Raw genomic sequence first — 142,031 nt, forward strand, 5'->3', positions numbered from 1 at the left:
CTCGGCCTATTTGAACTTTTTTACATCTAATTATTTATTTGTTAGGGAGCATCCACTATAGAGGCATATGGAGGTCAAAGTGTAACCCGAGGAAGTCAGTTCTCTTATTTCTCCATGTCTATTCTGGGGACAGAACTGTCACTGGGGGATTCTGGGCAAGCACTCTACTGATGGGCCAAGCCCCAGTCCCTTACTGGGGGATTCTCAGCAAGTGTTCTACCACTAACCTCAATCCCCATCCTCTTTCAAATTTTAAAGTTTGAGACAGAGTCTTGCTAAGTTACCCAGGCTAGCCTTGAATTATTTCATTTATAATCCAAGCAGGCCTAGAACCTGGGATCCTCCTGCCTCAGGCCCCAAGTAGTCGGGATGGAAGACCTTAACTCAAAACGGCTTAAAATGACAATGACTTAGTGCTCAAGGTTTGGGTGATGTGGGCCATGCTGATCTGAGCCAGGCTCCGTGGACACCCTCACACCTCTGCAGTTGGTGTGAGTTAAGTAAGTGGCCTTGCCAGTCAAGCAGGGCTCTCTCCCATACCTGAAGCTTTGACAGCCCCAAGGAGTGGCTCATCCTCTGCCCCAAAGCTGGAATCACTTTCATAAGTGAGGCAAGAGCCCAAGAGAACAAATAAGCAAAAGCACAGAAATTCAGGGCTGGGACTATAGCTCAGTTGGTAGAGTGCTTGCCTAGCATGCTTCAAGCCCTGGGTTCAATTCCTGGCACTGCATAAATGGGGTGTAGTGGTGCATGCCTGTAATCCCAGCACTGAGGAGGTGGAGGCAGGAGGATCAGGAGTTCAAGGTCATTCGGGCCAGCCTGAGCGACATGAGACCTTGTCTCAATAAATTAGTGCACACAAGTCTCAGGTTGCCTCAGCTGGCACACCAGCTCTTCTAACACGTTCATTGTCAATGCCAGTGCCAAGAGCAATTCAGATTGGAGATGGAGAAAAACTACTGTTTATCTTAAGTTACATTTTGAGACAGGGTAGCCCAGGCTGGCCTTCAGCTCAGGCAGGAAGGTGTTGCAATAGCCACACTGCATGAGGTATGAACTCAGGGATATGGGGAGAATCAGTACATTTTTGAAATCTACTACGTGGCCCCTTAGCCAAGCAGATTCCAGTCTCCTTAAAGTCTCAGGTGACAGCTAGGTGTGGTAATCCACACCCGTGATCCTAACCCTCAGAGGTGGAGGCAGGAGTTTCAAAGTTATTCTTGGCTACATAATGAATTTCAGGACAGCCTAGGCTACACATGAAACCCTATCTCAAAACAACAAGGCCAGGAAAGTGGCTCACTGGGTAAAGGCACTTGCCGCCAAGCCTGAGACTTGAGTGTGATCTCTGGGACCCCCATGGTGGAAGGGAGAGAAGTGACTACCAAAACTTGTCCTCTGACTCTATGTGCACACACAGCCCATTAGTGCATGTGCACGCACACATGTGCGCACGCATGTGCGTGTACACACACACACATGCACACGCCCCCTGTAGTCTTCTGGAATATTATCACTCCCTTACTCCTGCGCCAGGGAGCTGAGCAGGTACAGAGTAACTGGCTGGGTGGCTCGGAGTCAGTTCAAGACTCAAGTCCAGATAGCTCGAAAGGGGAGGACTGGGTGTGTGTACAAAGGGCGGGAACCTGGGGTGGGGCAGGGTGCCTCCATATCAGCCCAAAAGACAAGAGAAGGTTGCTATGTGTATGTTTTCGCCCCTGGATCCAGCCGTGCCTGAAGTACACATTTGGGTTTAACGGTTCCAAAGCCACCACATCCCCTCCTACTGTAAAGTGTTGATTTCTTGACCGAGGCTGACTACGGACAGTCCTTCAGTGTTTCTAACATGCTCTCTTTATTCATAGACATATCTGCCAATACTTTTGACAGGTGCCACGTACAATGCTGGGTGTAGACAACCTCTGGGTCAGTATCTCACAGTTTAATTTCCGATATCTTATGGAGGTTCTGCCCCAGAACCAGTACCCAGTCCCTTGTGTGAACCAGTGTGTCCCTCCCCAGTTCCTCCCCCAGGTGATAAAGTGTGGGTGCAGGCACTTATGCTCCTGGAATTAACTTGCTCCTCAACAATAGCAGTGACATAGCCTAGCCCTATGTGGCTTTTCCCAATAGTGACACCAGGTGATGTTTACTAAGTAGTGTGCTTCGTGTGTTTACAGATTTCATTTCAGTTTCCAACCCTCTGAGGTGGATTTTGTGATTGTTCTCCTTTTTACAAATAAAAGTCTGAAACTCACAGAAACTGCTGGAACTTTCTGGATCCAAAACTCTTGTCTGTGGACATCCAAATCTCTTGAATGGAGATTTCTTATCTTTTTTGTTTGTTTATTTTGTTTTGTTTTTGTTTTTTTTTTTCGAGACAGGGTTTCTCTGTGTAGCTTTGGAGCCTATCTTGGAACTCACTCTGTAGACCAGGCTGACCTTGAATTCACAGAGATCTGCCTGGCTCTGCCTCCTGAGTGCTGGGATTAAAGGCATGTGCCGCCCGGCCTTTATCTTTAAAATGTTTTATTTTATTTTATCTATTTACTGGGGTGAGTGTCCCACTTCATTTTCTATCACTATGATAGAGATCAGGGCCACAAAACAACTCCTAAAGTAAAGGATTTAATTAGACTTACACAATTTGATTACAGTCCATCACTGAGGGAAGTCAAGGCAGGACAGAATTCAAGTAGGCCGGGAACATGGAAGGAGGACCTGAAGCAAAAACCATGGAGGAAGACTAATTACTGGCTTGCTCTCTCTGGCTTGCTCAGCTACCTTTCTTATGCAACCCAGGACCACCTGTCCAGGGATGTACTGCCCCCAGTGTCCTGGGCCCTCCCACACTACTCATTAATCAAGAAAATGCCCTCAGAGGCTTGCTGAGGATATGTCTCAGGAGTTGGTTCTCTCCTTCCACTATGTGGATTCCAGGGATTGAACACGACTATTCCATATGTCTGTTTTGGAGGCTAGAAGTCCAAACTCAAGGTGTCGGGAGGCCCAGTTTCTTTTGGGCTTGTTAAGCGGTCACCGTCTCTCAATGTCTTGCATGGTTTCTCTTGGTACACATGTATCCATGGTGTCTCTCTCGGGGCTTTTTGTTTGGTTTAGGTTTTTTTGCATGCTGGGGCTGGAACCCAGAACCTGTGCACCTTGGACCAGTGCTCTATCACTGAGCTGGACTGGATCATCTTTGCAAGCAGGCCCAGCTGAACTCCCAAACAATAAAAGTTGTTTGGCTGGGGAGGGGGTGGTTACCAAGGAGTTGATAAATAATCCTAGCCCCAAGGAAGCCTCAGAAATCTCTAGGTAAATGGATGTTTCACAGCAACCAGATTCTATCAGGCAGGGGCAAGGCCCCTACACACACACACACACACACACACACACACACACACACACACACACTTCTACAAATTTCTATGCATCTTCTCCATCTCATCTCCAGCTCATGCCTTCTGATCCTGCCCTCCCCTCCTCTTCAGAGCTATTTTTTTTAAAAGTAAGTTGTACTACATTTATTTGTGTGTGTGTGTGTGTGTGTGTGTGACAGAGAGAGAGAGAGAGAGAGAGAGAGAGAGAGCACCCACATGTCACATGTGTGGCTGTCAAAAGACAACTTGTGGGAACAGGTTCTCTCCTTTGATCCCATGGGTTCAGAGAGTTAAACTCAGGTCATCGGGCTTGGTAGCCAGCATCTCTACCCAGCATCTCTACCCCCTCTCTGCACCATCTTGCTGTCCCCTTCTCCCTTTAAAAATCTTTTTGTATGTATGCATATACTTATGTACATGCACATGGGCATGTGTGTTTGTATGTGTGTGTGTGTGTGTGTGTGAATGTATGTATGAAGAACAACTTGCAGGAGCCAGTTTTCTCCCTTCATGATGTAGCTCTTGGGGATCAGACTCAAGTTGTCAGGCTTGGTGGCAAGCATCTTTACCTGCTGAGCCAGCTTGCAGGGCCCTGAAAGCTAATTCTTCATGTGCAACCATGCACCTGCCTTCCTAGGCTCCCAAGCCTCCCAGTCCATTAGTGACAAGATCATGTCCCCTGGCTCTTTCTGCCCCTTCTCTCTGTTGCCCCTAAGATCCTAGTGGCTGATTCCCCTCCCTCAGAGCCAGACCTTCCTGAGCTGCTGTCTCTGCCGGTCACCAGTGTCCTCCACTAACCTGGGCACAACGCAGACTGTTTTTTTTTCTCTGCTGTCACTGGTTTCCCTTAGCCTACTACTTGCCCACATAGGAAGCCTCGAGAACCTGCTCTCCTTATCTACCACAACCTTTGAACCTGGCTGCTGCTTGCCCTCCCTTGGCAAATCTGCACACGCCCAGGGGTTAGCTATCAGGTGTCTTCCCTGATGCAGAGCTTCCTCCCGTTGGTACAGCGGTTTCCAGCTTCTCCATACAGCAGGTGCTCAATAATTGCCTGGCCAACCAAACCAAAATAACATGAAAGCAAGGGCTACCAAGTTGCTCAAGAACAACCAGGAGTCAGTAATGCAGCTCAGTTGCTAGAGTGCTTACCTAGCATTCATGAAGCCCTGGGTTCTATCCTCAGACCACAGAAGCCGGGGTGGGGGGGGTGGGGGGGGGGTGGGGGGGGTGGGGGGGGTGGGGGGGGTGGGGGGGGGGTGTGCATGCCTGTTATCCCAACATTCAAGATCACCTTTGGCTTCATATTAAGTTTGGTGCCTAGGTGACAGGACACCCTGTCTCAAAAATTTTTTTTGTGAAAAGAAGAGGAAGAAGAAGAAGAAGAAGAAGAAGAAGAAGAAGAAGAAGAAGAAGAAACACAGTGTGCCTAAGAAGCAGAGGCAAGTAGATCTCTGTGAGTTCAAGGCCATCTAAGAGTACACAGTGAGACCTTGTCTCAAAAACAAAACAAAAGAAAGGAGAAAGAGAGGGAATGAATGACCAGTTCCTTTCTATACTCCAGGTTTGATACTATGAATCTGAGAGGGCTGGAAAGCCAGACCAGAAATAAATGCTCTTGTTAAACTGCACACATGACTGTTAGCTTTCTCAGAACCTAAGAGAATGCAAAGCAAAACTTTGATAAATCATGTCCAACTTGCAGGTTGCATTTGCTGAAGAACGCCCTCTTCTGGCCCCTGAGGGCACTGTACACAGAGACAAACATTCATTCATGTAAGATAAAAATAAATAAATCGTTTTTAAAAAAAGACAGAAAATGAAAAGATCATCGGTGAAATGATGTCATTGAGCTGAACTGTGGGCTTGAATCTCCAGAGAAGGGAAATTTCCACTAATCAGAGCAAACGTGACATGCAAATGAGGGTTCATATTTGCACCAATCACAGCATTGCCTCTTTAGCTTCACCAGCAGTTATCTTGGTAGGCTGTTAGGAAAGCACCTCAGGCTTCAGTGGAAACAGTTGCAGGGTCAAATAAACTACTGATAGCAAAAGGTCCAGTTCCTTTCGAAGCAGTTCTTGCTGTGGCTGCTCCTTTAGGCATAGGAACAATCAACAGCTACCACTGGGCTGGCGAGATGGCTTGGTGAAGTAAGAGGGCTTGCTGCAAGCGTAGTTACCTGAGCTGAATCCCCAGGACCCACGTAATGAAAGGAGAGAATAAATTGCAAATTGTTCTCAGCCCTTCACACGTGTGCCATGGCACATGTTGCCCCCACCTCAACACACACACACACACACACACACACACACCATCATTATGTCACTTTCTTAAGCTGTCTGGATTTCTGCTGCTGTCTTAAGTGCTGTCCTAAGTTATGTCTTAACTGTCTGACTGACAGTTCTTTAATTCAAGGCAGCCAGGGCTGCACATGAAAGTCCAGGAGCTGCCTAGTCTGGACTCAATTTGCCCCATCCCCAACATCTTTGCTTAAATGCAGGCGAATAACCAGGAATACTAACAATAATTTACAAGAACTAATTGTAAACATTAATAATAAAGTCTGGGGGGTGGCCAATCCAAGGCTAGGGACTAACTCCAGACCTCGTGTGTGTGTGTGTGTGTGTGTGTGTGTGTGTGTGTGTGTGTGTGTGTGTGTGTGTGTAGTAAGCATTTCACTGACTGGGTTATCTCCAAGCACTTCACTGGGCTATCTATCCAGCCTGATATCCCCAACTCCATAATTGAATTCTTCAGATTTCTTCTTAATGGCAAAGAAGAAGCACTGTAAATCCAGAAAGATTGCCAAAGACAAAAGTCTGTGAGAAACTGAGTCCTGCTCTCCAGCACCCACATAAATGCCAGGCAGATGTGGGGGAGCTTGGGAGGTGGAGGTAGGGGATCCCCTAAGCAAGCTGGTGGGCTTGACTAGCCAAATCAGCAAGCCCTGGGTTCAAGTGAGATGCACTACAATGTATAACTTGTAAAGTAATCTAGGAGGCCCTAGACGTCAATATCTGGCCTCACAGCACACACGTGTACATGCACATACAAACACACATAAAAAAGCAAAAAAAAAAAAAAAAGACAAGGAAGAGGAAAGAAAAGAAGTGGTAGGATTGCTCAGTAGTTAAAGGAGCTTGTCGCCAATCCAGACAACTTGATCCAATCCTAGGGACCCTCATGTTGGAAGGAGAAAACTGCATCTGATTGGATGTCCCCACACACATCCACAAAGAAATGTACTTTTTTTTTTTTTTTTTTTTTGAGCTGAGGACCGAACCAGGGCCTTGTGCTTGCTAGGCAAGAGCTCTACCACTGAGCTAAATCCCCAACCCAAGAAATGTACTTTTAAAGATTTGTTTTTGTTATTTCAGGTGTGTGTGTGTGTGTGTGTGTGTGTGTGTGTGTGTGTGTGTGAGTGAAGGTGCCCTCAGAGGTCAGAGGTGTCAGATCTAGAGCTGGAGTTACAGGCTGTTGTGAGCCTTGGGTTGTGGGTGCTGGGAATTGAAACCGGTTCTTCTGAAGAGCAGCAAGTGCTCTTAACAACTGAGCCATTTCTTCAGCCCTAATGTAATTTTTTTTCGGGGGGGGGTGCGGGGAGGGTGTTTCAAGACAGGGTTTCTCTTCGCTGGTGGCCCTGGCTGTCCTGGAACTCACTCTGTAGACCAGGCTGGCCCTCATACTCACAGAGATCCACCTGCCTCTGCCTCCAGAGTGCTGGGATTACCGGCATACGCCACTACCGCCCGGCTCCTAGGGTAATTTTTAATAAAAATTAATAGATTTTAACAGATTTTTTAATGATTTATTTTTATTTAAAATGTATGTGTTAGTTTGTGTGTATGTGCACACGAGTGCAAGTGCCCTCAAAGGCCAGAGGCATCGAATTCCTCTGGAGCTAGTGTTACAGGCATTGGAAGCTGCCTGATGTAGTGCTGGGAAATGAACTTGGGTCCTCTATAAGAGAAGCACGCGTGCATAACCGCAGAGATTTTAACAATGCTTACCACCCTCACAATGCCCCAAGACGGATACCCTTGTTGTCTTAGTAGGGTAGGGGAAAGAAGAAAAAAAAAGACAATCCTCACAATGGAGTGTCATTTCAAAACTTAAAAAAGGAAATCGCTGGCACCCGGGCGGAAACCCTGGAGACGGAAATTGCGGAGCACTCTGGGTCCTCAGCTGGCAACCCATGCGGGATGGAGGGTCCGGTTGCTCCTGGCTGCGGGGCCTTTAAGGGGCGTGGCAGGGGGCGTGGCCGCAGCGGTCGCCCGCTCTCCCAGGCTGCCCCGCGCGCGCGACGGCAGTTCGGCCACGTCCCTGGCCACGTCGCGCCCGCTCCCGCCATCTTTCACCGCTTCCTCTCCCTGGGGCTGTCGCCGCGTCCTGAGTCGCTGCTGAGCTCCGGGGCCGCCGCGCTGCGCCGACCGCCGCCGCTATGAACATCTTCCGGCTGACTGGGGACCTGTCCCACCTGGCGGCCATCGTCATCCTACTGCTGAAGATCTGGAAGACGCGCTCCTGTGCGGGTGAGCGGTCGCCGGGGCGAGGCGCGAGGGGCAGGACCGCACGGAAGGACCCATTCGGCCCTCGGTCGCTCAGAGGCTTGCCCGGGGCTCGCGATGGCTAGACACACCCACCTCGGCCGGCCCGGCGGGCATTGAAACCCCTCCGGGTGTGCACACGGGTCGGGGTGCCCGTCGCAGCCCTGGGCCCCCGATCTGCGCTTGGTCCGCCCGCGAACTTGATCCGTCCGGGTGCAGGGTGCTAGCGCAACTGCCCCCCCCCTCCCCCCAGGTTTTGCTGGATCTGAAAAGTTTAGGACGGGGTGTGTGGGGTTCTAGTAGGCGTGTCCCTCTCTTTGGGCTTCTGGGGGCTCCTCTGAGTCCCCAGGAATCAATGGGAAACTTGCTCGAGGAGGATGGGTAGGACTGCGGGCGAGCAGGGCCTGACGTGGCAGCCAGGCCACCCGCGAAGGTGGGGCCGGCTGGAGGAAGAGGGCATCCTGCTGTTCATCCTGTTCTCTTTAAGGACTGGAGCAGGGCATGGGGTATGGGAGGCAGAATGGTGTCAGGTCAGGTCTGTGCCTCCTGTGAAGTGGGCTGCACTCAAGTCTTAGGGTCCAGGATCTCACCCATCATAAAGAGATGTGAGTCTTTTAAGTGAGTTACTTGGCAGTTTCATGCTGCCTTGAGAAGCGAGCTGGTTTTTTCATTGTTGAATGTGGCCATCTAATAACTGGTCCCTTAAGCTGCAAGCGCTGGGTACCACTGAGGTCTCCTGTGTGTTCTCATTTTCTTTCCTGGCTCCACGTCACCAGTGAGTTGGCCTTGTCCCTCCCTCCAAGTACATGCATATTTCATTCGAGTATTGCAGAGAGGCAGTAGAGTGAACTTTCCCCTCCGCACAGTAGCTGTGAATTTCTGCATTTCATTAAATCTTAAGACTCTTCTAAGTTTTAGATAATTTCTTGGTGAATGTGATGGTGCTTGCCTGTAATCCCAGCACTGGAGAGGTGGAAGCCTGAGGATCAGGAATTCAAAATTAGCATGGACTATATGAGACCCCCGTCTCCAAAACCAACCTCTCCCTGAAAACCCAAAATATATTCTTATAATACATTCTTAAAACACTGTCCTTAAACCTAATGCTATGGCCCCAATGAAATAACTGTGTAAACTCAAATTTAATTTTTTTCAGAGACAGCAGAAGATAGGAGTCCTAGAGGGCCTGGGTGACAGAGACGCCACCTATCTGGTTTATGAATAAACACCTCCTCATCTAAGTTAACACCACCCCTTTGACTCAGCTGTCTGAAGGTCTCTTCTCTCTCCCTGAACATAGTTGAGATCCAGGAAGTAAGCACAACCAAAAAAGACCTTTGATCAATCCAAGTGAATGTTACAAAGTCCTGTACTGAAACATCTCGTCTGACTCGGGGGTGACCCGAGAGGCTTGATTGCATGATTTGTGATGACAGCAGAGTAATGGTTGCCATTGTGATAGGTGTGCGTTCAGTAGTCAGTGTCGTGTTTTCTATGGCTCCTCTCAGGCAGTCCCCATGTGGGCAGCGGGGAACCGAGTCTTAGGGAGGGAAGCACAGTTAGGATGGAGCCAGGATTGAAACGTGAGCAGTAATTCCTAATTTGGAGTAATTAGCATTTGCTTTATCCTACACAGTTTTAATTATAAATTTTTTATGTGCATATGTGTGTGCCTGTGTGTTTACCACAAGTGTTCAGAAGCCCTTGGAGACAGAAGAGGGTGTCAGGTCCTCTGGAACTGAAGTTCCAGGCAGTTATAAGCCATCGTGTTGTTGCTGGAAACCAAAGCTAGGTTCTCTGCGAGAGCAGCACGTGCTCTTAACCATTGAGCTGTCTCTCCCACCCCCTATAAGTAGAATTCTTAAGGGAACCTTGAGTAACAAGGAAAAGGAACGGGATGCTATTTAATATCCATTGTTTTCCTGGGAGATGAGAGCATTAAGGAGAACAAAGTGTTCCAGCTGCAGTGCCAAGATAAGGTAAGTGGGCAAGCTTGGTTCAGGAGTGTTTCCCAAGGAGCCCGTGGATATCATTGAACCGTCCTTACTCCTGGACTCAGGGTCCTCTTGATTCTGCTATATAAAATTTTCTGGCCTCTCAAAAATGAAAATCACCAAGATCATTTATTGTGCATTAAACACTGACTTATCCTAGCTGCTCTGTTATTCAGTTGTTGAGCAACTTTTGAGAGAGGAAGAACTTGATCAGAGTTTCTCAAATATCTGGAACCTGAGCCATGTCCATCCAGGCAATGGTTCTCAGCTTGAAAATCAGAGCTCATTTTAGGATTTCAATACCAGTGCTGAACAGCAACTCCTAAGTCACAGGACATTTTTCCCTAAGGGGAGGATGAGGCAGGCTAGTAAGTGGGACATTCTGGTTTTCAAGTATTCAGAAAACTTTGAATCCTCCTGCTTCTGCCTCCCAAGAGCTAGGATTGCAGGTGTGTATCACCACTCGGGCTCTAAGGACCTGTTTCATAGAGGGAGCAGTGAGCTGATCTTGCTTGAATGTAAATTCTGTGGCTGATTCTGTTGTCATTACATGGGGAAATGGAGTGTAGAGAGTGTCTTGTGTTCCTGAACTGCCAGGCATCTTGATGGATGGTCAAGTTGTCACTCAGATTGTCACTTTTCCCCCTAAGCCCTCACCTAGAGTACCTTGGGAGAAGAAGCTGTAATATTTGCTTATCTGTGGTGCTGGAATTTGAACCCAGGGCCTCGCTGAAGTCAAGCAAGTGCTCTACCAACTGAGCCAAATCCATGTCCCAAAGCTGTGTTTTTAGGTGAAGTGCTTTCTAGCTAAGTTTCCCTAAGCTGACACTCACTACCAGTGTTGAGCACTGAGTTTAAATGACTGGTGGAGTCCTGAAATGAGTGACCTCCAGCCTGCCTCCTTTGTTTACTCCTTCCTCCTAGCCATTGTGTAGGTTATAAACTTTTCAACCTATCAAATTTGACAGACGCAACTGTCCTTGTATGTCACATAACCAAATAGTTTATTTATTTGAAGCAAATAGAAAGCTCTTTTTCCTTTTTGCTGGTATTGGGGATTGAACCTAGGACCTCATGACCTTGTGCATGCTGGTCAAGCTCTTTACTACTGGGCCCTATCCCCCAGTGGTAATGCTTATTTTTGTTGTTGTTGTTGTTGTTGTTGACACTGAATATTTGAAGATTTTGCATCACATTCCTAGCTTCCTCTTAGAGCTGTTTCCTCTGTTCCTTTGAGGGCTCGTTTCTCAGTAGTCATGTCAAACATTGATTGACCTCTCTCTGTGCACAGCACCTAGACAACTCAGCAGCAGATGGCAGCAAAGTTTCCACTCCCCAGCTGCAATGGCAGAACCCTTGGTTCCATCTCTGCATCTTATGAACTGTGTGTGGCAGGGCATGCTGTAATCCCGGCATTCTGGAAGTAGACATAGGAGGACTAGGAGTTCAAAGCCATGTTTGGCTATGAAGAATCTCAAGAGAGTAAAAAAGATGCTGCAGTGGGAGAATGCTTGTCTAGCATGTCTGAGGCCTGGGTTTGAGCCTTAACATTACACAAAGAAAGGTGCAGGTCAGGTGAGATGGTAAATCATGTGTAAAGAGGTATAGACATGGATGTCAAGCCATCAGGGCAATAACTTTTGTGAGTGTGAAGTGGAAGGAGAGACCCCCAAGGACACTTCCTGGGACTTCCAACAAGGAGTATAGAGACTGCTGAGGGAAGAGTGCTTATGTAGACAAAGATAGCCTTGGACTTCTCACTTTCTGCCTCCACCTCAGAGTGCTAGAGTCACAGGTAGATGCTGTCATGCCCAGTTTATGCATTTGTGGGCTTTGTGCTTGCCAGCCAAACACTCTATCACTGAGCCACATCTCCAGCCACAAAACACTGTAAATAGAGATGTTTGTGTAGAATTTACAACAAAAACTATGAACAGGCTGGAGAGGTGGCTTGTCGCTCACTTGCTGCTGTTCAGTTCTCAGCAGCCATATTGGATGGCTCCAGGGGATCTGATGCCCTCTTCTGTCCTCCCTGTGTATCCACACACATAAGTAGAATCTAGAAAATAAAAATAAGTAGAAAATATAAATATCTATTTAAAAAATCCATGCAAAAATTTTTAAATAATTCAAATGTGGTCTCATAAATTAATGCCTACACTGAACATTGTGAAGCCATTAAACAGGATGGAACCAGACATGTATATTCTTAGAAGGAAAAGATGATTCCAAGATATGCCTTCAAACAGCAGGTTGTAAAACACAAGATTACTTTAAAGGGTAAAAATGCGTGTGGTACACATACAAACACAAATGGAAAGAGAACTTTAAGGGCTGGAGACCTGGCTCAGCAGGTAAGAGCACCTGCTGCTCTTGCAGAGGATTTGGGTTCGCTCCTTGGCATCTACCTGGGGGCTACAATGATCTGTAACTCCAGTTCCAGAACCTCTGACTACTTTTGCTCTCCACAGGCACCAGGCACACAAATGGTACACATACATTCATGCAGCCAGACATTCATACACATAAAACTCAATATTTTTTTTAAAGGGAGGGACCTTAAAACAACTCACACAGTTACACTTTAAATGGAGATGGGAGGGCTCTTTAAAAGAGTGAGACTGGAGGGGCTGGAGAGATGGCTCAGAGGTTAAGAGCACTGGCTGCTCTTCCAGAGGTCCTGAGTTCAATTCCCAGGAACTACATGGTGGCTCATAACCATCTATAATGAGATCCGATGCCATCTTCTGGTGGATAAGGATACATGCAGACAAAACACTATATACATAATAAATAAATAAATCTTTTTTTAAAAGAGTGGAACTGGAGAGGTGGCTGTCATTGAGAGCACTTCCTGCTTTTCTAGAGGACTCTGGTTTGGGTCTGATAGCCTCTAATGGCCTCTGCAGGCACCTGCACCCACAAAGACATGCATAATTAAAAGTAATGAAGATAAATCTTTTCAAAGAGAGAAGACCTTATACTCATTCTATATATTTTAGCCCATTGAAAAATTTTAAGAATTGGCATGTATTTTTTTTTTAATTTTATGAAACCTTTTATTTTTCTTTTTGAACCTGAAAAATAATCTACATCCTACATTTATACTCTCTGGAAAATTTTCCCTCTAAAATCTGTAAAGTTTCATTTCTTCCATGATACAGCTTAAATCCTTTAAGCATGTATTTTTTTAATGTTAACTATTTCTCAGGTGTTCACCACAGCATATATACTATAAAGCACTTTTCTCCATCTTTTCAGCATTCCCAACAAGTTGGTGTGATCTGTGTTTGACAAGCGCAGAGAATGGAATTAGGATAGCATATAATAGATCTGGCCAGGGCTAGAGAGATGGCTCAGAGGTTAAGAGCACTGCTTGTTCTTCCAGAGGTCCTGAGTTCAATTCCCAGCAACCACATGGTGGCTCACAACCATCCGTAATGAGATCTGGCGCCCTCTTCTGGCCTACAGGCATACATGCAGATAGAACACTGCATACACAATAAATAAATAAACAAATAAAAAATAAGTCTGGCCTTACACAGCACCTCAACTGAGATGATCCTAGACCCTCTGGTTCTAAAACTACCTCCCTTCCTGTTGAGACTCTAACCTAGAGCCATACTAGACAGTGTACTAGTGAGCTACACTCCCTGCCCTTGGGTTTTTTGAGACAAGAAGATCCTGCCATGTAGCCCAAGCTGGCTTTAAACTCTGACTCCTGTCTCAGCTTCCTGATTATAGATAGGCTGGGATTACAGGCTTCTGCCATGCCTGGCTGTGAGGCTGTTCTTAAGTATTGAGTTGTGGAGTCCAGGGAAAGGTCGTGAATTTTAAAAGAATGTCCAAGCTGGGTGTGATGGTGCACATTTGTAATTCCAGCACTTGGAGAGCTGGAGGCAAGAGGATGAGGCGTTCAAGGCCAGCTTTGACTCCACAGCAGATTCAAGGTCAGCTTGGGCTATTTGTCCCCACCGAAAGAAAAGCTTTTGTTTTAATTTAGAGTATCCAGATCCTTTCTGAGACTCTTAGGAGTGCAGTCTTTCCAGGTGGCCTGACCCACAGTGCTTGGCAGCATCCCTGCTGTTACTAGAATCTCCTTTATTTGGATAAGGCTTCTGTTCTGTAAACCAGTAGAAATGTCAGAAACCCAACTTTGAACCTTCACTGTAATTTAAAGTCCTGTGGGCTCAAGTGTGGAGATGTGGGCTTTCGTAAACCTTTTTGAGCTCTGTGGAGAAAGACAAGAACGAGCAATACTCATTTGAAGAGTTGCTCTTAAATGTAGCTGTCGGATGCATTAGCTACCAGGGTGTCAGTCTGAAGTGCTGACAGTGAGTGCTCTGTGAGTGCTTGGTACGTGATCACCTTGCAACTTTTTGATCCAAGATCAGGTTGGTATTGCCTGAGACTGTAGCTCAGTAGCAAGGTGCTTGCTTAACATGAGACCCTCAGGACTGCAGGAAGGCAGGTAGACAGACAGACATGATGACTGACACCTAGCACTGCAGATCCATCCATAGACAGATTCCATCCCACCCCTACCCTCAGGTGATTCTTGCCCACCCCTCCTGCCTTTAGCTTGAGATTGCTTCCTTCTGTGAGATGAGACACCTTTCAGTGGTAAAGAGAAAAGCTGTAACTTGCTAGTCAAGCTTCAGGCCCGGGAGAATGGTTGCCACATCCTGTAAGCATCCAAGGTTGCCAGATGGTAGTTCCTGTGTGGATTCTGTAACTCCAGTTCCAGGACTCTGACTGCTTCTGGCCTCCACCGGCACCAGGCACACATGTGCACATACATACATCGCACATACCACCTGGCTTCGCCTTTGCCCAGTACTCACTCAGGGAGAATCTCATCCTCCGGCTTGTAGTAAATTAGGGCAGAGCATAGAGCACATTATCTTTTTACTGTCCTAGAGACACGGTAGGACTCCATTTCTGAAAATTTCATCCAGAATAGCACACAATGAGACTGCCTCATGACATGAAGAGAAAATGAGTTCCATTTTCTTTTGAGCATGTGTTTTTCTGGTCTAGTGCACAGCACAGGAAATACTAAATGGAATGAGGCACAACTTCCACAAGAGAGTTCTGTGTCTGTTGGAGGTTTTGGAGGGTACTGGAACCAGATCATCGGAGTTGTGTGAGTGTGAGGCCAGAGGGCAATCTCAGGTGCCGTTGCCTTCCACCTTGTTTGAGCTTCTTTCTCCTTCTCCATAAGTCAGGCTAGCTCGTCTATGAGCCTCCAGGGATTCTCGTGTCTCTCCTTCCCATCTTTGAGTAGAAGTGCTGTGATCACAAATGCCTGCTACTGTCCCTGCCTTTATGTGGGTTCTGGGGGTCCTGTCACTTGCATGGTTCATCTGTTGAGCCAGCTCCACACTGTGTCTTATAGTGTCTGTGGGGAAGCCAGGGTAGCAGCTGGCATGAGGTGCCTGATGAATGAGTCCTCAGCACGGAGGCAGGTGTCTCCAAGTGGAGGTGGTCAGATTCTGATGGCAGACACCTTCCAGTCAGAAATTGCTCAGCCTGCCACATCCCGAAATTCACACAGCCATGTGGGCAGATGTAGGTCTCCCCCGTGTGAGCTGTGGCTGTCCTGCTCTACAGGGGGATCAGTTTTAATTTTGTCTCCCTGTGTAGCCCAGGCAGGCCTGGATCTCAGTCTTCCTGCTTCAGCTTCCCAAGTGTTGGGAATTCAGGCATGTGCCAGCACAGCCAGCCTTGGGTGTTAGGCAGATGCTAGGCATGTGAAGATAAAGAAGGTGTGATGCTGAGTAGCAAGCAGTGGGCTGTTGGAGCTCCGTCCTTGGAGGGTACACATTTTGGTGTATTGGTGGTAGTGTGACAAAGTCACTTTCCTAGATTCATCCACCAGAGCAGGACCGGTTAGGAGAGCCGAAAAGGGATGTTAGAAGAAAGAAGACCTTTATTTTCTCTGATTTAATGAGCTGTCCCCAGGCCTGGCCCTTTAACCCCAAGTACTCTCTCCCTGTCTGCACACTTGCTGCCCAGGGTGATCTCAGGAGCCAAATTCTTCCCCAGGGCTGTTCTAACTCTCACCTTTTGTTTCTTCAGGCATTTCTGGGAAAAGCCAGCTTCTATTTGCACTGGTCTTCACAACTCGTTACCTGGATCTTTTTACTTCATTCATTTCACTATATAATACATCTATGAAGGTATGGTATGACACCAGCTCCAGTGCATTTATCCACCATGTGCATACCCGTGGGAACTATTAGCCTTGTTTCGTTGTTGTTGTTTTTAATTTAAAATCTCCAAGAATAATAGATACCCTATTCTTTTAAAAATGTTTCATTTTCAATGTGTGTATATATAAATGCAGGCAAGCACATGCTGTGGTGCCCGTGTGGTGGCCAGAGGACATTTTTGGGAATAAGTTCTCTCCTTCCATCCAACTCAGGTTGTCAGGCTCAATTGGCAAAGGCTTTTTACCTGCTGAGCCATCTCACTGGTGTGTGTGTCTGTCTGTCTGTCTGTCTGTATCTGTGTGACTGTCTCTGTAGAGGTTTGAACTTTCAGTTAGAGTCACCCCATTGCACTCTCTCGTCCCCCTTCTGCTAGTCCCCTTCCTCTTCTCAACCAGCCCCCCTTCTGCTTTCATGTCTTTTTGCTTTATTTATTGATCTTGTAGTGCTGGGAATTGACTCATGCTCTTCAAGTACTTTACAGCATTGTTCTAAGAATGTGGTTTAGGGCATCCCCACCCAACACTTTGTGTTTGAAAGCATCTTGATAAATATAGGTTAAAGTGGGCGTGCAGTATTTGGGTTTATGATCTTTGCTTAAAAAAAAAAAAAAAAAAACAATTTTGAGAACCAGTGAGGTGGCTCAGTGGATAAGGAGACTTGCCACCAACCTGACAACTTGAGTTCAATCCTGGGGACTCACATGGTGGAAGAAGAGAACCAACTCCCACAAGTTGTCCCTAACTGCCACACACACATACATAAATGCATATATCATATAAATAAATGGTTAAAAAATTAAAGGAAAAAAAGCAAGTTTGAGTCACCTATAATCATTTTGTTCTGAACTCTGGTAATCAGGAAATATTTTGGCTGCCTTAAAAATGGCTAGGTTGGGCTGGTAGATGGCTCAGTCTGTACAATGCTTCCATGTCATCCTGAGGACCTTAGTTTGATCCTCGGCACCCATGTAAGTTGGGTGTGGTGGCACTCACTTATAATCCCTGCTCTAGGAAGATAGAGACAGGGCCATCCCCAGGGCTCAGAGTCCTGCCAGCCCAGCCTGATTGCTGAGCCCTTTGTCTCAGAGACACCTTAGTTGGAGCGATGTCTCAGCAGTTAGGTACACAGACTGCTCCTGCAGAGAAACTGAGTTTGGTTCCCAGCACCCACATCAAGAGGCTCACAACTGTCTATAGCTTCAGGGGATCTGGCTTTTTTGTGGCTTCTGTCAGGTGTCCCTATGCATGTCATATTCTTTCACAGACATACACATAAATTAAAATAACTCAAACACCCAAGGTTGACTTCTATCCTGCACATACACAGGAACACAAACCTGGATGAATGCATATATACAGAATGACCAGGATTCTGCTTATCATCTCAGTGAGATAAAACTGCAGGTACTGGGGATAGAAGAGTCAGAATCCACTCTTCTGCTGAGTCCCATCTCTCAGCACAGTCCTGCTTGCTTGCTTATAGAGCCAGAGCCCAGCTGTAGGTCACAGGCAGGACCCTGAGAACCCCCCAGCTACAGTAAGCCTGGACTAGGGATGGTCCAGAGGGGGTGCAGTGTGGGTGCACCTACCTGTGTGCTTTCCTTATTAACACATGTGTAGGGTTTAAAACAACAATTTGAATACATGCTGACTATTTACAAACATAAATACATAATGAGGGGCTGGGAACTGTTTAGTATCATTGTGGGTTTTTAAACTATGTAAGGGCTTGGTGATTACCCTCATCATAAGTCATTTGCTCCAATGGTTTCCTAATTAAGTTTCTTAAGTTGTATTTCCTCAGGAGAAGGAGTAACAAGGCAGTGTGGTCCTATCCCAGCCATCTCTATTCAGGATTGAAATCTGCGTTTTATTCTTAGGCCTGAGTATCTGCAGTTTACAAATTGATATAATTTCAGAATACTAGGCTTTTCCTTGGGGCTGGGTGACCTTTTAAAGATGAAAGAACACAGGACTCAATTGTGAGCCCTTGAACAGCTCTGTTGCAGTGTACCCAAAATTGCTGTCTTAGAGGCAGAAGTGTTTTACAAATTAGCTTTCAGGGGCTGGGGAGACGGCTCAGCAGTTAAGAGCATTTGCTGCTCTTGCATAAGACCGGAGTTCAGTACTCAGCACGCACAGCAGCCTGTGATTCTAGCTCCAGAGGCTCTGACTCCTTTTCTGGCCTTTGTAGACATACAAACATGTACACATACATATACACATAAATCAGAAATAAAATAAATTTTGGACCTGGAGAGATGGCTCCTCAATAAAGATGTTAAGTTCATACTGCTTTAAAAAAATTTAGATTTGCTGGGCGGCGGTGGTGCACACCTTTGATCCCAGCACTTGGGAGACAGAGGCAGGTGGATCTCTGAGTTCAAGGCCAGCCTGGTCTACAAAGTGAGTTCCAAGACTACCAGGACTATTACACAGAGAAACCTGATCTAAAAAAACCAAAAGAAAAAAGTTTATTTTATTATTTTATATCTATGTTGTTTTGTCTGCATTTATGTATGTACACCACATGTGTGCCTAGTACCCATGAGATCAGAAGAAGGCATTGGACCCCCTGGCTCTGAAGTTATAGACAGTGGTGAGCTGCCATGTGGATGCTGGGAATTGAACCTGGGTCCTCTGCAAGAGCAGCCAGTGCTCTTAACAGCTTCTCAACTCGTGCAGTTCCCAGCACCCACATCATGTTGCCTGGAACTCTAGTTCCAGGAAATCCAGTACCTTCCAGTCTGCAGGCACCACACTTAAGTGCACAAACCCACAGCCAAACACATAACAATTAAAATAAAATCTGCTTAAAAATAATAGTAAGGGCTGGAGAGATGGCTCAGTGGATTAGATCCCTTGTTGTTCTTGCAGAGGACCTGACGCCTATAACTCCAGTTCCAGGAACTTGAATCCATTCTGCTCTTGGAGGGCACTAGACAAGCATGTGGTGTACATACATACATGCAAGCAAAACATTCACAAAATAATTTTAAAATCTTAAAATAGTAATCTTAAACAAACAAAACTAACTTTTGACTTAACACTACCAGACTGAATTTCATAGCATCAATCTGAATAATTATTGTTAAAGTAAACCAATGTTTTGCATTTTTTTAAATATTTATTTTGTGTATATCTGTGAGTGTACATGTGTGGGTGCACACATGGTACTGCCCAAGTGTGGGGGTCAGGATCCTTTAAGGAGTTGGTTCTCTCCTTTCAGCATGTATGTCCCAGAGATTGACCCCAAGTGCCTTTTCCCACTGAGCCATCTTTCTGGCCCCAAACAGGAAGTGCAGTTTAAGTAAAAGTCACTAAGGCAAAAGTTGAACCTGGATTACAGTGCTTATCTTATCTTTACAAAAAAGCTAGCCAAAGAAATGTTGGACAGAAGTCCTTGGTCCAGAGCTGCAGTGAACTTCAAATTCTTTCCTCTCTAAAACTGCTGTGTTGTATTTAAGATGAGATTAAAAGCCTATTTCTCTGGAGTTTCTTACAGTTTTAAAACGTATGCTTAACATTGATCCAGCAACCTACTCCTAAGTATAAATGCAAGAAAAATGAAACTTACATTCACACAAAGGTAACCCATGTTCATAGCAGCTACTCACCATCTTCCAACTGGAAACAGGACACTTCTCCTTTAACTGTGAGTGAGTGAGTAAGCAGATTGTGATGCACCTGTACATTAGACCTCTGCTCAGCACAAAGGAGGAAATGGGCCAGAGATATGGCTCAGTGGATAAGAGTGCTTGCTGCTCAGTTGTGAGGCCTGGAGTTCAAGCCCCAGCACTCACATTTGGCAGCTTACAATAGGTTTACAAGAAGCTTTACAACAGGCTGTAACTCCAGCTTCAAGAGATCTGATACCCTCTTCTGGTCTCCATGGGTACATGTGCATACAGACACAGACATAAATAAAAATTGTTTTGATCTCTAAAAATGGGGGGAAATTATTAACATGTGTAGCAACTTTGGCTGGCTCTCAGACATACTGTGCCATCTGAAGATGCCAGATGCAAAATGCAATGTGTTGTTTGACTTCTCACGTGGCATTCTAGAAAAGGCAAAACTGGAAACCGAACAAGAGGGGCAAAATGAGCCTGGAGGGGGCTTAACTACAAAGAGGCAGGGGGGTGAGATTTGAGTGATAGAACGGTCCTGTGTCCTACTTGTGGTGGCTGTGTGACTCAGGAGTATACACAACCAGAAGTGGTCTGAGTGAGTGTCGAGAGGGAGAGGTTTAAGGCTGACTGTATGGCAGTGCCACAGTGTTTAGGAACAGTTGCAATGTGCTCCTAACGTGGTGTCTCTCCTTTGCCTAGCTTATCTACATTGCCTGCTCCTATGCCACAGTGTACCTGATCTACATGAAGTTTAAGGCCACCTATGATGGAAATCATGATACCTTCCGAGTGGAGTTTCTGGTGGTTCCTGTGGGAGGCCTCTCATTTCTAGTCAATCATGACTTCTCTCCTCTTGAGGTTGGTTAAGGGTATTTAGTGGTCACATCTGGTTCTCTGTTAACAGAAAAAGGATTCTTATTGGTTTGTTTTCTTCCTTTGTTTTGCTGTTTGACAGACTTCTGGTACAAAATACACTGTTGTAACTAGATTGGTATATCGGAATTAAACCACCCGGTACTTGGGTGTCTGCTGACAGTTTATTGCTGGAGGTTTCCCCAAATTAAACATGGTGTTGTGCCGGGCGGCAGTGGCACACACCTTTAATCCCAGCAGAGGCAGAAGGATTTGTGTGAGTTCGAGGCCAGCCTGGGCTACAGAGTGAGTTCCAGGAAAGGCACAGAGCTACACAGAGAAACCCTGTCTGGAAAAACAAAATAACAACAACAACAACAACAAAAACCATGGTGTTGTGGTACATGCCTGTCAGCCCAACATCTGGGAGGTGGAGGCAGGAGGATCAGGAGTCAAGGTCATCCTCAGCTACATAGTGAGTTTGAGACCAGTGTGAGCTACATAAGACCTTATCTCAATAAAAGAAAGCGGGAGATGAGAAGGACCGGGAGATATGTGTTAGAAAGTGTTGAGCACCTGAGTTTGAGCTCCAGAACCCACATGAAAAATGGAGGTGCAGTGGTGCATATAATCCCAAGTGTTAGGGAGGGGAGATAGTAGATTGCTGGGGCTCACTGGTAAGCCAGCCCAGTTTATGTACAAGACTAGTGAGAGACCCTGCCTCAAAAAAGAGGTGGATGGCACCTAAGGAATGACACTTGAAGCTGTTCTCCAGCACTACAGACATCACACACACACACACACACACACACACACACACACACACACACACACAGAGAGAGAGAGAGTGAGAGAGAGAGAGAGAGAGAGAGAGAGAGAATATGCAGGAGCTTCTTGACTTCTGACAGGGGTATGACCATTTATTGACCAACTCATTGCTAGTTTAAAAAAAAAATGCTGGGCTGTGGTGGTGCATGCCTTCAGTTCCAGCACTTGGGTGGCAGAGGCAGGTGAATCTGAGTTCGAGACCAGCATGGTCTATAGAGTGAGTTCCAGGACAGCCAGGACTGTTACACAGAGAAACCCTGTCTTGAAAAGCCAAAAAGAAAAGAAAAGGAAAAACATTTAATATAGCTAGCTTACTAACCCAGCACATTGTAGACGTGTTTCCTGTCAGTGCAGACAATGTGCTGTGGCTGAGTGGGATTTACAGCTCTGCTCCTGCCCAGAATCATGGTACATCCTACTAGCCCAAACATGAAAATTTAAGTATGGTTTCTATTGCATGTGTGTTTCTTTCAATCTTTTGGAAAGTTGAAGAATTGTAAGGCAAAGCCATCTGTAGTGGGAAAATGTGGTCAGTTGGTGGAGAATCAGCAGAAACAGTGGAAGAAAGCAAGGTGGGTTGGGGACTCTGGATCTGGAGTGGGATGAGCCCACACAGTAACACCTTCCATGTGGATTCATGGTAGACAAGACATGACAGATCCCTTACCCAGCCCATCCAACCTCTTAGATGGTGTTTGCCGTTCTGTGTTCCGTGTGGTGGCTGGTTGCTCCTCCCAGCTGAAGCCAGCCTCCTGTCTTTCAGATCTTATGGACCTTCTCCATCTACCTGGAGTCAGTGGCAATCCTTCCACAGCTCTTTATGATCAGCAAGACGGGCGAGGCTGAGACTATCACCACCCACTACCTCTTCTTCCTGGGCCTCTACCGTGCTCTGTACCTCGTCAACTGGATCTGGCGCTTCTACTTCGAGGGTTTCTTTGATCTCATTGCTGTGGTGGCTGGTGTCGTCCAGACCATTCTCTACTGCGACTTCTTTTACTTGTACATTACAAAAGGTATGTCATGTCTGGCCTTCAGTTCATAGTTGCAGATTCTGTCAAGGGCTTGCTTGCCCAGCTCCCTTGAGACAAAGTTTCTCTGTGAAACAGCCCTGGCTGTCCTGGAGCTCACTCTGTAGACCAGGCTGGCCTCGAACTCACAGAGATCCACCTACCTCTGCCTCCTGAGTGCTGGGATTAAAGGTGAGTGCCACCACCACCTAGCCTGGCTTTGTTTTTTTGTTTGTTTGTTTGTTTGTATGTTTGTTTTTCTATTGCTGTTATTTCCTTGTATGAGACGAGAACCAGAGAGAGGGAAACTGAACTTGTCCACACAGTGACCTCTTGTTTCTGTTCTTTTCCATCAAATCCTAGTTCTCAAGGGAAAGAAGCTCAGTCTGCCAGCGTAAGTGCCAAAGACCATCAGCAGCAGCCTCTGTCCTTCAGGGTGCTCGGACAGGATTCTCACCACAGCGAGGGCGCGGGATGCTCAGTGCAGAGAAGCAGAGATGGCTCCTCCTGTCGCAGCCGCTCCCTGGTGGCTCTGCAGGGATGCAGAGGAAGAGACCGGGAGGCTCTGTCCCCTGCACCCTGCCTTACCTTTTTTATTACTATGTACAAAGAGTTTTTTACACAAAGAAACTTAATGCTGTGTTAATACATTCAATGTGTAGATGAATTGGGCCAGTTCCAAAAGTGACAGTTTTGTACAGAATAAGTACAAGCCTTTTTTATTTTTTGAAAATTCGTTGAGATGGTCGATTCTTTGTGTCTACAGTGAAATTATACTCCTTGACACTTGGTAGATTATTCAAACATCTGTCAAATTTCCATGCTATTTATTTTATTTCTTTTTTTTTTTCTTTTTTTTTTCTTTTTTTTTTTTTGCCAAGAGATGAGTTGTGTTTGTCTCAAATCTGAGACACTGTGTTCCATTTGGTGTTTCTGCCCAAATCAGTCCTCAGTGCCCTGGAAATCCTTCTCTAGACGTCAAAACACTACATACACTTCAGCTCCGGGAGGATGGCTGGCAGGTCCTACAGTTTTCATTATCAAAACCTGAGGTTCCCAGTGGAAACAGTATCAGCTGATGCCCACCAAACACTCACCCTCATCCCTGCTAAGACATGGCAGCTTGAGTTTATCCAGAGGGTGTCCAGAGCCCACTACACCCGGAGCTTCTGAGCCCCTACTTCTGAATATGTCGGGGGTCAACAGCTCTTTGGATGGAGGACTCTGAGGAATGGAACACAAATGGCTACCTGTCACTTTTAGTCACAAATTCGAAGGATCACTACAACCATGTCATATTCAAATGTTCTTTTTCATATCGCTTTTGGTGATAAAATGATTGACAATCTTTTCATTTGGCAACACCAATTACCATTTCTTACATTCTTTTTAGGTTTTTTTTTTTTTTTTAAACTGGGCTCTTGCATGACCTATCTTGTGTTAACATCCTAAATAAACATTTTATTAAACAGAACGTGTGGTCTTTTCTATAAATTAGGCTTCTGAATACTCACAAGGGGCTGGAGAGATGGCTCTGTGGTTAAGCACTTGCTGTTCTTGCAGAGTTCATTTCTCAGCAGCCACATGATGGTTCACAACCATCTATAACTCCAGTTCTGGGGCATCTAACACTGTTTTCTGGGCCCCAAGCGCACATATGTGCAGGTATACATCTTCACACACACATCAAAACTAATAATCTGGACATCTTCCTGTGTTTTATGGGAAAATTAGGGTTTTTCATCATTGGTTTTGTTTTGTTTTTTTACTTGAATGTGTGACTATTTGATACACCAGAAATATTAGAAGTATTGAATAATTATAATATGCTGACTGCAAGAACGGAGTAGCTTTGCTTCCTACAATTAAAGTGGCTTGTGGAAGAAGAGGGCTTGAAGGGTGGTTTTTATTCACTCTGGGTCTCTACACCTAGTCAGCAGTGTAACTGTCGGCCTGCCTCCTACGGTCCATGTGACTCTGCTCCTGTGCCTATGGTTTTGCCTTATCCGTTAGTGCCCTCTCCCCCAGCATCTTAGTCTTGTTAGTTTCTTGGTCCTGCTTTCATCCACCTTAAACAATTCTGTCGGTGAGTGGGAATCAGGTCTGTCTGTCTGCCCACACTGGGGGGAAGGTGTTGGGGAGCTCACACCTGGATTTCATACGTAAATGAGACGCTGGCTGCGGTTGGGCACTTCATGGAGCAAGGATCTGAAGCCTCAGGTTGCCAGCACCTTGCTCATGCCACCCTAGTAGAGTAAGATTGGCTGTGGTGTTACCTACCACGTGTTGGTGGTCTGCTAGGGTGACATCTTGCTGAGACCAGCACCTGCATCACAGTGCATGACTGGACAACGAGGCCTGGCCTTGTGACATGTTTGCAAAGCATGGTTTCCTAGTTAACTTTGCTTCCTGAGTAAAGATTACCAGCTAAAATGTCCTCATTGAGATTTATGGGGTACTGTTGAGACGGGGTCTCAGTATGTAGACTAGGCTGACTGAACTCACAGATCTGCCTGCCTCTACCTTTCAAGTCCTAGGATTAAAGATATGTGCCACTATGCCCAGCCCAATATAAAAGTTTTGGGTTTTGACTTTTTAATTTAAAATATTGCTCATTGTAACCCCACATAAGAAGAGTGTAAAATTTTGGACTCAGGCTCATGTGGAGTCTAACAACTCAAGGCACGGGATTTTCTATGAATCTCTATTCTGTTCAGTTCTACAAAGACTCAATTTGCAGGATTACAGAATTTTAAGGGATCCCCTGGGCCAACAAGATGAGGCTTAGTGGACAAAACTTTTTTTTTTTTTTTTTTTTGGACACAGCAGGTATATTGGGAGGGTGGGGGGGGGGGAGCTGGAGGCAACTTCACAAGCGTCTCCTTCTAGGAATCGCCTCGGCAACTTGCTAGGCACTCGGGTACTAGAAGTTTATGGGGCTCCTCCAGCAAAGATCAGCTCCAGGGCTGCTTGGATATCCCCTCCAGTGGCCTGAAGGGCACAGAGGCTCAGTTCATCATCCTGGATGCCCATGTCACGCAACTGCTGCAGCTGAGGCTGCCCAGAGGCCTGCAGGGCATGCTGGAGGGCTTGACTAAAAAGATCATTGGTGATGGGCGTTCCTGACTGGACACCAGAGGACATTGGCGAGGTGCCTGAAGAATGGCCCTGGGTGCCAGGAGTTGGTGTGTGAGAGCTGCTCTCTGGAGTACTGGCCAGGGCCAGGGCAGTGGCCAGCTCACTCTGGGTGATGGGGCGGGGCCCAGCAGCTCCACTGTACCCCGGGGAGGCCGGGCAGAAGCTGGGTGTACTGCTAGAGGGCATAGACCGGGTGCTTGGGTGAAAGTCGTCCTCATCATCCGAGAGCCCGTCAAACAGGAAGCCACCTGGCATATCTCGGTAGGAGCTGGAGGGCATGCTTCGGGAAGAGGAGTCAGCTCCTGGCATTGGGGTGCTGCCTGCTACCGAGTGCAGAACCAGGATGATGGCATTGACCAGGGCTGGGTGAGCAGGCACCAATGTATCCAGCATGTTGGGATCAGCAAAGACAAAGAAGAGGTCCTTGTCCTGGAGAACCCCTAGAGCAATGGGATCACCGCTGAGGCCTGGAGTGGCCACAATGATCTGATCCAGAGACTCTTTATTGCTGAGCATCTTAAAGACCGCCTCTCTGTAGGAGGAGCTGCTCTGCAGGGCACTGTGCAGCACCCGGAACTCCCTCAGGGCAGCCACTTTGTCCACAGGTTCAGGTTTCTGATCAGGCTCAGGCCAAGATTTGCGGAGAACATGGACTGTGGACCCAGGCTGAATACCATAGAAGTCAAGGGTCTGGTCATCTTTTAGCTTCCGACCGCAGTAGATCAGATCAATCAGCTCCGGGTCTGGAACAGATTCCTGGAGCTTGCCAGCAATAAGCTGCTTTAGAAATGAAATGCTATAGGCCCCTAGTGAATATTCTCCCAGTTCTGTCTCTGGCAATTGAAGAATTGATTTGGGGGCAAGTGGCTGGTCAGCCAGCTTCACTGCCAGATGCCAGTCTGAGAGAGACATCCTCTCTCTTTCGCGCTCTCTCTTTCTCCCCGTCCGGCGGAAGGAACCCGGCCGCAGAGAGCCGCCGGTGTAAACCGGACAAAACTTCTTGTAGCCACACCTGATGACCTGAATTCACTCTCTGGAACCAACCATATGATGGAGTTTTCCTCTGGCTTCCACACAAGTGCCATGGTGTGTGCATGTCCCTCCACCTCCAAAAATGTTTAAAAGACTGCCTGATGGTGAAGCTTCTGATGCAGACCTTGGTATTCCTTGTTTTGTTTTGTTTGTTTTGTTTGTTTGGTTTGTTGAGACAGAGTTTCTCTGTGTAGCCCTGACCATCCTGGAACTTGCTGTGTAGACCAGGCTGGCCTCAAACTGTGCCACCACTGCCTGGCTGAACTTGGTATCCTTAAGAGATGACCTGCCAAATTCTCCCCTTTGTTCTTTAGGGACAGCTGCCCTAAAAGCTTCCTGGGAATTGGTATTGCCAGGAGCCTCTCTGGCCCAGATGACAATTGTTAGTTTTGCTAGAAGGTTCAGAATCCTTGTTAGAAACGGATGTATAGGACTGTGAGATGGCTCAGTAGGCAGAGGTACTTGCTGCATAAATTTGGTGGCTTGAGTTTAATACCTCTGGCCTATGTAAAGGTGAAAGGAGAGAACCAATTCCACAAATTGTCCTCTGACCTCTATGTATATGCTATGATGTATGAACAGATAATACCCCCAACATACAACATTAAGTAAAATATTTAAAATCATATGTATAGGTGTGTGGGTGTATGTGGGTCTCCACAGAGGCCAGATGCATAAACGCCTTTGGAGCTGGAGTTACAGGGACTGTGAAACGACTGATGTGGGTGCTGGGAATTGAACTCAGAACTTTTTCAAAAGCAGTAGTACTCTCAATCGCTAAGCCATATCTCCATCCCCAAATAAATAAAACTTTGAAAAGGAATAGATGTATAGAAATGGACTCTTAGGGACCTTCCCAAACCATCGCTCAGGTTTTATGAATAGTGGGAACTCCACGTGGGGTTTTGTTTTGTTTTTTTTCCGCCACCTAGTGGTAAGTTTTGGAATTCCCCTGTAGCCTGAGCTCTGAATCATCCTTTGCTCTCCTGTCTGGGCTAACCTCTGTAGTGTGGAATCTTGTGTACGTTTCTCCTGAATAGTCCCCTCTTTTGTTTTGAGACCGAATCTCTATGTATCCCTAGATGGCCTGGAACTCCCTATGTAGACCAAACTTGCCTGGAATTCATAGAAACCTGCCTGTCTCTGCCTCCCAAGTGCTGGGATTAAAGGCCTGGTTTATAATTCCAATTTCTTATCCCTGCAATTTAAAAGCCAAGTGAGACTATGACCATCATCCTAGCTACACCAGAGTCTGAGGCAGGAGTAAATAAATTCAAGTCTAGTCTTAAAAACCTAGCGAGATCCTATCTTTAGAAGTAAAACATGGGGCTGGGGAGATGGCTCGGAGAGTAAACTGAATTTGAGTTCCTAGCACCCACCTGAAAGTTGGGTGTGCGCCTGTAACTCCAGCACTATCAGGTAGAGACAGATTCATCTGGGAGCTTGCTAGCAAGCAGCCTAGCCACAAAAAAAAAAAAAAAAAAAAAAAAAAAAAAAAAAAAAAAAAAAAAAAAAAAAGCTTCAAGCTCAGTGAGAGACCATGTCTCAAAAAATAAGGTGTTTGGAAGCAGTGCTGGAGATGGCTCAGTGGTTAAGAACACTAGCCTCTCTCCTAAGGGCCCAGGTTCAATTCCCGGTACCCACATAGCAGCTCACAATTGTCTGTAACTCCAGTTCTAAGAGATCCAACACTTTTCTTCTGGCTTCCAAGGGCACAAAGCCCACACTTAAGCAGACAAAACACCCATGTGCATAAAATGAATTAACTTTAAAAATTAAGGTGCCAAGTGTGGTGGCACATGCCTTTAGTCCAAGCATTCAGGAGGCAGAATTACTCTGAGTTTGAGGCTAGCCTGGTCTACAGAGACAGCCAGAGCTACACAGAGAAACCCTGTCTCAAGATAGATAGATAGATAGATAGATAGATAGATAGATAGATAGATAGATAGGGCTACACAGAGAAACCCTGTCTCAAAATAGATAGATAGACAGACAGATAGATAAATGAAGTAGAGAGTAATAGAGAACCAAAGTTGACCTCTGGATTACACACACACACACACACACACACACACACACACACACACACACACACGGGCTAAGATTGCAACTCAATGGTGGATCACTTGCTTAGCATACACAAGATCCTGGGTTCTATCTTCTGAATTGGAAGAGGAAGAGAAAGGAACAGAAGCATGGACAGGAAGTAGGGGAGGGAGAAAAGCAAACTGCAGCATAACAACACACACACACACACACACACACACACACAGTGTGTGATAATATGATGCTCCAAATCTGCCTGAGTTTTGTCTCATTCTAGGCAAACTCCACAATACATGTCAGTACACTGAAATAGAAAGAAAATCCAAACTTGTTTATGCATTAAGTTCCTGTGACCATGTGTCTGCAATAAGGAAACCAGAGTGCCCCTGAACTAAAGGAGTAGTTTATTATCTCCTTTAAAGCCAGAGGACCGAGCCTATCAGAACTTTAAAGAATGCTGAAGCCAGGCACGCTGGCACAACACTATGAGACAGACAGGTGGATCTCTAAGCTGGAAGCTAGCCTGGTCTACATAATGAGTTCCAGGCCAGCTAGGGTGACATAGTAAGACCCCGTCTCAAACAAAACAAAGCAAAACAAAAACCAACTTTTGGGCTGGCAAGACACAACTAAATAAATGTTATAAAACAAAACTCTCCCGTGGAAATACATCTTACTAGAAATAAGTAAAAAGGAAAAAAGCCTACTCAAATTGCTGAATAATTACCTTGCAAAAAAATATGCACATGCATACACACCACTCTACCATAGGCAATAGTGGTAAAAGTTAAGTGCAAAGATACTAGTTTTATCCAAGATACAGATAGGATTTTATTTGAATCAAAGAAATTCAAGCCCTACGTAGAGAAATGGAGGAAGGGAATCAATCAGTCTGGGGAAATGACAGATTAAAGGTCACTTTCTGACTAGTAAGATGGCTCAATGCTTGAAGTATTTGCTGAACAAGCTATGAGAATCTGAGTTTGAACCCCCAAAACCACATTAAAGTCTGGCATGGGGATGTGTTCCTATAACCACAGCTCTGTGGGGTAGAGACAGGTGGACTCTGGAGACTCACTGACCAGCCAGTATAGCCAAAACGGAGCTCCAGGTTCAGTGGCTGTGGTAGTTTGAATGTCATTGGCCCCATAATCTCACAGGGAGTGGCACTATTAGGAAGTGTGGCTTTGTTAGAGTGGGTATGGCCTTGTTGGAGGAAGTGTGTCACTGTGGGGGTGGGCTTTGAGGTCTCATATATGCTCGGGATACTGCCCAGTATGTCAGATAACTTCCTGTCACCTGCAAGATGTAGAACTCTCAGCTACCAGCACCACATCTGCCTGCATGCCACCATGCTCCCCGCCATGATGATAATGGACTGAACCTCTGCAGCTGTAAATGAGCCACCCCAATGAAATGTTTTCTTTATAGAAGTTGTTGTCGTCGGGGCTGGAGAGATGGCTCAGTGGTTAAGAGCACTGACTGCTCTCCCAGAGGTCCTGAGTTCAATTCCAGCAACCACATGGTGGCTTACAACCATCTATAATGAGATCTGGTGCCCTCTTCTGGCACGCAGGGGCACATGCAGGCAGAATACTGTATACATAATAAATAAATAAATCTTAAAAAAAAAAAGTTGTGGTCATGGTGTCTCTTCACAGCAAAAGAAACCCTGACTAAAGCAGTGGGAGACCCTGTCTCAGAAAGTGAGGTGGAGAGTGAAAAGGGAAGACACCTAATGTCAGCTTCTGGCTTCCACTCATGTATATACAGACAAGTGCACCCGCATCCATGCATACAAGAGTGAGTGAGCGTGAACATGTGTGTGTCTGTGCACACAAAAGGATCAGTTTCTCCAAGGTAATATCAGATGCAGTGAGTTGCCAAGAAAACTTACTGTAAATTTGCAAATAAGTGCCGAGGCCAGAGGCTATCCTAAAAGGAGGAACAAGGAAAGATATCAAAGATCTCTCCTTTTCCCAAAATCCACAAGGAAGCAAACAACTGGTTGTTTTTGTTGTTAAATCTGCATCCCAGGTCCTTAAGTGCCAGACATCTTCTCTGTATGAAATGTTTCCAAATCATTCAAAAAAAAAAAAAAAAAAAAAAAAGGTCAAGGGCTGGTACAGAGACACATGTGGGGTCCCAGGAAGCCAAGACAGGAGGATCTTGAGTGAGACCCTGTCTCAAGACAAGAACAACAAAATCCAAAATTCCCTGATGGACAGTATAGGGGTGCATGGCAACAACCAGGGAGAAAAGGAGGGGACTTGAGGTTGGGCAGTGGTGGCCCACGTCTTTAATCCCAGCACTCAGGAGGCAGAGCCAGGCGGATCTCTGTGAGTTCGAGACCAGCCTGGTCTACACAGTGAGTTCCAGGACAGCAGGGGGGGGGGCGGGGGGGGGCGCTACACAGAGGAACCCTGTCTTGAAAAACAAACAACAAAAACAAAACAGAGCAATACAGGAGAGAAAGCATTTATTTTATTTTAGCTCACAGTTCCAGGAGACTGATCATTGAAGGGACATTGAAGTCACAACAGCAGGAGCTGGAAACAGCTGGTTACACAGTATCCACAGTCAAGAAGCAACCTCTGCCTAGGCAACGGTACTGCCCACAGCTGGGCAGGTCTCCCCACCTCATATAATATCATCAAGGTAACTGCCCACAGACATGGCCACAGGCCAACCTTACTGTAGCAGGGCCCCAGATCTTAGTAGATCCTGAACCTTAGCACAACTGGCTCCATGATGGAAGTGCCATTCAGGCTGTAAAATAAAGCTCAGCACGCAGACAGCACCACCTGCCAAAAATGAAAAAAAGACCTGATCCATCAAAGTCCACAGTTCTGGGAAAGTCTCTAGGTGTACTAACCTTGCTTTTTGACTTCTGTAGTTCTGATTCTGGCTAACTGTTCTTGTTAACTGAAGTATGTGAACTCAGAATACATTTTTTTGTGCTTAAAAACTCATCCTGAGAAAAGCTAGGGGCTACACTGGGATCCTGAACACCCAGGGTAGTCACCAGCCGGCTAATAAAGACTTTCTATTGGCTTAAACCCATGTCTGAGCAGTCTCCTCTCTTGACTACCCCACAGCATTTCTGGAGGTCCCACAGAGATCCCAGGGACCAGACCTCGGGACATGGGGGGGGGGGGGCGGAGCAAGTCTCAGAGCCCCTTGGAGTGAGGAGCAATGAAGTGGCTCCTGGAGGGCACACAACCTGAGATATCCCAGGTCCCCAGGCTCCCTTCCATCTATCACTGCCTAATGACTCAGGAGTCTGACACTTCCACCCCAAAAGGAACAAATTAGAAAGTTGTTTGGTCTGTCACCTCCAGAAACAAGTCTGGTTAAGACGCCTTCTCTTTGGACTCAGACATAGGAAAGGGTGGACACAACTGCTAACACCGTGTCTGGGATCCATGTGAGATGTCACTAGATCCCTTTGTCTGTTCAGGTGTATGAATGTGGGGGGCCACCCTGGTTGTCTTTACTGTGTCTCTGTGTGTGTATGTGTGCCTCTGTGTATCTTTCTAATGTGTTTCTGCCAGTTCTGTCTCCCTGTGTTGACCAGTGGCTTTCTCTGGTGTAAGGACCTCCTGACTTAAGACCTGTGCCCCATCCTGTTGGAATCATTTTGGCTCTGGCAGGTCACCCAGAGAAACAAACAACAAACAAAACAAACACACAACAACAAACCCTCCACCTGTCCCACTTAGGAGCAGGAACACTTGCTTCTTTTGTTGCTTGACTCCTGCTCAGTCAGGGTTGGTCCCTGCGGGAGGTGGAGAGGGGCCTGGCTTCTCATCCAGGGCCCCTGCCATCTAAGTGATGGCACACAGGGAAGGGGAAATAGTTCCTCCAGGTGAGATCCTTCCGCTCTGTGCCTGCACTAAGCAGCCCCAGGGAAGAGGAAGAGTTCCCCTGGGCTGAGCCTAAAGGAAAAGAGAAAGTTCCACTCCTTTCTCTTTCATAACTTATGTCTCTCTGTCACCTCTCCAGGACTGGCCCAACACCCAGCTCCTATAATTGTTCAATAACCAGTTCAGCTTTCTCTGTCCAGATTAAACAGGACCCAATGACCCTGGAAACAAAAGGGGGAGCTGCAGTCCATATTGCCTGGCTTGAAGGGACAGGCATCCTGGTGCCCTGCCAGTCGCCCTGGAATACACCTCTCCTGCCTGTGAAGACACCTGGGACCTCTGAGTCTCATGAGTCTGATTTTTCCAGAGAAACAGGTGTGCACTGTCTTGGACCTGAAAGGCGTATTCTTCAGCCTCCCGTTGGCAGAGGTGAGTCAACCCATCTTGGCTTTGAAGTGGACAGACCTAGTGGGAAGTTACAGCAGGCAACTTACATGGACCAAGTTACCTAAAGATTGAAATGTTTGCTCACCCTGTTTGACGAGACACTGAAGGCTGACCTCCTGCCCTTCTACCAGAGGTTTCCCAGGAAAACAGACTATGAAGGGGCCACTGAGGGACTGCTGCAAGAGTTACAGGCTATAGCATGCTGGCTAAGAAAGCCCAACTTTGTACATCAGAGCCTATAGATCTTGGCTACCAGCTGAGGGGAGGTGAAAGGATGCTGTCTCACAGTAGGATTGCTGCCATCCAAAGACTAAGAGACAGGGTTGAGAGTGCCTAGTGCAGCTGGGTATTGCTGCCTCTGGATACCAGAGTTTACTGAAATAGCAAGGCCTCTCTACGTCAGCAAAAGGCAAAAGACAAAAGGGGTTTTAACCCAAACTTTGGGGCCATGGAAATGCCCTGTGACAAACCTGTCCAAAGGATTGGACCCTGTAGCCACAGCATGTCCCACCTGCCTAAGAGCTCTGGTGGCTATTACTAGTTTAATGAAAAACAAACAAACAGGTTAACTCTGGGTCGGGATCTTATACTCACAACACCCCACGATGTGGCTGAGGACCTCCTCTGAGGAACACCAGGATGCTGGCTGTCTAATAACTGGCCAGTACCAGGCCCTACCCTAGACAGGGCAGCCTAGCATGGGATATCTCAGCCAGATGCCAGATTTGTGCTCAAGTGAATCCAAAACAGAGAGCCCTTACCCAGGAAGGGTCCAAATGAGACCAACACTCGGGTGAACTCTGGGAAATCTGACTTCACCAAGATCCAGCCTGCTGAAGAGAGGATAAAAGTACTTACTAGTTTTTATAGATAGCTTTTCCTGGTGGGTGGAAGTGTCCTCCACCAGGATTGAAACTGTATAGGGCTGAAGAAATGGCTCAGTGGTTAAAAGCATGCAGTGCTCTTGCAGAGGACCTGAGTTCTGTTCCCAGCACCTTCATCTGGTGACTCACAACCACCTGTTACTCCAGCTCTAGAGGATCTAATGCCCTTCTCCTCTTTTGGCCTCTATAGGTATATGCACATAAGCACATACTCCCACCCCACATACACATAATGAGAAGCAAAAATAAACCTTTTTTTTTTTTTTAAAGTAGGAGGGCAGCCAGGAGGTGGTGGCACACACCTTTAAACCCAGCACTCAGAAGGCAGAGGCAGGTGGATCTCTGTGAGTTCGAGTCCAGCCTGGTCTACAGAGCAAGTTCCATGGCAACCAGGACTACAGAGAAACCCTGTCTCAAAAAAAAAGAGATGGACAGAGCTCTGTGTAACTCTATTTAACATCACCCTACCCTTGTCCACAATAATCAGGTGAAGTATATGTTCTTTTCTTTGTCTATCAGCAAGAGGGTTTAGTGACAGCTATCCTCTTTGGCCTCTCCCTTGTGTAAGATGTCAGGAAACTCTGGGCAAACTACAGTAGCTAGAACAGTGTGAGGAAATAACATTTGCTCTTAAGATTTGCAGAACTGAAAAGCATCTTGACAATGGCCAACAGTGCCTGGATTTCCAGAGAAGCAGATGAAATCAACTTGTATTGCAAAATGTGGGCCCAGTGGGAAGTGGCACCAGGACATGAAGTCAGTCCTGGCATGCCGAGCGATGAGGAGTATTATTCTCGGGAAAAGCATCCTCTAGGGAGCAAAGGAACACACACTAACAGATGCTTCCTAAGAAGGAGCTACTCATCAAGGCCAGGTTTCTGAAGACGCTATTACCTTCCCACCAGCCTGGGAACACCCATCAGTGCTTATATAACATACTCCTAAATTTGTTTCTCCCCAAATGGACTTTGTTTTCAGATTTCTGAGACAAAGTCTCAACTAGCCCAGGCTAGCCATGAATTTACAATGTAGCTGAGAATGACTTTGACTTTCTGAACCTCTTGTCTCTGCCTCCCAACAACTGGGATCACAGGCATGTCCGATCGCCTCTGGTTTACGCAGTAACTGGGGTTGGAAACCAAGGCTTTGTGCATGCTAGGCAAGCACTCTGCCAACTGAGTTACATCTCCAGCCTCAGGATGGGCATTTTGACAACTCCTCCATCTTCTCAATTAATTTGAAGTCCAGATCTTAAAATTAATCTCCCTTGCCTCAACACCATCTCTCAATTTATCAGCCTGCCAGGTAGCACTCAACTGGGCCAGGGAGAGATTCAGCACAATAAGGAAACCAGAGTTAGGAAAAGGACCCCAAGCTGTGCTATTTATTAAATAAGGGCCTCACAGAAGGCCTATTTGAAATAATGACACTACACCTGAGACCTGAACGAAGAGATACAGAAATACCTGTAGGTAGCAGGAGATAGTGGTAAAGTGCTGGCCTAGCAAATGAGGCTTAAATTTAATCCCCAGGACCAAAATTTTAAAAAGGGTGTGTGTGTGGGGGGGGGGGGGGGGACAAAGAAACAAAGAAATACCTATAAGAGCAGCATTTCCATTAGAGGAAACAGAAAATGTTAAAATTTGGGGGTGAGGGGCTAAGGAGATGGCTCAGGAGTTAAAGCGCTTGCTGCATTAGTGTGAGGACTAAAATTCAGCTCCCCAGAAACCCAAGAAAACGCAGGATGGGCGTGGCAGCATACCTGTAATTACAGCCCGGGAAGGGGAAATCAGAAGATCCCCACAGCAAGCTGGCTACCAAGACTAGACATATCAGCGAGCTCTGTATTGGACTGAGAGACCCTGCCTCAGTGAACAAAGTGGAAGAGCGATTGGGTATGATTCTTGCTATCAACCTCAGACCGCCATTTGTATGGGCACATGTGCACGCGCATCTACTACACACGTGCAACACCCCCCACACACACACACGCACATGCACACCACCGACACACAAAAAATTGGGGAACTAAAATGAACCTGATGTGAGGAGGGGGGACAGCAGGTGGAAGACAGGCATGGATTACATGGGAACACAGGCATGGATTACAAACTTTTGAAGTAAGACTCCGCGAGAGAGATCTCTGAGAAGAGTTAAGATGTACTTTATGTCCAAGAGCAGCCCTGCAAGTCTTAGGCATAATTTGGACTAGGTTTGACGGGTCACCTAGGTCACGCGAGGGGACTGTGGGGCAGAACGGGAACGAGTAATAGTGAGACCAGCCAGGGGAAGGGATGAAGGTGGCTAGACCACGGTGTGTAGGAGAGAAGGGAGCACGTGGAGGTGCTAAAAGGAGTCAAACCTTATCTCGCCAACTGCTGGGTGGCGTTTCAGACTTGAACTCAGTAAGTCTTGTGTCCTAAGGGACCACAAATGACAGTAAAGTCGTCCCAAGCGTGGACGATTCAGAGACCCAAGCGTAAGTCCTAGCCTCGCCATTAGTAGCCACGGCTCTGTGGGGAAAAGCATTCTTCCCAGGTCTTTCGAGTCCTTATCTATTAAACAGAAATGACCACATCGGCGCGGACTTCGCACACCTCTGACCCGCAGGCGATGGCCAGCAGCTAACTTCCGGGCCAGCGGATTTGAGAAGGCGGCGGGCTGCAGCGCCGCTAGTCAATGCGCGTGCTCAGGCCTCGGGCGGGAGGGCGCCTGCGCGAGCCTTTACTTAGGCGTGCGCCTGCGCGCAGCTGGGGTCCAGTCCGCCCGCGGAGTCAGAAGGGCGCGCGCGACTTGGGGCGGCGCGGTGGGAGGTGCACCATGCCGGGGATGGTGCTGTTCGGCCGGCGCTGGTCCCTGGCCAGCGACGACCTGGTGTTCCCCGGGTCTTTCGAGCTGTTCCTGCGTGTGCTGTCGTAAGTGAGGCTGCCGTGCGGGCGGGGAGGGCGCACTGTGGCTGGAGAAGGTTGGGGCTTAGCGGCAGCCGCGCCTGCTGAGCACGGTCGGTCTGCACTAGAACGTAGGTACAGACGCTTTGTGCATTTGACAGGTGTCCCGGACCTTCAGCGCCGCAGGGCATGAGCGCTAGGGTGCGGCGCCGAGCACTGACACTAGGAGCGTGAAGGAAGCGGGAGCATCCAAAAAAAAAAAAAAAAAAAAAAAGCCATAGCCTCCAGGTCTCTCCTTTCTGGAGCTCAGCTTTAGAACTTTGCATTACTCCCGTCTTTTTTGCTGGGCGGGTAGCGAAGTACCTGTCTCTGCAAAAATTGCAATTTCAGAGCAATTCGCAGAAACCAGTGTAATAGGTTGATTTTGCAAAACGTAGCTATCTATGCTCAGTGGGAAACGGCACTAGTGCGTGAAGTCAGCTCCTGGCATGCCTGGCAACGTGGAATAGCGTTCTTAGGAAAAACCATTCTCAATGGGGAAAGGAATGGGAGCTCTTTCTAGGAACTTTCTGTTTCTCAGGGCCGGTTTTTTTTCCAGCTCGTTTTGCCATTATTTCCTGACACGGAGCCCTGGTGTTTGCAAGACTGACAGAAAAAGTTATCTAGGGGCCGGGGGTGTAACTCATTTTTGTAGAGTGCTCATCTAGCATGCATGAGGCCCTTGCCTGGATCCCCAGCAGCACACAGAAGTGGTGGTCGCGGTGCACCCCTGTACTTCCAGAACTAGGGGAGTGGCAGCAAGAGGATCATCAGTTCAAATCCATCCTCGGATGTGTACTGAGTTGGAGGACAACTGGGCTGCACAAGACCCTCTCTCAAAAAAAAAGAAAAGCTACCAATCCTACATCTTCACTTTCTCCCTCTAGTGCTTGAGCCCAGGGCCTCATGCATGCTAGGCAAGTGCTTTACAACCGAGCTAAATCCCCATCACCTCAAATGACACACCTCTTAGGGCTTTGGATTTTGAATCTTTAGCAGGACAGTCTTGGGCAGTGCCCAAGTGACCCAGTACCCCCAGGACTCCACATGGTGGAAGGAGAAACCTGACTCCTTCACGTTGCCCTCTGACAGGCATGCCATGACACACTCCTCCCCAAATAAAGAAATCCGTAAATAAATATGACTGTAAAAAATGGGCCTTCCTGCTAAGTGGTGCTGCCTTCTCTAGGGTAAGTCAGAGTCATCGTTCCCTTCTGGAGGTCCGCGCGCGCTATCTGTCATTGTTCACTGCTGAATTACAGAATGTAATCAGGAGCCCACAGGACTTCTCCTTTTGAATTTATCGGTTATTTTCACAGTTTGCTTCGTGCTTGCTTAGTTTTGAATTACAGTAGGCTACATTACACACGTACAAACCCTCCTGTGAATAGTTCAGTAAACATATAATTTGTTGGCTTACCACTCACGTGATTCTAAGTCATGATGGGTATTTTCCCACAGTCCCTTATAGATGCTTACCTAGGTTTTGTTTAGTGATAGGGTCTCCTACATCTCTTGCTTGCCTCTAACTCCACTACTTGTGTGTGTGTGTGTGTGTAGCAGGGGGTGATCTTAAACCTCTCATCCTCCTGTCTCCACCTCCCCAGCGCTGGGATTACAGGTGTGCACACAGTTTGTGTAGCACTGGGTATGGAACCTGAGAGCTCCTGTATACCAGGTCAGCACCCTACTAACTGAGCTATATCCCCAGCCTGTTTGTTTTTTAAGTGGGGGCTCCTTATGCAGCTTACAGCTCCTGGAATTCATACATAGCCCAGGCTCAGGCTGGCCTCTAATTTATGATCCTCCTGCCTCTGCCTCTCGGGTGCTGAGCTTACAGGTGTGCACAGCCATGCCCAGTACATGAATTGCATCAGATAGAAAGTCAGAGCAGAAACCTGCACGTTTGCCAACAGTCTGGCTCTGGATAGACTTTCTATGGATGAAAATTACATTCCACATTGAACCTTAACCTTGTTTTTGGAGAATATTAACTCCCTTTATTTCTTCATATCCTTGTTTTATGAAGCCACTGTCGTCTTTATCCACAGGTGGATTGCCAGTCTGACTTTGTATCTCGTGCATAGAAGGCAGCTGGACTGTCCTGGTGGAGTCCTGCTCAGCACTTACTTGATTGTGCTCCTTGTTCTCCTGGCCGTGATCATATGCACTGTGTTGGCCATGGTGTGTGTCAGCATGAGAGGTAAAGAGCCACGGTTTCTGTGTGAAACTTGGATTTTATCTTAACGGCCGTATTGAAATATCGTTGTCATGCCATACAGTTCACCCACTTAGAGTGTGTTCATTGGTTCTTTCTGTCCTTCTAAATTGCATGTGGGTGTGGGTGTGTGTACGGACATGCTTGTAAGTGTCTGCTGTGGTCAGAAGGGGGCATTGGATTGGATCGCCTGGACCTGGAGTTGCAGGTGGTAGTGACCCACTCCACGCAGGTGGTAGGAACAACAGGTGCTCTTCACCACTGAATCCTCTCCCCAGCCCCACACTAATATGGTTCTTACTGTTTCCATAGTTGAAAAGCTGTCACTCCAGTTGACATCATAACATTTTCTTGTCTGTGTGTGTGTGGTGTATATACAAGTTTGTGTGGGCATCTGCAGGCGTGGTGTGAAAACCAGAGGTTGATACCATCATTAGCTGCCTCCCTGAATCACTCTCCACCTTATTTTTTTGAAGTAAGGTGTTGTCAAAATTCCTTTCCGAGAGCAAAATTTACCCCTCCTCCCAAGGTCCCAACAACAAAGCAAGGCATGATTTCGATTTTCTTCTGGGTGGGGCTGTCTCCAGTCCTGGCCAAGATGAGCAGAAACACAGAAGAGATTGTCCTGGGGAAGCCCTGATGTCTGTCCTACCCCTGCATGCCCAGTGTTAGTTGATACAGGTCCGTTCAACCAGCTTGAATTGGATTTTCTGTTATTTGTGACTTGAGCTGTTCTCACTGGAACCCAAAACAGTATTTTATGAAAACATATTAAATTGAGCATGGCAGTGCAGGCCTGTAACCCCAGTTTCCCAGGGGACTGAGGCAGAAGGATGGCAAGTTCAAAGCTTACCTGAGTCTTTAGACCCCTGATCCTGTCTGAAAAACAGAAAAGGGGGCAGTGAGATGGGACAGCAGTGAAAGGCACCTGCTGCCAAGCCTGACGACCTGAGATCCATCTCTGGGTCCCACATCTTAGGAGGAAAGAACTGACTCCCAAAAGTTGTCCTCTGACCTCTGTATGTGTGTGTGTGACACGTGTGCACATATCTGTCTGTCTATCTCAATTTTTTGAGGAGGCTGGAGAGATGGCTCAGCACTTACCACTCTTACGGAAGTTTCTAGCACCTGCATGAGGTGGCTCATAACCACCTGTAACCGAGTCCTGGGGCTCCGATGCTGTCTGCTGGCCTCCACTGGCATTGCATGCACACAGTGCACACAGAGGTGGCACGAACGCAAGCATAAAAATGAAATTGAAAAGAATGTTTAGCTGAGCTGTGATGGCACACACCTCAAATCCCAGCACTCGGGAGGCAGAGGCAGGTGGATCTCTGAGTTTGAGGCCTCTGCCTGCAGAGCTAGTCCCAGCACAGCCAGGACTACACAGAGAAAATTCTGTCTCAAAAAACCAAAAAAAAAAAAAAAAAAAAAAAAAAAAAGTTTAGAACTGGGGATAAGCTCAGTGGCCTTAGTACCCCTCCTCCAAATAGTTACTTTAATTGCCACGTGGTTATGAAGAACGTGCTAGCCAGCATGCTGACCCACACTTGTAGTTGCTGCAGGTTGTAAGTATATGAAATAGAGATTCAGCTGTATATGATAAAGCCATACCTAGAAGGGTCAAGGAAGTCTTCTAGAGGAAAGTCAAATATCAAGGAATATGTGATGATATTCGGCTTTTAATATATCATCTGTCTTCTATGAATTTCTTGTGTGCTCATATACTGTTAGGCCTTAACGACAAACAGTATAAGCTTCTCAAACCTACCGCTGATCTGGACTAGGTAATACCCCTACAGCCTAGAAGACTGGTGATTGTAGATGCATAGCTTTGTTTCTTGTGCAAATGAAGCTCAGACTTTCCTTCCCCAGACAGGCCAAACAGCATTGCAGAGCAATTGACTCAGGACAAAAGAGTTTTTTGCATAACCGGGTGCAGTGAAGGCTGGGGCAGGATTCCTGGGCTGGGCAGAGTTTTGGGGGACAGTAGGAATTAGGTCAGGAGAGGAAGAAAGGAAGGAAGGAGCATCAACAGAGAAATGGAGGACAAAGATAAGATCAGCAGCAGAAGAGCTTAGTTAGGGCCAAGAGAGGACAGAAAAAGAAGGGACAGAGGAACTGAGCGTTAGGACGGAACTGAAGCTGTGTAGATAGACTTTTGTCTGAGAGAAATAAAAAAAATGGACAAAAGAGCATGGTGTACATAGATTCTTTTCCCTCAGATGTGGTGATATTGTATTCCCCAATATATTGTGCACCCTAATAAATTTATCTGGGGTCAGAGGACAGAACAGCCACTAGATATAGAGGCCAGAAAATGGTGGCACACACACCTTTAATCCTATCACTTGGGAGGCAGAGATCCATCCGGATCTCTGTGAGTTTAAAGCCACACTGGAAACAGCCAGGCATGGTGACTCACGCCTTTAATCACAGGAAGTGAGCCTTTAATCCCAGGAAGCGATGGCAGAAAGCAGAAAGGTATATAAGGCGTGAGGACCAGGAACTAGGGCTGGTTAAGCTTTTAGGCTTTTGATCAGCACAGTTCAGCTGAGAGGCATCCAGAATGAGGAAACAGAATCAGCTGAGGAATTGGCAAGGTGAGGTGGCTGTGGCTTGTTCTGCTTCTCTGATCTTCCAACATTCACCCCAATACCTGGCTCCAGGTTTGTTTTTATTAATAAGACCATCTAAGATTCATGCTACACTCAGATAACTCCCCCACCCGCCACTCCCCAGACATAGCGTCTTCCCCAGGACCCTGGGACAGATTTTCTCAAGGCAGGGAAACCTTGGGAAAATTTTTGTTATGTAGTCTAAGCACTTAACCAGAGGCAGGAGGATTGCTGTAATTTTGAGGCCAGAGCTACATAGTAAAATCCTGTCTCAAAAACTTAAATAAATAAATTAATTAAATCAATATAATGGGTGAGATTTTTGGCTAACAAAATGACTCAGTAGGTAAAGGTACTTGTAGCCGGGACTGATGACTGGGTTCATGCCCTGTGACCCATGTAGTGGAGGAGAGAACCTATTCCCACAAGTTGTCCTCTGACTTCCACAAGCATTGATAGTCCACCACACACATAAATAAATGTTTAAAGAAAAAACTTCTTTTTTTTTTTTTTTTTTGTTTTGTTTTTTTTTGTTTTTCAAGACAGGATTTCTCTGTATAGCTTTAGAGCCTGTCCTGGAACTCGCTTCGTAGACCAGGCTGGCCTCAAACTCACAGAGATCCACCTGCCTCTGCCTCCCGAGTGCTGGGATTAAAGGCGGGCGCCACCACCGCCCAGCAAGAAAAAACTTCTTAAAAGGGTATTATATATTGGGCACAGTAGCTCACAACTTTAAACCTAGCACTCAGGGAGGTAGAGGCAGGTGACTTTCTTGAGTTTGAGGCCACCCTGGTCTAAATAGCAAATTTCAGACCAGCCAGGGCTACATGGTAAGATCCTGTCCCAAAATATATATACAAATTTTAATGAAGAAAAAATTTAAAAAACAAATGTGGGGAGGTTGTAGCATAAGAAAAAGAGGCAATTTCCTTGTTACATACATACATGGATAGATGGATGGATAGATAGATCGAGCAAGCCTTTTTCTTTTCTTTTTTTCTTTGGCATCCGTGGGGATTGAACCTAGGGCCTTGTGCATATGAGGCAAACCCCTTCCAACCAAGTCAGAACCCTGGATCTCTTCTTCCTGAGATGAAGTCTTGCACAATAGCCCTGACTGGCCTGGAACTACAGTGGGCAGTTCCCTTGTCTTTACCTCCCAAGCACAGGGATTACAGGTGTGTGCCACCAGACCCAGCAACAGTTAGGCTTTGGTAAGAAATAAGGGAAGGACCCTTGATCAGTAGAGAAACAGGCAAAGAGCCTGAAGACACACACACACACACACACACACACACACACACGCACGCACGCACGCACGCACGCACGCACGCACGCACGCACAATAAACTAAGCACATCATTGTAATAGGAGGTGGAATGAATGGGCAACTTGTGGTTTTTTTGGTGGAGATGTATTTCACCAAACCTTTGGGGAGGCCAGTGTGACAGTGCATGTGTATTAATCAGTTTTTACCTGTATCTTTGCATATACACACAGAAGTGCTTGTGATCTTCCTTATAGTATGGTTTGTGGAAAGAAGAGCCAAGATGATTCTTTTCCATAGTCATAGATATGGTGGCATAGTTAAAAACAGTTTTGCTTTTGTTGTGGTGTTTTCTTTGCTTTTCCAGAATATTACTGTGTAGCCCAGGCTGGCCCAAACTCACGATGCTATTCCGGCTTTAGCTTTCCAATCGAGGGCTAGGATGAAAGGCTTGCACCTCCACACTTAATTCTGTATTTGATTTAAGAACTTCCCCTCATGAAATCCCACAGCAGCTACTAAATGGGGGGATACTTGGGGGTGGCCTACATTCAAGGCTGCTGTGTCTTTGTTTGTTTGGTTGGTTTTTGTTTTTATTTTTTTCAAGACACGGTTTCTCTGTGTAGCTTTGGAGCCTGTCCTGGATCTCAATCTATAGAATAGGCTGGCCTCGAACTCACAGAGATCTGCCTGCCTCTGCCTCCCGAGTGCTGGGATTAAAGGTGTGCGCCACCACCGCCCGGCCCAAGGCTGCTGTGTCTTAACAGAACCCTTCCCATGTGAGGACTGACATCTGCTACGTCTAGATAGGGTCCTCTATCTCTCTGTGTCTCAAGAGCTCATAGCTCAACTTCTGTATCAGAGAAGATGGCTGCAGTGGCTAGGGTGTCTGTCATTCACAAACCTGTGGCGTAGACCTTCTCTTTGTTGCTTTTATGCATGTCCCACTTGCTGAGGACACTTTAGGAAGTCCTTGTTGAAGACAGCCCAGTACAGCGGTGTCTCTGAAGGTGAGTGAGGGTCATCAAATTAGAAAATCTGCTGAGGTAACCGGGTCCCTACCAGCCTGTTTATCTTGAGAAAAAATTTAAGTATGGAAAAGTGTTTTTCTAGCCAAGCATGGGTGGTGCACACCTTTACTTCCAGCACTCTGAAGGCACAGGCAGCCAGATCTCTTGTGAGTTCGTGGCCAGCCTGATCTACGTAATGAAACCTTGTCTTAAAAAAAAAAAATGTGTTTTTCTAAAATCTGAACTAGATGAGGCCATCAACATTCCGTCACAGGGTGGAGAGGGACTCATGAGGCCCCCACCTTTAGCTCAGGGACCACTGGCAGTTAATGGTTCCTGAGGGAGAGGGAGTCATTTTTCTTCAGTGATGTAGCCATGGGTAAATTGCCCGTGTTCCAGGGAATAATTAAACTCAGTGAATCACAGGGAAGCCAAACAGAGCGAAAGATAGGAAATTAGGAGGGGGACTTCTCAGGAAGAAGGGGTTCCCCGGGGGAGTGGGAGGACTAGGGAGGGGTAATGACCAAAATGTACCACATCCATACACGGAATTGTCAAAGAATTTAAAACAATATTTCTCTAGGTAGATGCGGCCTCTGTCAATATCGCATTCACTTTCTGGGAACTTACACACATTCCATCTCTTTTGTTTCTTTGTCCGTCTGTGTATGTGGTAACTGTTGTGTCTGAAGCTTTTGTGTGGAAGTCCCAATCACTAACGTTGCTGACCATGTTAGAATGTGTCTGTATTTAGTGTCCTACCAGCACAGCGGAGGTCTGGGTTCCTGGTTTTTCAGGGTCTCAGCCGCTGTTACTTAGTAACAGGCTTCCTTTGTTCCCCAGAGAGGAAGAGGGAGAGAACTAACTAACCAGATGGCTCAGCAGGTAAAGGTGCTGCTTTGCCAAGCCTGGCGACCTGAGTTTGATCCCACATGATGAATGGAGGAAACTGACTCCAGCAGATGTCTGCTGACCTCCTCTTTTGTGCCATGGCACACATGTGCTCACACACAATAAATACGTGTAAATAAAAATTTAAAGATTAATTACCATGTAAATGCCAAGCAGGAGGCTTTAACGCCTAATTTAAATGTTTTCCCCCTGTTTTGTGCTTGTCTGAGGCAGGGTTTCTCCATGTAATCCCAACTGGCATAAAACTTGCTATGTAGTCCAGGCTGTCCTTGTACTTACAGAGATGTGCCTGCCTCTGACTTTCAAGTTCAGGGATTAAAGGTGTGTGCTATCATGTCCAGTACTAAAGGTTTATTTTTAATTTTTAATTATGTAATGTGTCTGTGTGGAGGAATGCCACATCTGTGGGAGTACCTGTAGAGGGTGGAAGGGGCATTGGATCCCCTGGAGCTGGAGTTAAGTGAGGTTGTGAGGTTGGTGCTGGGATCCAAACTCGGGTTCTCTGGAAGAGCAGAAGTGCTCTTCACCACTAAGCACTAACATTCTAAATCACTGTTTTTGTTTCCATCATTTGTCTATAATCCCAGTGATGAAGGAATGGAGACAGGCAGATACCTGGAGGTCACTGGTGGGCCAGCCTAGTGAGTTAGTTAATAAGAAGTGAGAGCCCCTCAAAAACTAAAGCTTGGAAGGGCTGAGGAAATGGCCCCGAGGTTAAGACCCTGCACTCTCTTACAGAGGATCCCAGTTCAATTCCCAGCTCTTACATTGGGCAGCTCACAACTGCCTGCAGCTTCAGGTCAAGGGGATCCAAAGCCTCTGGCTTTCCCATGTGTACCTCTACCACATGCCACGCCCCCATACAGACACATACACATAGTTAAAAATAAAATATCGCCTTTTATAAAGCAAGGGGAAGAGTGAATGAGAAAAGCACCCACTATACCTCTCTGGCTTCCATGGGAGATAGTGGAGACACACACCCCCCCCACACATGTACACCCACACCCACACATTATACACCACACACACACACACACCCCACACACACATATACACCACCCCACACACACACCCCACACATGTACACCCACACCCACACATTATACACCACACACACACACACATATACACCACACACACACACACACACACAACACATATACACCACCCACACCACATACAACACACACACACACACCCCACACATATACACCACACACACACACCACACATATTTATTAAGCCTTAGTTTCTTCTTTTATAAAATGAGATAATCACCCGTAATTTGTGAGGATTAAAGAATAATTGATATTAAAGTATTTAGTGGTACCGAGTGTCTGGTAAGGTGTTCAGTAGACAGGAAGCTTATTTTCCTGGCTGTTAGAATCTGCGTGACTCTCCCTTCCTGCCTGGGACAGTCCTCTTGCGCGCCTGTTGCTCCTGTATATAATTACCCAGAGTGCCACTTTTGGTTCTCAGAAGTATTCCAGTTTGGGCAGTAATTATGTAGTCCTTCCTAGATAGAGCCCAGAAATAGTTTTAACTCTGAGTGTGTCTAAGAGATGAATCTGCAGCTTCTGCCATACTTCCCATCCTTCACCCTGTCACTTGCTTTCTGTTCTTTTCTGTTTTGCTCCCCCGACCCCCTTTTGGTTTTTTTCGAGACAGAGTTTCTCTGTGTAGCCCTGGCTGTCCTGGATCTCACTCTGTAGCCCAGGCTGGCCTCGAACTCACAGAGATCCGCCTGGCTCTGCCTCCCGAGTGCTGGGATCAAAGGCGTGCGCCACCACTGGCTTTGTCACTTGCTTTATAGTTTAGGCACATGTTACCAGGTATACGGAGTCCAGTGGTGGGTGTTCAGGTGCGGTATTCTTTTCTATTTAAGATTTATTTTCTGTTTAAATTATGTGTATGTGGCTGGGTGTGGTGTATGCATCACTGCAGGTGCCCGTGAGGGGTAGAGGGGTCAGATCCCCTGAGGCTGGAGCTATTTATATGGGGTTGTGAGCTGCCTGATGTAGGTGTTGGGAACCAATTTCAGACCCTTTGCAAGAGCAGTACATGATCTTACTGCTGAGCAGTCTTTCCAGCCCCTGTAGCTGTACTCTGTATGTGTGTGTGTGTGTGTGTGTGTGTGTGTGTGTGTGTGTGTGTACTTACTGGTGCAGTGTGTGTAAGTGTCATGTGGAAGTCTTCAATCACTCCCCACCTTACCTGTTGAGACTGGGTCTCAGTGACCCTACAGCTCATTAATTCAGCTAGGCTGGTTGGTCAGTGGGCTCCAGGGATCCACCCACCTCCACGCTCCCACCAGCCCTCGGGTTACAGACACACACCACCTTTTTCTCTCAGCTTTCATGTGGATGCTGGGGATCTGAACTCAGGTCTTCATACTTCTGTGGAAGGTACTTCTGTCGGCCCAGCCATCTCTCCAGCCCCTGGTAGCTGTATTCTTGTGGACGGGCAGCTCTGCATCTTAGGAGGCTCGTGAGCAGTTCATTCTTTTCTGTGTTTCAGGAACCATTTGTAACCCTGGACCTCGGAAGTCTATGGCCAAGCTGCTTTATGTCCGCCTGGCGCTCTTCCTGCCAGAGATGGTCTGGGCTTCTCTAGGGGCCTTCTGGGTGGCAAAAGGTATCCAATGTGACAAGACAGTTGTGATTGGCATCATCACCACCGTCATAGTCAGGTGAGGCCCTTCCTCCTCTCGGCTTCCCTCAGGTGTGTTTCTGAGCATTACAACACCCTGATGTCCTGTGGACGTTCTAGCATAGAGTGGGGTCTGAGTAATTCGTGAAGACTTAGAGATGTTTCTTTCTGCTTACATTTGTGAATGTTCACTTCTTCCCAGTCCTCACTTTTCTGCAAGTTCCCTCTCTCATGAGAAGGAAGAGGGACTGGAGAGCCGGCTCAGCGCTGAAGACCACTTGTCAAGCTATTGCGAGGACCAGAGTTCAGTTCCTAGCACCCATGTCAAAAACCAAGCCTCCCGTGTACACCTTTAACCCCAGCTCCAAGGACAGTGGAGACAGGAAGGTCACTGGGGCTTCCTGCCTTCCAGCCTAGCCCAGAAAACATGAGCCCTGGGTTCAGAGAAAGAGATTCCCCCTTAAAGGAATAAGTGGGAATTAATGAAGGAGGATACCTTCTGTCATGTACTTATGTATTCAACAGACAGTTAGCGACTGGCCTGAAGACAGCTGTTGAGTTGAGAAGAGCCCTGGCTACTTCCCAACTCATGTATACACAAATAAAATAAATAAACACATTCTTTAAGAAGGCGGGGGAGGGGGGAGCGCTAGATAGATGACCTCGTGGTTAAGAGCACTTGCCGCTCTTGAGACGCCTCAGTTTGGTTCCCAGCACCCACATCAGATGGCTCACAGCTACCTATAATTCCAGCTGTAGGGGATCTGATGCTCTCTTCTGGTTTTCGGGGGCACCTGTGCCCACATGCATATCCACACAGACACACACCTATGTATGCTATAAAAATAAATAAATCTTACAGAGAGAAAGAGAAGCTAAAAGCCAAAGGAAGGGTGGAGGTTAAAGGTGAAATGAGAAACAGTGCCAGGAACTGAGTTGGTGTATAATAGGTTTATTTGTTTGTTTGAGACAGGTTTTCTCTGTGTAGACCCTGCCTGGCCTCAACTCAAAGATCCTTCTGCTTCTGCCTCCCCAATGCTGGGATCCAAGGTGTGCGCCACCGCCGCCTGGCAGTCTAATAAGGTTTATAGTGCGGTTTTCACATCTTCTTGTTTTTAATTTTGTCCTTTACCCTCTGAGTCATCTCCACCACCAAGCTAAAGATCTTGACCATAGTCCACTCTGTCCCTTTTTGTTATGAATAAGGAGATGGAAGCTGGTGCTGCCATCCCTGAGGCACACCGGCAGGGACAGCAGAGGCTGCGTCATTGTAGTGGAGAGTGCACAGAGCCTCGCCACACCCTGGGCAGTGTAGAAGTAGTTCAGGCTGAGGAAAGGGTGCAGTTGGTAAAGCCTGCCACGAGAACCTTAGGGCCTGGGTTCAGATCCCCTGCACTTTGGGTGGTGGACATAGGCAGCCTAGCCCATCATTGGGCTCTATGATCAGTCAGAGCCCTGTATTAGTGGAGAATGATCAAGGAAGATCCCCCTCCCCCGAAGTTGACTTCTGACCTCTACACACACACACACACACACACACACACACACACACACACACACACACAGAGACACACACACATATCCACATGAACACATATATACACCACACACAAATAGAAATAGTTAAATGTGGGGCAGGGAACACCTATCAGAGTGTTTGATAATGTAGAAATTTTTTTTGTCTTACTATGAAGAACCTCAGGGCACTGAGGGATAGCTGGGTCACGGTCGGGCACCTGGAGAACTAGTTCTAGTGACTTCTGTCCAGGCTGCGATGCTGCCCACCATTCAACCCTTGTTTCCTTTCTGGGCTTTCCTCAGAACTCTCTGATGTTGGTGGGATTTGGGTTAGCTATGGATTCATGAGGAACTTTCTTTTTTATTTATGTAGTTAGCCGTATGTATGTACGTGTGTGCGTGACATGATACATGTTGGAGATCAGCGGATAACTTGCAAGAGTTGATTTTCTCCATGTATCATGTAGATATAAAATCAAATCCAGGTCTTCAGGCTTGGCCCAAAGCACCTTCGCCTCAGTCATCTCGCGGACCCTTGGAGGGAACTTTCTAGAAGAAAATGGCTTGTGCCAGGTTCTGAGGTCTGCTTCTCCTTCAGCAGTACAGAACCAGGGCTTAGTTTGTGTGTTTGGAGGGGGCTCAGGCCACCCAGCCTTCTCAGTCACCGAGCCTTTCCCACGCTTTACTTTTTGTAGTTGGATTGTCATGGCTGCCACCATGGTCACCGTCATCTTTGTCTTTGACCCGCTGGGCGGGAAGACGTCTTCACGTCCCCCGGGCTGCCCCGAACACCTGGATAGTAGCGACTCAAGCCGGTTATTGACTGGCCTGAAGACAGCCGCCAAGAGCGTGTGGGAGACCAGAGTGATGGTCTGCTGCTGTTGTGTGGAGCAGGACGATAGCAACGCCAGAGTCGCCTTTTCCAGCGCGGCCGACCTTTTCTCGACCTACTTCTCTGTAAGCGGGAGGGATCTGCGGTGGTCTCTCTCTCCTGTGTCTGTAAATGCTTCCACGGGAAGATGAGCACTCTGCACAAAGCCACGTGAGCCACCCTAAAGTGGCTTTGAGGACCTGGACCCCTTGGGCAGGGCGGGCTTGGCAGGCAGCAGTTATGGCCTGCAAGGTTGGCCAAGCCTTTTCTGCCCCTTGTTTGTTTTGCTCTGTGGAGATGTGATCTCTTATAACCCAGGCTGGCCTGAAACTGACTGTGTAGCCAAGGATGACCTTGAACTTCTGATCCTCCTTCAACTACCTCTTCAGTGCTGGGGTTACAGGCATGCACCACCACGCCAAGTTTTTTTGGTGCTAAGATGGAACCCAAGGCTTCCATCTTTATGCATCTCGGCAGGCATGTGCTGTACTAGCTGAGGCCCAGCCCGGCTCTCGACTCCTTTTTCAATGTCTAGGTGTGTCCTTTCATTGACACTGGCCCATTACAGTCCAGCCTGTACATTGTTTTTTAAGGGACTAAACAGCACAACGTGTACATTAGGAAAGACTCTGTCTCCTCCGTCCACCTCAGTCAGCAGCTAGACAATGTACAGAGAGGGGCGTATCAGAAAGGAATTTCTCAGTTCAGCAAGAAGGCTCAGCAGGTCAGGGCGGTTGCTGCCAAGACTGATGACCTGAGTTCAATCCCGGGGACCCACATAAGTAGAAGGAGAGGGCCGTTTCCTATAAATTGTCCTGTAACCTCTACACACACACACACACACACACACACACACACACACACAATGTAAAGAGTAAATATTTCTCACTACTTTCCGTGTCTAGTGACTGAAGTACAAAGGGAGTCACTGTTCTAGGAAGTGGCCCCAGGACTTGGATTTGCTCATTCTTGCACCTCTGTGTGTGTGTTTGGGTAATGATGTGTTGTAACTACCATTATTTTTGGTATTGAAACCAAGGAAAAGAGAAGATTCCTTTCAACATCCTGTGCACCTTCCTGTCCCTCTCTCTACCTCTCTTGCTCTGGCTTGGCTGCACAGCGGTGGCCTTTGAGTGGGGATTCAAGAAGTGTGCCCTGTAAAACTTTTCTTTAAGTTGTTTTTATTTTTATTACTTGCATCTGTGTGAGTGTATGCTGCCTGCATGCAGGTACCCCAAGGAGGCCAGAAGAGGGTATCAGCTCCCCTGGAGCTGGAGTTACATGGAGTTGTGATGGGGTTACATGGAGTTACCTGCTGGGGGTGCTGGGAACTGAACTCCAGTCCTCTGCGAGAGCAACAAGCACTCTTACCCACCTAGTCATCTCTCCAGCCACGTTCCTGAATTTTACAGGAGTGCTTCAACCCAGTCTCAAGATATCTAGGAGAAGAGAAGGTGCCTAGTCACTACCAGTCTCCTGTAGCTGAGACTGACCTTGAATTCACTATATAGCTGGAGATGACCTTGAATTCCTGGTCCTTCTGCCTCTGTCTCCTGAGCATGGAGATCCCAGGTATGCTCTGCCAAGACAGGTTTTTTGTTATTGATGTTGTTTCGAGACAGGGTTTCTCTGTGTAGCCCTGGCTGTAGACCTGCCTGGCCTCGAACTTGGAGATCCACCTGCCTCTGACTCCCCAGTGCCAGGATTAAAGGCGTGCAACGCTGCCGCCTCCCACCACCACCACCACCACCACCACCACCACCACCACCACCACCTCTGCCACCTGGCTCCAAGGCAAGTTTTATACAGGGCTGGAGGTGGATCACAGACATCTCTTTGTCCGTCAGAGGCCCAGTGGTCCTTCCTGTGGGCTACAAGTGTCTGCTGATGATGGGGAAGTTTAGTTTCTTTCATTTTTAATTACACTTATTTGTGTATGTGGGTACATGTATGACATATGTGGAGGCCAGAGGACAGCTTGCAGGAGTTGGTTCTCTCCTTCTCCCCTGTGTGTTCCGGGGATCAGACTCAGGTCATCAGGCTTGACAGCAAGTGCCTTTACCTACTGAGGCGGTCTTCTTGTGGCCTGCTGATCTGCCCGCCCTCCCTCCCTCCTTCCCTCCTTTGCTTCCTTTCTTTTTGACACAAGGACTCATTGTATAGCTCAGGCTAGTCCTGAACTTGCCATCCTCGTGCCTTAGCTGTCTGGGTCCTGCAGTTCTGAGCATGTGCCGCCAGGCCCAGCTGGTAGAGGGTTTCTGACTTCAGTATTTGTCCACACGAGAAGTCTCACTAGTGTTTTACTGCTTTCTGATTTTTTTTTTCTTGGCACAATGTACCCAGTAATCATATGCTCAACCTCGTGAATCTGCCACAGAGTGTGTATCAATGCAAACTTCACATCAACTTAAGAAATGAGGATGCCGGGGGCTGGAGAGATGGCTCAGAGGTTAAGAGCACTGGCTGTTCTTGCAGAGGTCCTGAGTTCAATTCCCAGCAACCACATGGTGGCTCACAACCATCTGTAATGAGATCTGACACCCTCTTCTGGCATGCAAGCAGAACACTGTATACATAATAAATAAATCTTTAAAAAAAAAAAAAAAAAAAAAAAAAAGAAATGAGGATGCCAGGCGTGGTGGTGCATGCCTTTAATCCCAGCACTCCTGTGGTAAGATGGAAGCCCCTAGACTAGCGAGCCTGGAGTACACAGTTCAGCAAGTATAAGAGAGACCCTGCCTCAAAACAAGCTGGGTGTGGTGGCGCATGCTTATACTTGGGAAGTGGAGGCAGGAGGATCTGGAATTCCAGGTCATCTTTAACTACTTAGTGAGCTGGAGGCCACCCCAGCTGTCTCAGATAAACAAGAATTAATAAATACCCTTTTCTATGTAATGTCCCCGTGTACTCGCATCTCTGCCTGTGAACTCTGTTCAGTGCTAAGGGGTTTCTGGGCAGTCTGATGGGTTTTACGGCAGGACGTTGTGCTTTCCCATCCAGGACACAGACCTGGTGCCCAGTGATATTGCAGCAGGCTTCACTCTTCTCCACCAGCAACAGGACAATATCAACAACAGCCTGGAGCCTCGGGAGGTTGTCACCCACTTTCCAGGGCAGTCTCAGGTAATGACAGAAAACACCTCTGATGTTCACGCTTCCGTGTAGGTCTTCAGGGTCACGCAGCTAAAGCTGGGCGTGGAACTCTCAGGAGGATGAAGCAGGAGGTTTGTGAGTAGGAGACTATCCTGGGCTATAGAGGGAGTCCCAGGCTAGACATAGACCCTGTGTAAGAAAAGAGAAGGAGAGGGAAAGGGGGAGGAATGAGAGACAGACAGACAGACAGACGGGAGTAGAGAGAATAGAGACGTAGCCAAGAATAGTTCCAGTAGCCTTTGAACCGAAACCCAACTTTCTCAGCTAGATTCCAGGTACCGGAAGCCCACTTCCGTCTTGTTGTCTAGGTTACACTGTAGGAAATTCAATATTTGGTTCTATGTCCCGGAAGAATTCCTTCCAGGGTGGGGCCTGAGTCACATCAGAGTGTGTTTTCTTCTCTAGGTCTAGGAAACAGAAACAGTTCAAGCTTTGCTTGGTGAAATTTTTCCTGCCATGGGTCTTTATGGTTTCCAAAGAGGAAGTCATGCCAGGCCTGGCAGTGCATACCTGCTGTTTGAGCAATAGGGGGCAGAGGCAGTAGGATTGTGAGTTCCAGGCCACCCCGGGTTATACAGTAGAACAGACAAAGCTAACTCACTCTTCTTTCCTTCCCCTTTTTTCCTTCCCTTTCCCCTCCCCACTTCCTCCCTCTGTCTCTGTCTTCCTCCTTCCCTTCTTGTGTTGCTGGGTGCGGAACTCAGAGTCTTGTACATACTGGGCAGATTTACACCACTGAGCTGTGTCCCCAGACCCTTGAAAACAAACAACAACAGCAAAAATAAAAATAACACAGAGAAGCCCTAGACTGTGTGTGTCCCCTCTGCCTCTGCCATGGCATCCAGGCAGCGACTGCACCCATGCTGCTGGGATTCCTCCAGGCAGGAATTCATGTCTTACTTTTCTGTTGCTGTGATAATATATCAGGACCAAGGCAACTTAGGAAAGAAAGTGTTTATTTGGGGCTTACACCTGTAGAGGTCTAGAACTCATGACTGTCAGCAGCAGGCAGGCAAGCTTGGTACTGGAGTGTAGTCACATCTTGAGACACAGCCATAAGGCAAGGAGAGAGCTACTGGGAGACTCGTGTCTTTTGAAACCTCAAAGCCCTCCCCCAGTGACGCGCCTCCTCCAGATGTTGACAATATCCATGTTTCTGGGTGGAAAGCCATGAAGCACTCCAGGCAGGAAGCTCCCACAAGAGCCAGAAGACTCACCAGGGATCCCTGCCTCCCTCCCTCACCACATTTCCGGTGGAGTCCACCGGGGCTATTGAAAAACCAGCTTTTTAGAAGCAGGTGAATCTGAGAGTTCCAGGTCAGCCAGAGATGCATACTGAGACCTTGTCTCAAGAAACAAGAGTGCTAGATGTGGTGGCACACGCCTTTGATCCTAGCACTCAGGAGGCAGAGGCAGGTGGATCTCTCTGAGTTCTAGGCTAGCCTCGTCTATATAGCAAGGACAGGACAGCCAGGGGTACACAGAGAGACCCTGTCTTCAAAACAAAACAAAGAACAATTTTTCCCCTGTAAGAGGCTGGAGAGACAAGCTCAGCTGTCAGGCACTTACCACACAGGTGTGCGGGCTGGAGTTTGGGTCCCCAGAACCCAGGTCAATGCTGGGTGGGTGTGATGGCGCTCATCTGTAATTCTAGTGTTGGAGGGTGAAAATAGGGGTGAGTATCCTTGAGCAAGCTGGCTAGGGAGACTACTCAAGTCAGTGACCTCTGGGTTTGAGTCAAAGACCCTGCCTGGGTGAATAAGGTGGGAGAGTGAAGAAGATTCTTGATGTGAACCTTGGGCCTCCACATGCACACGGAGGCACACACAAGTGCCCACACCCTTGTGAACACACATGCACGCAGGTGCCCCACAGATACACATGGAGAGAAAAGGAGTCTTTTTGAGAGTCAAGGAGGAAAAGAGCAGGAAGGGTTAGAGGTCAGAGTTCAGGGTTAAGGTCTTAGTGTGGGGGTGGGTGGCCCAGTGGGCCGATCGAGTTCAGATTCTCGGAATTCACGTAAAGCAGGACTCGGTATGGAGTGCTTCTGTAATCCCGGGGTTCCTACAGCAGGATGGAGACAGGAGACTCTGAGAGGCTGGAGGACCAGCTAGCTGGGGGGATCCAGCAAACATGGTTTTTCCAACAAGGTAGGAGGCAGGGACAGACGACAGACCTGAATGAGGCTCGTGCTGTGGGACGCACGTGCCCACCCTGAGTGCACACACACAGATCTCTGTGTTAGACCTTTCCATGGCTGTCTCACGCAAAAAGGGTTTTCTCCCATCTCTCCCCCAGGAGGCCGACTTGGATGCAGAAGTGGAAAACTGCCACCACTACATGCCGTTCGCAGCCGCCGCCTATGGATGGCCCCTCTACATCTACAGAAACCCGTTCACCGGGCTGTGCAGGATCGGTGGCGGCTGGTAGGTCGGCCTAGTGCCATGCTTTCATGAAGTGTTTTCTCTAAAAGAAAAAAAAAAAAAAATCGACATTCAAGAATAGAAAGAAGAAGTCCTAAGTCCTTTATCTAGAATTTGCCTAGAGCCATGACTCACCACGTCCTGTGTCCTCAGACTTCATGCTTTATCTCTTTTTTTTTTTTTTAAGACAAGGTTTATGTTGCCCCTGGCTGGCCTGAAGGAAGCTCGTTATGTAGACCATGCTGGCCTCAAACTCACCAAGATGATTGCCTCTGCCTCCCAAGTGCTGGGATTAAAGGCATGGGTTGCCACACCTGGCACTTGCAACTTTTAAAAAAATTTCACCGACACCAGCTGACCCAGAACAGCACTCAGAACCACATATAGATGTTACCAACCTATATCTACATGTTGCTTCCAACATTTATGGGATAGTCATCGTTGAAGGTCACTCTCAACCTGGTGGCTGCTTCAGCCAATGATTACCACAGCACACATATACCTCCATTATTCTGGGTCAGCATGGAAGAGTAAATAGTTTAAGAGTGGAACTGTGCATTCAGCTTAGGTTGTAGAAGCTGATTACATGGGAAATACAAGGCATATTAAGGTTAGTTCCCTTAAGGGCAGGCTGAGTACACAGTCGGACAGCAGGTTGAGGGATGGGATTAAAGGCATGCGCCACCATGCCCAGCTTTTCAGGGCATTTTATTAACTTGATTGCAAGGTCTGGAAAATGTTCACTCTCTGAAGGCAAGAGGGATTTTAAGAAAAATATATTATCACACTCTGTGTGGGTCCTGGGAATCAAACTCAGATCATCAGGCTTGGCGGCAAGTACCTTTCCGGCCGAGCCAATGTCTCATGCTTCTCTGTCTGTTAACAACTTGGCTGAATTTGCTCAGGACATTCATTTGCAGTAAAATCATAAAAGTCAAGAATATTGTCATTGATTATTAACTAGCTGGTAACTTGTATTTGAGTTCTTCTCATGCCAATAATGTGTATATGTGTAATGTATGACAGCGGAGCATGTCCAGATGTGTATGATGTGTGTGCACATGCCGGTGTGTGGGTTCTGAGACCAGAGGAGGATATCGGTGACCTGCTCTGCTTCTCTCCACTTTATTCTCTTAGGATAGGGTCTCTCCCTGAACCTGGAGCCATCCCCCTGTCTCCACCCCATCACCTCACGGTGCTGGGTTCCAGGCACTTTCACAGCCACACCTGGCATGCTGCATGGACTCTGTGGATTTGAACTCTGGTCCTCTTGTTTGCACGGCAAGCACTCTTTACCCACTAAACCACCTCATCAGCCCCGCTTTCCTTCTTTCTTGCTGCTAGAACCCAGGGCCTTCGTGCTAAGATGGAATCCTCGCATTGAGCTGAGCCCTCAGCCACCAGGTCCAGACTTAGCATCCCTTTGTTCTTTTGTAAGTCGGTCATGACTGGAGTGGGTGGGAACTTGGCTGTTTTTCTCAAATCCCGGTTTCTTCCGCTGTACAGCGAACTTTGATTGCCTGCTCCTTGCTCTCGGTTCCCACTCGTGCTTCTTGCTTCATTCACAGCCGTGGTTCGTTGCTGTCGTTTCTATAATTAGTATCTGGTAGTCACATGCCCCAACCTGACTGCACAGGCTGGTTCCTGTGTCCTTTTGATGGGTCCCTGTCACTCTGAGCACTTCCCTAGTTACTTGTTTGAGGATTTTTTTTTTGTTTTTTTTGTTTTGTTTTTTTCTGGTGGTTTTGAGATGGAATTTCACGTAGCCAAGGATAACCTTGAACTCCTGATCCTCCCGCCTCCACCTCCGAGTGCTAGGATTACAAATGTGTGCCACCACATACGGCCTCTTCCTGCATTTCTGATGGAAAATTTTCGAGTTTCATTTATCATTAACATGTGCCGGAGACATGTGTGGAGACATGTGGAGGTCAGAAGACAGCATTCAGGAGTTGGTTCCCTCCCTCCCCGTGGGTTCTGGGATTGAACTCAGGTGAAATCACTCAACAAGCACCTTCACCCACTGAGCCGTCTTGGCTTTGATGGAAGGTTCCTGATGAAAGGAATTGAAACTGCGTCCTGTGCTTGCCCTGGAGCGGTTCTGCCCTTTGCCTTGCTAATTACAGACAAGATCTAAGTGCCAGGCGTGTCCGTCCCCTCTGGGGTGCTTCGGGACTTCCTGATGATGGACAGTTCGACAGTTCAAGAAAAAAACATTTAACTACGCTTTGTTTTGTGTGCATGTGTGTACGTGGATGTCAGAGCTTTCAGGAGTTTATTCTCTCCTTCTGTCATGTAGATCCCATCCCAGGGATCGAACTCCGGTCGTGAGGCTTGCCAGCAGGTGCCTTGACCTGCTAAACCCTTTCCCTGGCCCCAGCCACAGAAATTTTGCTTGACGTTTCTCATACCATATTTCTGTCACTTTTCACTCTCTGGAGCTCTCAGACCCAGCCACAGGGCAGTTTTTTCTCACAGTCAGTCCCCAGTGCTTCTGACTTCGGTATCCTTGTGTCTTATACAAGGTCCGTGAGTAAAGTGCTCGCCATTCAAGCACGAGGCCTTGAGTTCAAAGCCCCGGCATCCACATAGAAAAGCTTGTTCAGACTCTGCCTGTGTCCCCTGTTGTGGGGTTGAGGGAGAGACAGGAGGATCCCTGGGGCTTGCTGGCTTCCAGCCTTGCTCCAGTTCAGTGACACACCCTGTCTCAAAGGAATTAACGCAGAATGACAGAGTAGGAAATCCCATGTCCTCAGGCCTCCATGGATGCATGTGCGCACACACACACACACACACACACACACACACAAATGAGTGAGTGAGTGAATGAAAGTCAAGAATGTAGCTCAATGAAGGTGTTTGCCCCATTGCAAGACCATGGATTCCATCTCCTGCTACTCGAGAGAAACATTCGTTAGAATGGCTTAGAAGTGGTCGTCCCTCCCCTCCTGAACTTTCTAGTTCAGTCCTGTAGTGGGGGTCACTGTGCACTGGTGAGGGGCTCAGACTGCCCGTCACCTCTCTGTCTTCCCTTTAGTTGCAGAAGCACAGAGACAGAATATGATGCAGTCGAAGGGGACCAGCACCACTGCCACTTTGCCTCCATCCTGAAGACGACCGGGCTGCAGTACAGGGACTTCATTCACATCAGCTTTCACGACAAGGTATTGTCTCAAATAGGGTGTGTCTAGATGTGGGTCCTAGAGTTCTTTGAGATCTAGTGGTAGGAGGGCGTGTGTGTGTGTGTACATGCATGCATGTGTGCATATGGGTCCTGGGTATTGAACTCAGGTTATCAGGCTCATCAGTGAATGTCTCAATCACTGAACCATCTTGCTAATCCCCATCCTTCTTTTTACTTTTTATTTTGAGATGCTCTCACTAAGTTGCCATGCTGGCCTGGAACTTAGTCTGTGACCCTTGAATTTGTTTTCCTTCTGTCTCAGCCTCAGCTTCTTAAACAACTGGGAATGCCAGTCTGCACCACAAGGCCTGGCATGGATTATTCTTCATAGCAGTCACCCTCTATGAGCACGCGCGCGCGTGTGTGCGCGCGCGCACGCACAAACACACACACACACACACACACACACACACACACACACACACACGCCCCTACCAGCTTCAAATCTGTAGTTAGTGTTGCTCAGTAGCTCTCCAACCTCTTCTCTGCTCCAAAACCAAACTGCTGTTTTGGTGGAGTGCAACTGTTTTCAGACTCCGTGGCCCACAGAATCTCCTGGCAGAACTTTTTAAGATTTCCGTCGTCGGACTGGTGAGATGGCTCAGTGGGTAAAGGTGTCTGCCTCCAAGACTGAGGATCCAAGTTCAGTCCCTGGGACCCATACAAGAGAAGGAGACTGAGCTCTCTCAAGTTGTCTTCTAATTTCTTCACACATGCTGTGACGTGTGGACGGACACACACACACACACACACACACACACACACACACACACACCCTCTTCACATAGAATAAATGGATAAATGTAATTTAAGGAAAACAAAAAACGTCCTGAAGTTGCCATGTGTGGTGGTGTGTACCTATAATCCCAGCACTTGGGAGGCTGAGGCAGGAGGACAGAGGGAGATGCTCTGTGTCCCCGTGAGTCAGGCCTTTGCTGGTTTCTTCTCTCCCAGGTGTATGAGCTGCCCTTCATAGTGGTTCTGGATCACAGGAAGGAGGCCGTTGTGGTCGCCGTGAGAGGGACCATGTCTCTCCAGGTAATGCTGCTGTGTGTGACAGATTCAGGTCTGGGCACTGAGTCGGAGCAGAGACTGGGACACAGGTGGGGGGGCTCAGAGGAAAGCTTTGTTAGGAACAGAGGAAGCCACTGTGTGAGGCAGCCGAGAAAGCCTTGAAGCCAGGAAGCGAGTGTGGGCTGTGAACACGGACTTGATGAAACCTGGGGGGAGGTTCCCAGTTAACTACCAGCTGTTGGCATCAGAGGTGCCAACACATTCCAAGACAGGCTCAAGGGATACCTGCTTGGGTCACCTCCTGCTGACCCTCCTTAGATGTGCCCAGATGCGCCCCATGCCCAGGGAGCCCGCCCTCTGATTTCTGTACCCAGAACCAGATGGGATGGTAAGATCAGTCTTTTGTCAGAAGACACACTAAGCCATGTATGGTGGCACACTCCTGTGTTCCCACCTCTTCGGAGGTTTGGGAGATGGCTCAGTGATAAAGTGCTTTGAGGGGAAGGGTGAGGACCTGCATACAATCCCTAGAACCCACATAAAAGCCAGGGGCAGTAGCACATCTGTGACCCCAGCTCTCCTACAGCAAAATGGGAGATGAAAACAGGAGAGTCTTTGGAATCCCAAGGGCCAGATAGCTTGGCGTCTCCCTCAGTCTCCCTCAGCCAACAAGAGACGCTGCCTCAAACAAGGTGGAGGTGAAGGCTGACATCTGAGGGGTTATCTGATCCAATGGCCATACCTGGGCCATGGCACACATGCACCTGCATTCATACACACAGATGTGCACATGCACACATACACACAAAAATTAAAAAAAAAAAAGTCACATAGTGTCAAGTTCTTCTGGGGATTCTCTTCAAGCCCTCCCTTCCTCCAGTCACCATGTGCTTCTCGGGGTACAGTGAGCCCCTTGTCCACCTCCAGGTCTCTCCCGCCTCCACTTCTTGTCCAGCTCTCTTCCCTCTTTTAACATCTGCTTTCTGGTTTCTTCTCTGCCACCCCTCGCTCTCACTTCCCGGTTCTTCCTTGTGTGTCTGGGAAGGGCCAGTGTTACTGCTGAGCATGCAGGACAGGCCTCTAGTCCAGCTACTTCGAAGGCTGAAACAAGTTTAGGGCCGGCCTGAGCAACTTAGACCCTTTATCAAGGGCTCAGCCCAAGAACACTGGCTGCTCTTTCAGAGGATCTATTCCCAGCACCTACATAGCAGCTCACAACCATCTGTGACTCCATTTCCAGGGGATCCGGCACCCTTTTCTGGTCTTTGGGTATCAGGCATGCATGTGATACGCAGACATATATGTAAGCAAATACCCATACACATAAAAAATAATAATAAAGTGGGCTGTGGGGTGGACATGGTAGTGTCACAACTTTTAATTCTAGCCCTTAGGAGACAGAGATAGGCAGGTCTCTGAGAGTTAGAAGCCGGCCTGGTCTACACAGTGAGCTCCGAGCCAGCCAAGGCTCCATAGTGAGAGCTAGTTTAAGATTCCTGGGCATATAATGCAGCAGGGGAGCACCTGCCTAGCATCTCCCTTTCAGAGGCTGTGGGTATGACTCGAGGTAGAGCGCTTAACATGCCAGGCAGAAGGCCTGAGTTCAGTCCTTAGTCGTATCCATCACTCCTTGCTCAGCCAATCAGCTCAGATCTCACAGCCTCAGGCTGTCTGGCTGTATCCTCCTTTCCCAGCCCTTGTTCTGACCGGTTTGTTCCCTGCACTGAAAGAGAGGTTTCCCATCATCGCAGTCCCTGCCTGTGCCTTTCTCACCATCCTGGTCAATCCGTTTCTTTCCTGTGTTGCTCCCAAGTGTCCCCAAGTGCCGGAATACAAGCTGCACTCAATGCCACCTGCTCCGGTCTGCCCTTTATGCTGTGCCCAGCCTCAGCTTTCCCCCTCCTTCTCTAGAAACCTCCAGTGTGCACGGCTTTCCTCAGCGTGCTTGTTCCCTGTCAGCCTGGTGGATGCTCTGTGACTTGCCTGGCCACCGTTTCCTAGTCCCAGTCTGTCACAGCACTAAGTATGCCAGGTGTCCCCAGGAAATCTCCTGAGGGCCTTTTTATCATGTAGGAGTAAGCCGGGCATGGTGGTACATGCCTGCAGTCCCAGGACGGGAGAAGGAGGCAAGAGGAATTCAAAGCTAGCCTGGGCTACACTGTGAGACCCTGTTTCAAACAGAAACCAAAATAGCATGGAGCCCAGGGAGGTGCTTGTCCCCTGAGAGGATGGTTATTCCGCTTTCCTTCAGGTTCAGCCCAGCCACTCATCCTAACTCTCCTATCAGCATCATTGTTGTTTGGTGAGCCATTGAGTGTGGGTTCCAGAGGACAGAAACAGGGCTTTGTTCAAACCCCAGTTCGTGCTCTGGGCTGGGGAGGTCCTTAGATTGCAGTGCGCAAGACAGAGGTGTTTCTAGATGTCCCTTCCATCACGGCCATTCCCGCCTGGCACCCAGCTGGCTTCCCACTTCAGCTGTGTTCCCCGCGGAGGCTGGACACATCTCTCCCAGCGTTCCGACCGCACTGCCTGCCATTGCATAGAATGTCCTGGCCCTCAGTCCCAACACGTGCGGCCTTTGCCCACTGTGCAGCTCCACAGGCTGACATTGCCCTCTCCACATTCACAGGATGTCCTGACTGACCTGTCTGCAGAGAGTGAGAACCTCGAGCTGGATATTGAGCTACAGGACTGCGTGGCCCACAAGGTATGTTTGTATTGAGAGGGAACATCTCAAAGAGATGGGGTAATGTGGCTGAAGGCACAGGATGGACTGTCAGATCAAACACTTGAACTGGGCTGTCTTTCCTTCCCTCATTGTTTGTTTGTTTGTTTGTTTTTCAAAACAAGGTTTCTCTGTGTAGTTTTGGTGTCTGCCCTGGATCTCGCTCTGTGGACCAGGCTGGCTTCGAACTCAGAGATCTGCCTGCCTCTGCCTTCCGAGTGCTGGGATTAAAGGCATGCGCCACCACTGCCCGGCTCCTCATTGTTGTTTTTTTGTTTTGTTTTTTGTTTTTTTTTGTTTTTTGTTTTTTGAGACAGGTTTTCTCTGTGTAGCCTTGACTATCCTGGAACTCACTCTGTAGATTAGGCTGGCCTATAACTCATTTTGTAGCTAAGGATAACCTTGAACTTTCTGATCCTCTTGCCTCCACCATCTGAATACTGAGATGACAGGTTAGGGATCAAATCTAGGGCTTGAGGCACGCTACACAAACATTCCACTAACTGAGCTATATCCCCAGCCATTTTCCCCTCTAATTAAAGTTTGATATCTTTGTGGGAAAAAGCTCAGTCCAGCACAGAGCAGCAGAGCAAGAGCTCTGGCCTTGTGGGCGGCACCGGCTGGACAGCTCACTTCCCACAAGTTCTCTGTGGGTGTGGCCAGGGCCTAGTTCTCTGTTTCTCCCTTCCTGTTCTGTGGGGGTGAGTGGGGCAGAGTTCCTCCTGGGAAGAGGAAAAACCCACCTCAAATGGGGGTGTGTGTGAAATGGTTTTTAAACATCGTAAAGTAAGTATAATAACTCCAGACGTGGAGAGTCTTAGGTAGGAGGATCATGAATTTCAGGCTGGATTTGGCTACACAGCAAGGTCCAGGCCATTGTGAGCTATGTAGTGAGACTTTCCCTCAACAAACCAAAAACCATGATGGATGGGAAGATAGATGCATGGGTGACGGATGGATGGGTGGCTGATAAATGGATGGATAGATGAATAGATGGGTGAGTGGGAAGTTAGATGCATGGATGATAAAGGATGGATAGATGGATAGATGGGTGGTGAGTGGATAGGTGGATGATGGATGGATGTGTAACATTTATCATTTTAACCATTTGTGGTGGTTCAATTCAGGTCCATCATGTGTTTGTACAGTGTTGTGTGCCCATCTTTTCTGTCTATAGCCTAAGTTTTGATGAACCCTGATGTTGGCCCTGGGCTTATTAAACACTAACGGCCTAGTCCCAGCTCTGATAGCCTCTATTCTACCCTCTCCCCTGTGAGCTTGCTTCTTCTAGTATTTATCTTTGTGTGTGTTCCTATGTGTGTGCACGATCACATGTGTATATGTGCACATGAAGGTGAGAGGTAGATTTTGTTTGTCTTTTCCAATTGCTTTCCACCTTATTTTTTGAGATAGTGTCTCCCTAAACCTAGATTGGGCGTTTAAATCAGTTTAGTTGAATGGGGCCAGGGAAATGGCTCAGCGGGGGAAGTGCTTGCCAGGCAAGCGTGAGGATCTAAATTTGGATCTCTGGCACTCATGTACAAAAGCTGGGCATGGCAGGGTGCATCTGTAATATCAGCACTGGGTGGGTAGAAGCAGGCTGATTCTGGGGTGTGCTGGCTGGCCAGCCCAGTTTAAACAGCAAGTGGGTACCTGTACTCTCAGCCGTGGGAAAATGGAGACAGGAGAATGTGCAGAAGCTGGAGGGCCAGCTAGCCCAGTGTAGACAGGCAAACAGCAAGAAACCCTGTTTCACAGTAAGAGGCAAGGACCAACACCCTAGGGTGTCCTCACACCTGCTGTGGTAAGTGTGAGTCCACACTCACATACATGAACACTAACGCGCACACACACACACACACACACACACACACACAGAAGGGGTGGCCTTCAGAGCTGTGCCCATTAGTGGTATGTTATTTTGAACAATCATGTTAGCAACTGTTTATGGCAACAGATATCATTAAGGCAGGGCTAGGGTGTGGCTCAGTCAGTAGAATGTTTGCTTAGCATGCATGAAGCCCTAGGTTCAGTGCCCAGCATCACATGACCTAGATGTGCTGGTGCATACCTGTAATCCCAGCACTCAGGAGGTGGAAGTAGGAGACGTGGAAGCTTAAGGCTTGGCTACATGTCGTGAGTTTGAGGCTGGCTTGGACTACATAAGCAGGTCTCCCGTAAATAAATAAATAAGAAAATCCTCCTTTTTCCCATTCTGCCTATCTGTCATAACTCATTTCAATCTTGTTGTAGTTCTCAAAATAGTGTCTTTTTAAAAGGTATTTTTATTTCTGTGTGCACACATGGCTGCTTTTCTGTATGGATACCATGTGTTTGCAGTGACCACAGAAGCCAGAAGAGGGCATCAGATCCCTTGGAATTGGAGCTACAGGCAGGTATGACTCACCTGGTATGGAAATTGAAACTGGTTTCTCTCTGCAAAAGCTCTTAGCCCCTGAGCCCCCAAAGTAGTTTGTTGCATTCTTCCATGTCTTTGTTAACACTACCAGCAAAGTTTTGTTTGCTGCTGGATGGGCAACCAGACTTTAACAGAACCCTCTGGAAACTGTTCTCTTCGGTTCTCCTGCACAAACATCAACCTCATGTGCTGGAGCATACATTGCAGCATCTGCCTTTCCAACACAAGAGTAAGCCACAGGGCTGGAGAGACGGCTCAGCAGTTATGGACACTAGTATTCTTCCAGAGGACCAGGGTTCGATTCCCAGCACCCACATAGCAGCTCACAACTGTCTGTAACTCCAGTTCCAGAAAATTAAAAAAATAAAATAAAATAAAGTAAAGTAAACCACAAAACCAGAGGCCCTGGACCACTGTTTGGGGGTCTTTGATTACCACATAACCTGTCAGTGTACCCCACTCTCAGAATGTTCTCTTCACCTATCAGCTGTCGCTTGAAAAGCTTAAAACACTAATTGACGACTTTCTCAACTTTTTCAACTCCGCTTTCTTTGGTTCATGATCTTTCAATTTGAAGAAGGGACTCACCTCTTACAATTTAGAACTGTGTTTTTTAATTTGTGTGTGTGTGTGTATGAGAGAGAGAGAGAGAGAGAGAGAGAGAGAGAGAGAGAGAGAGAGAGAGAAAGAGTGAGTGAGTGAGTGAGAGAAAGAGAGAGATGACGTACATGCCAGAGAAGAACTGCCAGTCAGTTCTCTCCTTCCACCACTTGGGTCTCAAGAATCAAATTCATGTTGTCAGGCTCAGTAGCAGGCACCTTTTTCCACTGTCCCAATGTGACTGTCCCTAAATGGTGTGTTTTAATATCTTTATAAAAGGATCATCTGGGCATGGTGGCACAGCACTTGGGAGACTGAGGCAGGAGGACCAAAAGTGCAAGGCTTGGGGCTGGGAGGATGGCTCAGTGTGAAGAGCTTGGCATCCAAGCATAAGGACCTGAGTTTGGATCTCCTGCACCCTTGAAGGAGCTGGTTATGTAACCCCAGGTCTGGTAGAGAGTGGTGACAGGCAGGCCCCAGGGGCTCACTAGCTAGCCCATGTAGCAGAATCAGCATGTTCCAGGTTCAGTGGAAGACTCTGTCTCAAAATATGAGGTAGAGAGCAAAGGTACTCAGAGTTGACCTCTGACCACATGTGCACACACAAGTGCCTAAACTCACGTATCTGTGCATACACCATACACACACACACACACACACAGTGCAAGGCCTGGCTGTCTTACATATCAAATTGAGAGCCAGACTTGGTAACTTAAAGGCCATCTCAAAAAAAGAATAATTTTTTAGAAGACTTGTTTATGTTTGTGTGTCTGTGTGCACATGCCCATGGAGACCAGAAGAGGGCAACAGATCCTTTGAAGCTGGTGCCTGTGAGCTGCCTGATGTGGGTGCTAGGAACTGAACTCTGGTCCTCTGATCCATTTCTCCAGCCCATAAAAATAAGTTCTAAAGGGTCTGGTGCGATTCAGTGGTAGATTGCTTGTCCAGCATACATTAGGGCTCCCAGGTTCAATCCTCGGTCCGTAGATGGTTCATTCAGTCACGTGTCGTGCAGCTATAGACTGGTACACAGCACTGCACAGATATGCCTGCTGCATAGTTGGATGTTCCTGGTGACACCTACTCACTTAGCAAATAACAGCACCCACTTCATGGCAGCCAGCCTCTGGACCACAGACCAAGGATGTATCAGTGAACAGTAAGGCCAGAGACTCTGTCTTCCCAGCCGTGCTGATCCCACCCCATCTTTATACCTCCAGGGAATTGCTCAAGCAGCCAGATACATTTACCGCAGACTGGTCAATGACGGGATTCTGAGCCAAGCCTTCAATGTCGCTCCGGTGAGATGGCTTGTTTTCTATTTCCTGTTCCTGTCACGTTCTGTCTGTTCTTCTGGGCCTCAACTCCCTCTGCCCTCCGTCCCCTAGGAGTACCGGCTTGTTCTGGTGGGGCACAGCCTCGGAGCCGGAGCTGCGGCCCTGTTAGCCATCATGCTTCGGGGGGCCTACCCACAAGTCCGTGCTTATGCCTTCTCCCCGCCCAGGGGCCTGCTGAGGTAAGGCTTCCTTCTCCTGCAGGACGAGTGGAGCAGCTGCTCTCTCTTCATTTACATCATTTAATCCTCTCTCCTTCTTAGAAGTTTGTTTTGAAACACAGTAGTGCTGAGATGTGGTCCGGTTGGTAGCTCACCCAGGCCTGTCATCCCAGCCCTGGAGAAGCTGTGGTGAGAGGATTATAAGGTAAAGGTTCTCTTTGGCTACACAGTGGGTTAGACCCCCCCTGAGCTACATGAAACCCTTGTCAAGAGGGAAAAGAAATAGTATGTAGTTGGAGGAAGACTATGTAAATTGAGCACGGCAGTGCACGCCTGTGATACAAGCACTCAGGAGGCAGAGGCAAGAGAATTGTAGTCCTTACCGATCGATGTCTGGCCGATAGCTCTAATCTCCTAAACAGCCCAGGCTGGCCTGGAACTTGCTATGGAGCTGAGGGAGACATTGAACTGATCCCCGCGCCTCGGCTTCCATAATAGCTGGGATTATAATCCTGACTAAATGATAGAATTCTGAGGGTGGTTTTTTTTTGTTGTTGTTGTTTTTGTTTAGTTGGTTTTTAAAACATCTTTTTGTTATTATGTGTGTGTACACATGTGTGCAGGTACCTATAGAGGATAGAGGACCCTGGGATACCCTGGAGCTGAGGTTATAGCAGTTGTGAGCTGCCCAACCTGGGTACAGGGAACCAAGCTTGGGTCCTCTGGAAGAGCGGCATGTGCTTTTAACTGTTGAGGCACCTCTCCAGCCCTGAAGTTGGTTTTTAAAGACACTTTATTTTAAGACTAGGAGTGTAGCTTAGTGGTCAAGCACTTGTCTACCATGTGTGAAGCCCTGGGTTCAATTCCCAGTGCAATTTAAAGAAAAAGAAACTTCAAACTATATTTTATTTATACATATGTATAGTATGAGTGTCTATAATGTGAGTGTCTACCAAGTATGTGCAGGTGTCTGTGGAAGCCAGAAGAGGGCATCCGTTCCTCTGCAGCTGGAGTTACAGGTGGTTATGAGCCACCCAAAGTGGTTGCTGGGTCCTCTGGAAGAGCAGTAAACACTCTTAAGCACTAAGCATTTCTCTGGCCTCAAACTTTCCCCTTTTTTTTCTTTCTTTTTTTTTTTAGTTTTAATTGCACTTCTTTGTACAGTGTGCATGTGTATGTGTGTGGGTGTGGCTGTGCCATGGTACACATGCCACATGTAGAGGACAGTTTGAAGGTGTTGGTTCTCCTCTTCCACTATCTGGGCACCAGGGGTTGAACTCAGATCATCAGGCTTGGCAGTGAGGGTTTTCAACGTGCTGAGCCCTTTTGTAACAGAATTCCCACATAGTCTGAGCTCACCATGTGAGCCTGCCCTGCTGCCTGCCACCTCCCCCAACCCCAGCGTGCACTTCTTATCCCTGATGGGCCTCCAGTGACACATCACTGTCACCTAGAGTCCATCATATGTATGGGCTTCACTTGGACTGTGCACATTCTCTGGGGTTGAACAAACAGGACATTTATTTATTTATTTATCTATTTTACTTACTTACTTACTTATTTATTTATTTATTTATTTATTTATTTACTTGTTTTTAAAGGTTTATTTATTATGTATACAGTGTTCCGTCTGCATGTATGCCTGCAGGCCAGATGAGGGCACCAGATCTCATTACAGATGGTTGTGAGCCACCATGTGGGTGCTGGGAATTGAACTCGGGACCTCTGGAAGATCAGCCAGTGCTCTTAACCTCTGAGCCATCTCTCCAGCCCCAGGACATTTATTTTTATGAGTTGGAAAACTGTTTTTCCTTGCTAGTTGAGCATGTTGACTGAACTATGCTATGCCAACTTTTGCCTTGATTATGAAAGAAATTTGTGCCACAACAAAAAAAGACTAAAACAAATCAAGGATTAAAAAATTGAAGGTAAAAACAAAAAAAAATATATATCCATATATATTTATATATATCCATCTATATTTTATATGTCCATATATTTATATATCCATATCTATCTATATATATACATCCATGAGAAAATTTGAAAAATACAGAAAACAGATCAAAGATCTTTTGTTTTGATTTCTGTTTTTGAGACAGGCTCTCACTATGTAGCCCTTGCTAAAACTTGAACTCATAGACATCAGCCCGCCTCTGCCTCCTGAGTTCTGGGATTAAAACTGTATGTGCACCATCACACCTGGCAAAAGCTCTTTCCTTTTGTGGTATGGTGGATTAGCATGGGGCCTTAAGTATTCTATCAGTAAGCCACACCCAAAGACCCTAAATAAAGTTCTATTTGTTTATTTTTTAATGAAACAGCCTTAACCCAGAACTCAGGAGTCTGAGACAGATTCTTACAAATTTGAGGCCAGCCTGGGGTACACACACAGTGAATACCAGTCCAGCTTGAACTACATAGCAAGACTGTTTCAAAAATATAAAAATAAAAACCCCAAACAAAAATAGAGAGGATAACTGGACATAGTCACATATATATCTGTTGTCCTAGCTGGGTACGGGCTGAGGCAAGAGAGCATTGCTTGAGCCCACGAGTTCAAGAAAAGTCTGGGCATGATAGGGAGTACCCCTCCCAAGAGGGAGGAAAAAAGTATGCTGTGGTCTGTAAACTTCAATTTAGCCAGTTTCAACCCTCTATCAGTGTATAGCTCTTTATATGCCTCCCTTACTTCCCATGCAGTGTCTGTACACACACACAAGCAGGCATACGCAAAAGCTAGCTTTAAAGCAAGTCTGAGACATATCATTTCATCTGTAAATAACACATCTAAAGATAGAGCACGTTAAATCTTTAATTTCTGGATAGATAATAACTGATCACATTTTCCCAGTTGATTCCTAACGTTCCCCAGTTTGTCTACATGAGGATCCAGGTGCCATTCACTGGATCTAACATTGGATATGGCAGATTTGCCTTATAACTGTCTCCATGGTTTTTCTCCCAGCTCCTTTCAAAACAAAAGTATTACTAGTGTATGAGTGCAAGTGCACGTGCACACATCATGGCGTCACTTGGAAGTCAGACAACTTTCAGAAGTCAGTTCTCTCTACCATTTTGAGGCAAGGTCTCCTGATTATGCTGCACTGGTCTCTGGTCTCGGCCTCCCATCTCACAGTAGGAACACTGGGATTATACATACATGCTACTACATCCCGCGTTCAGGTAATTTGTTGAGAAGAGCTTGTCACATCCTGGGTTTGTGCTGTTCTTTTCTTGTGTCACTGAATGTGTTTCTCGCCATGACCTGCAGAGCTCTGCCCTGACTGGGGGCAATGGGGAATGAGAAAGCACAGACACATGTACAGAAAAACTGGGATTGGGGGCTGTGTGCTCTGATGGAGATGCACCAGCAGCCCTGACACACTGACTATATACAGCTGAATGAGAAGGCGAGTTTATTATATACAGCTCAAGGGGAGGTCAATGCATCTCAGCAGGGGGTCTCTGTAGGGAGCAGTCTCAGGCTCGTCATCCAGAAGAGGAAGCTGTGTTCCATACTTGGTTGCACACACTGTCAACATTCCCATCCCGTGGGTCTGAGGCATCGGAGTCCTTAACGTGGTTGTGCTCATGTCCACAATACTCATTCAGTCTGGACTTCATCCGCTCCCCATACTGTGTCCACCAACATAGTTTAATTTCACTGAAAATGGAAAGGGGCTGGAGAGATGGCTCTTGCAGCTCCATCATGAGGACCAGAGTTCAGACCCAATCAGACAGCGCTCAACCACCCCTAACTCCAGCTCTAGGGGATCTGATGCCCTCTTCTGGCCTCCGTGGGCACTTACACATGTGTACATACATAGATACATAAATCTTAAAAAAATTAAAAGAAAGTTGTAACAACCACTGAAGATTAGATCTGATTCAGAGTGGATGGTTTTAGCAATATATACCTCCTGTTGGCCACGCTCACAGCCAGACTTTGTCACCATCTCACTCCTTAGTGTTAGCAGTGACAGTCATTGACTTGGATGGACTTTCAGAGGTTAGGGGGTGGAAAGGGTTTCCTTTCCTTCTGCACTGATTAGCTGAAAATAACAAAGAACTTGCCAAGTATCTGCTTGGGGTGAGGGAGAATTCATGCCAGAGAAATAGGAGAGACGCAGAAATACTGTGGGTTTGCTTTTTGGTTTTGAGACAGTCTCACAATGTAGCTGAGCCTGACCTAGATCTCATTATGTAGCCCAGGCTAGCCTTAGACTCTTGATGCTCTTCCCGCCTCAGCCTCCTAAGGGCTGGGACAGAACAGAACCCTGCTCAGTTTGGAAAATACGCTATGAGCTTAATTTTAGGGACCGTTTTTGTTGTTATTTAACTTCGTTTTCTAAGTTAGCATACAGGATATCAACATAGTTCCTAAGACAATTCCGTAAAACCAGTACTCCTGCTATTTTCTGTTCTCATTCTCTCAAAAAAAAAAAAAAGTCCTTTCACACCAGAAGTAGGCATTTATTGGGTGATTTTTCACCTTCACATTTTATTTACATATTTACTGTTTAGTGATTTCTAGACAGAATCTTAACTGTGTAGCCCAGGCTAGCCCCAATTCTCAATCCTTCTCCCTCTCCCGCTTAAGTGCTTGATGGGAATGCAGGCTGGCCTTGAATCCAGTCTTCTCGCCTTATCCCCGAGTGGCAGAAATTACAGGCTGTGCCCCCGCACCGGGCCAGCTTCTGTGTGTGTGTGTGTGTGTGCCCCCGCACCGGGCCAGCTTCTGTGTCCGTCCCCCCCCCCCCCCACACACCGGGCCAGCTTCTGTCCCTGCAGGTGTACGCTGCAGTGCCCAGCCTTTTGCCTCTGTCTGCTCATAGATTGCCAGGGCACCTTGGTAGATTGTGCCTTCTGGGCCTGCTGGGTCACAGGGATCATTAATGGTTTAGCTGTGGTCTCTCGAACGTCTCCTGTGGCTTTGACTATGGAGTCCCCATGTCACTTCTCTCCTTTAGAGGATTCAGAATGGCGACACCAACACCTGCCCTGGCAACTGTTTTATACCCCCATCCCCACCTACCCCCGAAGCCTCCTGCAGCAACGGAACCCAGACTAACTTAGCTTGTCTCTCGTTTGAAATTTCAGCAAATCCCTTTATGAATACTCCAAGGACTTCATTGTGTCACTTATCTTAGGAATGGATGTGATTCCCAGGTCAGTGTCCCTCGGTTGGCCCATAGGGTTGGGGTCGTTGGCAGTCCCGGGTACTGAGGTGTCTGCCTTTTACTAACTAGGTTAAGCGTGACCAACATGGAAGATCTGAAGAGAAGGATCCTGCGAGTGATTGCTAACTGCAACAAGCCGAAGGTAACCAACCGCTCCGCCAGGTCAGGTGCCGGAGGGTCTGTGCAGAGGCAGGCCGAGCGCTCACGGCCAAGCCATTTCTGCCGGCCGGCCGGCTGGCGTCTTCTCCTCTGCCCTGACTTTTGTCTGGGGTTCTCCGTGAGAGGCAGAGGAGTCACACAGTTCGGAAACACTGTTGCCCGAGCTGCTCCTGTTATTTTAGCCCGTCTTTCAGTTACATTGCTGGCTCCCAGGCTTCCAGTAAGGCTGACACAGCAGACTCTAAGAAGTCCTAGGGGGCTGGCAAGATGGCTCTGCGGGGAAAGGCGCTTGCTGCCAAACTTTCTGACCTGCATTCAGTCCTCATGGTGTGTGTGTTGAGGGGGAACCTCCCCCCAGTCCTCATCTCCACATACAGACAATTAAATAAATAAATGTAATAGGAAAACTTTAATGGCAGAGGCTTGAGAGTGTAGCTCAGTGGTAGAGCACTTCCCTAGCATTCAAGAGGCTCTAGGTTCAAACCCACACACACAGGAAGAGGGAGAGTGTATTAACCAGTAGGAGCTGACCGCCATGAGGTGGTGTAGTGGTGTTGACCTGTAATCCAGCAGCTGGGAGACTGAGATAGGACTGCCAAAAATGTGAGGCCAAGAGGAAAAGGGAGCCAAGGAGGGGGCAGGGCTAGAGCCCAGTGGTACGGCAGTTGCCCGGCATGCTGGAGGCTCTAGTTCTGTTGTCTGCTATTTGGGTAGTTTAAAAAAAGGAAGAGGGCCAGCTTAGCAGGTATGCCATGTGGCCAAGCCTAGTCTGAGTCTAGTCACTGGAACCCAGTGGGTGGAGGAGACATCCCACTCCCAGTCTGTCCTGTGAACTCCCAACACACATACACACACACACACACACACACACACACACACAAAATAACTATGATTAAAAACAATATTCAGCCGGGCGGTGGTGGCGCACGCCTTTAATCCCAGCACTCGGGAGGCAGAGCCAGGCGGATCTCTGTGAGTTCGAGGCCAGCCTGGGCTACCAAGTGAGTTCCAGGAGAGGAACAAAGCTACACAAAGAAACCCTGTCTCGAAAAACCAAAAAAAAAAAAAAAAAAAAAAAAAAAAAAACACAATATTCAAAGATCCACCTGCTTCTACCTCCCAAGTTGCTTTTTCTGTTTTTTTTTGTTTGTTTGTTTTTTTGGTTTTTCGAGACAGGGTTTCTCTGTGTAGCTTTGCACCTTTCCTGGAACTCACTTGGTAGCCCAGGCTGGCCTCGAACTCACGAACTCACAGAGATCCGCCTGGCTCTGCCTCCCGAGTGCTGGGATTAAAGGTGAATAACATCATTACACCGATGTTTGTTTTTGGTTTTGGATTTGTTTTTTCTTTTCAGATAAGAGTCTCAGGTATCCTTGAACTGTTGATCATGAACTTCTAATCCTCCTGCCTCTGCCTCTGCCTCCCAAGTGCTGGATTACAGGTGTGCACCACCACACCTGGTTTGATGCAGTACTGGGGATGGAACCCAAGGCTTTCTTCTTAATAGTTTTTTAAGAAGTAGCCCCTGTCTCCTGGGGTGTGGCTAGCTCAGTGATAGAGCGTGGGCTTAGCACGTGTAGGGCTTAGCTCTGGGATCAGTCTCCAGCACACACACAAAAAATAACTATTCTTCAAAACACATGTATGATTTGGTTTTTAACGATTGCTGCACGTATGATGGCTTCATGCCACCACAAGCCCCGCTCACGACCCATGGCTGTGTAAATACAGGCTAAACCCTGAGGGCTGCCACCCAGCACAGGACCAATCTTGTCCTTGGGTCTCACCTTTCAGTACAAGATCTTGCTGCATGGCTGCTGGTACGGACTGTTTGGAGGAAGCCCTGATAACTCTCCAACTGAACTGGACGAAGGCAACCAGAGAGCCCTGACCCAGCCTCTTCTTGGGGAGCAGAGTCTCCTGACACGAGGTTCCCCAGGCTACAGCTCCAGCGACTCCCCTCTGGACTCTCCCACCAAGTACCCACATCTGTACCCGCCAGGCAGGATCATCCACCTGGAAGAAGAGAGTGGTTCAGGGAGGTGAGTGCGGAGGCACGTGGGTCTGACATGCCCGTCCACTGAGGGCGACCGGAAGCCTGACCCAAGTGCAGCTTCACTAGCTCATATTCTCTTTCGTTCAAGGTTTGGCTGCTGTTCCGCTGCCCACTACAGGGCAAGGTGGGCACATGAAGCAGAATTTGGCAAGATCCTGATAGGCCCAAAGATGCTGACTGACCACTTGCCTAACATCCTGAATCAAGCCCTGGACAGAGTGGTCGCTGACAGAACAGCCTGTGTCTCCTGCCCAGGGCAAGGCGGCTCTCACACAGCTGTGGTTTAATCCCCTCTACTGGACACTGCCCAGCACAATGGGCTTATGCTTTTTTTTTTTCTTCCTTAGACTGACTGAATGTGAGTGGCTTCTGTGAGGCTGGTATGGTGGCATCCATCAGTAGTGATCTGATGAGTCCCAGTAGAATGGGCAACAACATGACCAATTTTTTTTTTTTCTCCCCCTGAGACAGGATTTCTGTGTAGCTCTGCCTGTCCTGGAATTCGATCTGTAGACTAGGCTGGCCTCAAACTCAGAGATCTGCCTGCCTGGGATTAAAGGCACGCACCACCATCGCTGGCCTATAGAACCATTTTTAACCACAGTGTTAACAGGAACAGGAGTCTAGAACATGCAGAGGTGTTGGGACTTCTAGGGCAGCTTGTGGAGCAAGCCTCCTTTGGCCCCTTGAGAACTCCACATCTGAAGACCCTCTGTGGATCTCTAGCACTCCTGCCCCTGCTAGGATCCCATCCCGCTGTTTACATGAGTCTGAACTGAAGACAACAGGTGTGCACTTTATATTCTTTACCGGCATCCTTCCTGCGGCACTAAGGACAGCTGGAACTTCCTCTGAGCCCACCACTGCGGCTCATTTATACATGAACTGATTGCTTAACTTTCATGTATGCTTAATTCTCACATTATTCTAGCTCTGGAGGCACATGTTGGGCTCAGAGGGAATTTTTTAAAATAAAGTAATTGATACACCACTGCACGGGAAGGTCTTCTGTATTACTGGGAGACAAACTTGCTAAGCAGCCCATGCCGGCCTCCAATGTGCTAACTCCCTGCATCAGCCTCTTGGTGCTAGGATTACAAGCCTGCACCACTGTACCCAGGTGGCAATGAGGGGTTTTGCCTTTTTATTGAAAACCAAGTTGTCTTGTCACTCTGGTTACTGAGGACTGCACAAATTCCAAATACAAAGAGTCCACCAAGCATAGGACACTTAAAAAAGAGGGGCTGGAGAGATGGCTCAGAGGTTGGGAGCACTAACTGTTCTTCCAGAGGACCCGGGTTCAATTCCCAGCACCCACATGGCAGCTCAAAACTGTCTGTAACTCCCATTCCAGGGGATAACACCAATGGAAACAAACAAACAAACAAACAAAAACGGAAAACAAAAAAGCCAAGTGTGGTTAGTGGTGACTTGAAGCTGTCAGCACTCAGATGGGGGCAGGGGACCAGGAACTGGAGGTCATACTCAGCTACTTAAAAAGATCCAGGCTGTGCTAATTTGAGATGCTGTCTCCAAACAAAACCCCAAAAGGGAGCTAGAAAGACTAAAGGGAAGACTCACAAGATATATTAGTAAATACAACTGCCAGGTATGGTAGAGCATGCCTTTAATCCCAGCACTCTGGGGCAGAGGCAGGCCATTCTCTGCAAGTTCAAGGATAGCCTGGTCTATATAGTTCTAGGCCAGCCAGGACCATACCATAGTGAGACTGTCTGAAAAAGTAAAAGTACACCCCAATATAGCAAAAAAAAAAAAAAAAAAAAAAAAAAAAAAAAACAACTGAAGGGAAGTCCCAGGAATTTTAGATCCAGTGAAGTATCCCAGTAGAATGGCTTCTACTGGATGAAAGCCCTCAGACAAAATTAGGGTAAGTAGACCGTGGAATTGTGTAGGCTATAAAGATTTGATGGCCAGATGATCCTGAGACAACAAAATGCAGACTGATCTGAATAGTGTCTTAAGATTCAACAAGAGGGCTAGCGATGACTTGTCAGGCCAGATATGGGGACATAAGTTCACACTGTGCTGGAACGGTTGACAGGAAGTCCCTAGGCATATTGACCAACCAGTCTACCCCAGGTTCAGTGAGAGAGCCTGTCTTCTCCCCCACCCCCCAAAAATATCACTGAGAAGATACCTGGGGCCGGTCCCTACAGATGTGTGCATACAAACACACACTTTAAATTTCAGGTTTCAGTAAGCCAGGAAGTTTAGGTGAACTCTTCACAAATACACAGAACAATTTAAGCATTATCCTCAGGAAACCAGAAGTGCAGGAGAGGTCAAGTTCTGTTATCACTGGGTACAACTTGAAGTTTATGTACTTATAAAATCATGTCTACTGGACACTCAATATTTGGAGAGAAATGAAGATGGTGTTGGGGTGCCACTGGGGAGGCATCATCCCTCACATCCTTCCTGGTTGGATCAAAACCTGTGGCCGAACATTGTGGTAAAGGTGAACGTCCAAAATTTCGACTGGGGAAACAGCCAGACATGGTGTCACACACTTTTAATCCCAGCACTCAGGAGAAAGAGGCAGGCAGATCTGTGTTCTAGGCCAGCCTGGTCTACACAGAGAAACCCTGTTCTTAAGAAGAAAAAGGTGGGGACCGGGGACAGGGGACGGGGGTGGGGGGGGTGGGGGGGTGGGGTTGGAGAGCTGGCTTAGCAGTTAAAAGCACTTACTGCTCTTGCAGAGGACCCAGGTTTGGTTCCCAGCACCTACATGGTAGCTCACAACCACCTGCATCTTCAGTCCCAGGAGATCCAAAGCCCTCTTCTGACCTATGTGGACACTGTATACTAGCAGTACACAGACATACACATTTGAACAAAACACTCATAAAGCTAAAAAAAAAAAAAGAGAGAGAGAGAGAGAGAGAGAGAGAGAGACTGGAAGTCCAGCCTCTAAAATGGGTCAGGCAGAGCTCATGCTCTTTTAAGACTTATTTATTTATTATGTATATAGCATATATGACTGCAGGCCAGAAGAAGACACCAGATCTCATTACAGATGGTTGTGAGCCACCATGTGGTTGCTGGGAATTGAACTCAGGACCTCTGGAAGAGCAGTCAGTGCTCTTAACCTGTGAGCCATCTCTCCAGCCCCCTCATGTTCTTATAATAAGCCTTTACTGCTGTGTTTTAAAAGTACATGTCGCTGGGCAGTGGTGGCGCACGCCTTTAATCCCAGCACTCGGGAGGCAGAGGCCGGCTAGTTTTAGGACACAGAGATAACCTGTTAACACAGAGAAACCCTGTCTTGAAAAAAAAAAAAATACTGCCTGTTTTAATTCTGGTTAAAAGAAAAAAGGTTTGGAGCTGGGTGTGTGGCAGAGTCCTTTCATCCCAGCACTCGGGAGGTAGAGCAGAGGGGCTAGAGGGCAGCCGAAACTACACAGTGAGGTCCGGTCTCAAAGAGGAAGGAAGGTGGGTTCGTAGGTGAGGGCACCTGCCGCCGCCGCCGCCGCCGCCGCGCCTGACAGCCTGAGTTCAATGTGTGGGTGGAAAGAGCACTGGTTCCTGAAGCTTGTCCTCTGACCACATGTGCTGTGCCATGTTCACACCCATATACACAAGAAATCTAACGTTTAAAGATTCAAAGTACAAGAATCACCAACGAAAGCCAATTCTAACAGGCTGCTTAACAGTGCACGTGCAGGTTCCCCAAGGATCAAGATGTGGTCCATCCTGCCAAGGCCCTGCAGCTCAGCTTCCCTATCTTTAGCCCTCAATTCTGGCCCATCTCCCACAGGCATGTGCTCATGCAAACCATACCCCACTGTGGGCATCTTCACTTGAGCACCTCAACAAGACTGAACACGAATACCACCCCCACTGCACTGTGTGGTTGTGGAGTCCACCTACCCTTCTCCCTGAAGGTGGCACACCCTCCACCCCTCCAGGGTGAGAAGCACGTCTCCAACAATCCAGGATTTTAAAGTGAGGCAAACACTCTAAGAGCTTGTTTGTCAAGTTCCAAAAACACAAGCATGACCAGTTGTATGATTCAAGGTTTTATTAAGTCATACATGCAAAACATACTGCTAACTGCATTAGCAAAAGATCAATGTAAAAACACTCCACAATTCTGCAACTGTCAATTGAAAAAAGTTTGTTCTAGTGGTTGGAAGGCCCAACACTGTGTTCTTGCCAGTGAGTTAGGTTGTACAGAACAGCATTAGCACTAGCAGTTGACAGAACCTCACAGACCCAAAGGAACATCTCTAGGCAGAGCCACGACGGGAAGCGTGTGTCCACGTGGGTGAGGTCTAGAGGGGCAGCATTAGTCACATGACAGTGTTGGTACTCTGGCAAGACAGTGATGTTTAGAAGGTTCATAGTTTAAGAAGAATATCTAAAATAGTTTAAAAACTGTAAAGCTGCAACACATGATTTTTACACCTAGTTACTAGAAAACTAAGGAAAGCACTTATTAGCATTGAATAAAGTAAGGTGAAAACAGGAATGCACTTCTACTAATCTACCAAAAGAAAAAAAAAGAAAAGAAAAAACTTCAAATGCATTATCAGAAAGATCTTATAGTACAGGTCAGACATATTGCTCGTTAAGAAGGGTCCTAAAGAAAAGCACTTGCCATGTTAGCAACTGTGGGGATGGCCAGTTTAAATATGGATTCAACACCCCGGGATCTGAGGAGGGACGGCAGTGTAGGGGACAGGAAAAGCTCAAGAGAGACACTGATGAGACCGGCCATTTGTCATCTACTGTGTCTGACAGAAATTAACCGTTAAAAATCTTTACCCGTGACACTTTTATTCAGTTGAATTACTCCATGTACAATGTAGTGTAATCTCTACTTCATATTAGTCAAAATACTGTCTTTATCCTTTGACCATGTCGTGTTTCACACACTCCGCCCAGCATACCCACGACTAGGAACAGAATACTTCATTCGAGGCAACACGGGAACCAGATCTGTTCAAAGTCTGCAAAAGCTAGTCAACTGGGATTTTAGAAAAGTCACTATGAAATCAAAGGGCTGAGCTGTTACACTCACTCCTTGTGACATACAGTACAAAGTTATGTAATGAACATGGGCTGATAAGTTACATGGCAATGTGTCGTTAAGGAGGCTGTGCTGCGTGCATCACACGGTCTGGAAACTAGGGGAGGGTCTGCACCCCGACTCCAGAAGCTGCAGTCTTCTTAAAAACAAAAGTCTCTCTCAACAGTTTAGTGCTTAAGTGTTCTCAGCACAACGCGACTTAGTTCAGAAGGTATTTTGGCAATTCTTATTCTGAGCAAGAATAGGGGATTTGAAAAATAAGGCTTTAAGAAGGCTTGTCATTTAGGGCTGAATTTTAATAGACCGTAAGTTGGAATTCTTACATTTAAAACAGAACCTTAAAATTATTGACTGGTTCATTGGTTCAAAATGGTTTTATGGAAAAATTAATCTGTAACAAAAACTTGGCATCAAATGCAAAGGCTCCACCGTTTTTGAGCAAAGCGTACAAAGGTTCCAGGGACAGGACCAAGAATGAGGGGCTCAAACATTTACAACAACAGGCATTTTCTCTTCCTCTTCTTGACAGGAGGTGGACAGAGAACCGCTCGGATAGCTTCATCAAACACTGTCTTGAGGCCTCGCTGTGTGAGTGCTGAGCACTCCAGGTATTTGACAGCACCTAGAAAAGACAGCCACAGGGCATTGATAGATACTTACACTCAGAACACTGTTCCCCTTGACTAAGTCGGCACAGTGTGGCTCAGCAGCCAACTCCCACACCAACACTAAGACCAGCAAAGGCCTGGCTTGGCTGGGTGCCCACAGCAAAGAGACCCCCGTAGGAGAAACTTTCCTCTCTCAGACGGACTCCAGCCACTCATCAGGACTGCAAAGCAGACACAAGAAATGAGGGTTTCATACCGATCTCTTTCGCCATGGCTAGCCCCTGCGGGTAGGTGATGGGAGTCAGCTTCTTCTCCTTCAGCTTCTCAATTGTGTCCTTATCATCCCTAAGATCAAGCTTCGTCCCCACTAGGATGATGGGAGTGTTGGGACAGTGGTGTCGCACTTCAGGATACCACTAGATGTGAAGACAGAAACAAGGCCATGCCACTCTCCTCCTGTGCAGACTTCCTTCACCCAGCTCAGATGCAGTGAGTATAACCTCTAGGCAAAGATGGCCTTGCAGAGCTTCCCTGCCTTCTAACTGAGCCTTAAAGAACCGTGCAAATCCTGGCTAGCCAGGCTGGGGCCCCAAGACAGAGGACAACACAACAGACCCCACCTGTCAAGAACCAGGAGAAAGGAGACAAGAGAGAAGGGCAGAATGGAAAGTACCCCCAAAGGAAATCACTTTTGTCTTAGGAAAAGAAGTCTAATTTATAAGATCACCCTAGAAAACTCACCATCAGCTCAGGAATGAGAATACAGAAGCTAGCTCCACTGTCCCCGCCATGGTCCCTATCTCTATACTAACAGGTCCCTCACCCCTTCTCACTAAGTAAGTGCAAGATGCTAGAGCAGAAAGAAATGGTCACTAGGTCAATTCCAAAGTGTTTGGCACCACTGTGACGAGAGCCTGCTTCCCAAAGAAATTAGTTCTAGAAACCCATACCCTAAAGCCAGACTTAAAAATGGCCCATTCCTCAATACAGTTACTAAAGTCAAGTTAAACAATTCAAAGTTCCCAGCAGCTGATGGCATTCATTTTACTTTGCAATATTTTTCTGAGAGTGACATTATGCAAAAATCATTCCATAAGTTCCACTTACCTTTGCACGGACATTTTCAAATGATGCAGGACTCACAAGGGAAAAGCAGATTAAGAACACGTCCTACAGAAAGGAAACACAGGCAGCATGTAGAGGACACTCTTACACTGCCCAAGAGCTCTGCCTAACACTGCTTGCAATGAACTGTTTGTTAGAGGCACTGCATGCTACTGCTAACAGCAGCTAGGTCCTCAATACCTCCCACTTAGCCCCCGCCATCCCCCAAGTTAGCCAGATGACTCCCAAACCATTACCAAGCCTGCCAACCAGACTTAAGAAAACTGCTGGAAGCCGTCTGAGGTTTGAGAGGTATCAAATCACATTCCCAGGAGGCCGCTTTCCAATCATGCCCACTGGGAACCTAATCATCTGTTATCAACACAGAAACTCTTCTGAAAAACAGTGTCTCAGGCTCATGGATGCAGAGTTGATTTTAAATACATCATCTACCAAGATACGCTTTTCATTAAGCTCTCCATGTGCACATTAAGTGCAAACCTTACATCATCACTAGCGTCAATCAGCCAGCTTGTCACTGTCCGTGGCACAAAATGGAGTTCAAAGATTTGCTCCCGGGTCCTCCAGCCAGGGAGAGAACTCAGTGTGATTTCTCCCAATGACATGCACTGACCACACCCCAGCACTGTCACAGCTTCCCAAGCACAGCCAGGGGCCGCTGGGAAACTCGCCCCCAGGGCAGCTGTGGCCCCAGAAAGAATGCAAAGGAAAAGCAATGCGAGAGTGCTTACTCAGGAGAAACTGCTGGCTAAATATAAAATATCTGAGTTTTCCTTCCTATCTGGTATTGCACATAAAATAAAATTCAGTTATCTACCTGTATGAAATAATTCCCAAGAGTTTCTAAAATGCTAGGCTTATCAAGACACAGCCCTAGAAAATGCAATTATGCTATTTTGTGAAATGCATACAGTTCCCAAGCTAGCACCTTAAACCATCCAGCTGGTTATCTTGTACCTGGAAAGGAAAGAAACATCCCACACGACAGCTTTTTATAAACAACAACGTTTACTTCAATGCTGGCACATGCACAAGCCTATCGGAGAATCACCAGGGCCTCCCAGCATCCAAGTTGATTCCGAACCCTCTCAAAGCACAGTTGGGTTAGCTCACCAGCGCTGCACAGTCGCCCCGCAGCCCACCACACAGAACACCAGAGTAAGAGAAAAGGCCCTAGGAGTGAGGTTAGTCTGGCTCAGCACATAACCACCCAGGCAAGCACCAGGTGGACCCTCCACACCTGCGCCTCCTCCCACCCCAGGGAGGGGCTGCCTGAAGCCCTTCCTTTCAGGGGAGGAGGGAAGCAAGCAGTTCATGGACCACTCCAATCAACTGGTAGTGAACAGTCAGGCTCCAGTGACAGTTTATTTCATCACGTGAAACCTCTCCTTGAGTGAATCAGATAGAAAACACTCAAGGAACCCGAGGCTCAATGGTGTTCCTGGGAAGACTGAGTGAAATGAGAGAGGAGACAAAGCTTGAGGCTGAAGTCGACTCAAAGTCTTACATACGGCAATCGGCTTGTCTCTGCCCCTGGAGGTGCTATCTTTACCACTTGTGTCTCCAACCTAGTAATGCAGGAGAACTTTGCTTGAGTTCAGTACAAACTAAGAAATACAAAAGTCAATATAACCTGTTAGTCTTCATCAGAAGTTGTCTCAGCCCTCCTGAGGAATCCAAAGGTGTACAGTAACTTAACACATCTCAGAAACCTAGAGCCACAAAATCATTACTCCATGAAGCCTGGAGCTAAGGGGCTGTCCCCTGTACCGCTCAACAAGGAAGTCAAGTGCACACTGGGCCTGCCACCAAGGCACTCCCACTGTGGCAGCACTTGCCAGAATTTAACACATCCCACAGAGTCCAAGTGTCCAGAAAGTGTCCCTTAACATAAAAAGGCCTGTGGATGGCACCCATCAGTGTCAAGATCTTCAAAGCCTGAGTTCTCAGAGATACACGCCAAAGGAAACCTCAAAGATAGGTGAGGCACCTGCCCATAGGCAGTGAGGCTTTCTGGAACAGGGAGCCAAAGGAGCCAAGAGGCACACCAGCCTCCTGCCCCAGTTCTGGAGTGAGGTGTGGATTCAGACTACAGTTACTTACTCAACTGAATAGTGTTACTCAGACTAAGGTCCCTTAGCATCAGAGTTGAGAGGGCACCACTTGATGGCAATTTTCTAAGTGACAACCTTTTCCGTTTCCATCATAATACTTTCAGTTTGTTTTTCTCCTCAGTAAAATTTGACACGCTTACTCTCCCAATATAGAACACCCCAGAACTTCTAATAAAGACAAGCACGGCAATTATTTTAATTTCACCTCACTCAAGCTTCGTATTTACAATTCAAAGAGTACAATTTCCATGGACTCCAGGTTTCATCTGTGGTGTCCACATATTGTTTCACTGTGATAGTCATCAGCATAGGTCAGAAAACAGCTGGAGTGCCCTCTAGCCTCATTCACTCTACCCCCGTTAGCCCTCCAGCATCTTCTGGATAGAGGAGAGGCACACACAAGTGGAACCACACTTCCAACCTACACGTGCATTAAGCTACCTGCCTCCTCCTTTCTTGTTCCTTTTTGGCCCCTTCCCCTTGGCCTAAATACAGCTTTCATTAAATTAGTTGGCTTCTGATGCTTTTTTCCTACCATCAATCCCTTCCAACCTTGCTTTACTGAAACCAGGGCACAAGGGGTTGTCCTACTGCTCCTCCTCATCCTTGTGACAGCATCCATCTTTCCTGGGGACTTTACTACCTTCCTCAGATCACCAGGACACTTGCAATTACCATACACCCAACCTGCCTTTAGTGAGTCTTAGTGTGAGTCTCCAATAACTTTATTATTCCTGCATCACCAGCTACTTCTCCCTCCCTCACCTGTCAAAAGTACAGCCAGAGCCGAAAGAGACAGTTCAGTTAGTAAGGTGCTTGCTGGGTGGGCATAAGGACACCCGGGGTAAGCCCCAGGACCCAGTGAGAGACCACGACTCCAGAAGAGCTGAGTGGCTCTTGAAGAACAACGTCTGAGGTTGACCTCTGTCACACACAGACACACACAAGCACACACCAACTACAGCTGCCGCAGTCCTACTTGCCACACCTCTGCCTGTCAGCGGTACCGTCCCCAGTATGAGCCAGCTTTTAGAATGAGAAAGAGCAGCGCAAAAGGTGACGGAAACCTCACTACCACAGAACTATGGTAGCTTTTACTCTACTCTCTCCCAAACACTTTCTATCTGTATTTCAGGTTCACATCAGGATTTTTCTTTTTGTTTTTTCCTTTTTAATATATGAAATATTATATTTAACATAATAAATATTTAATATAATAAATATTTCCCCCACACAGGAAAAATGACCAGGGCAGAGAAAAGGCAGATCTAAAAAAAAAGCTGGGCAGGCGTCCCCAAGAAAATACACCCTGGAAAAAGGCAGGCAGACCCTAACACCTGGGAGCTGGCCTGATGCTGACAGCTTCACTTCGGTGGAGGTGTTCCTGTAAATTCTAACAAGCTCCCAGGCCTCCCCGTGAACATGCTGATGAAATGCAACCACATGGAAATAAAGACGAGGAGATCATTTCCTAAACCCAAGGTCACTCACTTGGAGAGGCATGGAGTACAAGGAACTGCTGCTTCACCAGTGGAAGCTTCAGCCCCACTGCATCCCACCACCTTCTAAGTAGGACCTCCTAAAATACAAGGTTGTCACAGCACTCAGCCAGAGCAAACCCCTTTTACTGAGTCCTACACACCTCCAATCACGTAATATGGTACCTAGTGTGCTCCCCTCATGGCAAAGAGCAACACACCCTATTCTGGGTAACTGCAAGTAGTTTCTAGTGACCTCTGGCTGGAGGACCAGACATCTTAACAAAGACTAAACTAACCCTTCAAAAATCAAAACTGCGCCAGGCGGTGGTAGTACATAGCACTCATGGGATAGAGGCAGATGGATCTCTGAGTTCAAGGCTAGCCTGGTCTATAGAGCAAGATCAAGGACAAGTAGAACTACACAGAGAAACCCTGTCTAGAAAAACAAAGCAGAAAAAGGAAATCAAAGCTGCAACCAGTGTGGGCACTCACATCTGTAATCCCAGGGGCTGGAGAGATGATGGCTTTGCTGTGATTACATGAACTAGCTGCTCTTCCATAGGACCCAGGTTTGATTCCCAGCACCCATGTGGCAGTTCACAATTGTGAAACCTAATTCCAGTTCCAAGGGATGTGATCTGGCCCCTGTACACACCAAGCATGCATATGGTACACAAGCAGACATGTAGGCAAATATTCATACACACAAAAACAAATCTTTAAAATATCACTGTAAGTTGCAGGCCACCCTAGGCTACATACTGAAGGAGACCCTGTCTCAAAACAACAATGGCCACAGGAAGTATTAACATCTCTTTTTAGTGTGCTCCAAACAAGAATCTTCCACTTGGCTCTTGAGAAGAATACCTGAACACAGTGTTTTAATGAGTCACATACACAGGCTTATAGCTCAAAGAGCCAAGACCATGTGCCAGTCAGCAGAGACACAGAGTAAGGTGCCAGCCGAGAAAGCCTCGGTCTCCTCATAGTATGACATCATGGCCCACAGCAAGGCAGACTTCTGGGCCACTGGCATTTGAGCATAACTTCCACATCTCAGAGAGTCCTAGCAAGCAAGTCTGAGTGCTCTTAAGGACCTCCACCTCACCACCCACATGAGAACATGGTATGTTAGCAAGAATCTTCTCTTACTCCTGTCTTGCTACTCAGTCCTTACATAAGGAAACCATCCACCTGCTATACACAGATTAAGACACAGCAAGTTTACAGCAGCTACTCTGAGTTAGACCTTACACACACCTTTACAGTTTATTCAACCTGGGAAGAGTCCACCTCACTCATCTGTGATACTCAGCACACAGAGTCTGCCAAGTCACCTTTGACTTGCTAAGAATGACTCCCTCAGACAGAATGGCCTCGCCCTATTCTGTACCCATTGAGTCACAATAGGGTGGCTCCCATTTCTCAGAAACGATGCCACACCCTTCCAGAAACATCCACTGGGCTGGATCTATACCAACTGCTATGTTTTAAAGCCCACCTGAAATCTGGAATTATTTAGCACCCACTAGATGCTGAGTGTTTCTAAAGACACCGAAGACTGCAATCATCTCGTGATTGTGCACTGATTTTAAATACTTGATCATAGGTAATTTTTAGCACTAGATTAACCGAGAAAAAACAAAAAACAAAAAACAAAAAACTCAATTCAAACCTTCCTTCTTATATTTTTGATCTTTATTTAGCACTGTTAACTAAAATTCGGCTATAACTCAATTAACAGAAACCTTCAGTTCAAAAAGACAGTATCTGGCAACACTTCCACTGAGAAATGAAAGGTATCCTCTGACTGCAGAGAAAAGGGATCTTCTACTGTGTAAAACCATCACCAACTAAGCAGGCAGTTCATTTAAAAACACAAAGACACTCCAAAGCAAGGGCTAAGTAGGTACAGCTGCCCAGGCGGCCAGGGTTCAAACCCTGCCTTTCTCTAAGCTCGCTCCCCATCCCAAGCCAGATCCCCCAGTAAACAGTGAAAGGCACTAAAGAGAGCAAGCACAAGGAACGCTCATCCAAGGAAAACCTGGACAGAGGAGCCTCGGCTCATCAAATCTGTAAAGTGGAAGGAGAAGCAAGTGGGCACTAGAGGGTGTGGACTGTGCCAGAACTGGTGTGCACACAACATGTATTATTTTGTTGTTATTTTTGAAACAAGGTCTCACAATATAGGCTAGCTTTCAACTCACAGACATCCACTTGCCTTGTCTCCAAAGTCCTGAGATTACAGGGTTGAACCAACACACCTGGTCTGATATGTATTAATTTATCTTATGTTAGTGACAAGCAGGCAGAAGCCAGAAATGAAGAAATTGCCTGAGGATGCACAGCTAGGTAAAAGTACAGGACCTGAATCCAAGGCATTCACTCGCTGCCTTTAAGGTTGGCCATTTTATCACCAGAACTGTTCTATGATACATTCTTACTTCCTTACTTCCCTGTGCTGGTATGTATAAAGGCAAATGCTCTATCCTGAGCCATACCCCCGGCCCTAAAATACACTGTCTAAAATGAAGAACATGTATTAAGATAAGCAAATGACATCCATATGACAACTGCTTTGCACCATAACACTGTCTTCCAAGTACCCACTGTTCTTGCCAACCACTGCTCTAATTAGCTTCAGGTAAATGATCAATCATTTGGTTGCCTCATATAGAAGCTGAACTAACTAAAAAATGTTTTTCCTGGCTAGACACAAAGGTCTATTTTACAAAACTGAAACCTTAGTACTGAAGTCAAGAAGTATGTGCTTTATGGGGGGCGGGGGCAGTATTAAGCCCTAAGGTAAGTTCAGTTTGAAGAAATCATAACTTTTTTTTTTTTAAGACAGGGTCTCATGTAGTCCAGGCTAGAACTTACTATGTAACCAAGGATGACCTTGATCATCTTGCCTTCACTTCCGATTACAGGCACAAGCCACTATGTCCAGTGGTGCCAGGGATATAACTCAAGACTGTGAATGCCAGGCAATCATTCTACCAACTGAGCAACACCCCCAGCCCAAGAAACCTTAACATTAACTCCTTCATTTGTTTTTTGGAGACAAAGTCCCAAGCTATAGGCAAAGTCGGTCCTCAAACTTATAGCAATGTTGCCTCAGCTGGATGATGGGTATGAGCCACCATGCCCAACCTAACTGCTTAACTTGATTTTACAGTGCAAAACCATCCAAAACAAGCCATCTTTCAAAGTAATTGCTGTTAAGAACAGCTTTGCAAAACCATCCAAAACAAGCCATCTTTCAAAGTAATTGCTGTTAAGAACAGCTTTGCAAAACCAAAAATAAGACAGTACCTGTTCTGTGTGGTTGTCTGGAAACTAAATAAAAGAATGCAAAATAAAAAAGGCTGAATAACTGATAATATAAAAAACCCGCTGGGCGGTGGTGGCACACGCCTTTAATCCCAGCACTCGGGAGGCAGAGGCAGGTGGATCTCTGTGAGTTCGAGGCCAGCCTGGACTAGAGAGGGAGTTCCAGAAAAGGCACAAAGCTACACAGAGAAAAGCTGTCTCGAAAAACCAAAACAAAAAACAAACAAACAAAAAACAAAAACCCAAATTCTGGCTTGCAAGAAAGGAAGTATTTACTACTAATTTACCTTCACTTACATGCTCACAGAGCCCAGTCACAGCAACACAAGCAGATCTGTGAGCCCATTAGATGGACACTGAAGAATTACACACTAAAACATGGTAAAAATCAAGCGTGAGCCTTACTGTTTGCGGATAGGAGAGGGGACGCAATCTGTCATAATCTTCTTGTCCAGCTGTATCCCATAAGCCCAGATTCACTGGCTTTCCATCTACCATAACATTGGCAGAATAGTTGTCAAAGCTGTAGGACAGGACAGGAAAAGGTTAGTCACAGACTTGGGGACTAAGTCACAGTCCCACAGCTTCCCAAAAGAGGTGTGCTATAGTGAAGAGGATGGGCCTGGAGGCTGCTAGTCCGGAAAACATCCTGAGGCATGAGAAGTCGCCTGGTCAGGCTGAAAAATAGGACACAGGGAATCAAACACACACAACCAGAGAGACAAGAAACCAAGGACAGGCTACTGACTAACAAGGAAACAAATGTACACTCAAAATGAGCCTGCCTTTAATAAAGACCAAGGGCTTTCTCTTCAGGAAAAAGACAACATGGAAAGAGTCCTTCTTCCAAATCCTACTGGTCAATTTTCATGGACATATTTTGTTCACTTTCAACCAGTGTCCTCAGTGTCCACAGCAAAATCACCTATGCCCGAGGCCAAAGTGCAGTGGCACAACAAACACTGTGGGACTTTAGAAGACACTCAAGTTCTCAGAGTGAGTACACCTGACCACATAGGTGTGTAAATTAGCCTGAAATTGCTACGGACAAATTAGTTAACTTCAGTAAGAGGCACCCCAGAAAAGCCAGCTGACTAACCAGAGAGGAAAAGTCATTATTTAAAGTGCTGTTATCCAAGCATTAAGAGGCCGAGGCAGGGGCTGGAGAGATGGCTCAGAGGTTAAGAGCACCGACTGCTCTTCCAGAGGTCCTGAGTTCAATTCCCAGCACCCACATGATGGTTCACAACCATCTGTAATGAGATCTGGTGCCCTCTTCTGTGTACATAATAAATAAATCTTAAAAAAAAAAGAGGCCGAGGCAGGAGGATCACTGCTGTGGGATAATGCTTTTGTACACTGGTTTAATAAAATGCTGATTGGCCAGTAGCCAGGCAGGAAGTATAGGCAGGAAAAACAGACAAGGAGAATTCTGGGAAAAGGAAGGCTGAGTCAGGAGACACCAGCCCGTTGTCCAGGGAGGAGCATGTAATGGCACACAGGTAAGGCCACAGAAAACGTAGAGACATATAGATTAACAGAAATGGGCTGAGTTTAAGTGTAAGAGCTAGTCAGTAGTAAGCCTGAGCTAATGGCCGAGCAGTTTTAATTAATATGAGCCTGTGTGTGTTTATTTGGGTCCAAGCAGCTGCAGGACTGTCGAGTGAGAGAGATTTGTCCAGATCCAGACCAAGAAACCTTTTAGATACAGATCACTAAGAGTTCAAGGTCAACCTAGGCTACAGAGCAAGACCTTGACTTAAAACAAGAACAGAATGCTACTGTGGTATCACTGACTGCTCAAAAACAAAACAAAACCAAAAAACTCAAGGGCATGGAGCATGATCAGGTCAAGAGTCTTTGGCCAATCTGAGCTACACAATACCCCATTTCAAAAAAAAAAACAAACAAAAACAAACAAAAAAAAACACCTTTACCATTGCAACTTAAAACAAGACAAGATCTTTATTGTTTTGCTGGCATGTATTATGTACACGCACATGTGTGTCTGGTGCCCATGGAATTCAGAAGAGGGCGGGCGACATATCCCCTGAAACTGGAGCTGCCATGTGGGTGCTGGGAACCAAACCCAGATCCTCTGAAAGAACAACCAGGGCTTAGCCACTGAGTCATTTCTCCAGCCCCAGGAAAAATAACTTAATGTATCAGTTTTAAGGCTAAAGGGGATTATTTTTATTGTTTGAAGTACTTAAAAGTAGGGACTTGGCCGGGCAGTGGTGGCACACACCTTTAATCCCAGCACTTGGGAGGCAGGGCCAGGTGGATCTCTGTGAGTTCAAGGCCAGCCTGGTCTACAGGAGGGAGATCCAGGACAGGCACCAAAACTGCACAGAGAAACCCTGACTAGAAAAAACCAAAAAATAGGAACTCTTAGTATAAAAAAAGGCAAAGTTTAATCTAATGTGATTTATAGGCTACTAACCAAAACAGCCTTTATAAAGATAATAGCAGGTGTGGTTTTTACACAGGGGAGGCCAGCCTAGGCTATAGTAGTCCCCCTAGGGTCTGTGCCTTCAAGAGTACACTGGACACAGACATGAGGACAGAGTGCTGCAGCTTCACGAGAAAAGTACTTTTTCTTCCCTCTCAACTGGGATACCCATACGGAATTAGCACCCCAGAATACAACTCTGCCCCACCCCCTAGTTTCACCTCTACAGCCCTGTAACAGTGACATGGAACCAACTGGTGACTTGCCAGAAAGGCCAATTAAACCTAATGCAGTAACACTCTGTGCTCCAGTTCCCACAGAGCCAAGTTATCAGACACTCCAACTGCTGTGGTCAGGCTCTGGTTTTCCTTACATTCCCCGGCCTATACACTTCATAGTACGTAGTGTAATTTTCTTTTGTTTCCTAAATGTCTAAATATCAATCAGGAAACTGTACATTCCCTCATATGAGCCTCATATAAGGAAAGCATACATTAAATTGACTCATTTATTTTTGAAGCTCTAAATACCTAACAATTAGATTCCAGTCAACGTTTGAGAGAAAAATAAACACTATTCATTCACATATGGATTGACAAGGGCTTTGCAGAAGAATAGAAAAAAACACATCACAGGCAAAATGGTTCCTAACCTGAGGAGGATACTCACACGGTGGGGATGTACTCTCCAGGAAATGCATTGGTCGTGTAACTGATCAACAGGCAGGTTTTACCAACAGCTCTGAAAGGAGAGAAGAGGGCTGTTTAGTCAACACGAACACAATTCTGGCTTCCACTATTCTGTTACAATAATCTACACAATGCCTGGGAACGGTTATACCACATCCACAGCGTAAACAAGGAAGTTTTTCTAATTTAACATTCTGCCCACTTTTTATCTTAAAAATAAAACGAAACCTTTGTATTTCTCAGCAAGGCAGATTGGGCAACCTCCCCTTCTGTTTATGTGGCATCTGGACCAGCAGTCAAGAAGGATTACTAAGGACAAGACTCAGAGAAGCACTTAACAAAGTTTCTCCTAGAACATCTTCCACTCGGACGATTACTAATATGTGAACATGGCAGCTGCCTTTGCAACTTGCACTGCTCTTCTCAAGGGCTGACTAATGCTGCTGCCTGCCCCTCAAACTCCCATGACCCCCCCCCAAGCCTGTCCCTAACAGAGCACAGCCAGTTAAACAGCCAGAGGGCTCTCACTCACTCACATATATATACACACACACATCGCCTCTCTACCCCCAATCCTCACAAGATGTGAAAGAAGCTAGAATCATATATCCTAAACATGTTAATGAAGGGCATAGGGATGGAGTAAACTTCTCCAATAGCTGCAAAGAGAGAGCAAAACAGAAATGTGCAGAAATAAGTAACATTAAGGGGACAGACAGCTATCGCCATCACTAGTGTACCCTCAGGTACAAGTTAGGGTACTGCTTGAAAAGCTCCCAACAGGATGATGGTGGTGCACGCCTTTAATCCCAGCACTTGGGAAGCAGAGGCAGGTGGATCTCTGTAAGAAGTTCAAGGCCGGCCCTGGACTACTACAGAGTGAGTTTCAGGATAGGCTCAAAAGCTACACAGAGATCCTGTCTCATAAAAAAAAGAAAAGCTCCCAACCACCTGAAATATTTTTTTTTTGAGAATATAACTAAAAATGAAGATTGCTGCACCATTTGCAAAACCAATAAATAAAATCTCTAAGTTTCACCACAATCCCTAATCAACTACAGGGACATCCTAAAGGCTCAGTCCAAACAGTTCTCTGTAATGAACCCAGCTCGCTGCTGCCTTCAGATGGCTTTCTAAGGTCAGGATGATACATCAGTGCTGATTTGTATGATTCTGATGTTCAGCCCAGGCCATTGTAGACTGGGGGTTCACTATCCAGAAGGCAAGCTTTGTATACTTTCCTTCCACTCTTTGGGGCTAAGAGTTCCACAACCACTCAGTCTTGCCAATACTTGTTTGACTTGTAACATTATTAAAGGTCTTAATGAAGTTGGAACAAACTCCCCACCCTAAAGATCTCACTGTCAAACATTACATCACCAGCAGGTAACTTCCAATCCCTAACGGCTTTCTAAACAGAAATGACTCATGAGACATTTATCTTGTGAAAGGCTTATAATGTCAAAACAAACCTGTATGAGCAAGAGCCTAAGATTTGGAGAGACCTAGATCGGAGATCCAGAACCAGCTCTATCATTTACTTGTAGTTTCTGGCACATTTGAACTTCCTCTTCTGCCTTTGTTCTTGCTCACAGGCAGATGCATTCAACTACGGTGAGCATTAATCCAATACCAATTTACAGCAACAAAGGAAGGTACTAGGTGCTGAGATACTGCAGGACACTGCAGTATACTGCTCACGGGATAGCCAGGAGTGGGGGCTCAAGCCTGTATCTTAGCACTTGGGGGCTAAAAAAAGATCTCCAGGAGTATCAGGTCAGTCTAGGCTACTGAGTGAGAATCTACTTCAAATAACCCAACAAAAATCTAGGATGGTGGAAGAAGGTAGAGGATGATCAAAGTACATTCCACACATATATGGAAATGTCAGTGAAGGCTCTTAGTACAAATAATGTATGTAATAATTTAAAAAATAAAATAGCTGGGGATGTAGCTCAGTGGTAGAATACTTGCCTAGTACACAGAAACCCCATGTTCAATCCTCAGCACTTCATCTTCCTCACACCACCACCACGTTCCCCAGCATGCTAGGCAAGCCTTATATCACATCTGTACCCCATCTAGAGGGATCATCTCTGAGAGGCCCAACTGGGAAGGGACTGGGAAAATCTGATATTGAGAATTTTGTTGTTGCTATTTGTAATAATGTGCCTGTGCATAGACATCACAGCATTCATGAAATAAACTTTAAGGGAGCAGTTCTCAACCGGGGGGTGGGGGTGTCAAATGACTTTCACAGGGGGTGTTAAGATCATCAGAAAACACAGATATTTACATTACAACTCATAACAGTGACAAAATTACAATTATAAAAGAAATAACTTTATGGTTGGGGGTCACCAAACATGAGGAACTGTATTAAAGGGACGCAGCATTAGGAAGGTTGGGAGCCACTGCTTTAAGGAAATAAATAGGTTCTCCCCTCTTACCATGTGTACCCCAGGGATGGAACTCAGGTTGTCAGGTTTGTCAGTAAGTACCTTCACCTACTGATGTGGGCTCACCACACAAACCTAATGGCCTTAAACTCACTATGTAGACCCGGCTGGTTTTGAATGTGTCTATCCTGATCTTTTGACCCATTTACCTCTGCCTCGTCAGTGCTGGGGTTACAGTTGTAATATAATGGCTGGGAACGTAATTATTATTCATTATTAACTACAATTTATGTTCTATAAAAACACGACTATAGGGTTGGTGATGCAGCTCAGTTGGCCTAGCATGCACCAAGTCCTGGGTTTGATCCCCAACACCAAATAAACTCTGGGAGGATGGCACTTGTCTGTAATCCTAGCACCCAGGAGGTAGAAGCAAGGAAGATCGGAAGTTCAAGGTCATAGCACATGTGAGGCCAGCCTTGGCTGTGTGAGCCTGTCTGTCTGTACTTTTTACTAAGTTCCTAACTTATGGATCAGCATAAATAGAAAGGTTATTACTCTTCTTTTAGTGTATTTACTCATTCCTTGTAAACATATGGCATAAATCAACTCTAGAGGCCAAAGTCAACATCTGAACTACAGGAAGTAACACCAAGAATATGTCCACATGGAAAATGGAAGCCATATTTGGTTACAGCCATGATGGACACTGCTGCAGAATTTCTGGAAGCTTCTGTCTGCTTTGGAATTTTCTGAATTTGTGTATTTTAAAGGCTCAGTTCAACCTCCTTTTTAATCTTTAAACTCTAGAAATGAGCCTTGGTCTACTAGAAGAAACTCCTGTCTGTTCTATATTAGCTTTTCCCCTAGCACATACACTATTTCTTTAACCTATCTGCACTTCCTGCCCTATCCTGCAGAAAGGACTAAGATGAAGCCCACTAGTGATTTCAGTTCCTACTGATATCTTCATTTTCCTGTTAAGAGAACTTTGTTCTTCATGCCCCCTCTGCTTTGACCAGCTTTATCATTATTTTCTGAAACTACAAAGCAAACCTTAAAACACACAAACCAATAACCTGAAAGCACTGACAATTTCCTCACATTGAAAACATGTAGAGATCCCAGCACTTGGAAGGCAGAGACAGGCAGATCTCTGAGTTCGAGGCCAGCCTAGTCTACAGAATAAGTTCCAGGACAGACTCAAAAGCTACAGAGAAACCCTGTCTCAAAAAAAAAAGACAAAAACATGTAGAGAGGCTGGCAAGATGGCTCAGTGTTTAAGAGCACTTGCTGCTCTTGCAGCATTTGAGTCTCTTCTGCAGGAATCTATCTGCGTGCGTGCATGCATACACTCAGACACTCTTATATACACATAAAGTCTTTAAAGGTATGTAAGAAAACTGGCTGTGTAATCACAGCACTTGGGAGCCTTAAAGAGAAGGGTTGCTTCAAGTTCGAGTCCTGCATGGACTACATAGCAAAAGCCTGCCCAAAAAAGAAAAAAAAAAAAGAGTTCTCCATGAGCTGTAGCACAGTGGTAGCAGGCTTGCCTAGTACATATAATCCCCTAAATTCCATGCCCAGCATCAAAGGATGGGGTATTGATCTAAACAGAATAAAAAACTTTTTGCATGAATATTGGGGAATATTATTTTTAGGTTTGTTACTTTTGTATATGTTGCATTTGTTAAACTCTGTGAAGTTGTGTTACTGTGCCTCTCTAAAACACATGATGGGCTAATAAAGATAGCAAAGCCAATAGCAAAGCAGAAGAAAGAATAGGCGGGGCTAGCAGGCAGAGAGGAGAAATAGAAGGAGAAATATGGGAGAAGGAAGTAGCCACAGAAGGAGGAGGACATCAGGGGCCAGCCACCCAGCTACACAGCAAGCCATGGAGTAAGAAATAATGAAAGGTACACAGAAATAGAGAAAAGTAAAAGCCCAAAGGCAAAAGCTAGATGAGAAAATTTAAGTTAAGGAAAGCTGGCTAGAAACAATCCAAGCTAAGGCGGGCATTTATAATTAAGTATAAGTGTCCGTGTGTGATTTATTTGGGACCTCGGTGGCAGGGCCCCAAAAGAGCAAAGCCAAACAACTACACATGGCCTAGAGCAAGACAAAAATATTCCTAAGACTGAAAAATCAGACTCACCCATTACTGTAAACCAAATGCAGATCAAGTAATACTGTCTAAAAGCACACAGCTCTGACCAACAAGTCAATATTAAGGGTAGTTAAGATAGCCTAAGACTGACTTAAGGGTAGTCAAAATCAGACTGCAACCCACAGATTGGAGGCTACCTAGCAGGGAGGACCCTAAGATGACTGTAGCTTGTAATAAGTTTTGATTTTGCCCAATCACTTTTGCAAGCTTTAGTAAAACATTTCACTATTAGGATAAGAATTTGTACCGTATCAAGCTGATGAAAGAAAATGCTGGCTGTATTTTCAGGAGAGGAGGCTAAAATCTTTTTAGATTATGGCTGAGCCTATAGAAAAATGTCTGCCATAAATCAAACAGTGAAGGGGAAGATGAATAGGAATCTCACTTACACAACTTAAGTAAAACATAGCTCTCTGAACAGATGAAGATAGGTTTCTTCTGTATCCCAGAATCTAATCAATATTTTTATGTATAGTTCAGCTATTATTTGGCTTAAAAGGGCTAATTGGGAAATGTTATCATTTTTACTATTTTCTACAGAGAAAATATTTTCCAGTTTCAAATAACCCTGGACTTTTTAATTATAATCTGTTTTTATGTTCAAGCTATCTGTGTATTATTTCTCCTGCAGTTGTACATAAAATGTTTTTACATCCAAAAAAGGGGACAAATACTATATAATTGTATTACATGAAATATATAGATTATACAGATTCATAGAGACAGAAAGATTAGATGTTATCTCAAGATGGAGAAAAAAGGAAAATAGAGCAATGATTTCCTAAGTATAGGAAAAGCCCCACAAATATAATAAATCAATATAATTAATGTAAAAAAAAAAAGGGTAGTCAATGCATACCTGTCTAGGTCTTAGAAGTAAGACAGGAGGATCCAGAGTTCAATTTTAGCCTTGGGTACATAAGGAGTTTGGGGGACTACCCTGAGCTATATGAAACCCTGTTTCAAAAACTAAGGTAGGAGATGGAGAGATATGGCTGAGAGATTGAGAGCTTGTTGCTCTTCCAGAGGCCGCTCCCAGATCAGGCAGTTCACAACCACCTGTAACTCTGCCTTCAGAGTATTCAATGCGTTCTCCTGGCCTCTGTGGGCACCCACACACGGCATCCACTCATAAGATTCTGTAACAGTATTCCTTCCACAAATACAAATGAAGAACGGCAAGACTATGTTCAAAAAAATAGATGAATCAGTAAGAATAGTTCGGTACCAGGAAAAGACAAACCCAATTCAGAACTCTCAAGTTTATGAGCCAGCAACATCATAACCAATGGGTATAAAGATTAATGCCGGGGCTGGAGATATGGCTCAGAGGTTAAGAGCACTGACTGCTCTTCCAGAGGTCCTGAGTTCAATTCCCAGTAACCATATGGTGGCTCACAACCATCTGTAATAAGATCTGGTGCCCTCTTCTGACCTGCAGTCATACATGCTGTATACATAATAAATAAATCTTTAAAAAAAAAAAAAGATTAATGCCACTAAAGACTTCCAATTAAGACTGTACAAAGTTTCTCAGACACTAAAGCCTGAAGATACTACACATAACAGAGATGAGGCTTCGAGAAGGCCTACTGCCTTCTATACTGCCCCTCTCTCACTTCCAGAATCATCAAATCACTGGGGTAGCAAATTAGAGGCCAGTGAAGATACAAAGTTAATTCAGTGATTTATTAAAGAGAAAGGGGCTGGAGAGGTGCTTCAGAGATTAAGAGCATTGATGGTTCTGCAGGACTCAGGTTCAAGTGACAGCACCCACATGGTGGCTTACAACAGTCTGTAACTCCAGTTCCAGGGGGATCCAAAGCACTCTTCTGGAAACCAAGGGCACTTGGGACTTGGTGCATAAATACACACGCAGGCACACACCCATGAATATAAAATAATAATAAAAAAATATAAATTTAGAAGCCAGTTCAGAATTCAAGTACCTTCATAAAAGACCAAAATAAACACAGAAGTCCATATCACAAGAAAACAAAAACTCATGAAGAGCTTAAGCAAATTCATGGGTCATGTTATCACTGCTCAACGGAAGCAGAGTAAAATGGGTCCATTCCTGTAAGGATGACATCACAGGAGGCAGAACTAACAAAATTCCTGGACAGCAATGTCTAAGTTAGACACTGTACTGGATCCAAGTCCATATGCAGACAAGGAGGAAACCCCAAGACATTCGCTGTCAGCTTTCTGGTGGGCCAAAACTAAAGCAACACTATTAAAAACCACTGAGGTAGTTGTGATGGCACATCTCTACAATCCCAGCACTCAGGAGGCGATGGCAGAAGAACAAAGCCAGAGGCCAGGTTGGGTGGGGATCTAAAAAAGCAGTAGAACACTTCCCTCCCAAATGAGAGGCCCTGGTAAAGTTTAGTCCACAGCATCAGCAGATGCCAGACCACCATCAAGAAAAACACACGGCTTCTGTTTTCAGAAAGACCATCTGATAATAAGCTTTAAATCTCTCTATTTTATATCCACTGCCAATTAACTACTGAACAGAGACTGACCCACCAGAAGAATGCAGGCAAACTAATCTAACATGGTCATAACATTTATTCCTTGTTGTTTTTTTGACACAGGGTTTCTCTGTGAAGCTTTAGAGCCTGTCCTTGAACTCTCTTTGTAGACCTGCCTCTGCCTCCCAAGTGCAGGGAATAAAGGCATGCGCCACCACTGCCCAGCTTCCAACAGAATGTTTAACTGTAATTCCTCAAAAGAACATTTAAATAAAGTTGCCAGTTTGTAGGATCTTAGTTTCTCATCATTCCTTCTATTAAAAGGCACACCAAGAGGACTAAAAAGTCCTATAAAACTTAGTATACTATATATGACATTAGGCTTAACTGTTTTAAATTTTTCAGAATAAAAGGCATCCCAACTATACCTTAGACATAACTTATTTGATGAAAAGCAAAAAAAAAATTATTGGCATGAAAAGCTACGTATCTATACTTCTAAACCAGTGGTTCTCAACCTTCCTAATGCTGCAACCTTCTAATCCAGCTCCTCATGTTATGGTAACCATAGCATTATTCCATTGCTACTTCATAACTGTAATTTTGCTTCTGTTATGAATCATAATAGGGGGTCACAACCCACAGGTTGAGAACCAATGTTCTAAACCAATGTTTGCTGTACATTCAAAGTGTAAATTTCAGTCTTTCGGTAAATGTACATTTCCCTTCTGTTAGTTTGCCCCAACAGTATCTACATCAAATATAGTATGAAAAAACAAACTGAGAAGGTCTGGAGAGATGCTAATGGTTAGGAGCACTAGCTGCTCTTGCAGAGAACCCAGGTTCAATTCCCAGCATCCACATGGTGACTCATAACCATCTGTCACTCCAGTTCCAGGGGATCCAACACCCTCTTCCTAGCTTCCTTGGACACCAGACACAAATGTGGTACACACATACATGCAGGCAAAACATTCTTATACATTCAGTATTTTTTAAGTACAAGTTAGATGTGGTGATGCACATCTTTAATCCAGCATTCAGATCTCTTCCAGTTCCAGGCCAGCCAGAGATATACATCAAGATTTCATTTAAAAAAAAAAAAAAAAAAAGTATACTGGGGGTAGAAAGATAGCTCAGCAGGTAAAGGTAAGTTCAATCCTTGGGACTCACATGACGGAAGGAGAGAGCCAACTCCTTCAGGTTGGCCTCTGACCTTCACAAGCTTGCCATGGCAACGTATGCCTTCCACATATATACAAATAATATTCCACATATATATAAATTCCACATATATACAAATAAATGAAGTTTGTTTTTTTAAAGTAGATTGAAAAATTCAAGTCCAAGAACTGCATTTCTAACATTCTTCACAGACCCTCATAGTAAAAACAAACCAAAAACCCCACCAATAACAGTAAGAATACTAGCTAGTAGGAGTATCTCAGTGGTGAGCACTTGTCTAACACACAAGAGATAAGGCCCTGGAACAAAAAAAAATGAACACAAACACACACACACACACACACACACACACACACACACACACACACCTGGAGTAACAATGGTAACCAGCACTTCTAAGCACTCCACAAGGACCAGACACTTACGAGCCTCTTAATATTCAGCATCTTGTTTAGTCTTGTTTAACTTTCCCTAGAGGCATCTCTCTTGAGGAAAGAATGATAGGCTGAGGGTTACTCCAGAAGTTAAAAAAAAAAAAAAAAAAAAAGTGGTAGGGGGCTGGAGAGATGGCTCAGCAGTTAGGTGCACTAGCTGCTCTTCCAGAGAATTTTTGGTTCGATTCCTAGCACCCCATAGTGGTTCACAACTGTCATAAATCCAGTTTCAGGGGATCCTCTGCTTGCACAGACATACATGCAGACAAAATATCCATACACATAGAAAAATTAAAACTAGAAAAAGAAAGCAGTGGAAATCCAAAGGAAGGATCCAGATCCCACAGTAGGCATTCTGCAAGTATTTGACTTTTTTGTTTTTTTAAAGCCAGTAACAGGCTAAATCGAATCTCAGCTGTTCAGCACTTGCCAGGAAGCAAAAGGCCCTAAATTCCAAGTCCAGCACAGGGGGAAAGCAGACCTACAATAGGATCTGTTAGTATCAAATCAACTTAAGATTAGCATACCTGTTGCATGTGTGTTTCAGTCAGTCCTAGAAATTTTCAAACACTGTGGTTTGGTACTGCATTAGCAACAATTTGCCTCTTTTTTAAAACGTAATTTTTTTGCGGATGTCTTCTACCTCCTCCCAGCTTTGCGCTCCTTAAAAGCCCACCCAAGTCCAATCTGTGCTGCCCAGACACTCCCCTGGAGCTAGGTGGATCTACCAAGGCCACACCCATAAGGAAAACTCACTCTCCCACCCCCAGAAGCCAGCCATCAAGGGTCCATTCCTATTCAGCCCAGGCCCGCTCTGCCCTGGGCTAGGATTTTGTAAAGCTGCTGTTGAGTTCGAAAGTGTAGTCCAGATGATACTGTTTCTGTCCAGTGTCCCTGACCTCTGGTTCTTACATCCTCCCTTCTTGCTCTATGGTCCCTAGGCTTTGGGATGACAGAGGACAGTGATACAGCAACTTAACTTACCAAGAAAAAAAAAAGAAGAAGAAAGAAAAAAGAAACGAGGCATGTGGCAGGACTTCCCAGTCCACAAAAGTATTTTTAACTTTTAAAGGAAGTTCAGATAACTTTCAACCTTCCCCAGGAAAAGTGCTATGTTTAGTTAATTCCCAAAAAATAAAAAAAAAATAAAAAAAAATAACCAACCTTCACTTAAAGCAGACCCGATGGCTCACACCTGTAAACCCAACACTACCAAGACTGTCTCTGGAGAATCATCATCATTGAGGAGCAAAATACAGAAAGACCCTGGCTCCAAAACAGAACTTCAACTGCTTTCATTATCAAACCATCTGTCCCAAGGGACAAAATAAAACTTTCTTATAGGTGAAAGGAAAGCAACACATAATCCTAGCCAATGAAACTCCCAATGTGTAGTTATATACACTGAACCGTGTTCATTAAGACTTCCTGTTTGAGACAAGTCCCACAGACTGACATGCTCACCAAGAGAAGCTGTCTGACCGTTTGGCTAAATTAGTTACAGGGACATCCCAAATGCCTAATGTAGAGTTAGGCAAATACCCTGACCAATCCAGTCCAGGGGCTGCAATTCAGGAAAACCGGTGATCACTGCAAGCGTGGACGACATGAAGTTTGCTGTGCGTTATACCGAACTTGAAAGTGTACCGGTTGCATTTCGTGTTGGAGGAAACTGCGAGTCGAACATCTCCAAGCTTCCCCGTTAACACGAACCTACACAAGCAACGCTGAGACGCGCGATTTTGCTCCGATTACACTGAGATTCTTGTTTCTACCGAAAGGGGGGAAAAAAACTGCATAAGACCAGTCTTGTCTCCCTCAAGGGCCTGAAACCATCACGAACAGTTATGAAAAGAATTGCCTCGAGTCACAGGGAGCTGGATCGGCTACGTCCACATCTAATGCCTTGAGAAGGCTCTTTTTTTTTTTTTAAATGACCACACTACGCTCAATGGGCAGTCTTCATCACACTCACTCCTTCGGCTAGCATTCCAGTAACTTTCTCGGCGGAAAGTGTGAAAACGACTATTTGTATAAACACCCTGCAAAGTCCAAGCAACCGAGTCCGTTCCTAACTTCCAGATCACCCAAGTGACCGGTGCCAACATGCACCGAGTAAGATCGACTTGGAGGCCGTTAACTATCCCAGTTCTCGGGGGAATCCTGAGTTGTTGAAGAAACTAGACTTCCTTTTCTCAAAAAACAATACGGGGGAAAAAAAAAAAAAAAAAAAGGAAGCAAAAATTTTCAAACCAGCCTCGTCTACGTGCCATCGAGAACAGGGCGACGGGCGGTGTCCGGCCCGGGAAGAAAGCAGGAGGGTGGAGTTCACTTTTCCCTCCGGCCGGCTCGCCCAGGCCCTCCCCCAACCAGCAAGCCGGAACCAGGCCTGGGAGGGTGGGAGGCCCGCGCCCCCAAGGAAGTCGGGCGCGGGCTCCAGGCTAGCCCGAGGCTTTTCGGGCCTGCGGGGACCCGAGTGCCGCCCGCCCCCGATGGCGCCGCGTACGACACCCCCTCCGCAGCCCCCCGGCGCGGTCGTGCACTCACCCGTCTCCCACCACCACACACTTGATGGCCTGCATCTGGGCCGCTCCGTGGGCCGCGGCGGCGGCGGCAGCGGCCGGTCACTGAGGCGGGAAGCGGCGGGCTCGGGAAGCGCGCGGCGGGCGGGTGCGAGGCTGCGGGCGGCGGGGCGCCGAGTGCCGGGACCGCTGTCCACGCCGCCGGGCCCTCAGCGGACTGGAAGGCGAAGCACAGCAGCAGCCACCACCCAAAGCTGAGGAAAACTGCAGAGAAACAGGAAATGGCCGCTCCACTCACATCCGGCCTCCCCTCCCCCTCGGTGCTGTCGACGCAGCTCCCAGGCTCCGGGCGGGGCCGCTCCCGCCCGCTCCCGCCCGCTCCGTTCCTGCGTTCCACGGGCTTTCGGGAAAGCTCGGAAGCACTCGGCTCCCGCCGGCGAACGCGCCTCGAAGGGCCGCGGGGCGGGGCGTCCGCCATCTTGGCACGCTAATGCGTCCCGGGCGTGACCAAGTTTAGGTAGGTGTCTGGATCTTCGGGTTACCAGTTCGGGTCCCTGGTAGGGCCCCGTTCTCTCTCCTCCACTCCTGCCAACGCCATGGGGAGATTCTTGAGACCCTTTGTTTTGTGATAACTACAATATGCTATGGCATAAGGCCCTTGTAGAAAATTCTATACAGCTTGTGCTACAATGAGATCCAGTCTCCAATTTCCCCCCAGACCCCCGGGATGTAGCCCAGTTAGAATTCCTGCCAGCATGTAGTACAGCCTGGGGTTCCAACCCTAGCCCATCACAAACCTGCCCTAGTGGCACACCTGTAATTCCAGCCCTTGGGAGGTGGATGCAGTAGAATCCTGAAGGGTGATCAACCTCAATCAAGTATATGTGGAGTTCAAGACCCAGCCTGGGCTACACGTCTCAAAGGGGGGGCTGGATATGTCGCTCAGTTGGTAGAGTGCTTCCCTAGCATGTATGAAGCCCTAGGTGTGATCCCCCACCACAGCGTGAAACAGATGTGATAGTGCATGCACACCAGGAATCCCCCAGCTCTGGTTAGGTGGTAGCAGAAGGATCCCAAGTTTATCCAAGGCCAACCTGAGCTACAGTGAGACTATGTCTTAAAGTGGAGGTGGGGCACTAAATAAACATAAAACTATAAGGAAGAAAAAAAATCCATGTACCATATCGTTAAAATAAAATAATAAACATGAGGATAAAAGGCAGGTTGCTGATATAACGGGGTAAGGATATAATTCATTCACAAATGAGGTGGCTTGTTTGAAGCATTAAAGATACTTTTGGTGTATGTGTGTGTGTGTGTGTGTGTGCGCGCATATGTGCGTTTTCATGTGTGGGCATGTGGCATGGGCATACTTGTGTGTGCACATGTGTATAGAGGACCAAAGTTGACATCAAATGTATTTGTCAGTTGCTCTCCGCCTTATACATTGAAGCAGGATCTCTCGATGAACCCAAAACTCTCCAATTCCGGTTAGTCTAGCCAACCAGCTTGCCCTGGAGATCCCATCTTTACCACCTGTGCTCTGGAATTACAGATGAGTCATTATGCCCTCCTGTTGTACACACAGGTTCTGGATTGGAACTCTGGTCCTCACACCTGCTGTTCTTCACACTTAACATGGTAAGTGACCTACTCACTGCTCCTAAGAGCACAAACTGCTCTTGCAGATGATTGGTCCCTGCACCCACATCACATGGCTTACAGCCATTTGTAACTCCAGCTCCAGGGTGATCTCCAGGAGACCTTTGGCCTCCTCAGACACCTGCATTCACGTGTGTGTGTGTGTGTGTGTGTGTGTGTGTGTGTGTGTCTGTGCACGCGCTCGCACATGAGCACATACACGTAATTTAAAATAAATCCTTTTTTTTTTTTTAGAAAAGAAAACCAGACCAGGGAGTCCCACCATCCTAATATCCTAACACTAGAAAGTAAAGAACAAAGAAAACAAATAAGGAAAGCATTTATGGAACTACTCCAAGGGAATTTCCCAGACCTGGAGGATAAGCCATTCACAGATGGAAAGTGCCCACAGGGAAGGAAAGTTGATCCACTGCACCGTACATACTTGTAAAACTTCAGAGCAGTGTGGACAGATAAGATCCTTCTGGCTTCCCAAGAGAAAACAAAATCTTAGGGAACAGGAAATGAGAATGGCTTTGGGTTTCTCAGCAGTTACACTTGAGGGACGATGCCTTCAGAATTCCTCAGGAAGGCCAGCAACATGGCTCAGGAGGTAAAGGTGCTTGCTGTCTAATGGTGCAAGTTTGGTGGCCTGAGTTCCATCCCTGGAACTCAAGTAAAGGTGGAAGGAGAGAACTGACTCCACACTGTCATCCTCTGACCTTTGCATACACACACACACACACACACACACACACACACACACACACTGTGGCACTTGCATACACATACTCACAAAATAAAATGTAAAACTAATATTTTTGTTTCGTTTTTCTTTTCTTTTTTTTTTTTTATGCTTGTTTGGAGGTTCTAGCAGGGGAGCACAGCTACTCATATACCCTTGACTGGTCCTCCTCTATTCGGGGAAGGTTGTCCTCTTCGACCTAGCATGCAGCTTCAGGAGGGACGCACATGGAGCGGTGAGGGAGGAAGGGGACACCCACCTAGCCAGCCAGATCAGCCGAATCAACCCTGGCGATCAATGGGGTGACAGATGTCGCAGCCAGATCCGCCCTCACATCCTCGTTTTGCTTTGTTTTGAGATAGGATTTCTCTGTGTAGCCCTGGCTGTCCTAGAACTTGCTCTATAGACCTGGCCTCGAACTCACAGAGATCTGCCTGTCTCTGCCTCCTGAGTGCTGGGATTAAAGGTGTGCACCACCACTGCCCAGTATGAAATAATTTTTTTTAATGAATACATTTTTTAAAGAACAATTCTTAGGCTGGATGTGGTGGTTCACACTTTTAATCCCAGCACATGGGAGGCAGAGACAGGCAAATCTCTGTGACACAGTTTCAGGCTAGCCTGGTCTATATAGTGAGACCTTGTCTCAAAAAACAAATGAAAATAAATTCATAAATAAAAATTTTTTAAGAAAATTATGTTTAAGCTAGGATCCTCCTTCTGGCCAATTTATTGATCAAGTGGTTGGGTAAAATAAGAATGCCTTCCGACAAGTAAGTCCTCAAAGAAGTTTTACCTCCCACATACCATGTTTAAGGAAGCTTCTGGAACATATGCTCTTCTAGGAGGAGGAAATGAACCAAAAAAAAAAAAAAAAAAGGTACGAAAGACAGAAACTTGAGCTCCGGCAGAGCAGAAGGGAGCCCACACTGGGTGCAGGGAAACTTCGCCTTTAACCCACACAAGGTCTGTGCCCATGGCCACTTCCTTCAAATGAACAAGCCCATACTTTTGTTAACCAGCTGGGTTCCGATGACAGGCTGTGGATGTGACAATGATGTTCAGGATGAGACAGTAAGGAGTGGTCTTCTCAGTACTGTTCCCCACCCCTAATGTTTTATCATAAAAATCTGGGACAGCTGTTGAGATATCTGTTCACAGGAAGAAGTACTTACTGCTAAGCCTGGTGACCTGCATTGGATCCCCAGGGCTGGATACTGAAAGAAGAGACCCAATTCCTTTAAGTTGTCCTCTGACTTCTGCCTGCACGCTGTGGCATGTACACAGTACACACACACACATACAAATATAATTTTTAAAAATTAGTGCTGTGTGCTGGCAGATGCCTTTAGTTCCAGCACTTTAGAGGCAGAGGTACACCTGTGAATTTGAGTCCAGCCTGGTTTACATGTGGAGTTGCAAGCTAGCCAGGGCTACATAGTGAGACTCTATCTGAAAAATGAAAACAAACAAACAAAACAAAACAAAAAAAACCCTTAGTGTTTTGTTTGTTTGTTGTTGTTTGAGACAGGGTTTCACTGTGTATCACTGACTGTTCTGGAACTCACATACATACACTTTTTTGTTTCTTTTTGTTTTGTTTTGTTTTGTTTTCCAGATAGGATTTCTCTGTGTAGCTTTGGCACCTTTCCTGGAACTCACTCTGTAGACCAGGCTGGCCTCGAACTCACAGACATCCACCTGGCTCTGCCTCCCGAGTGCTCTGATTAAAGGTGTGCACCACCGCCCAGCCTTGTTTTGGTTATCCCCCCCCCAACACACACATGGGGACCAACGATCACTAGCTGCCCAGTTACCGAGAAATTATGCTTCCGAAGTCTCTTGATGTTGATTCCGCATGCAGAGCAATCAAGTTGCACTTTGTGTGCCACTCATGACAGAAGCCCTTTTTTTGTTTTGGTTTTTTGAGACAAGATCTCACTATGTGGCCTTGGGTAGTCTGGAATTTGCCATATAGACCAGGCTGGCACTGAACTCACAGAGATCTGCTGGCCTCTGTCTCCTGAGTGCTGGGATTTAAGGTACATGCCACCACACTCATCTCATCACATGTAAGGTTTTTTTTAGAAGAATCATTAAAATAAAGGCTTATACGTCTGGAAAGATGGCTTGGAGGTTAAGAGCAGGTACTGTTCTTACAAGGGACTAGTTTGAGTCCCAGCACCCACTTCAAGTGGCTCACAGCCACCTCTAGTTTGGATCTGATGCCCTCTTCTGGACTCCATGGGTACCAGCAAAGACATGGGCACACACATACATAAAGAAAAATGAAAGAAATGTTTGGTTTTATAAAAGGAGAATTTATAGTAATTAAAGGAATGCCTGTCATTAATGTGAATAGTGATTTAACAGTGTTCTCACAGAATTCAATTCCTGCCCTGGTTCCTTTGGGACAGATGGGTCTCTCTGGTCTGTTTCACTATGACCCCCCCCTTTTTTTTCCAAATTACCTAATTAATCACTTTATTTATTTATTTATTTATTTATTTATTTATTTATTTATTTATTTATCATACATGCATACCCATGATCCGTGGAGATCAAAGCACTACTTTCTAGAGTTATATTTGTTTTTTTTTTGTTTTTCTTTAGGTTTTTTTGTTTTGTTTTGTTTTGTTTTGTAGACAGTGTCTATGTAACCCTGGCTGTCCTGGAACTCAACATGTAAACCAGACTGGCCTCAAACTCAGAGATCCTCCTACCTCAGCTTCCTGAGTGTAAGGATTAAAGGCATGGGCCACCACTCCTGGCCTCTGAAGCTAGCTCTTGCCTTCTGCCTTGTTAAGACAGGGTTTTCTGTGGCATTGAGCTTCCAGGTGATTCTCCTCACATTGTGCTGTAGGAGTGCTGACATTGTAGACCTTTCTACAGCATCTGGCTTTTATGTGGGCTGTGGGAATCGAACTCAGGTCACCAGGCTTGGGAAACAAGCACTTTATACTGAGTGATCTCCCAGGCCTACAACTTTTAATTCTAAAAAATATGTATTTATTTCGTGTGTGTGTGTGTGTGTGTGTGTGTGTGTGTGTGTGTGTGTGAGAGAGAGAGAGAGAGAGAGAGAGAGAGAGAGAGAGAGAGAGAGAGAGAGAATGTGTGTATGTGTGGAATATGCATGCAGAAGACCAAGGAGGTTAGAAGACGGCATGTGGGAGCAGGGATGGAGAGATGGCACCGACAGTTTAGAGCACTTGCAGTGGACTATTCCTTTACTCTGTGTAAGTATATGTTGCTGTGATTGGTTTAATAAAGAAGCTGACTGGTCAATAGCTGGACAGGATAAGGTTAAGTGGGAGAGCCAGACTAAGGACACAGACAGAGTCAGAGGAGTTGCCAGCCAGACACAGAGAGGAAACAAGAGGTGCAAGGTGAAAGAGAGGTAACACCATGTGGCAAAATGTAGATTGAGCCAGGGTGATGGTGGCTCATGCCTTTAATCCCAGCACTCAGGAGGCAGAGCCAGGTGGATCTCTGTGAGTTCAAGGCCAGCCTGGTCTAAAGAATGAGATCCAGGACAGGCACCAAAACTACACAGAGAAAACCTGTCTCGAAAAAAAAAATGTAGATTGATATAAATGGGTTAATTTAAACTGTAAGAGCTGGCTGGAGACAAGCCTAAGCTATGGGCCGATCATTTATAATTAATAGTAAGTCTCTGAATGGTTATTTGGAAGCGGCTGCTGAGACACAGAGAAACTCCACCTACAAGTTGTTGCTCTTACAGAGGACCTGGGTTTGATTCCCAGCACCCACATGGTGGCTCACCATCATCCGTAATTCCAGTTCCAGTGCCTTCTTCTGACCTCCATAGGCTCCTGGCACACATGTAGTACAAGGTACATAACATATAGGAAAAACACTCATACACATAAAATCAAATCTCGTTTTTAAAGGCTGCTGTAGAAGAGGAGGAGGAAGAAGTTAGGAGAATACCTTGAAACTGGAGTTATGGGTGGTTGTGGGTACTGGGAACTCTGCTGCTATAATAAAATACCACATCCTGGGTAATTTATAAATATCAGAAATTTTTTTTCTCACAGAGGTGTGCAGAATGATGTGCACACACAAATGCACAAACATATAAAATACATCATGTGTATTGTTTAGTTAGCACAGTACAGTTATCAAATAATGGGGATGGAGAGATGGTCCATAGAGTAAAGGCTTTACCCTGCAAGGGTGAAGATCAGAATTTGGATCCCCAGCATGCAAGTAAATGCCATGGATGCCTAGCAGCTTATCTATAACCCTAGTGCACAGGAGGCAGAGGTGAGGGATCCCTAGAGCAAGCTGGCTAGCTAGGCTAGTTAAATCAGAGACTTCTGGGTTTAAGGAATAGATCCTACATCAATACATAAGGTTGTGAGTGGTTGAGGAAGACACCCAATGTCAGCTCTGGCCTCCATATATATATATACATACATGTGCATACATGTGCCCACACACATGCACACATCATACATCAAATCATTGAAACTAGCTTATTCCTCATATTTTTTACAGATTCATTCTATTTTTAATTCTATGTATGTGGGTACATGTGAGTATAGGTGTCCTCAGAGTGCAGAAGAGGGCATTAGATCCCCTGAATTGCCTGATGTCACCTGACATGTGTTCTGGGAACCAAACCTGGGTCCTCGTCAGGAACAGTACCCTTAATCACTTAGACATCGCTCCAAATCCTCCCATCTTTGTGGGGGTAGGTAGAGTCTCTCTCTGTAGACCAGGCTGGCCTGGAACTCACAGAGATCCACCTGCCTCTGCCTCTCCAGCCCTGGGATTAAAGGTGGGAACCACCTTGCCTGGTTCACACCTTTCCCATATTTATGGCCCTAGTAAACCCGTAATTGAATTGAGAGCACAAGGTTCATGCTCCTCATTTTGCACAGAGGATCAAAGGGCTTACTGACTCAGGGGTGTTCCAGAGATCAATGATGGCAAGTTGGAGCCAGGCTGGTGACATCAGGGGATCCTACTTCATGAGTCTATCAACTGTACCATGCCTCCATATAAAATGACCATAAGGTCTCAGTAACTATTATGTTTCATTTTATTTTAAAGATTTATTTCTTCTTATTGTATGTATATGTGTGTTTTACTTGCATGTATGTCTGTGGACCATGTATGTGCAGGTGCATGCTTGATGCCTGCAGAGCCAGAAGAAGGCTTTAGATCCCCTGGAACTGAAGTTACAAACTGTTGTGAGTCACCAGGTGGGTGCTCCGAACTGAGCCTGTGTCCTCTGCAAGAGCAGGAAGTGCAGCCTAGTGGTAGTGGCGCACGCCTTTAATCCCAGCACTCAGGAGGCAGAGCCAGGTGGATCCCTGTGAGTTTGAGGCCAGCCTGGTCTACAGAGTGAGTTCCAGGACAGGCACCAAAACTACACAGAGAAACCCTGTCTCGAAAAAAACAACAAAACAAAACAAAAAAGCAGGAAGTGCTCCTAACCGCTGAGCCACCTCTCTAGCCCTAGTCTAACTCATTATAGAACGGGCAGGAGTGTGGATTGCATGGGTCAGTGGACAGAGGCACTTGTGCCAAATCTGATGGCCTGAGTTTTATCCTGGGGTCCCACACAGTAGGAGGAGAGAACTGACTCCTGGGAGTTCTCTCCTGCCCTGACATGTGCACCGTGACATGAATGTGTCCCCCACACACATGATAAATAAATGTAATGAACCATTTTTAAAAAATAGATAGTAAAAGATGGAAGTGGGGTGGTGCATGAGGAGGCAGAAGTCCTGGGAGTTCAAAGTCATTCATAGCTACGCGGAGAGTTCAAAACCAGGCAGCGCATGGTGCTATACACCTTTAATCCCAACATTGGAGAGGCAGAGGCAGGAGGATCTCTGTGAATTCCAGGCCAGCCTGGACTATATAACAAAAACTAAAAATATTTTTAAAAAAGCCAGCCTAGGCTCCGTAACACCCCTGTCTCACACCACCTCCACCTCTCCATGCACAGGCTGCCCACAACCTTCAGTCCCTACAGCCCACACAGCCAGTTTGACTGACTTACATCTGGACTTTTAGACATGGGAGAAATAAACTTGGAGCTTGATGAAACCATTGTCATTTTGCGTCTGTGTTATTTGTAATCCTTCTGAACCAGTGGAGGGCTTTTTGTGTGTATGTGTACATGTACGTTTGTATGTGGCTGTGCGTGTGCATGTGTGTGTGGAAGCCAGAGGTCTATGTCAGGTATCTTCCTCAATGAGTCCTCACTTATTTATAAATTTCATGGATTTCTTTATTTTGGGTAGGGTCAGTGAGTGGGTCTGTGGGCATGGCCCCTGGGTGGAAGTCCAAAGGTGACTTGCAAGAGTTGGTGCTTGGTGAGACGCAGCCGTCTCTACCTTGCCCCTGTGTCCGACCACAGCCCTTTACTGTTTAACACAAGACCTCTCACTCCGCCTGGGGCTGGGTGATTTAACTGGACTGACTGACCAGGACACCCAGGGATCCCCCTGCCTCTGCATCCCCACCACAGGGATTATAGGTGTTTTCACATGGGTCCTGGGAATTGGACTCAGGGCCTCATGTTGGTACCGTAAGCATTTTACCAACTGAGCCATCACCAGTCCCAATACCTTTTGGTTTTCCCTGCCCGGCCACGACTTCCCATATTTTCACAAGACTTCCTCTACCCCATTGTTTCTGGTTATGTGACTCATTGAGTCTCTTTCTTCCCTAATGAGTGAGAAGGCACCAGACAACCGAGATTCTCCTTCTCTCTCATCAGGGATGAACATGTTTTTCTGGAGTGGCACAGGAACCTCAAGCAGGAGTTAGAATTGATAATAATAATTGGTAATCAATACCACCAGAATACAATCCTTCAGGTCCCAAGTCTAGCCTTTGAGTCTTCATTATTTTTCAAATTTTGTAAACATTTACTTGTGTGTGCATGCATACACATGTGTACACACGCACACAAATAAAAATACAATTAAGTTTTTTGTTTAAGAAAACATTTCCCCAGCCAGGCGGTGGTGGCACATGCTTTTAATCAGGCAGAGGCAGGCAGATCTCTGTGATTTTGAGGCCAGCCTAGTCTACAGAGCTAGTTTCTAAGAAAAAAGAAAAAAAAAAAAAAAAAAAGGAAACCTTTCCCTATTTTTTTCTTGGGACAGAGTCTTTCTATGTAGCTCTGGCTGTCCTGGAAATCACTGTAGACCAGGCTGGCCTCAAACAGAGATCCATCTGCTTCTGCATCCCAAGTGCTGGGACTAAAGATGTATACTACCATGACTGTCAGGACCGAACTTTTGAAATGTGGCAACTAGATATGAAGAACTGAATTTTAGAGGCTGGACAGGTGGCTCTTCAATAGACCACCTGCCTAAAATCCCCCAGTGAGGGGCTGGAGTGTGGCTCTTCAATAGACCACCTGCCTAGAATCCCCTAGTGAGGGGCTGGAGTGTGGCTCAGTGGTAGAGCACCTGCCTAGAATCCCCCAGTGAGGGGCTGGGGTGTGGCTCAGTGGTAGAGCACCTGCCTTGAATACCCCAGTGAGGGGCTGGGGTGTGGCTCAGTGGTAGAGCACCTGCCTAGACTTCCCTAATGAGAGGCTAGGGAATAATTCAGTGATAGAGACACACATGTATCGTGGCACTTGTGTGTCTGTGAACACACTCACACACATATGCATTTTTGTTTTTTTGAAACAGGGTCTGACTATGTAGCCTTAGGTGATCTGGAACTTGATATGTAGGCCTGACTGGCCTTGGACTCACAGAGATCTGCCTCCAAGTGCTAGAATCAAAGGTGTGAACCACCACACCCAGCTTAAAAATTAGTTTTGAATGCACAGTAAAGTGGAAAGAAATCTACAATGAAGACACATCCCCCATAAATCTACAGCAGGCATTCTAACTACACTTGTTTTATTGTGTTTCTATCCATTTACCCATTCACAATTCATCTCTTTTATGTGTGTGTGTGCTGGTGCAGGTATAAGTCTGTGAGTGTATATGTGTGAACACACATGTGTGAGTTCATGTGTATAAGTATGCAGATAGAGGTCAGAGGTCAACCTCAAGTGTCATTTCTCAGTAACGATGCAGTTTAATTTTATTGCATTTGTGTATGTGTATGTGTGTGCAAAGACACGTGGAAATTAGAGGACAACTTGTGGAAGTCAGTTCTTTCCTAGTATGTGGGTGTGGTGGTATTGTGTTCCTCATTATCAAACTCGGATTGCTGAGGTTGGTGGCAAGCACCATGGAGCCATTATACCAACCCTCGTCTTGGAATGTCTCTGTGTTAAATACAACCTAGGGCCAGCACAGAAGCCCAATAATGTAAGTTTGAGGCATGGAACCTACAGCGGAAGGTGAGACCTGACTCTCGAAAATTGTCCTCTGATCCCTACACATGCCTCATACACACAATAATAATAAATGAAAAACATTTAGAAATAAATAAGCAGCAGGGCACAGTGGTACATGTCTTTAATCCCAACACTCAGGAGGTAGAGACAGGTAGATCTCTGTGAATCCGAAGCCAGCTTGGTCTACATAGTGAGTTCCTGGCCAGCCAGGACCACATAGCTACACAGTGAGAGCCTATCTCAAAAACAAAACAAAATACCAACCAAGAAGGTTTTTCATCCCTAGCCCTGACCTTTGGGGCTGGAGAGGTGGCTCAGCAGTGAAGAGCACTGGCTGCTCCAGCAGAGGAACCGAGTTCCTGTCTCAATACCCGCATGGTGGCATACAACTGCCTAGGACTCTAGTTCTAGGGTGTACGACACTGTCTCAAAAAGTAGAACAAAATAAAAACAAAGATAACTGAATAAATATTAAAAAAATAAAGATAAAGCTGAGCATAATCCCTGAACTTCAGAGGTAGAGGCAGAAAGATCAAAAACTCAAGGTCATCTCTAGCTACTCAGGGAATCTAAGGCCAGCCTAGATGGCCTGAGACCCTGGCTCCAAAACCAAGCATAAATAAAAATGTGAAATAGGACTACACAGAATTACCATATATTTCCTAGAAAACAGTTACATTTTGCATTGTTTTTAACTATTTCATCCAAGTCTATATGTTGTTTTTCACTCTTGTGTGCGTACAGCATGCATACATGTGCATTCATGACTGTATGTGTACGGGTGCACAGATGTATGTGAGTGTGTGTGTATTCATGCACACACGCTTGGAGGCCAGAGATTGATGGTCGATGTCTGGTCTTCCACCTCTCCCCTCCCCCTTCTTCTCCTCTTCCTCTTCTTTTTCTTGAGACAGGGTCTTATTATGTGGCCCTGACTGTCCTGAAATTCATTATGTAGACCAGGCTGGCCTTGAACTCACAGAGATCTGCCTGCTTCTGTCTCCTGACTGCTATGATTAAAGGTGTGCATCACTATTCCCAGCTGATGTCTCTCTTAAAATTATTCATTTGTTTGTTTATTTATTTATTTATGTGTGAGTATATGAATGTGGGCATACACATGACATAGCACAGAATGACTTATAGAAATAGGTTCTCTCCTTCCAACCAGTGGGGTCCTGGGGATAGAACTCAGGTCACTGGGTTTGGCTGCAAGCTCCTTTGCAATCTCACAGGCCCCTAGTCTCTTCCTTGATAGCTCTCCGACTCATGTATTGACTCAAGGTCTTTGGGTTGAGCCCAGAACTCACAGTATAGTTAGCCAGCTTGCTCCATGTATCACTTGTCTCCACCTCCTGAGTGATGGAATTACAAGTGGATGCTAGGTAATCAACTCAGGTCCTCAGATTTGTTGGCAAGCACCTTACTCACTTGGCCATCTCTGTAGCCCTAAATTCTATACAATTTTCTTTTTCCAAGACAAGGTTTCTCCATGTAGTTTTGGTGCCTGCCCTGGATCTTGCTCTGTAGACCAGGCTGGCCTCAAATTCGCAGAGATCCACCTGTCTCTGCCTCCTGAGTGCTGGGATTAAAGGTGTGAGCCACTGCCACTTGGCTGTGGATGTAACCAATCGTCTTATTAAATAAGAAACACAGAACCAATGCAAAGAAGAAAGCCAAGAGGTCAGAGCTAAGAGCTAAAACCTTACTCTTCCTCCTGCGGTGGTCCTATCTCTCTGAAAAAGAGCTACTTCCTGTGTTAAAGTCTTTATATAGACTTTCGGTTCTGCCTTCTCATTGGTTGTAAACTCAGCCACATGACCACCTCGTCACTGCCTGTCTGTATAGACCTCCAGGTCTTCTATGGTTGGTATTGAGATTAAAGGCATGTGTCTCCAATGCTGGCTGTATCCCTGAACACACAGAGATCTACCTAGCTCTGCCTAGCAAGTGCTGGGATTACAAGCATACGCCACCACTGCCCGGCTTTCCTATGGCTTGCTAATAGCTCTGACCCCCGGGCAACTTTATTTATTAACATACAAATAACATTTTAGTAAAAAATAAAATATCACCATACCTGACAATTTTTTTTCCAAGACAGCGTTTCTCTGTGTAGCCCTGGCTGTCCTAGAACTCTCTTTATAGACCAGGTTGGCCTTGAATTCAGAAATCCACTAGCCTCTGCCTCCTAAGTGCTGGGATTAAAGGCATGCTCCACCACACCTGGCGACTCATGTCTTTTTAAAAAATGTCATCCCTTTCATTCTGACACATTCTAAAAGTGATAATTTGCTCAAAAACGATTTGAAAAAACATATTGATTGCTGTGCTACGACCATTATTACTGTTGATTAGTATTGGTAACAAGGAGAACTTTTGGGTTAAAGGAAACTTGATGTTCTGCAGCTCAATATAAATATTTTAATTATCTTTGGATTTTAAAATTAGATTTATTTATTTTATATATATGGGTATTTGGCCTGGGTGTATATTTATGCACCACATGCATACCTGGGGCCTGTGGAAACCAGAAGAGGACATCAGATCCCTTAGAACTGGAGTCATGGATAGTTGTGAGTGACCATGTAAGAGCTGTGAACCAAACCCAGACCCTCTGCAAACACAAGTGCTCTTGACTACTGAGCCATCTCTCCAGCTCCATTGGTTTCATAGTTTAAATTTTATTTGCTATTATGCACATGTGTGTATGCATGTGCACCATGTGAGCAGGAGGACTCAAATGTCTGTCTAAAGATGGCATCTGGCCACCTCAGGCTGGAGTCACAGGTGGTTGTGAGCCACCTGACATGGGTGCTGAGGACCATATGGTCTTCTTCAAGACCAGCAAGTGCTCTGAACTGCTGAGTATTCTCTGCAGCCTGTTGTTGAGCCGGGGTCTTGCTCTGTAAGTACACCATCTGGATTAGACCTACACTCCCGGACTCAAGTCATCTTGCCCAGAGCCTCCCAAGTAACTCGTGCCGCAAGTGTGTAGCCCACACCCAGTTTCTCTTCCTTTCTAAAGTACCAGTTTTTAAAACAAACATGCCATACTCTCAATATTTCTGATTTCCTTATTTGTAATAGTTTTATTGGCTTAGCCCAGTGTTGTATTGACTTTTCCTAGGAAGATGTGAACATCTATTCATCTCACAGGTCACAGACAACAAAGGAGCAATCTTCACTGTTCAGTCTAGCCTAGTCAGTCAGTGGGTTTACTTACAGGAATGTGGGTGACTTACAATAGCACGGATGACTCAAAGGCTGCTCTGTCATCTAAAAGTTCACCCCAACATGAGTGATGACTCAGGAGAGCTGCATCCCTGAAGCTCACTGAACAACCTAACTTAGCCAACTGGGGAGTCTTTCTACATAGCAATTATTGACTGCTTATATAACTTTGGAGAGACGCCTTATGAATCCTATAACTTTCTATCTTCCTGAGTCTTGTAAATCATGTGAATTTCCAGAGCTTTGTAAATTGCATGAATTTCCTGAGCTTTGTAAGTTGCATGAATTTCCTGAGCCTTGCAAGTTGGATGAGCTTCTTTCCCTCCTCCGGGAGAGAACACTTCAACTCAGAGGAAGTAACAACAGAACACCCAGGCTAGCCTGGAACTCCAGGCAATCCTCCTGCCTCAGCCTCCCAAATTCTGGGATGACAGGTGTGAACCACTGTATCCAGCTTTAGAAACAGTTGGTGACCCACATCTTGGATCATGTGTGCCCATTCTCTCTTCCTGAACCTTTCTCTTCAGGTTGGTTACATGTGAATGTAAAAAATACTTTCATAGAGCTGGAGAGGCGGCTCAGCAGTTAAGAATGCTTTCAGCTCTTGCAGAGGACCTTGGTTCAGTTCCCAGCACCCATAGGTAGCTTACAACTGTAAATTACAGTTCCAGGGTGTCTGTGTGATAGCTAAAGAAGCTTCATTTAAAGTCAGGCATCCATCTTGGTACACACTAGCTGTTTGTCTCTGACTCCAGCCCCTGGAAGAAAATTTCCCAGGAACTCTGATTTCAGTGACCCCACCACATCCCAAAATGTATAGCCCTGGTTATCTCCTTGTTCTGATATGGCTAACTGCTTTTTTGGCTTTCTATAACTTGTGTATGCAGATACCCAAAGATTGTTCTGGGGCACTTAGCTTGACAGAACAGACCAGTTTTTGCTTGCTTGAGTAGGTATCAACAGTCACCCCCCTTCTCATGGCAATCTCAAATCTGGCTCAGAGATTATTCATCCTGCTAGCAACTAAGCAATAAATCTTTAATTATAATTAGACTGAGTCTATGGTCTTTCCTCATAACATCTGATGCCCTTTCCTAGCCTCTGCAAGTACCAGGCATGAGCATGGTGTATATATACACACATAGGCAAACCACTCACATACATAAAACATTTTTTTAGTTTAAAATATTTCCATACATGGGGCTGAGGATTTGGCTCAGTGGGTTAAGTGCTCGTCATGCTAGTATGAGGACCTGAGGTTGGATCCCCAGCACCCAGATAAAAGCTGGGCATGGGCAGGGTGTGGTAACACATGCCTTAAATCCCAGCATTAGGGATAGAGACGAAGGCGCACAGTATTTGAGGCCGGCCTGGTCTGTGTAGTGAGTTCTAGCCCAGCCAGGACTACATAGTGAGATTCTGTCTAAAAAATCAAAACAAAACAAAAACCAACAACAACAACAAAAAGCAACAAAAACCAAGCTAGGCATGGTCATAGACTCTTGTCATTCCAGCACTGGTGAGAGAGAAAAAGGATTCCTGGAGCCCATTGGCCAGACGGCCCGGCCAATTGGTGAGTTCCAGGTTCAGCCAGAGACTCTGTCTCAAAAACTGGAAAGTGACTGAGGAAGACACCAGACAGCAAACTGGTCTCCGTGCACGGGCACACATGTTCCCTCCCCCAACACAACACATACAACACACGTACACCAAAAAAGACTAAAAACAGCTTCATGCAGGTATACATATGGGAATAAACAAACAGGATTTTGTTGTTGTTTTCTGCAGTATTTGGAACTGAATCCACTGCCTCACTAAAGCTGGGCTGTCGAGGAAAGTTATTTTATTTATCCATTAGTGTATGTGTGTGTGTGTGTGTGTGTGTGTGTGTGTGTGTGTGTGTGTGTGTGTTGAGCCTGCGGAGGTCAGAGGACAACTTGTATGACTCAGTTCTCTTCTTCTACCAGGTGGGTCCTGGGCATTGAACTCACTGGGCTTGGCTGCAGGTGTCTTTACCTGCTGAGCCATTTCACTGTTCAAGGAACGCAATTTTATAAACAGCTAATCATTAACCATTATTAACAGCACACTGAGTTCATAAATCCACTGAACTTACACTCTAAGGACTCAAGCGCTCTGGGTATAAAAATAGTTACTGTTTTCTGGGTGCCTTCTGTGTGCTTGGAACTGTGCCCAGTGCTGCACCCCGATCTCATTCATTTCTCACAAACACCTAGAGGCAGGACAGGGGGGAGGGGGTGGGATGAGCATCCACATCCTCTTTTTCTGGAAACAGGTCAGGGGAGCGTGGAGAAGTTGCTGAGGATGGAACCTGGTTTCTCTGGGCTGGCTGTCTTCTGAGGCACAGCTCCAAGAGCAGCAGGGAGGAATGTAAGGAAAGCAGACGGGCTTGTTGATCAGTTATTAATAAGCTTCCCTCCTAGCCTCTTCTTGTCACACTTTGTGCCTGTACAAAAGTACTTTTCACACTGACATAATTCTCTCTCTGTCTCTCTGTCTCTCTCCCTTCTTCCATAAGGTCTCATGTAACCCAGGCTATCTTTTTTTTTTTTTTTTTTCTGAGACAGGGTTTCTTTGGAGCTTGTCCTGGAACTCACTGTGTAGACCAGGCTGGCCTCGAACTCACGGAGACCCACCTGTCTCTGCCTCCTGAGTGCTGGGATTAAAGGCGTGCGCCACCCCCCCTTACTGCCCTCCCCTCCCCCAGCTAACCCAGGCTATCTTTAAACTTACTGTGTAGCTAAGGATGACCTTGAACTTCTGATCTTCCTGCCTCCATTTGTTGAGGTTACAGGAGTGAGCCACCATGCCCAGTTAATGAGGTGCTACGGAATCCTGGGCTTCATGCGTGCTAGGCAAGCGCTATCTCAGCTGAACTACATCCCCAGCCTTATCTCTCTTATCTCTCAAACTATAGGCTTTTTTGGGGGGTGGAGAGATAGCTCATTGGATAAAGTTTGCTGGCCAAGTATGAGGACTGGAATCAGGAGACCCTGAAGCTGAATAAAAGCTGGGCAGCAGAATTAATTTCAGCCTCAGAAGGCAGAGACAAGGGATTCCTCAGAGCAAACTGGCTAGCTAGACTAGCGGTACCAGTGAGCCCTGGTGTCACTGAAGATACCGCTTCAAAGAATAAGCTGGAAGAGTCATTGAGGAAGATTCCTGAGATCAACCTTGGGTTGCTACCTTTGGTTGCCAAACCTATGACACCGCCTACCAACTCCCTCACACATCCACACAAAAAGAATATAACAGCGTTTAAAAAAAAAAATCCTAGCCGGGCAGTGGTGGTGCACGCTTTTAATCCCAGCAGAGCCAGAGGCAGGTGGATCTCTATGAGTTCGGGCCAGCCTGGTCTACAGAGCTAGTTCCAGGACCCCTAGGGCTGTTACACAGAGAAACCCTGTCTCAAAAAAAAAAAAAAAAAATCCTGTCTCAAACAAATCCAGAAGAGATTTCTATCAAACTCCTTATATTCCAGAACAATAAAATTCTTCAAAATCGATGTATATTTTACCTCAGAGGCTTTAGTTATTTAGTTTTAATTATTTTGATTTGTTTTTTGAGGCAGGGTCTCACTGTGTAGCTCTGGGTTCCAGAACCTGCTATGTTAACCAGGCTGGCCTTGAGCTTACAGAGATCTGCCTGCCTCTGCTTCCTGAGTGCTGGGATTGAGGGTATATGCCACCCTACCTGGCAGTACTACAATTATTAAAGCATATATGATTGTGGGCTGGAGAGATGGCTCAGTGCTAAAAGTACTGGTTGCCCTTCCAGAGAGCCCAGGTTGGATTCCTAGCACCCACTTGGAAGCTCACAGTCTGTCACTCCAGTTCCAGGGGATCTGATGTTCTCTTCTGGCCTTTGCAGGCACTGGGCACACACATGGTGAACAGACATACATGCAAGCAAAGTGGTGCATGCAGGCAAAACATTTACACCCACAAAACAATAAACAAATTAATAAAAACTTAAAGTGTATATAATTGAACATTGAACAAGAATGGCTGGGACGGCAGGCCCTTCACACAGGAACACCGGGCTATTCATTCACCCACAAATGCCTTTTTTCTTTCTTTTGGAAATATGGTAACTATACAATGATAGGAAATTTCCCATTGTAACCATTTAAAAAATATTGTATTTGTGTGTGTATGAATATATGTGTGCATTTGGATGCTCATGGAGGCCAGAAGTGGGCATCAGATTCCATAGAACTGGAGTTTTAAATGTTTACGAGCTGCCTAATGTGGCTGCTGCAATCTGGACTCTGATCCTCTGATAGAGCAGGAAGCACTAACTACTGAGCCATCTCTCTAGCCCCCACTGCAACCATTAGAAAAATGTAAAGTCACATTTTATTTAGTGTATGTGTGCATGTGTGTGTGTGTGCGTGTGCACATGAGCTCACACGCACATGGTGTGCACATGCATAAAACACAGGAGGCGGGAGGAGGCAGGAGGATATATTAGTATGCTTTCTACTTTCTATTACTGTGATAAACACCATTATCAAAAGCAACGCGGGGAGGAAAGGATTTATGTGGCTTATAGAGCAAAAAGAACTGTCTGTCACTGAGGGAAGCCAAGGCAGGCACTCGGGCAGGACAGGAACTGGAGGCAGAAACTGAATTAGAAATTACATTAAGATGAACATCACTTACTGGCTTGCTCTCCATGGCTTCCTTACAGAGAAAAAAAAACCCAAAACAAACAAACAAACAAAAAACAACCCCAGCACAGAGAACAACTCGCTGGAGTCAGTTGTGTCCTCCCACCGTGTGGGTCCCAAGGATTGAAGTCATGTTCTCAGAGTAGTGGAAAGTGCCTTTAACTCCTTCACCATTTCGCTGGCCTCACTGGACCCATTTTAAAGAACGTGCTATAAAGTACCTGTGGCCATGGCCATGGTCCATCTCTTTCCTGTTCTTTTTCTAAAGACTTATTTATTTTTATGTGAATGTGTATCTCAGTATATGCATGTGCAGGTGAGTGCAGATGCTCACGAAGGCCAGAAGGCATCGGATCCCTTGAAGCCAGAAGTGGTATGTGACAGCGAGCCACCTAATATGGGTACTGGAAACTGAACTCAGGGTCCTCTGGAGGAGCAGCAAGCGCTCTTAACCGCTGAGTCATCTTCTGAGCCCCTCTTTTCGTTTTTTCTTTCTTTCTTGCCCGAGACAGAGCCTTGTCAAGTAGCCCAGGTCCTGCCTCAGCCTCCTGAGAGCTTGGAATATTGCAGGCTGTCGCCGCCACGCCCGACTTTCCCTCTAGCGTTATCCTTAGCTTCACCATTAGAGGGCGCCAGGACGCAACGCAGCAACTCCTTCCTCCCACGCACGCGCACCTCGCTTGCTAGGAAAGCGGTCTGCGAGGCGGGGCGGGAGGGGGCGGAGTCTGCCGCCTGCGCAGGCGCGGGCCGGCTTTGTGACGTCAGGCCGCGCGGCCGGGCCGGGGATCCAGGTGGTGGCTCGCGGAGGCGCTTCCCGACAGTGACGCGCAGACTCGGCTCCCCCGCGGCCCGCCCTCCCGCCGGCCTCGCCGCGGTCTCCCTAGCTCCCTGAGATCGCTGAGCTCTGAACAGCGGCCCAGGGAGGAGGCCTTGGGCGACGCGGCGCGGAGAGGGAGGGCGGGCGGGCGGGCAGTGGGAGCGCCGCGGGTCTCTATATGGCGACGGCTCTGTCGGGTCTGGCTGTCCGGCTGTCGCGCTCGGCCGCCGCCCGCTCCTATGGGGTCTTCTGCAAGGGGTTGACCCGCACGTTGCTCATCTTCTTTGACTTGGCTTGGCGGCTGCGCATCAACTTTCCCTACCTCTACATCGTGGCTTCCATGATGCTCAACGTGCGTCTGCAGGTAGGTGAGCCGCGCCCTCGGCATCCCTGGGTCGCGGCTCTGCCCACCTGCCTCGGCGGGATGCATGTGCTGGGAGGCTCGTGCCATCAGCCTGAGGTTGAGTGTGTACCAAGCACCGTGCATTTTTCCCTCTGTAACCCCACTCTGCATAGACGATGCTTCAGAGTACAGATCCTCCATCTGGGGGTGGGGTCCGAGGAGAGATGACAGGAAGGTCCCTTAGGACGCTTTGTCCTTAAAAATGACAAATTGTTGGCGATCCGGTAGCAGCGAGTTCTTACGTGGATTCTGGTTCCCCAAACTTTGTGAAGGTTTATTATGTTTGAAAGTTAATGGTGTTTTGACCAATGTGTCCGATTTATTCTGGCCCCGGGTTAGAAATGGCAATAGGGATGAAGATGAGAGAAAGGTAAAACAAATTCAGAGGCCTGAAACAATTTGGAATAAAACAGCATGCCCGTGTCAGCATTCTGGAGGCCGCGTTTGCTGGAAACAGCTGGCAGTTCCCTATCTCTTGAATTACAAAACGCTTTTCTCTAGTGGAGAGAGAGGTTTTGCCAGTTTGAGTGTTCTGTCTCAAAAAGTAAGAGAGAGGCTAGACAGTGAGCCTCCTTGGGTTCTGTTTACACATCTTGGAGTGGCACAGGCTGTGTTGAAGGACTCCGCTCCACCCCTGGGAAGCATATAATCTGACAGTATTGTTTATTTCTTGTGGTTCTGGGAGCTGAACCCGGCGGGTACTTTGCATTTGCTGTAGGCAAGGAAAATCGCCCCAGCCCCAGACTTACTGTACATGTGTGGTTCCCTGGTGTGCAGAGGAGCCAGCTCTAAGTAGTTTACCTAGTTTTTCTGTAGTTGGGTCAAATTAGAGTGTAATGGATTTGGTATATAAATGGTCCCTGACACAAGTGGTTACAGACCATGTGGAATCCGAAGCCAAGTATGATCCAAATTCGTTAAAATGAGTTAAGAAAAACTGATTTTAAGGTCCAGATTAAGATACCTTTCCTTTTTTTTTTTTGGGCGGGGGTGGGGGGTGGGGGGGGAATGGTGTCAGCTGTGTACCACCATACCTGGTTATGAGGTACTGCTGGGATCAACCTGGGGCTTCCTGCATGCTAGGCAAGCACTCTAACAAATGAGCTATATCGCTGCTCCCAAATCAAGATATCTTACACTAACAAGGGCTTGTGGCATCTTATGTGATACCAGGCCACGGGGGCAGAAATAACAAACCTTTACAGCAGGTGCCCCAGATGAGAAAAGAGTGCTGGGTGTGGGCACTGAGATAAACCAGAGCGCCTGTGTCCTTGCCAATTACCAACCTGTAGAAACATGGCCCTGGTGTTTCTGCCAGATCTAGTAACCTCCTCTGAGAGAAATCAGACATCCTGATTCTTAGACGTCAAGTTATCTCAGAGTTTACAAAAAGAAACTTTGGGGATATAAGTGTCTGTAGTCTATGCTTGAGCTATCATGTAGACACATGGGGTCTGGTGTCTAGAGTTACAAGTGATTTGTGCTCATTTAGAAAATTATGTGAAAGACTACAAGAGATTACCTACTACATAATGTTATGTCTTGAATTGCTGTGTCTTGTACCATTAAAAAATAACAGGCTAGGGATGTAGCTCAGGTGGGAGTGTGTGTGCCTACTCTGCACAGTGCCCTGGATGTAATCTCTTGTACTGCATAGACTGGGTGTAATGATCCATGCCTGTAATCCTAGCATCTGGGAGGTGGAGGCGTGAGAGAGGCTCTGGGTCATCTTTGGCTACATAGCAAGACCCTATCTCACTAACAAAACCTGAAACACTTCCTCTTGTATTGATTTCTCTTTGTACCCTTCTCTAGCCCAAGCTACTCCAATTGCTAGCCTGGATTTTTGTGTATTCTCCATCTGTTTTCCACCGGTCAGTTAGAGGTGTCATATTTGTACATATTATGTGTATGCGTGGATCTGTGTGGATCTGCAGCAGGAGGAGGCTAGAAGAGGTCGCTGGATCCCCTGGAGATGTAGTTACGGGCAGTTATGAACTGCCTGACTCTAGTTCTCTGCAAGAGCAGCAGGTACTCCCTAACAGCCGAGCTATTTCTCTGGCTCCCTAGAGAAGTCTTCTAAACATTATAAGGCATGTTCTGTCATCCTCAAACATCAGCACAGCACGTACATGCTTATCACATGTGGATATGACTGGCGTCTCACCTAGCTTACACCTTGATGACGGACTAGACTTTGTTAGGGTCTCCTCTTTACCTAGTTGCAACCATTCCTTTCCTGCTCCTGGGGTATGATGAATGTCTTCCTTGACAGGGACACTCTCACAGTTTAGTTCTTTCAGAGGGAACTTTTGTAATCTTGTACCGGCTTTCTTCACCACAGGATTGCTGAAGGCTCGTTTGTTTTATAAGCAATAAACAGCGGCAAATTCCATTCCCGGTGTTTTCTAATTGCGCATCTGTTTGTAGGACAGTGAGATCATCTCTGGAAAGGTGATTCAAATCCATATTTCATAACAGGGAGTGTGCACTGTACTAATTGAAGGCAAGTGCCTTTGGGAGGAGGGCACTTGCCTTCAGTCAGAGTGGTACAGGCAGTGAGTGAGTGCAGGCAGGCCCATCGGTGTTGAGGGCAGCTCGGTGGCTCCAGAGGAGTCGTGAGTTGGTGTAGCCAGCTATAGAGAATCTGGCTCTCTTAATTCAGGGTCAAGCGGGCCCAGGTAGAGGGTAAGGCAGTCTCATCAAGCGTTTTGGGAAAGGTGTAAATCCCCCTCCCCCCAACACCTTTTGAGACAGGCTCTTACTGTACAACCCTGGTCAGTTTGGCTCCCTTTAGAATTCCTTGTGTAGGGCTGGAGAGATGGCTCAGAGGTTAAGAGCACTGACTGCTCTTCCAGAGGTCCTGAGTTCAATTCCCAGCAACCACATGGTGGCTCACAACCATCTGTAATGAGATCTGGCGCCCTCTTCTGTGTACATAATAAATAAATAAATCTTTAAAAAAAAAAAAAAAAAGAATTCCTTGTGTAGACCAGGCTGGCCTTAAACTCAAAGAGACCCACTTGCCTCTTCCTCAGGTGCTGGAATTAAAGGTGTGTACCACTGCCCAGCCAGAGAAGGATTTCCTAGGATACATGTAAGGGTTTTAGATTTGATCTTGGACCTGGCCAAATGCAGCCTTATTTTATTGGGAGAGGAAGAGAGAGGTTCTGGGGTACAATGCCATACTTGAAGTCTTTATATCTAATCTTTAAGCTCCCCTGAAGGCTTTAGGACTTTTGTTTATTTGTGAAAAATCACTAACTGAGCCTAGCTTGAGGGTTTCAATGTTCTGACCTTTGGGTATAGGAAGGTGCAATAAGAAATCGGGCCTGGCTGAAGGGACTCCGGCAGCTCACAGCCTTTTTCCTCCAGTATACTGTTTCCTTCCTCTGTTACAGGGGACAGGAATGTGTTTAAAATATTGGACCCTAAGGTTGTGTTAACCCTACACTTAACGTCTTGTTCATAGGGCATTGGGGTTTCTCTTATCCTTTTGGCAGTGCTGGGTATGGAACCCAAGGCCCCTTAAGTCACCCCAGAGCTGCATCCCTAACTCAACAGTGAGGCGTTTCAACAGTATACTAACAGCTCTTTAGTCTGGAAGATGATTGAATGAGAAAGTAGATGCAAAGGCGTTTGTTGACTCAGAACACCCAGGGTTATCATTTTAAAGTACTAGGACTAGAGAGTGGGCCTAGCAGTTAAGAGCACTTGGCTGCTTTTGCAGAGGGCCCGGGTTCCGTTCCCAGCACCCACATGATGGCTCACAACCATATGCAACTTCAGTTCCAGCTCTGTAAGCACCATGAGTGCTTGTGCTACACAAGCTTGCAGAACACTCATACACATAAAACAAATCTTTTTTTTTTTAATTTCTTTTATTTCTTGGAAAACTTAGGGGGAAATGTGTTTCATCTTTTATTTCCAAGGAAAATCTGTATATTATAAAAGCAAACATTTGTCATACCACCAAGTACAGAGCTCACATTGCAAACGGAACCATTTTCATTACATGACTGATGATCTAAAAGTCAGATAACTTTGAAAGGCTTCAGTCTCAACTGGTTTCATGAAAATCATGTTATTACATTGTACCAACACACTATTCTTTTAGAGGATCAAGTAGAAATTAGACCCAATAATTAACCAAACATACATCATATCCTGTTGCTTGTTTTATAGGATCATAAACATTATACTAAGACTTAGCACTTAGACATAAAACATGTCTTAACTTTCTGAAGAATAGTCTAGGAATAAGCAAAACATTTAGAATGCTTTCATGTCTCCAGTTAACACCATTTGTGTCAGTAACTGCAATGTTGTAACTTTCAGCATCTCACGTAACTAGTCGATGAAGTTGGTTAGTTATAAAACAAATCTTTAAAAAATATTTTTTATTTACTTTTAATTTTTGAATTATGAATGTTTGGTCAAAGGAAAGAATGACTCCTGTGGACTGCTCTTTGACCACAGGAGGGACCACATACACATACTCCACACACAAACAAATGTCACCAAAAAAAAAAAAAAAAAAAGTTTTTTTAAAAGTGCTGTTTGTAAACAAGTGTACACCTATAATCCCAGCTGCTTGTGAGGCTTGAGTCCAGGGATTGGGGGCATGTGAGTGTGTTGTATATGCTCAAGCATGCAAATGCATATATGTGTTGTATGTATGTATGTATGTATGTATGTATAGGTCAGAGGTCAACCTTGGGTGTCTGTCCTCAGGTGCAAGCCTCTTGATTTTTGGATACAAGGTCTCTCATTGGCGTTAGGCTCACTAATTTGACTAGATTGGCTGGCCAGGGAGCCCCAGGGATTTTCTCATCTCTAGTAATTCTCCTGTGTCCAACTCCCCAGGGCTGGGATTGTAAGCTGTGACACCACACCTGGCTTTTTTCTGTCTATTCTGGAGGATGGAACTTGGGTTCTCATGTTTGCATGGCAAGTACTTGGCCGATTGGGCTGCCTCATTAGCCAGTTTGTGGTCATCGTGAGCAACATAGTGACAAGATCCCTATCCTAAAATAGAAAAAGAATTGGAGAGATGGCTCTTGCCAGGACTGGAGTTTGGTATCCGACACTGACACTTAGTGGCTCACAACTGCTTATGATTGTGAGTATACCCCCAGCCACATAATTAAAAGAATACATTTCTCTCTCTCTCTCTGTTTTTTTTTGTTGTTGTTTGTTTTTTGTTTTTTTGAGACAGGGTTTTTCTGTGTAGCTTTGGTGCCTGTCCTGGATCTAGCTCTGTAGACCAGACTGGCCTCGAACTCACCCCTGGCTCTGCCTCCTGAGTGCTGGGATTAAGGGCATGCGCCAACCACCGCCCGGCTAAAAAAAATAAATCTTAAAAAAATAAAGCCAGGCCGGGCGGTGGTGGCGCACGCCTTTAATCCCAGCACTCGGGAGGCAAAGCCAGGCGGATCTCTGTGAGTTCGAGGCCAGCCTGGACTACCAAGTGAGTTCCAGGAAAGGCGCAAAGCTACACAGAGAAACCCTGTCTCGAAAAACCAAAAAAAAAAAAAAAAAAAAAAAAAAAAAGCCAGGCACATCTTTAATCCCAACACTCCGGTGGCAGAGGCAGGCAGATCTCTGTGAGTTCAAGGCCAGCGTGGTCTACATAGTAAGTTCTAGACTAGCCAAGGCTACATAGTTTCTCTGTTTCAAACAAAGCAAAACAAACAAAAAAGCAAAGGAAAGAAAGTACTGTTTTTAAGCAAGCCTCAATCTTCTGAGGTTATTAACATTCCACTGTTTCATACAGCATGGGAAGACAGATGGTAAAAAGTGAGAATCTTTGGGAGGTAGAAGCAGGTGGATCTCTGTGAGTTCTAGACCAGCCTGATCTACAAAGCAAGTTCTAGGACAGCCAGGGCTACACAGAGAAACCCTGTCTCAAAAAACAAAAAACAAGAAACAAACAAATAAAAAGTGAAAATCTATACCAATCACTACATATAAGTAAAAACAATCTGGGTGGTCCATGGTAGCATATACTTATAATCCCAGCACTTGGAAGGTAAAGGCTGGAAGATCAGGAGTTCAAAGCCAGCCTGGGCTACATGAGACCTTGCCCATTCCCAACTAAAATAAAAATTAAAAATAACTATATAAGAAGCTGGGTGGTGGTGGACACCTTTAATTCCAGCATGCAGGAGGCAGAGGCAGGTGGATCTTTGACTTTGAGGCCAGCTTGGTCTACAGAGCTAGTTCCAGGACAGCCAGGGATACATAGAGAAATCTCTTCAAAAACAAAAACAAAAACCAAACCAACAAACAAAACCAGTATCATGAATACCTGCTGGAACAAGCCATGCCTATAACTTTTCACTGGTATGGCTGTAAGAAACATGGATCAGGGCTGGAGAGATGTCTCAGAAGTTAAGAGCACCGACTGCTCTTCCAGAGGTCCTGAGTTCAATTCCCAGCACCCACATGGTGGCTCACAACCATCTGTAATGAGATCTGGTGCCCTCTTCTGTGTACATAATAAATAAATAAATCTTAAAAACAAACAAACAAAAAAATGGATCAAGTGTCTTAGTCCCATGTCACCCAAAGAGAAGGCCTAAAAAGAACAGAAAAGATACTATAAAGGCCGGGCGGTGGTGGCGCACGCCTTTAATCCCAGCACTCGGGAGGCAGAGCCAGGCGGATCTCTGTGAGTTCGAGGCCAGCCTGGGCTACCAAGTGAGTTCCAGGAAAGGCGCAAAGCTACACAGAGAAACCCTGTCTCGAAAAACCAAAAAAAAAAAAAAAAAAAGATACTATAAAGGCCGACCAAGATGTCCTTATTTCACCTTCAGCTTCTCCCTTGCTGCCTGTGCTCAGCAAGCCTTTGAATCGTTATTTGCCTTCTATGCTCTTAACCATCCTCCTCCTCTTCCTCTTCCTCCTCCTCTTCTTCTTTTTAAGTTTTTTGAGACAAGATTGCTCTGTATAGCCCTATCTGGCCTCAAACTCGCTCTGTAGATGGGACTGGCCTATAGAAATCTGCTTCCCTCTGCCTCCCTAGTGTTGGGATTAAAAATGTGCTCCACTACCACCCAGCTCTGTCCCACTTGTTTAGTACTGGGGATTGGACTCTCAGACTCTTGGCCACTGAGCTACATCCCCGGCTCCTAGCTCCGATCTCCTCTTTATATTACATCTTATTGACTTCTTTTATGTGTATATGCATGAGTGTGCATGTGTATGTGTGTGTGTGCATCCCTGTGCACATGGAATGTCATAATGTATGCATGGAGGTCAGAGCACAACCTGCAGGAGTCCCTTGTCTCCTACTCTGGGGGTTCCTTGTCTCAAGCTCAAGTCAGCAGGCATGGTAGCAAGCACATTTCCCCACAGAGCCATCTCACAGGCCACAGCCTACTCTTTCTCCTCTCTGAACTTCTTTCTAAATCCATAGCTTCATGGATTTCAGTACCCTCTCACCACTTAGACATCTTTTTTCCCCTTGTATTTAATAAGTTTTTGCTTTACCAGACATTGTACTACAGGTCTGGAATCTCAGCATATAGAGACACTAAAGGAGGAAAAATTTATAACAAATCTTATCCTGCAAGCTAGGTGTAGTGGTGCAAGCTTATGATCTTAGCACTTAGGGAGCCGGAGGCAGGAGCATCAGGAATTCAAAGTCAGTATCAGCTACAGAGTGAGTCTGAGGTCAGTTTGGGTCACATGAAACCCCATCTCAATAAATAAGAAAACAAATTATCATGCGGGTTAAGTGTGTAATTCAGGGGCATTAATACCTTGGCAGATTGGGCCGTGGTCACACACCCATTCTCAGATCTTCTCCGGCACATGGCAATCTTTCTTGTCTCCTAAGGGGAAGGGGAGCTGGCTGGCATTCTGAGCAAAACAGAGAGGACCTCATTGAGCACTTCAGCAAAACCCTGGGCCAGGTGAAGGCTGTTGCCACACTGATGTTTGGGTCAGAGGAGTGCAGAGTATGGACAGAGGGCAGAGCTGTCACCAGGACCCACACGTGGGCCAAGCCTGGAACAGCAGGGAGCTGGAGATTGGGTAGTGAGCCAGGAAGAAAGTGGTGGTTTTGTACAAAGTGCGTTGGAGCAGCTCCCCTTCTTGCTTTTCCTTGGTGTGTGTGTGTGTGTGTGTGTGTGTGTGTGTGTGTGTGTGTAGGCTAGAGGATAATTTGTCTGAATCAGTTCTCTCTTTCTATACTGTGGGTCCTGGGCATCAATTGGTAGAAAGTGACTTTTGGCCCAACACCTACATTCCTTTTTTTTTTTTTTTTTTTTTTTTAATGTGTATATGTGTGTTTATGCAGATACATTTGGAGGCCAGAAGAGAGTGTCGGATTCCCTGAGCTGGAGTTACAGGTGATTGTGACCACCCAGTGTGGGTGCTGGGAACTGAACCTGGGTATTTCCAGGAGCAGCAAACACTCTTAACCCCGGAGTCGTCTCCCTGCCTCTTACCTGTACTCTGTATTCCAGACTTGTTTTATTTTGCTTAATTGTTTTGAGACAGTCTCACCAGGCTGACCTAGAACTCGTTTTGTAGCTCAGGCTACTGGAATTCTAGATCCTGCTTTGTCTCCCTGAGCACTAGGATTACAAGCTTGTGTCACCACAGCAGCCTCCTTGTTTCTGAAAGAGTTGGAAATAATCCTGTATGCTCCAGGCAGGTGTTAGTGTAAGAATTCTGGGCTGCAGAGAAGGAGAAAACCAACACCAAGGTTGTCCATTGACCTTGGCATGTGCACACACACTTGTATCCATCACACATATAAAGACTGTTTCAAAGTATATGAACTCATTCTATTTTTACTAATGTTAAAAGAGACCCATCACATGTGAGATGAAATCTCAGCGCTTGGGAAGCAGAGACAGGCAAATCTCTATGAGTTTGAGGCCAGCCTGGTCTACAGAGCGAGTTCCAAGATAGCCAAGGTTACACAGAGAAACCCTGTCTCAAACAAACAAACAAAAACCCAAACACCAAAACTGCTTACTGCTGGGGCTGCACTTGGTGTATTGAGCTCTGAACTCCAGCCCCAACTTGTCTGTATCTGGAGAGGGAAGAGCCAGTTTCTTCACCCTTGATAGTTTTGTAGGATGCAATAAAATGGAATAAACACAAACTACTTCTACAAGCAGAAGGAACTTGGAGGAGCTGAGTATGTAGCTCAGTGTGGATAAGGCCCTGGGTCCATCTTTAACATCAGGGGGAAGAAAGTAAAAAAAAAAGATCACCCACAGAATGGAAAAAAGCATTTGTTGGTAAATTTTGGTAAAGGAGTAATACCCTGAATAGAGAAAGACCTCTTACAATTAAAAAACAAAAAATCCAAGCAGCTCAATCCAGTCTTTGAAGGAGCAGGCATAGAGATTTATCTAAGCAGATACACAGATGGCGGATGTGTCCTTGAGAAGATCCTGGACTCCAGAAGAAAGCAGATCACTCAGGAGCGGTGGGAGGCCGCTCCACACCTGTTAGGATGGCTGTTGTAAGGTGGAGGTGGGAGGAGAGGTTGCAGAAGCAGATGCAGGTGAAGGGGCGTGTCCTCAGTCCTTGTGTGCTGCTGGTCGGATTGTAAAATGCGCAGCTGTCATGAAAGCCTTGTGGTTCTTCACACCGTTGAATGTGGACTTAACCCGCAGTCAACTAAGTCTGCTTCTGGGTGTGTACCTGAGAGGTTTGAAAATGGATTTAAAGCCTGGTACTCCAGTGCTGATAAACAGTAGCCCAAAGATAGTAGCAGCAAGTCTGTGGACAGGTGAGCGGATAAGGCACTGGGGATGTGGCCTGGCTGGAAGAGACCTCATCTAGCGTGCCCTGAGCCCTAGGTTCCATCTCCAGCACCGCGTATAATTAAGGCAAGATGACCTGGGCCTGTAGTCCAGGTATGCAGGAGGTCAGGAGTTCAAGGTCATCTTCAGCTGTATGGCCTGTTTGAGGTCAGCCTGGCTATTCAAGACTCTGTGTCTTAAGTAAATAAGAAAAGGAAAAAATGATGAACAGTCTTGAGAGCCCCTATAGAGTTCCCCACCTCTGGTGTGAGCATGCCACTTAGATGGCTCCAGTTTCTTCCACCAATGTGCTTTTCCACTGCTGGATCCCACTTTGAATCTATTAATAGTTGCCGTTTCTCCAGATAACTTTCAGTTGGCTGCTGGACCTTTGGGTTGTTGTCACTGTCTGACTATGAATAATGTTGCTATGGGCGTGTGTGCGTGCGTGCGTGCGTGCGTGCGTGTGTGTGTGTGTGTGTGTGTGTGTATGTGTGGTGGTTTGGTGCATGCACATGAGTATGGATGCATGTGCCCAAGTGCACATTGAAACAGCATCTCATTGAACTGGAAGCTTGATGTTTCAGCTAGGCTACCTGGGGCAACCGCAGGGGTTACAGATGCTCATGTGGTCACACCCACCTCTTTGGAGTGTGTGTTTGTTTGTTTGTTTGTTTAAGTGTGGGAGATTTTAACTCAGATTCTCATGCTAGCGCAGGAAGTGATATTACTCACTGAGCCATCTCCCCAGTCCTACTTTTTTTTTTTGAGACAGGGTCTTCCCATCCCTCATTCCCTACCCCTGCTCCAACTATACTGCAGGCTGTCCTGGATCGTAACCATGTATTCTACACAGGACTTGAACTAAAAATGATTGGTCTGCTTGCTTCAAAGCGTCTGAGGCACAAGCCACTCATACCTGGCTGTTACTTGGAGTTTTAAAAAAATTGTTAGATAAACAATTTTTGAGTGTATTCTGCTTTGTCTTTGCTTATGGTGTGTTTTGGTCATGCTTACGTTTGTTTACTTTGAGAAAGGGAGGTTTGGGACAGGACTGGCCTTGAACTAGAATTCTTCTTGCCTCATCCTCCCAAGTGCTGGGATTCAAGGTAGGTACCACCATGCTGAGTCTGAAAATTGTTTTTTGTTTATTTATTTCTATTTTATGGGTATGTGTAAGTGCCTGCATATGTATCTGTGCCCTGTTTGCATGCCTGGTGCCCTTGGAGGCCAGAGGAGGGCGTCAGATTCACTGGAACTGGAGTTACAGGTGGTTGTAAGCAGCCGTGTGGGTGCTGTGTTCAAACACCAGTCTTCCGCAAGAACAGCAAGTGCTCTTAACTAGTGAATCCTCTGTCCACATCCCTAAAGTTTATTTTTGTGGAGTCCAAGTTCAACAATCTTTTTTCATGTTTGATGTTTGCTGTCATTAGAAAGTCCTTGTCCACATATATTATGGTGCCATTACTTTTGAGATAGATTTCTTGCCATGTAGTCCATGCTAGCCTCAGACTGGAAAGCCTCCTTGTCTTGGCCTCCTCCATACTGGGATTCTAGTCATGTACCACCATACTTGGCTCATTTTAACTGTGTGTGTTGTTGTTGTTGAGATCAAAGCAAGGGCTTAGCCAGGTATTTGGGTTCACACCAGCACTTGGGAAGCAGAGGCAGGCAGATTTCATTGAATTTAAGGGTAGCCTGGTCTATCTATCTACATAGTGAGCTCTAGACTAGCCAGGGCTACATAGTGAGACTCTGGTCTCAAAAACAAAACAAAACAAAAAACCCAAACTAAGAGCTTTGTGCAAGCCAGGGTCAACACTCTACCGTGGGTTTATATCTCTTGCCCCTTGTTATTTGAGAGGAAAGTTAAAGATGGGTTCTTATGTAGCCCTAAGCTGGCCTCATATTTACTGAATAGCTGAGGATGACCTTGAACTCATGATCCTCCTCTCTCTGCGCTCTCCCCGAGTACTGAGAGTACAATCATGCACCACCACATTGGGCTCATCTTAACTTTCGGGGGTAGTGCACATGTATGTGGAGACCGAGGACAACCTCCGATGCCATTCCTTAGGTGCTTCCATCTTGACTTTCTCACTGGACTGGAATTTGCCCAGTAGGCTAGGCTAGCTGGCCAGCAAGACTCAGGGATCTGCCTGTCTCCACCTCCCTAGAGCTGGGGATAAAAGTGCCCCCCCCACACATTTGGATATGGAACTAGACCACTTGGATATGGAACTGGAACTGCATTTTAATTTGAAATTTTTAAGTGTGGGATATGTGCTCATGGAGGCCAGAAGAGGGTATTGGATCCCTAGGCAGCTGTGAGTTGTCTTTTTTTGAGAGCTGGGAATTGAACTCAGGTTCTCTGGAAGAGCAACAAGCATTCTTAACCGTCGGGCCCTCTCCAGTCCCTCACTTAAACAGTTTGTCCTGGTACATGTTACGAGGCGAGGCTATAGATTGACCTTTGAGCAGTATTACAGTGAGGTTTATGCATGTGGGTTAATGATTCACTAGAAAGGAAACCTGGATCTGTTTTGTCTTCTTGTTCTGCTGTCCTGGCATTAGGACCTACAACAGCACCTGACTCGGGGAAGGGCTTGGGGAGCAGCTGATTGATTCTGTAGCAAAGAAATCCTAGGAGCTGAATCCCAGGTAAAGGGGAGACTTCCAAAGTTGGCTGCTTGCCTTGGGTAGACTGACTGTTCACTATTCACTGCTCAGCAGCCCCAGTCTGGGCTTTGACCCCTGCTGCCCCGCAGAGATGCACTTGTCTGTTGAGGTCCCTTGTCTGCCCTTTGCTTTACCAGCCCTCCAGCAGCCCCTCATTCATTCCGGAGACACTTGCCAATACTGACAGAAAAGCTGCCGTCGTTGTCACTGTGGGATGCTGCCTGAAGAGAACGCTTAGTGCTTTCCCATGCTCAGCCTACAACAGGGCCTGAGAAATTGTTACCTTTCCTGAGGATACCGAGCCACCCAGCTCTGGAGGCGCTTCTCCTTATTGAGTGTACTTTTGAGCAGATGTATGACCAGAGACAAGGTGTGACCTTAGGGCACAGCTGGCTTTGTGAGATCAGGCGTGATGCAGAGATGCTTGCCAGGTCAGTAGAAGAAACTCAGTGATGTGTCCTCCCAGTGGTCATGAGTCAGCTTCATTCAGAAGGGTGATGTGAGCGCCTTTCCTCATCCTTGGTAGTGTGTAGAAATTTGTGACCTCCAGCCTGGTCCCCCATTCAGGGCCTGTCGGTACCAGGATCCACTTCACAGCACTCCGCAGCTTTGGGCTTGGTCGTCTTAGAGTGTGTGTTCGAGCCATCAGCCCACAGGATCCTGCTCAATCAAGCCCCTTGCCCTACTCACTGTGACTCCTTCCTGTCCCCCTTAGGACTGGCCTTGCTAGCTTGCTTTGGAAAGTATTGGGGGCAGGATATTTTTAGGTTACAGAGCAGTGGTAGTCTGGACGGTCAGGTGCCCGAGGCCATTAATAGCCTGGGTTAGGGAAGGTGAGGAGACAGGCATCCAGCAGGGCAGCAGCTGCCTAACTGAGTCAGGCCTATTGTCATGTAGCAGGTTGGCTGCCTCATACAGGGGGAGGGTTTGTGTGGAAGATGCCTTCTGATTGCCCTGAGGATCTTGGTCATGCCTGGAGCCTTTGCTCCTGCCCCTCTGTTGCACTTTGAGCCCTTAGCATCTTCAGCAGGGGTGAAAGGGGTGGATGTTGAGGAACTGGCTCCCAGAACTGCATTTATTTTTCCCTTGAACTTGGAAATAAACTCCTCTCTCACTCAGCGTTTTGGTGGGCAGGTTTGTTTGCCATAGCTTAACAGTACTGATTCTTTTGCAGACTTAACATGGGAGCTGGGGCTTATAAGACCTGGGGCCATGGGGATTAATTATTTGCCTTTATGTATACTTTATTTTCGTATTTATCTATTTCAGTCAAGGTCTCATATAGCCCAGGCTGACTTCAGACTCACCTTGTAGCCAAGGATAGCCTTGAATTTGTGATCTTCCTGTCTCCATCTCTATGCTGTAAGTATATGCTAGTCTGGAATTCACTACAAAGCTCAGGCGGCCTGTGACAGTGGCCAGTGCCTCTCACTCTCTGGCTCCTGTTCAGCTCTGTGGCCTCATTCCTCAAGAAACTAGTGTTTGGTGATATTTTGTGTGCTTAAATGTTTTAATAACCCTCTGTCACAGAATTTTCATTTGATTATCTTTTCTAGGTTCATATTGAGATCCATTGAAGGCCACCCCTGACTGATAGGCATCACCCTGGCGCAAAGCATGAGGGGTGGAAGAGGGACCCTGGGTACTTGCTTGGCAAATGTAAAGAGGTCACAAGGAGGTGACTTGGACAAACTATCATGCGGCCTTGAGAAGAGAAGCCAGAAGGGGAGCCCCAGTCCAGCAGATGTGCCTTCCTGGACAGATCAGCCTGCAGCAGATACTGATGGAAAGTCACAGGACACAGTGGTGGCATCCTTGGAAATGAAACATGATCAGAGTGAGGCTGACCTCATACTTCACAGTGGGTACAAAGTGCTTCAGTATCTGAAGGAATCAATGGGAAGAAATTTGGCTCCAGTAGCCTCCGTAAGCAAGATTCTGTCATCTGCTTCGGAAGAACATCTGGCTGGGGTATCCTGTGGCATCGGAGATGCACTAGGAAGTAACTGGCCAGGAAAAGGGCCCAGGGCCACAGACAGCTGTGGACGGTACCCCAAAGGAGAGTCCTGGGTGTCAGGATGGCCAGGTCATCCAAAACTGAGGGAAATGGGTTTCCTGAAGTGTGAACTGCTAAGTGCCGCTCCTGAGGGGCTGGGCACGAGGTCGGAACTGTCTTACCCATATTCTGAGCTGTGCCAGCTGCCATATGCTTCTGCCCATTATGAAGTTCTCCCAGAAGATGAGACAAGATGTGTATCCCTCAACCGTTTAAACCCTATGTTTTCAGAGCAAACAGTAGAATATGAGAAAACTCTCTCAAGCTTAAAAAGTACTTCAGATGGTCTGCAGATAGTCGTGAGGGTCACTGGCTCTGCAATCCTCCAGATTAGCAAGTCTGATGCCATAGATAAGGTACAGGCAGAACAATAAAAATAGCAGATTAATTTTAAAGGTCGTCTTGCAGTTTCTTTTGCATTAATTCTGGTGTATGCTGCAGCCGTTCAGTTCCTGCTCTGATTCCTGTGACCAGACACACCTCACTGATTGATGCAGAGAGACATTTTTGAGCATGTTTTCAGTCGTTTTGGAAAGACTCAGAACTTGGAAAACCCTTCTAAGAGATGATTGATCTATCCAGTATAGATCAGACAAAAACCATTTAGCGCAGAGTTCTTTATCGCGGAGACCCGTTCTAAAGGGCTAGCATCCCAGATGCCGCCTGTCTCAGCTCACCTCTGGCCATCTGATGGAAGTGGAGCTCTGCAGGCTGCCCCCTCCACTTCTTGTAAGCCTTGCTCCGGTCATGACGAGTCTTGCCCTTTCTGCACTGTATGGACTCTCTGACCTGCGGTCACACATCCGATCTCACGTGTCCCTTTCCTTCTGCTTGAAGTGCAGGTGGCAATGGCGGCACTTCGGAGAAGTTGCAATATTAAATTTAGGATTATCTTAAATCACAGGAGAGTTGGGACTCTTCTGCTGATAGAACACAGATTGCAAATGAAGTATTTCCCTTTTCCCAGATGCTAGGATTCGTGATCTCTTTTACATTAAGATTTTTTTCTAAAGTATTTCTCCCTTTGTGGTTTGTTGATAACTTTAATAAAGGTCATTTAAAGAGTGGACATTTTTAAGCTCCCTACCTAAGAGAGAGTTAAAAACAGCCCTGCGGGGAGGGGAACCTGACTGTATATGTCATTTATACTGTGTGCTAAATTACTACGCCATGGGCTATTTTAGTGTTTTGGGGAAATAATAAAATCTGCTCTTTAGCATAATAAATGTTTTATTTTGTGTGTGTGCTCATGTTTCCTCATCTTTTTGTTACTATCACTGTCTTCCTAACATTTAAGCATCTGTAGCACCGGGTGAAACAGGTTGCTGGTGAAGACGTGAGTCCACTTGAGGAAAGCCAACACAAAGATGGATGTGAACTCCTCTTCCTCCCTCCGGTCCTCCTCTTCCTCCCTCCTCCTTTCTTTGCCCTCTTGTTTCCTCTTCTCTCCGCTCTCTCACAGGTTCTGAAATAGTGCAGTATGGTCAAGTCTAGTAGTGCACACCCAGCACTCAGGAGGCTGAGGCATGAGTTCCGGGCTCGCCTGTGCTGATTCATGAGTTCAAACACACCCTGGTCTATGAATTGAGTTCTAGGCCAACTTGGATTACAAAGCAAGAATGTACCAGGAAACAAAACAAAGGGCTAGGGACACAGGAAACTGATTTCTGTGCAAGCCTGACCTGAGTTTGATTCCCAGAACCCATATACAGCAGCTCAGCATAGCTGCGATTGTTCACAGTCCCAGCACTAGAGAGGTGATAGAGTCTATGAAGCTTGTTAGCCATCCAGTCTAGCCTAATTAGTGAACTCCAGGCCACTGAGAGGGCCTGTATGATAAAGGTGGATGTTAGGAGGCTGGAGAGATGGCTCAGCGGTTAAGAACCTGACTGCTCTTCAAGAGGACCCTGGTTCAATTCCTAGAACCCACATGGCAGCTCACAGCTGTCTGTGACTCCAGTTCCAGGGGACCCGACACCCATGGCAAAACACCAATGCACATTAAAAAAAAAAAAAAAAAGTGGATGGCTGTAGAAAAGTGATATGTAGTGAGCCTCTAGGTGTGCGTTGAGTCCTTGCAAAATACTCATCTCTGCTTGGGTACGGTGGCACACTCATGATCCTGGCACTTGAGATGCAGAGAAGAGCCTAGAGGTGAAGACCAGCCTGGGCTGTATGATGAGATTATAACTCAAAACCCCAAGAGAGCTGGGCATGGTGGCTCTCATCTATAATCTCAGCATTCAGAAGCAGAACAAAGCATCATATAATTTCAAATTAGAAGTGTAAACATTTGAGACAAATAGTACAGAAATATGGTGCTTCAGGACTGGCTGGCTGTGGTGGGCATCTGCAACCCTAGCACCCCTGAAGCCAAAGTTGTCTGAATTTGTGCCACATGAAGCCATCTTTTTTTTTTTTTTTTTTCTTTCCCTCAGATGAAGTTTTCATAGAACATGTAGCCTTGGACTTGCAGTATGTATGTAGCTGTGGATAACCTTCAACTCATCTTCTACCTCCTGAGTGCTGGGACTACAGGCATGTACCATCACACCTGTTTTATGTAGTGCTGGGGATGGATCACAGGACCTTGTGGGTGCTAGGCAAGAACGGGGTTCCTAGGTTTCTGTGCTGCTTCACATCCACATCCCCTACAAAACAGTCTTTGCTCTTAAGGACTGAACAATACAATTATTTTAAATTTAGGGACTATGCCTAGTAGAAAATGTTGGACTTGTTATTCACATCTGGAAATCATGATTTCCTTTCTTTAAGAAAAATTGGAGCAGATGATGAGGTCTTGAAGTCATTAGGTGGTTGCAAGACTATGGAGAGTAAAAAGTAAATTAAGAAATGCTCACGTGTAAATTGGGGCGGGTGAGAGGGCTCAGCAGTTAAAGGTGTTGTCAGCAAGCCTGACAACCCGAGTTCGAATCCAGGAATTCACATAGAAGGGACGAACCACTTCCTCCAAGTTGCCCTTTGACCTCCACGCCCAAATAATGAATAAATACATTTTAATGTAGAGGTAATCCCACAGTCCAGTTCTGTTATGTCATATCAGAGCAATCAGTCTATAAATTTGAGTATCCAAGATTTACACTAAGTTATATAATAAATGGCTTGTGCCTGTATGTAAAATCAAGTCACATAAGAACAATCTATTTACACACAAGTATTTCTTTCTCTCTTTTTTTTTTTTTTTCTGGTTTTTTGAGACAGGTTTTCTCTGTGTAGTTTTGATACCTGTCCTGGATCTCGCTTTGTAGACCAGGCTGGCCTCGAACTCACAGAGATCCGCCTGGCTCTGCCTCCCAAGTGCTAGGATCAAAGGCCTGCACCATCGTCACCTGGCCACACAAATTTTTTTTTTTTATTACATTTATTGTGTGGATGAGTGAGTGGGTATGTGTTACAGTGCTTATGTGGAGGTCAGTGAATAATGTGTATGTATGTTATCAAAATTCATCAGTTAAACCCGGGCGGTGGTGGCACACACCTTTGATCCCAGCACTCGGGAGGCAGAGGCAGGTGGATCTCAGTGAGTTTGAGGCCAGCCTGGTCTACAAAGTATAAGATCCAGGACAGTCAGGACTGTTACACAGAGAAACCCTGTCTCGGAAAAAAAAATTCATCCGTTAAGAGGTGTCTACTTCAAGCTTAACCCTTCATTAAAGAGCTGTATATTTGTATAATAAAAATCTGAGGAAGGAAACCAGGCTCATGAGAGGCAGAGGCAGGTGGATCTCTGTGAGTTTGAAGCCAGCCTGGTCTACATAGTTCTAGGTTACCCAAGAAAAAGTTCTTTTTAAAAGCTCCCTTCCTTCATGGGGCAGTGGTGGCACACACCTTTAATCCTAGCATTCAGGAGGCAGAAGCAGGCAGATCTCTGAGTTGATGTATAGACTGGTCCACAGAGCTAGTTCCAGGACAACAGGGATACACAGAGAAACCCTGTCTTGAAAAACAAACAGTTTTTTTTTCTTTTTTCATTACATTACAGGTATGTGTGTGTGTTTGTGCCATTGCACAGAGGTGGAGTTCAGAGAACAGTTTTAGGAATCGATTCTCTTGTACATACGGGGTGCAGGGATTGAACTCAGGCTTGGTAGCAAGCTCCCTTACCTGCTGAGTCATCTCACCAGTCCGAAAGGTTGTTTTCAAAGTTACTTGTTTAGGAAAGTTCTAAAAATATAGAACTGTTTTTATTTTTGTTTTCCTGGGGCCCATTAAGACTCCTTGCTTTTGAGTCAGGGTCTCATACTGTCCGGACTGGACTCCAGCTCCCCACATAGCCATTAGCCAGAGGAGGGCATAAGACTCTCTGGGGCTGGAGTTACAGGTGGCTGTGAGCCTCCATGTGGGTGCTGGGAACTGAACTTAGGTCCTCTGGAAGAGCAGCCAGGGCTCTTAACCACTGAGCCATCTCTCCAGCTCTCTAAGGGGAAAAAAACAAAAACAAAAAAAAACCTTTGTCAACAGACTCTTCTTTTTCCCCCCAAGACAGGGCATCACTATATAGTCCTAGTTGGAACTCTATGTAGATGAGGTTGGCTTCAAACTCCCAGAGATCTGTCTGCTTCTCCCTCCCAAGTGCTGGGCTTGAAGGTGTGTATCTCTATATCCAGCTGGGCGTAGTTGTTCTTAAAGATTGTTTTAGAAGTACTTGCCTAGCATACAGGAGACATTGGGTTCCGTCCATAACAACACACACACACACACACACACACACACACACACACACACACACACCCCAGAGGAGCGGAGTATGCCTCAGTGGTTTCATTCCCCAGTATCACACAAAAAGGATTTCAATAGAAAACTAGTTCTGAAGGAGAGCTGCAGGGAGCCACCGTGGCTGTGATGCCACAGAAAGAAAGGCAAGTGTCTTTCTTCATTTGCAGCCAGGAGGACAAACTTACCGCGTCAGTGCCTGCAAGGGTCAGACCTACCAGAAGAGGGAGCCACATGTCCACCAAGGCAAATGAGCGGCTTTCAAAAAGCCTTCATTTCTCCCCACTGGTTAGCTTGTTTATTGCAGTCTTTTTCCCTGTCTCTGCCTTCTTCCCTTCCTCCCTCTCTTCTTCTCCCCCCTCTTCAATTAAATCTCACATTTTATTCATACACACACACACACACACACACACACACACACACACACATACATATATGTATTTTTTTTTTTTTAAGGCAAACGATATATAACTCTGATTGATCTGGAACTCACTGTTTAGCCCAGGCTGGCCTAGAACTCTTGGCAACCCTGCTTCACCCACATGGGTGTTGGGATTATAGGCATACATCACTATGCCTGACTTTGTGTG

The 142,031-nt window shown here is 46.3% G+C and overlaps 6 protein-coding genes, 1 long non-coding RNA gene and 1 other non-coding gene across 9 annotated transcripts; 4 read left to right on the forward strand and 4 right to left on the reverse strand.

Annotated features, from left to right (window-relative positions):
- Window positions 1-7,686: 7,686 nt before the first annotated feature.
- Window positions 7,687-23,019, forward strand: Kdelr2 (KDEL endoplasmic reticulum protein retention receptor 2). Its single transcript, XM_059249113.1, has 5 exons — window positions 7,687-7,918; window positions 16,009-16,109; window positions 20,473-20,631; window positions 22,217-22,469; window positions 22,827-23,019. The coding sequence occupies exons 1-5, from the start codon at window positions 7,828-7,830 to the stop codon at window positions 22,859-22,861; spliced, it is 639 nt and encodes a 212-aa protein (XP_059105096.1). The 5' UTR covers window positions 7,687-7,827; the 3' UTR covers window positions 22,862-23,019.
- A 2,295-nt stretch (window positions 23,020-25,314) lies between these two features.
- On the reverse strand, window positions 25,315-26,580 carry LOC131897994 (ubiquitin-like protein 7). The gene has a single exon (XM_059249031.1). It carries the CDS (start codon window positions 26,511-26,513, stop codon window positions 25,395-25,397), a length of 1,119 nt encoding a protein of 372 aa, XP_059105014.1. The 5' UTR covers window positions 26,514-26,580; the 3' UTR covers window positions 25,315-25,394.
- A 4,597-nt stretch (window positions 26,581-31,177) lies between these two features.
- LOC131897995 (uncharacterized) lies at window positions 31,178-36,525 on the reverse strand. The gene is made up of 3 exons (XR_009375830.1): window positions 36,239-36,525; window positions 33,754-33,825; window positions 31,178-31,483 (listed from the first exon to the last, which is right to left on the reverse strand). It is a non-coding gene; the product is annotated as an uncharacterized LOC131897995 (long non-coding RNA).
- A 127-nt stretch (window positions 36,526-36,652) lies between these two features.
- Daglb (diacylglycerol lipase beta) lies at window positions 36,653-75,271 on the forward strand. Of its 2 annotated transcripts, XM_059249019.1 has the most exons (15): window positions 36,653-36,791; window positions 38,855-39,006; window positions 47,349-47,520; window positions 49,694-49,955; window positions 52,870-52,992; window positions 55,321-55,448; window positions 58,483-58,609; window positions 59,584-59,667; window positions 62,273-62,350; window positions 66,608-66,688; window positions 66,776-66,903; window positions 71,986-72,054; window positions 72,135-72,207; window positions 74,019-74,266; window positions 74,369-75,271. In XM_059249019.1, exons 1-15 carry the CDS (start codon window positions 36,697-36,699, stop codon window positions 74,565-74,567), a joined length of 2,019 nt encoding a protein of 672 aa, XP_059105002.1. In that variant the 5' UTR covers window positions 36,653-36,696; the 3' UTR covers window positions 74,568-75,271. The 2 variants fall into 2 exon arrangements, with proteins under 2 accessions (XP_059105002.1, XP_059105003.1); XM_059249020.1 differs by lacking the exons at window positions 49,694-49,955; window positions 55,321-55,448.
- A 3,033-nt stretch (window positions 75,272-78,304) lies between these two features.
- On the reverse strand, window positions 78,305-102,602 carry Rac1 (Rac family small GTPase 1). The gene is made up of 6 exons (XM_059249076.1): window positions 102,345-102,602; window positions 91,116-91,187; window positions 88,400-88,517; window positions 81,049-81,111; window positions 80,198-80,357; window positions 78,305-79,955 (listed from the first exon to the last, which is right to left on the reverse strand). The coding sequence occupies exons 1-6, from the start codon at window positions 102,377-102,379 to the stop codon at window positions 79,825-79,827; spliced, it is 579 nt and encodes a 192-aa protein (XP_059105059.1). The 5' UTR covers window positions 102,380-102,602; the 3' UTR covers window positions 78,305-79,824.
- A 3,881-nt stretch (window positions 102,603-106,483) lies between these two features.
- LOC131898718 (U11 spliceosomal RNA) lies at window positions 106,484-106,617 on the reverse strand. Its single transcript, XR_009376020.1, has one exon. It is a non-coding gene; the product is annotated as a U11 spliceosomal RNA (small nuclear RNA).
- Window positions 106,618-121,804: 15,187 nt separating this feature from the next.
- LOC131898218 (small integral membrane protein 10-like protein 2A) lies at window positions 121,805-136,276 on the forward strand. Its single transcript, XM_059249333.1, has 2 exons — window positions 121,805-122,163; window positions 136,208-136,276. Exons 1-2 carry the CDS (start codon window positions 121,978-121,980, stop codon window positions 136,226-136,228), a joined length of 207 nt encoding a protein of 68 aa, XP_059105316.1. The 5' UTR covers window positions 121,805-121,977; the 3' UTR covers window positions 136,229-136,276.
- Window positions 136,264-137,102, forward strand: Fam220a (family with sequence similarity 220 member A). Its single transcript, XM_059249332.1, has one exon. The coding sequence runs from the start codon at window positions 136,269-136,271 to the stop codon at window positions 137,079-137,081; it is 813 nt and encodes a 270-aa protein (XP_059105315.1). The 5' UTR covers window positions 136,264-136,268; the 3' UTR covers window positions 137,082-137,102.
- Window positions 137,103-142,031: the final 4,929 nt, after the last annotated feature.

This window comes from Peromyscus eremicus, chromosome 23, assembly GCF_949786415.1.
Source record: "Peromyscus eremicus chromosome 23, PerEre_H2_v1, whole genome shotgun sequence".
Taxonomy (NCBI): Eukaryota; Metazoa; Chordata; class Mammalia; order Rodentia; family Cricetidae; genus Peromyscus; species Peromyscus eremicus.

What these genes read in the sequence shown, in the direction of transcription:
- Rac1 (XM_059249076.1), bottom strand. Translation starts at nt 102,379, where the DNA reads ATGCAGGCCATCAAGTGTGTGGTGGTGGGAGACGG. An exon ending in CCCTCTCCTATCCGCAAACA is followed by an intron (nt 81,112 to 88,399) that starts GTAAGGCTCACG and finishes TCCTTTCTGTAG; the next exon opens with GACGTGTTCTTAATCTGCTT. An exon ending in AGCCATGGCGAAAGAGATCG is followed by an intron (nt 79,956 to 80,197) that starts GTATGAAACCCT and finishes TGTCTTTTCTAG; the next exon opens with GTGCTGTCAAATACCTGGAG.
- LOC131897994 (XM_059249031.1), bottom strand. Translation starts at nt 26,513, where the DNA reads ATGTCTCTCTCAGACTGGCATCTGGCAGTGAAGCTGGCTGACCAGCCA.
- Daglb (XM_059249019.1), top strand. Translation starts at nt 36,697, where the DNA reads ATGCCGGGGATGGTGCTGTTCGGCCGGCGCTGGTCCCTGGCCAGCGAC. An exon ending in ACATCAGCTTTCACGACAAG is followed by an intron (nt 58,610 to 59,583) that starts GTATTGTCTCAA and finishes CTTCTCTCCCAG; the next exon opens with GTGTATGAGCTGCCCTTCAT. An exon ending in GAAGAGAGTGGTTCAGGGAG is followed by an intron (nt 74,267 to 74,368) that starts GTGAGTGCGGAG and finishes CTTTCGTTCAAG; the next exon opens with GTTTGGCTGCTGTTCCGCTG.
- Fam220a (XM_059249332.1), top strand. Translation starts at nt 136,269, where the DNA reads ATGAGGGGTGGAAGAGGGACCCTGGGTACTTGCTTGGCAAATGTAAAG.
- LOC131898218 (XM_059249333.1), top strand. Translation starts at nt 121,978, where the DNA reads ATGGCGACGGCTCTGTCGGGTCTGGCTGTCCGGCTGTCGCGCTCGGCC. An exon ending in TGCTCAACGTGCGTCTGCAG is followed by an intron (nt 122,164 to 136,207) that starts GTAGGTGAGCCG and finishes TATCTTTTCTAG; the next exon opens with GTTCATATTGAGATCCATTG.
- Kdelr2 (XM_059249113.1), top strand. Translation starts at nt 7,828, where the DNA reads ATGAACATCTTCCGGCTGACTGGGGACCTGTCCCACCTGGCGGCCATC. An exon ending in GAAGACGCGCTCCTGTGCGG is followed by an intron (nt 7,919 to 16,008) that starts GTGAGCGGTCGC and finishes TTGTTTCTTCAG; the next exon opens with GCATTTCTGGGAAAAGCCAG. An exon ending in TATATAATACATCTATGAAG is followed by an intron (nt 16,110 to 20,472) that starts GTATGGTATGAC and finishes TCCTTTGCCTAG; the next exon opens with CTTATCTACATTGCCTGCTC.